This window comes from Phyllostomus discolor, chromosome 5 (assembly GCF_004126475.2).
Source record: "Phyllostomus discolor isolate MPI-MPIP mPhyDis1 chromosome 5, mPhyDis1.pri.v3, whole genome shotgun sequence".
Classification (NCBI taxonomy): domain Eukaryota; kingdom Metazoa; phylum Chordata; class Mammalia; order Chiroptera; family Phyllostomidae; genus Phyllostomus; species Phyllostomus discolor.
This window is the reverse complement of record NC_040907.2, coordinates 35,358,799-35,499,838: the sequence shown is the minus strand read 5'-3', so window position 1 is coordinate 35,499,838 and position 141,040 is coordinate 35,358,799. Positions and strand designations below refer to the sequence as shown.

At 42.6% G+C, this 141,040-nt stretch overlaps 2 protein-coding genes and 1 long non-coding RNA gene across 5 annotated transcripts; 2 read left to right on the top strand and 1 right to left on the bottom strand.

Annotated features, from left to right (window-relative positions):
• Nucleotides 1–26,716: 26,716 nt before the first annotated feature.
• Nucleotides 26,717–92,568, top strand: LOC118500619 (FAS-associated factor 1-like). The gene is made up of 4 exons (XM_036026066.1): nucleotides 26,717–26,854; nucleotides 28,132–28,209; nucleotides 48,077–48,292; nucleotides 90,534–92,568. Exons 2-4 carry the CDS (start codon nucleotides 28,153–28,155, stop codon nucleotides 90,570–90,572), a joined length of 312 nt encoding a protein of 103 aa, XP_035881959.1. The 5' UTR covers nucleotides 26,717–26,854; nucleotides 28,132–28,152; the 3' UTR covers nucleotides 90,573–92,568.
• Nucleotides 92,569–105,229: 12,661 nt separating this feature from the next.
• Nucleotides 105,230–107,382, bottom strand: LOC118500618. The gene is made up of 3 exons (XR_004903193.1): nucleotides 107,250–107,382; nucleotides 106,595–106,741; nucleotides 105,230–106,348 (listed from the first exon to the last, which is right to left on the bottom strand). It is a non-coding gene; the product is annotated as an uncharacterized LOC118500618 (long non-coding RNA).
• Nucleotides 107,282–112,578, top strand: DMRTA2 (DMRT like family A2). 3 transcript variants are annotated; one of them, XM_036026065.1, is made up of 3 exons: nucleotides 107,282–107,395; nucleotides 109,530–110,093; nucleotides 111,381–112,578. In XM_036026065.1, exons 2-3 carry the CDS (start codon nucleotides 109,538–109,540, stop codon nucleotides 112,433–112,435), a joined length of 1,611 nt encoding a protein of 536 aa, XP_035881958.1. In that variant the 5' UTR covers nucleotides 107,282–107,395; nucleotides 109,530–109,537; the 3' UTR covers nucleotides 112,436–112,578. The 3 variants fall into 3 exon arrangements, with proteins under 3 accessions (XP_035881958.1, XP_035881957.1, XP_028369852.1); XM_036026064.1 differs by lacking the exon at nucleotides 107,282–107,395 and adding an exon at nucleotides 107,701–108,030; XM_028514051.2 differs by lacking the exon at nucleotides 107,282–107,395 and adding an exon at nucleotides 107,893–108,026.
• Nucleotides 112,579–141,040: the final 28,462 nt, after the last annotated feature.

The window sequence follows — 141,040 nt, the reverse complement described above, 5'->3', positions numbered from 1 at the left end:
CTTAATGCGCCCTTCATTTCTGCCTGGGTCTTTTTTATGCTGTTGCATATTCAGTGAGTTCTTTGAGCATCCTGATAACCGTTGTTTGAACTCTGCATCTGATAGGTTGGTTATCTCCATTTTGTTTAATTCTTTTTCTGGAGTTTTGTTCTGTTCTTTCAATTGGACCATATTTCTTTGCCCTCCTCAATTTGGCAACCTTCCTGTTTTGTTTCTGTGTTTTAGGTATTTGTTTCTTTGACTCCCTGTCTTAGTAGCATGGCCTGTTACAGAAGAACGGACCTGTAAATTGTGTGAGGTGGAGCCTTAGGTGATCATCAGGGCAACCTGTTTTCGCTGCTTTGTGGCTCTGTTGTGGGGGAGGATGCAGAGAGAGGACAGTGCCACTGCCTGGCTTCTGGAAGTTGCCAGGAGGAAGTGTCTCCTGGCACTCGCCCTGTTTCCATTCTCCTCCTTGCTCTCCATATTGCCATTTGTGCCCTTCCAGCTGTTACCTGGTACTGAATCCCAGAAGGGGTGGATCTGCATAAGTCCTAAGTCCTTGCAGGCCCTTTAAGAGGAGTCTCCTGATAATATGGGGTTTTCTTCTGCTGCCCCAACCCCCACTGGTTTTTATGGCAAAAGTTATGGGGATTTATCTTCTGGCACTGGAACCCTAGCTGCTGTTTGGTCTGGTTTGGGGGCTGGGATCCCTCATTCCTGAGGTATCCCTCCTGATTTTTATCCACCTCACATGAATGTGGGACCACCTGTCACTACCTCTTAGTTCCACTTTGGTGTCTCTGCCCAAGCTCCAATTCCCTCTCCACCTCTCTCTGTGTCTCTGCCCTTCCTACCCGTCTGGATGAATATGGCTTCTTTAAATCCTTGGTTGTTGGACTTCTATACAGCTCCATTTTCTGACAGTCCTGGGTGGTATTTGTTTTGTAGTCTAGTTTTTCTATAGTTGCACGAGGAGGCAAAATGTGTTTACCTGTACCTCCATCTTGACCAGAAGTTTTCCTGTGATCATTTTGAATTGAATCGTTTGGGGGTTTTTTTGTTACTGATTTCTGTGAGTTCTTTGTATTTTGACTATCAACCCCTTATCAGATATATGATTTGCAGGTATTTTCATCCTTTCAGTAGGATGTATTTTCATTTTGTTGATGGTTTCCTTTGCTATGCGAAAGCTTTTTAGTTTGATGTAGTCCCACTTGTTTATTTTGCTTTTGTTGCCTTTGTTTTTGGTGTCACATCTAAAATATCATTACAAAACTGATGTCAAGGAGCTTTTCTACCTATGTTTTTACCTAGGAGTTTTATTGTTTCAGATCTTATATTCAGTCTTTAATTCATTTCAGTTGATTTTTTGTGTATGGTGTATATAGTGATCCACTTACATTCTTTACATGTGGCTGTCCTTTTTCCCAGCACCATTTACTGAAGAGACTGTCCTTTTCCCATTGTATATTCTTGGCTCCTTTGTCATGAATTAATTGAGTACATATGTGTGGGTTTATTTCTGAGCTGTTTATTTTATTCTGAATATGTGTCTGTTTTTATACCATTACCATACTGTTTTGATTTCTATGGCTTTGTAATATACTTTGAAATCAGGAAGCATGATGTCTCCAGCTTTGTTTTTCTTTCTCCAAGACTGCTTTGGCTATTGGGGGTGTCTTTTGTGGTTCCATACAAATTTTAGCATTGTTCTATTTCTGTGAAAAATGTGATTGGAATTTTGATAGGGATTGAATTGAATCTGCATACTGCTTTTAGTAGTATGAACATTTTTAACAATATTCTTATAATCCATGGGCATAAAGTATCTTTACATTTATTGTGTCTTCTTCATTGTCTTTCATCTATAGTTCTTTACAGATCTTTCACCTCCTTGGTTAAGTTTGTTACTAGGTATTTTATTTTTAATGCAATTGTAAGTGGGATTATTTTATAATACTCTTGTTATTCGTGTATGACAACATAAATTTTTATGTATTGATTTTGTATCTTGCACCTTTACTGAATTCATTGATTAATTTTGATAATATTTTGGTGAAGTATTAAGGTTTTCTATATATAATATCATGTCATCTGCAAATAGTAACAGTTTTACTTCTTCCCTTGCAGCTGGCTACCTTTTATTTCTTTTTTCTTGACTAATTGTCCTGGCCAGGACTCCCAATACTATGTTAAATAATGTGGCAAGAGTGGGCATCCTTGTCTTATTCCTAATCTAAGAGAAAAAGCTTTCAGCTTGTCACTTTTGATTGTGTTAGATATGGGCTTGTCATATATACCTTTCATTATGTTGAGGTACATTCCCTCTATACCTAGTTTGTTGTGAATTCTATCTTAAATGGATGTTGAATTTTGTCCAGTGTTTTTTCTGTATCTATTGAGATGATTGTATGATTTCTGTCCTTTATTTTGTTAATGTAGTATATTGCATTGGTTGATTTATAGATATTGAACCTTAAATCCCTGGAACAAATACCACTTGGTCATGGTGCATGATCCTTTTGAGGTATTTTGAATTTGGTTTTGTTATATTTTGTTGAGGATTTCACATCTGTGTTCATCAGAGATATCAGCCTCTAATTTTATTTTCTTATACGATCCTTATCTGGTTTTGGTATCAGTAATGCTGGCCTTATAAAATGAGTTTGGAAGTGTTTTCTCTTCTTATCAATTCTTCTTTAAATACTGGTAGAATTCACCAGAGAAGCCACCTGGTCCCAGACTTCAGTTTGTTGGGAAGACTTTTTATTACTAATTCAATCTCCTTATTCTAATAATTAGTATATTCAGATTTTTAATTTCATTCTTGATTCAGTTGTGATAGTTTGTGTGTTTTTAAGAATTTATCCATTTCTTATAGGTGATCTAATTTGTTGATATATAATTACTCACAGCAGTATCTTATGATCCTTTGTTTTCTGCATTATTAATTGTAACATCTCCTGTTTTATTTCTGATTTTATTTATTTCAATTCTCTATTTTTTGGTGAGTCTAGCTGAAGATTTACCAATTTTGTTTATCTTTTAAAAAACAGCTCTTAGTTTCATTGATCTTTTCTATTGTTTTTTTTAGTTTTTATTTACTTCTGTTCTGATCTTTGTTATTTCCTTCCTTCTACTAAATCTCAGCGTTGTTTGATTTTGTTTTTCTCTTTCCTTGAGATGTACAGTTAGCCGTTTTTCTTGATGAATTCTTTATCATTATGAACTTTTCTCATAGAACTGTTTTTGCTGCATCCTGTAAGTTTTGGTATGTTGTATTTCCATTTTCAGTTATCTCTAGGTGTTTTTATTAATCTTTTTATTTCATCATTGACCCATTCGTTGTTTGGTGACATGTTTAATCTCCACATATTTGTCAATTTTTTCTTGTATTGATTTCTAGTTTTATACTATTGGGTGGGAAAATATGCTTGATATTATTTCAGTCTAAGTGTATTAAGACTTGTTCTGTAGCCTAACATATATGATCTGTCCTCAGAATGTTCCATGTGCACTTGAGAAGAATGCATATTCTGTTGCTTTTTCATGTATATATCTGTTAAGTTCATCTTGTCCAAAACGCTTAAGTCCACTATTTCCTTATTGATTTTATGTCTTGATGTCTTACTCATTGATGAAAATAGGGTATTAATGTCCCCTAATTTTATTTTATTGCTGTTTGTTTCTCTCTTTAGATCTGTTAATATTTGCTTTATATATTTAGGATCTCCTATGTTGGGTGCATAAATATTTTAACAGAGTTTTTTATCCAGTGAGAAGTCTATGAAGTGATCAGGTGTATGAAGCCCTGGGAGCACTTAACCAGGGTGAGCAAAACATGCTGTATAAGCATGGAGCACACTTGACGTGGAGCATATGAAAGGGTTCTTGCATTCTCCCAGTACAAGCTATAAAGCATGTAGAAGAGGTGAGAATAAAGATAATAATGGTAGCCACTCTTCAGGTTCCTTCCTGCTACATGCCAAGCATGTTTCTGGTCTCTAGGTCAGTGTTCCTCACTGTGATTCCTGGACTACTGGAGTACTCAGCTACTTACCAAGACAGCTAGGTATGAAAAAGCAATGTAATACATTTTGTTCCTATTTATTTTACATTTTGTCATGTAAAATAAATTATAATATACCTCCAAATTTTATTTCATTTTTTGTTACAATTAGACTGCTCACATATAACGAGGATTGTATTAGTTGTTTTGATTTGACATTTATTTAATAGGGGAAGTTGACTTTTGAATTTCCACACAGTTCACATTACTGTTAAATTTACATTCTTTTCCTTGCTTAAATTAGTTATATTCTTAGTTTCCTATTGATTAGGGCTCAAATGTGGTTCATTGAAGCATGAAGTTGAAAATAATATAATAAATCAATATAAAATAGTTCATGCTAGTTCAACATCAGTGTAAATATAATTCAGAGAACTCCAATGCTAGTGTAGAAGATTGGGAGAAAATCTTTCCAAATCATGTATCTGATCGGAGACTTATTCTAGAATATATAAAAAAAAGTCTTATAATTCAGTAACAAAAAGAGAGATTACCCCCATTTAAAAAGAAAATGGGCAAAGGACCTGAGCAGACATTTCTCAAAGGAAGATACAAGTATACAAATGACCAATAAGCACTTGAAGGTGTTCCACATCTTCAGTCATCAGTCTAATGTAAATCAAAACCACAGTGAGATACTACTTTATACAAACTGCAATGACTAGAATCAAAAAGTCAGAGGAGGATATGGAAAACTCTGAACCTTAAAGACTGCTGATGGGAATGTAAGACAGTGCAGCTGCTTTGAAAGCAGCCTCTATTTCTCAAGTGATTAAACGTAGTTACCATATGATCCAGCATTGTCACTCTTAGTTATATACCTAAGAGAAGTAGGAAGATATGTTTATATAAAAAATGTTCACAAATGTAGAACCATTATTTATAATATCCAAAAGATGGAAACAACTCAAATGTCCATCAAGGGATGACTGGGTAAGCAAAATGTGGTATATGCATACAATAGAATATTATCCAGCCATTAAAGGAATGAAGTTCTGACACATTATAATATCAAATAAATCTTTAAAACATTATGCTGAGTGAAATAAGTCTGTCACAAAAGACCACATATTATATGATCCCACTCCTCCGAATGTTCAGAATAGGGAAATCTATAGAGACAGGGAATAGAACTGGGGTTGTTTAGGATTGGGTGGGGGGTTGAGTTGTTTTGGAAAGTAGGAGGGTGATAGCCAAAGAGTATGTGGGGGTGGGTTTTGAACTGATGAAAAAGTTCTAAAGTGTCTATGAATGTGTCCAAAAAAACCCATTGCATTGTACACTTTAAAGGTGAGAATTATATGATATGTGAATTATATCTTAATAAAGCCATTTTATTTTCATTATTATAATTTCAACAAGGAATATCATAGCTATTCAAATGAAAAGGATTATACCTGAATATCAGTCCACACATTGCTTTACTAAAGTGAGTACCTGGTATTTAATAATATGTCCCTCAAATCTTGATACAATATTGAAAGAAATAATGAAAATTCCTTATGTTTTAGGCTGCTTCAAGTAGACATTTTTTTAGTAGACTGTTTAAAATAATGGAAAAGAAGTCTAAGATGTTTCTTCCCAGACAAGCATACTGGTTGTCTAAGTCAGAAGTCTTCGAGTAAGTGTCATCTGGAAACTTGGCAGAAATGCAATTACTGTATTTTTCAGACTATAAGACATCTACACACGTAGGTTTTAGAGGAGGAAAATAGGGAGGGGAAATTTTGAAGGTAAAAATGTGGGTCTTATAGTCTGAAAAATACAGTACTCAGACCCCAACCCAGACCTGCTGAATCAGAATTATGAGAGTGGGACCTAGCAATGTGTTTTTAAAAACCCTTGAACTGATTCTACTATACAATAAAGTTTGAGATCCTCTGTTCTAAAGAAAAGGGTCTAAGAGTAAGTTTTAGTAACAAAGCACGAGATGAAAACTTTTTTCATGATAAGAAAGGTGAAAGTTCAGTGGCCTTGTTCAAATTTTATATCTCAGCAGTATATTCTTCAGTATCCTAAACCTGTTTTTTAAAGCTAAAAATATCATAGCTTTTCATTTTCAGAATAAATCAAGGCCCCTAAAAAGATTTTATGTATGTATGTATGTATTTTAGAGGGAGGAAGTGAGGGAGAGAAACAACATCATGTGGTTGCCTCTTGCATGCCCCCCACTGAGGACCTGGCCCGCAACCCAGGCATGTGCCCCAAACTGGGAATCAAACTGGTGACCCTCTGATTCCCAGGCCAGCACTCAGTCCACCGAGCCACACCAGCCAGGGCTCAATTAAGATTGTTTAAGAAAGAATAAACTGTGGTTCACATGGCTTTAATCCTGAAGAGTTTGATTTCTTTTCCAAAATTTGCGTGATAATTTTCTTCATTTTTCAGTGAAAGGAATTCTCACATATAGTAGAGGATATTTCAAATCCCCAAATAAAGGCTTCAACAGAGTATGAAGATACAGTTTAGAGCAAGAGCAACCAAAGAATGAATTCAGATTCTACTTACCACTATTCTCCCATGGTTAAACAGTCAACCTTTCATCTCTGAGTATGATAAGCTCGTTGACTTAAGTCTGAGAGAACTTAAAGCAATCCTTTATGAGAAATCTCTCCATAATGAGTCCTTGTTTGATTCAAATATGCAGACATAACTGAAAGAACCAACAGGCATTTGCTTCTGTTGTTTTAATGATCTCTAATTGTAATTTCCTGAGTTGTTAGAAACAAGAAAAAGAAATGAGATATGAAAGCTAGACTACAGCAGAAACTAGGAGTCATTAAGCTAGGAGTCATTATTAAAGAAATAAATAGCCTTGGTGAAATATTGCAAATAATATCAATTACCTTCTAATACTTTATAAACTATTACAAGTATAATTAAATATTATAGATTTTTATTATCTAAAATTATGATCTTAGCAATTTTTCTCAGGTTTGCAAATGGCTCAGTATCATGTGCTCAGACTGTACATTTCTTAAAACTTCATTCATTTCCTGTTTACTTGGGCCTCCTGTATTTCCATCCTCATTAAAGAAGTATTCTTTTCTAAACAGGTTCAGGCCAAATGCCCAAAGGCTGAACTTGATATGAGTTTCCCACTGAGCAAGATCTAGCAAGGTTGTTTTGAGGCTTGGTTTTCACAGATTCTGAGTTAGAACTGCAGGCTGCTTTAGCCCCACAAATCACATACAAGTGCACAATTTTGTTGTGGGCATAGCCATTCCAAGTGGCTCTAGCCACTCTTAACCACTGCTCAAGGATCTGAATCCCGGTCTTCCTAAGGAAATCCTAAGTGCAGCATTAACTCAGTAAATCAGCTGAATGAGACAGTGAATGATGAGAGCTGAGGTGATACAAAAATCTTAGCTTCCTGTCACTCAGTACATATAAAGTACTTGTGGTAGAGAACCTGCTGCAGGGAGATTTTTCTTGGATGGTGTTATATATGCCCTAACAGGCAGAAGGGGGCTGATCTTGGCCTGTTTGGACAGCAGTGAAGAGCAGAAGGGGACAGAAGCTCAAGAGAAAGATCACATTCAGGATAGCAGCATCCTCAACCCACGCCTCTCCTGCAGCTTTGTCAAGACACAGCTACATGGAGATCTTTGGACACTACAGCAGGTCCTTGGATATTCTGCCCTCTGAGAAAACTAGGTCGCATGTGGATTTGCAGTGTTACTTAGGATGTTATTTATTTACAAGATCAGATTTTACCTTCCATTGAGGTGGGAAACAGCATGGAATAAAGAAATTAGGCTGTTTTAAAAAAAGGAATTAAAGTCCACTTCTTTACCAATAAATTATGGGGAACACAAATTAAGATGAAAGACTAAACTAGGAATATGCATGCAAATACTGTGTGTTTATACTATTATGTAACATCTGTAAATCTAGTATTAACAAGACTTACTGATGGAAAAGTGACAGAATCCAATACCCTTTTATAATGAAAACACATAATATACTAGGAATAGAAGGTACTTCATCAACATGATAAAGGATATATATATATAAGAAATTCACAGCTAACATGTATACTCAATGATGAAACACTGGAAAGCTTTCTGCCTAAGATCAGGAAGAAGATAAGGATGCTTATCACCACTGCTATCCAGCATGATAGTGGGAGATTTGCACAGAGCAATAAGGCAAGAAAATAAATAAGAGGCATACAAATTGGAAAGGAAGAAGTAGAATTATGCCTTCACAGATAATATTATCCTATATGTGGAAAACCCTGAATATTACACACAAACCCCAAAAACTGTTAGAGCTAATAAACAAATTTGGCAAGGGTGCAGTATATAAAATTTAAAAGTTGATGATTTCTGTACACTAGTAATGAAGAATTTGAAAATTTAGAAAACAATTCCATTTACAATAACATCAAAAATCATAAAATACTTAGAAATAAATTTAACCACTGTACACTGAAACTACAGAATATTGTTGAATGAAATTTAAAAAGACCTAAAGAAGTGGAAATACTTCCCATTTATGGGATTCAAATACTTAACATTTAGATGATAACACTATTCAAATCAACCTACATATGCAATGTAATCCTTACCAAATACCAAAAGTATTTTTTGTAAAAACAGGAGAATCTATTGTAAAATTCATTTGGAATTTCAAGGACTCCAAAGTAGTCTAGACAGTCTTGAAAAAGAACAAGTTAGGAAGGTTGACAATTCTTAATTTCAAAACGTACTACAAACTCACAGTATCAAAACAGTGGTACTAGCCTAAGAGTAGACACACAGACCAGTGGAATAGAAAAGAGACCTCAGAAATATCCCTCACACGTATGGCCAACTGCTTTTCAGAAAGGGCATGAAGGCCGTTAAATGGGGATTAAATAGTCTCTTCAACAAACGGTGCTGGAAAAACTGGATATTCAGATGGCAAAAGAGTGAAGCTGAACCCTTTTGAACACCATACCCAAAAATTAACTCAAAATGGATCAAAGACCTAAATTTAAGAGCTAAAACTGTAAAACTCTTAGAATAAAGTGAGAAAGCCTTCATGACCTTGAGTTTGGCAGTGGTTTCTCAAATATGACACCAACAGGACAGATAACCAAAAAAATAGATAAGTTGGACTCACTAAAAATTAAAAACTTTTGTTCATCAAAGAACACTATCAAGCGAGTAAAAGCTCACAGAATGGAAGAAGATATTTGCAAATCATAAGATAAACCACAGAGGTGTCCAACCTTTTGGCATCTCAAAGCCACACTGGAAGAAGAGTTTTCCTGAGCCACACATTAAGTACATTGCAACACATAGTCACAAAAAAGAATCTCATACTGTTTTAAGTAAATTTATGATTTTGTGTTGGGCCACATTCATACCATCCTGAGCTGTATGAGGGCCTCAGGTTGGACACCCCTGTAAGGGGTTTAATATTCAGAATAAGAACTCCCACAGTTCAACAACCAAAGCCAAACAGCAGAATTTAAAAATGGATGAAGGACTGAATAGACATTTTCTTGAAGAAAATAGACAAATGGCTAAGAAGCTCAGGAAAAGAAGCTCAAAATCATTGGTTATTAGGGACATGCAAATCAAAACCACAATGAGATACCACTTCACATCCATTAGGATGGCTATGATCCAAAAGAATGTAAAATAACACAAGAAATTAGAACCCTTGTATTGCTGATTGAAATGTAAAATGGTGCAGACACTGTGGAAAAACAGTTCAGCAGCAGTTCCTCAAAAAGTTAAACAGAATCATCACATTACCCAGCAGTCCACTTCTAGGTATGTACCTAAAAGAATTGAAAACATGGACTCAGATACTTGTACACAAATGTTTGTTGCAGCATTATTCCCAATAGCTAAAATGTGGAAACATTCCAAATGTCCATTAAGAGATGAATGGATAAACAAAATGTGGTTTATCCTCACAAGGAATATTATTCAGTCATAATAAAGATTGAAGTACGTATACATGCTGCAACATGGGTGAACCTTGATGACATTAAAATGGAAGATGTTCCCTCACTGGTGTGGCTCAGTGAATTGAGTTCAGGCCTGTGAATCAAGGGGTCACCAGTTTGATTCCCAGTCAGGGCACATACCTGGGTTGCAGGCTGGGTCCCCAGTGGGGGCAAGTGAGAGGCAACCACACATTCATATTTCTCTCCCTTTCTCCTCTCCCTTCCCCTCTCTAAAAATAAATAAATTTTTTTAATGGAAGATGCCAGATACAAAAGGCCAAATATTAATTCCAGTTATATGATACGTCTTGAATAGGCAAATTCATAAAAACAGTAGTTTGGAGCTTACTAGGGACTGGAGATATGGAGTGGTTTAGGGTTCTGTTGTTTAATAAGTATAGAGTTTCTTTTTCTGCTGATGAAGTAGTTATAGAAATAGATAGTGATGATGGTTTATATAACATTGTGAATGTACTTAATACCTCTAAATTGTATATTATGTATATTTTACCATAATTTAGCAAAAGAAAACACAAACAATACATATAGATGTTCAGTACTTTTGAGTGCAGAGAAGTGAGATATTGCTGTGTGCTGACAGTGTGAGAAGTAGTTGATTCTTAGGCTCAGTACTCGCTGGAACTGACACTACTGGGAACTGACATAGAGTGGGGAAGATTCTAGCTCTGCTCTCATGAGGTTTAAATGTGAGCATTTTGGTACTCTGTATTTTAAATTCCAAGCTTTCACCTCTTAGAAAATCAAGGATGTCAGTTGAAATACATTAAAGGAGGGAACAAGCATGTATTAAATGTCTGAATGTTGAGAGCACTATGTTAGATACTTTCTGTAGCCCGTCTCTTTTAGTTTTCATGATAATCTTCAGAGATAGTTATCGTCCCCCATTTTATTAGAGGAAACCGAGGCTTTCAGAAGTTAAATACATGGCCCAAAGTCATGCAGTTGTGTCAAAGCCAGAATACATACTTATGTGCTTTGCGTGCATCATGATCCCTTATGAAGCCAAGTTACATATACATTAAAAATTCATGGGATAAACTGAAGCAGTACTTTTACCAAGATTAGGTAGAATCAGAGTGGGCTGACCTGAAGAGTAGGTCAGACATTCCCAGACCCAAATATCATATTCACTCGAGTAGAATAAGAAAGTTTGTCATAACTGTCTACTTTTGTGCTTGGAATAATTATTGCTCACTGTTAAAAAAAGTTATATCCACACCCTGTTTGTTTACATATGTTGCTCTTAAAGTGCCTGCTGATGGATCTGTTCATCCATGCATGACACTCTGACTAGAAGTTAATAATTTGTCATATATGAAACTAATGTAAAGAGAATTATGACTCAACTTTGGCATTACAATTCAACACACCTGTTCAGAGCCAGCCCTTCACATTTTCCCTTCCTTTGCCTGAGGTGCAGACTTCTTCATGGATTACAGTAACACTTTTTGACAAGCTTAGACTGGGTGGAGCTGCCTTGTAATGACAGAACACATCGATGATATCTCAGTAATGCATTCTTTTTTGATTTGAGCTGTCAACATTTATTACTGTAAAGGCACTCATTGTTAAATAGCTGGCCCAACCTGTCTACATTTTGTTTTTAGTAACAGTAGAGTCTTAACAGAGAATGTTTACTTTCTAGCAATGCAATATTTGCTAGCTTTAGGGAAAATATATCTAGTTATTGTATACTCCCATATAACATTGTTTTCAAAGTAGCTCTCTTAGTGATCCACAAATAAAAATTAAAACCTCTACTTCTTCTAAAGCCTTTTCAAGTGGCAGTTGAAACCTTTCCACTGTCGCAAACCTGACAGGCACCTAAGGAAAATGTTAACTGAAACTCTCTTAAGGCAAATTCTTTTCAAAGATTCTGAAGAAGCTGTTCATGTTTTAAATACTATACTACCTAAATCTCTATCTTTGGAAAGGTCTCACCAGGAAAAATTATTCATGAAGTCATATCCTTCATGACTTTTTTCCCCACTAGGCAATATATGACTATGTTTGTGAGGAATTTGACTCCTGAAAGCACCTTCACCTTGAATTTGTTTGCTACCAGATTGAGGGCCTTCCACTGGTTGTTTATGCAGAGGTTTAAAAAAAAAACAGTCTGAAAGACAGTACTTTTCTGTAAGGAATTTACTTTCTACAGTGGAAAAGCTAAAGCATATCCTTACAAAAATAGTTTGTTGTATGACTGGGAAGATTTCAGAAGGGTTGATCATTGTAATCAGGAGAGACTTCTCTGAAGAGGTAAAATTTGATCTACTACTGGAAAGGACAGAATAATTTTTGTGTGCAGAGGTAAGAGGAAAGAGCATTACGATGTAGAGAAAGTATGAGCAAAAGAATGAACGAGTTGAAGTCATGTTGGCCCAGGTTATAGAAAGTAGAAAATTTGTATAGAAAAATAGCAGGAGGAGCAGTTAAATTGCCTACCATTAGTATTTTTAACAAGTCACTTTGGCCTTTCCAAATTGCTTTTCTCTGATTTTTATGCATCTCATGGGGGGGAATCCTGAGAAATCTTTGGCATTTTTCTTCTAGTTACAGATTTGCCTTAATTCCAGTTACCCCATCCAATTACCTATCACATCAGCAAACAACAGGTCATTACAATACAGTATGAAAACACAGCAACAGCATTAAGTACCAAGTACAGACGTGGCACAAAGAAGACTTCTTAGCAGAGGGAACGTCGAGTCTTAAAGGGTGATATGTAGACATTCACTAGGTAAACCCCCATTAATTCATTTATCTGGCCCTTAATATTTTACCTAAAGACCTGCTATATGCCCACATTGTGCTAAGCACTAGTAGATATAAGGATGGCAGAGTCCTTTAGATATTCAGTGAGGTGCAAACAAAGGATTCCAGTATAATGATATAATTCCCACAGTGGAAATACATGTAGGGTGTTAAATTTGCCTATCAGAGTTGGAAAGAAAGGCCTCACCAGGGAAAATTATTTTAAACTGAAACTGAAAAAAAAAATTAGCAACATCTTAGCGGGTGGACTTGTTGAGAAGTGTTTTCTAGAGGAACAAAGGGACCTACCAATACATGGCTGGAGTGGAACACGACATCATCAGCTGGAAGAGAAACACATTATATAGGGTGAGGTGCAAGTAGGCTTACAGTTGTGAGTATGTGAAACGTGTTTATTGTATTGTTTATTAATTATTGAATTATTTTCCATATGAACACCTGTAAACCTACCCTGCCCTACCTTGTATAATTAACTGGAGATTACTTGGTTAATTAGGCAGAAAGGCTCTAACTTCAGATTAGATATTTTACTTCAACAACAGCCATATAACCTCCCATTTCCTATCTTATTCATCTTGTATTTGTAGACCATTTTTACCATAAAGCTCAATGAAGTTAGTCAAAGCAAAGAAGAAATTATTTCCCACAGTCCTAAATTGGCATTGCGTGTATGCCTGCCCATGCATATTTTAATGTCTGGACATATGTAGGGAAACGTCCTAAAGAAAATTTTAGCAGACTAGAGAAAACTATGTTAATAGAGGACTGATTTTGGGAATTCTCAGCTGTCCATTGTTTATCAAAGAAATTCACTTCTTGTGTGTTAGAATACTTACCACCACTTTGCACAGCCTTGGGGCCTTTGACTAGGGATGCTAAGGTATTCGAATGGAGAACAACTGGGACTCTTGTTCATTGCTGATGGATACAGAATGGTTGAGGCAAATTATGTAGCCTCAAATTCAAGTCTGAGTTTTTCCACATCTCAAATGGGAATAATAATACTTACTTACTGTGGGAATGAAAAGAAACAACATATGTAAAATGTCGAATCCACAATAGACTCTCATGTGTATTGCCTTCCTTCCCAAGCTTATACATGTATCTTCTGTAACTAGTGGGAAAAGGAAACTATATCTTACTGACCATACTATTTCCAGTTTCTAACTCAAAGCCTAACACATAGGTATGCATAAATGTTTTTTAAATGTAAATGAATGAATGAATTTTATGTGAGGGACCAGATGTTGGGAGACCTATTATGAGACTAGTGCTGTTGTCTAAGGAGATGACAAGAGTCTGAACCTGCAGCAGCATGCTTGAAAAATGTGGAGGTTTTATTCTAGGTTACTAGGCAATAAGATTTTCTCTGGATTGGTATAGCCATAACATAAACTCTCACGAGCTAGCCTGCTTCCTGTTAAAGCAGACACTGAGACAGCAATCCATCGTATGAAATCCTGCCACTAAAGAAATTAGCAAACCACTCTTAAATCCACCTTTTCAACTTACCCTACATACCACTTCAATCCAGATGAAAACGAATCTTTTCTAAACATATCCACCGGAAATTCCAGAGACTTACATTCTGGCAAAGCAAGTCGGTCTCAGGGCTTGGAAGTCACTTGCTACTTGTGAATTCATGTCTCTATTTTTATAATCCTGTAATAGACATCTTGAAATTTCTGTTTAAAACTTTTGATAACTAAAAATATATAATCAGTCAGTATTTGATATAATAGGTATGAAACCTACTTTTTCAGGTGCGTAACCGGAAAGAATGTTGAGCATCAGGTTTGCCATGATTCTTATTTCACTGTTTTTGAGCAGTTCATTAATGATTTTATAGGCAAATCAGTTCGACAGATATAAACTCTTAATGCAAATGCATGTGGAGCCAAGTGCTCACTCATTGTCCAATTTCTAAAGATCTACGAAGTAACCAGGCACTGCTTGGGACTCAGGATACAGAGCTAAACAAGGAAAATCCTCTTCATTTTTCTTAGGGTCTGAAAAGAGAAATAAACATGTAAATAGATAATGGTACCTGTACAGGATAACACAAGGCTGGAGGTACATATCCATTCCTTACCATCTTGCTCTTCTCTATGGAGAGTTCGTTGGTTGTGAAATAAACTAAACCTGTGAGTATGGTATGTTCCTTGCAGCAAATGGAAACAGTTTATTCCAAGGAAAATCATTCCATGACTATTTCCTACACTGATTCAAGGACTATATTTGTAATGTTTGGAAGGAAGAAAATTTAGAAGGGGAAAAACGCAATGATCGTACAGGTTGAAGCAGAATGAAATAGCAGAAAGCCGTAGATGAAATACTAGGTGGCCTGCATTCTGACAAGCTGTGTGACCGTGGGAAAATCACTTAAACTTTCTGAGTCTCAGTTTTCTCATTTCTCAGTGGGGACAAAAGCTTTTTCCTGGACAAGCTAATTATTGTATCACATGTGAAGGTGCTTTGTAAACTTTGCAAAATAAGACTTTAAAGGATTAAAAGTCTTAAATAAAAGTATAAGTAGGGCGATATTCATTACTAGTACATTTTCCTTTGCAAATACTTAGTTAATGTTAGCTTCGATTAACAAAAAAGCAAGAACTTTTTACAGAATGGTAATTAGGCCTAGGACCAAGGAATTCATTGTTACCATAGAGTGGATGAGGGCTTCTAAGTCATTCCTGATTTCATTAACAAAATGATCATTTCTTTCAGTCTGGAACCTTAGTCCATTTTAGAGCACTGTCCTGCCATGTGTTCTTCTATTTAATCCTCACAGGCTGGGTCACCCAAGAGTAGAGCAAACTTAGGGGCTTGCTCTGGACCTTCATACTAGGGAGCCTCCTCTAGTTAGCTGCCACAACCTGCAACATAGAATGTGATTACCTAAAGGGAGATGAAGCACTTACGGCATAAGCAGAGTACATTCACCAAATAAACAGAAAGAGAAGAGAGATACTTTTTTGAAATTTGATACTTCAGAAAAATCAAAGTCATGAGAAAAATCAGAACTTTGTCAGACTTCTGAGACTTATTTTAGAAGTGTAGCATTGCTTTTCTTCTAAGTTACGTATGGTGCATAATGCACTTAGGTCCTCCAGTGTTCTTATTTTTGGCCCTGGGACACCTACCAGAGCCCTGGTACATAGACAGTGATTTGGGAAGAGGCTTCAGAGACCGAAGTCTCATGTTCACATAATTGTTCATGAACCTTCCTCTCTTTCCCCCTCCTCTACCATTGCCAATTTACCTATAGAAAAATGCTGCTATTAATGAGTGGTGATTTGCCCCAGGTCCCCCCTGGGCCATCGTTAGGAGAAATTCAGAGAAATTCAACTCTCTGGCCTGAAGTTACACATCTAGTTATTAGAAAGAAGAGGATTAGCCCAGGCTGGCATAGCTCAGTGGATTGAGCGCGGGCTGCGAACCAAGGCATCGCAGGTTCGATTCCCAGTCAGGGCACATGCCTGGGTTGCAGGCTAGGTCCCCAGTGGGGGCCACATAAGAGGCAACCAAATGTTGATGTTTTTCTCTCTCCCTTCCTTCCCCTCTCTAAAAATAAATACATAAAATCTTACAAAAGAAGAGGAGGATTAATATTATTGGGATGATGGTGGTGGTGATGATTAGAATAACATTTATCAAATATTCACTGCAGCCCCAGATACCATGCTAGGTGAAACTGTATGTCATCCTTACAGTAATTGAGCTAAGAGGTATTTTTCCCATTTTAGAGACTAAATGGATCAGTGGTGGAAGAAATCAAGGAACTTACCCAAGGACACAAAAATTAAGTGGCAGACCTAGAATTCAAACCAAGTTTGTCTGTGTTTGAAGCCTATGACCTTTTCCCTGTACTGTTCTGCTATCAGGATGGAACAAGGACTAGAATCCAAGTTGTTTGGCTGGAAGGTTCATGTCCTGGCTGCAGTACATCATGGAGCCAACCAGGCAACACTTCTTTCAAATGCCAATTTAACACATCCTTTTAAGCAGTACCATCATCATTTATATTTCAAGTGCAGAAAAATAAAAATATTCATCTCCCTTCTTCCACTGTACAGAGCTTTGTCATTTCTTAGTTTTTGGCTCTGTAGCTGTCAAGATGGCAGTTCATGTACTTCCTCCTGTAATTTTGCTACTTGAAGGTTTTTTAGGAAAAATTCAAATAACCTAAAATTAACCATTTTAAAGTGTATAATTCAGTAGCATTTTATGCATTCACAATGTTGTGCAACCATTACCTCTGTCTAGTTGCAAAACATCTTCGTCACGCCCATACCCATTAAGCAGTCAGTCCCCAACCCCCTGTCCCCTGCCGGCCCCTGGCAACCACCATTCTACTTTCTGTCTGTATGGATTTGCCTATTCTACATATTTCATACAATATGTGACTGTGCCTGGCTACTTTCACTTAGATTCCTCCACAGTGCAGCATATATCGGTACTTCTTATTTTTTTATGATGGAATAATATCCCATTGTGTGATTATACCACATTTTGTTTATCCATTTACCTGTTCATGGACATTTGGATTGTTTTCACCTTTTGGCTATTTTGAATGATGCAGTGAACATTTGCATAGTATCTGTTTGAGTCCCTGTTTTCAATTCTTTATCATTTACATTTTGCATTATTTATATTGAAAGCAACAATGTACAAGGTTTCTAATTGCTCCACACCCTCACCAACAATAATTCTCTCCCTCTCCCCCCTTTCTAACTATAATAATAGGACCCTAGTCAATGTGAGATGGTATCTCACTGTGGTTGTGATTTGTGTTTCCCTAATGATTTCCCTAATAACTATTGAGCATCTTTTGATATGCTTATTGGACATTTGTATATCTTCATTGAATAAATGTCTAATTCTGATACTTTAAAAATATTAAAGTAATAAGATTATCAGAATATCCTATGGCCTGCGAAATTTTTAGAAACAAAATCTTAAATATCTGAATTCCATCTAGTTCTATCCCAATTAAATCATCAAGTAGAGATTTAAAAAGAAGAAAAGAAAAAAGCTTTTCACCTCTGAAACACTAAAGCAGAAATTGAGGCAGATTCTTACATCTTTTTGGTGCCTAATGAATTAGTCCCCTTAAGAATAATTCAGTTAGTAAAATCTCTGTCTATTTCCTCTGTTCTCACACCAGCCAGGTACTTTCTTAGAAAATAAAATGATCGATTTGGCTTTGTAGGCAAATTTTGAAAACTTGGCTTTAAGTTTAAATATTGGAATTATTTTACTTTTTTCTTTTTGACATCACTGAATCTACAAAATTGCCGAGGACAGGAAGTCAGTAAATTGTCCTTCCAATTCAGTCCAGTCCACGTTTGTTGAACACTTGCTGTGTACGAGACACTGTGCCCAGTAATGAGCATGTGGATTCCCCCTAAAAGAAGCTTGTCATCCATGCAGATTGTCTTACAAAGGACAGTCCTGGAGTATCTAGCACCTGTACAAGAGGACAGTTCTCCTCAGTAGAGCTATTTCCTTACTCCCATTTCTGCCATTTCTCTCAAGGCTTCTAAACATCTTATAGATCTCAGAACTCAAGAGGGGGTAATGGTAGTAATGGTAGCAAGGGCAAAGTAAAACCAGAGCATTTAGTTTGCAAAGGCTATTGACACTTTTGAGGTCTGGGACGGTCTCTAGAGCAGGCAGGTACCTTAGCTCCCTTTCTCTTTCTTCTTACATATGTAATCACCTCCTTTCTTCCTTCCCTCAGTAAATGTGAGGATTAAATTTAAGATAATAATGTGTAAACTAGTTAGAAGAATTCCTCCCATATAGTAAGGATTTACTAAATGTTAACTACTATTATTATCTACCAAGTGCCAACTTGGTAGTGTTACCTTATGCTGGAAGTTCAGAGATTAATAAATTAGAGTCCCTGTCCTCTTAAATACTCAGTCTAATGAGAGAGACAAATGTGTAAGTATATAATTATAGTAACATGATGCAAATAGAATGTAGAAGTTAAGCCATTCAACCCAGAGATGGAGGGAGCACTTTCAAATGCCTAGACACCTAATGTGGGCCTGAAAAATGAGCGTGATTTTGCCTGAAGGAAAAGTGATGAAGAGTATTCCAGGCCGAGGCTGAAGGATGTACAAAGGCAGGGAGGCATACAAAGGCAGGGAGGCATGCAAAGCCTGCTGTGTTCAGGGAGCTGTGAAAGGGTTTTTATGGCTAGAGTGTGTGGAAGGAGAAAGTGGGCCAGCTTTGGCCAAAAGACGCAGTTTGCTGACCTGTGATTGAAAGTAAGCTTCCTCCTCCTATCTTTTCTTTCTAGTCTCAGGAAGGAATCTTGACTGGAGAAGTGGCCACAGAATGTAGTATTCAGATTTTATCAAAAACCATTACATCATCTTTGCTGAGTGCCAGCGCACGCATGCATGTACCAAAAAGTATCTGCAGAGCATTTAGCTGGACTTCCCATGTAACAGGGCTGCCATATTGGAGAGGAAACATGTTTGTCTCTCTGCTATATTTCTCAGAGTATGTGCTCTCAATGGACATGTTCCTATGCAAGCAATCAGCCTGTCCATTTGGGAATCTCTATGCAAAAGTACAGGTCTTGAATTTCAAACTTCTGCCCGGCTGCTGAAGGATTAGATTCTAGTCCCAGTATTTAACTGTTCTTTTGCACCAGTGTGGGTCAACTTTCCCTATTTATGGCTTTCCTGAAAGCTATTTCATTTCTGATAGGAATTTTCAGTAAAATAACAACAGAGTAGAACCTGATAAAGGGCATCCATAAAAAACCTACAAGCTAACATTTTACTTCCTGGTAAAAGACTGAATGTTTTCCTACCAAGATCAGGAAAAGGGCAGGGATGTCTGCTTACATCACTTCTGTTCACCATTGAACTGGATACTCTAGCCAGTCTAATAGGCAATAACTTTCCAATCCCCCCTCCCCTCAGTTCCTGGTAGTTACTAATCTACTTTGTATCCCTATGAATCTGCTTATTTTATGTATTGCATATAAATGGAAACATACGATATTTGTCCTTTTGTGTTGGCTTAGCATAATGTCTTTAAAGTTTATTCCTGTTATAGTATGTACCAGAACTGTATTTCTTTCTTGTTTTATCCTCATCCAAGGATATTTTTGTTGATTTTGGAGAACAAGGGAGTCAAGGGCAGGGAGAGAGAGAGACAGGGAAACGTCAATGTGAGAGGGAAACATCAATCAGTTGCCTCTCTTAGGCATCCCTACTGGGGGTCAAATCTGCAACCTAGGTATGTGCCCTGACCAGGGATCAAACCCTCAACCTTTTGGTGTACAGAACAACGCTCCAAACAACTGAGCCATCTTTTTATGGCTGAGTAATGCACAACATTTTGCATATACATCCCTATATTGATAAACACTTGGGTTGTTTTTACCTTGTGCCTACTGTGAATAATGCTCCTATGAATATGTACTTATTGGCCATTTATATTGATATATCTTTAGAGAAATGTCTATTCCAGTCGTTTGCCCATTTTGTATTGAATTCGTTGTTGCTGTGTAGGAGTTTGGGATATTAATCTGTTATCAGATAGATGATTTTCAAATATCTTCCTCCATTCTGTGGATTGTCTTTTCACTCTCTTGATAGTATACTGTGATGCACAGAAGTTTTTAATTCTGATGATGCCCAACTTATTTTTTATATTTAATGCCTCTGCTTTCATTGCACTACTTAAAAATAATTACCTGATTCTAGGTCATGAAGATTTTTACCTATATTTCCCTCTTAAGAGTTTTGTAGTTTTAACTGTACATTTTGAGTTGATTTTTGAAAATATGGTGTAAAGCAAGTGTTCAACTTCATTCTTTTTCATCTGGATATCTAGATTTCCCAGTACCATTTGTTTAAAAAAATTATTCTTTCTTCATTAAATGGTCTTGGCAGCCTCATCAAAAGTTAATTTACCATATGTGTGAAAGTTTATTTCTGGGGTCTCTGTTCCGTGGCACTGGTCTAGATGTCTGTCCTTGTGTCAGTTCCATAATGTTTTCATTATCATAGCTCTATAGTCCATTTTGAAATTGGAAAATGTGAGTCCTCCAATTTTGTTCTTTTTTCAAGATTTTTTTTTGGTCTATTTGGGGTCCCTTGAGTTTTCATATGAATTTTACGATATACTTTTCTGTTTCTGAAACATCATTGGGGCCCACACAGTTGTTTTTTAGATTTAAATAGTAACAAAGTAATGTCTATTAATTTACTTAAACTCATGTTTACAATTCTCTTCATTCATGTTTGTAGATCCAGATTTCCACCTGGTATTATTTTTCTTCTGTCTAAAGGACTTCCTTTAACTTTTACTATAGTACACACACACACACTGGCGATCCTTTTCACTTTTGTATCACAGAAGATCTGTATTTCAACTTCAGTTTTCAAGGATATTTTTACTGAGTATAGAATTCTACGTTGGCAAGTTTTTCTCTTTCAGTGCTTTAAAGATGTTGCTCCAACTGTCTTGTTGTATTTCAATTTTGTATCCTGCAAGCTTTATATCCTACAACTGTTTCCGATGAGAAGTCAGCTCTTATTCTTATTTTGTTTCTCTGTGCATATTATGTCTTGCCTTTTCTCTGACAGCTTTTAAGATTTTTCTTTTTGTTATTAATTTTATGTAATTTGTTTATGATGTACTTCAGCATAGCTTTATTTATGTTTCTTTCCCGGTATTCATTTAGATTCTCGGAACTATGGCTGTACAAGGGGACCCCAAAAAACAAAATTTACTTATTAAAATATTGTATATTTGTTCTTACATGTTTAAATTCAGTCACCTTCAAAGTACTCTCCATTTGATGCAATAAACCTATTGAGCCATTTTTCCCACTGCTCAAAACAGTTTTTGAACCCATCGATTTTGATGTCTTTTAGTGCTTCTGCACTTTTTTGTTTCTCACCTCTTTTACATCTGCAAATTGTTTCCCTTTGAAAAAGGAAACAAAAAAGTCACTCAGGGTGAGATTGGGTGAACAGAGAGGGTGGGGCACAGGAGTCATGCTATTTTTAGTCAAAAACTGCTGAACACTCAGCACTATGTGTAGCAAATCATCTAACATGAAATGAACAAACATGTTGAAAAGAGTCTTAAAAAAAATTCATGGAAACAAAACACAGCCTCTCACAACACCACCAGCTGGTACACTGATGCAGGTGGATTCCTAGAACACTTACCTAGCAGGGGAAGCCTGTACTGCAAGGGGCCCACCCTCTGGAAGATAATTATAGATTTTAAGGGGGGGTCCCCCCTCATATAGTTTTCATGAAATTTGAAAAACTTTGGCCATTATTTCTTAAAATACGTTCTCTCCCCCTGCATCCTATTTCCAGATACAATTACACTTATATTAGACTGCCAAAAGCTATCTCACAGGTAACAATCCCAACTTCCTATGTTGCTTGGATTCAAAATAAAATCTTCTGGTTCTAGTTGGGTCTCTAGGTTACCAAGATGTATGCTCTGCCTTCTGAGGTTTCATATTACCTCATCATTTATAACTCTGACTTTCAGTTTCCTCTTTATCTCTAGTAAGTAGGGATTTCTTTATTTCTTTCTCACATGCTGAGTAATACTTTTTAACATTTTTGTTATATTTTACCTACTGTCTCTATATTAAAAGAATTTCAGGTTATCTTGGTCCATATCTCTTTACAGATATATATCAGGGCCATTTCCTGTTTACAAGATCCTACTTATTAAGGGCAAAGAGCAGGGTGTGCATTCTAGCGTGAGAATTCAGAACAAATAAATGCCGTGTGTGTGTGTGTGTGTGTGTGTGTGTGTATTGGTGTATGCATTTGGCATTTGAAACAAGCCTACCCACTATAACCTACTTCAATTTGATAATTCAGAACTTTTCATCAGTCACTTTGGGTATTAACTGATGGCTATTAATTTTAAACACTATTGAGGAGTAACAAGTTACACCTAAATTTCATTTCTGGTTAAGGTCCTCATTTAGGAACCATTTGACAGCTTATAAAATGTCATTATTTTTAATGGGTTGTAGTGAAATTTGATTCAGTGGCTACGTTCTCAGCCATATACAACTATACTGAACTACCTAGTGAGGCACAGTGAGGGAGAAACATTGGCTTTGGGGGAGAGAAAGACTTAGTTTGAATTTTAATTCCAGAACTCTTAACAAGTCATATAATAATAGCATAAGAAGTATACTTACATGAAAATTACTAGTCTAAAGAATACTCAGAACTTCAGGAATATAACTGTGGAGCACTAAAAATTCCACTATTTCACCTAACAAATATGTAATGAATGCTTGCCGTACGTAAGGTAGTACCCTAGGCACTAAAGGAGAATACAGAATCCTTTTTCTATGGGATCTTATAGCTCAGGTGAGAAGCAGTGAGACCGATGTACAAATGAGTGTAGCACAAAGCAGCATACGAGCGGTGACAAGCATGCCACAGATGAAAGGCTGCAGTGGAGGCTGTTAGTTCTGAGCAGTCCAGCTTCTCGCTTCACTATGACAGAGAGTGTTTTCATACCAAGCAGGGCAAGCCACAGCCCAGGCCGCACCTGAGACATTTCTGAACCTGATTATCCAGATGGTCACCCCCACAAAATCAACATGTATTTCTAGTCACTTGGTCTTATGTGCCCTCTCAGATTTAGCAAGGGGATCCTTCACAAGGACATTATTTTTAGGACACAGGAGAAGTTCCAAGAGGCCCATGTACAAGTTACAAGAACACATTTAGACATGAAATGTTAACCACAACACCTGGGATTTTCTTAAAAATCTAATCATGTAGAATAATACAGGGAAAGCAGTGTTCTCTAAATCCCAAAATTGGAGATGACTGTGAATAGGACAGCTGGAGAGACAAGTATAAAATCCATGTGACAGAAAAGAAGAAATAATAGCCTTTCCCAAACAACCAATACACAAGAAGCTATGAACCTGATGAGTTGAGGCAAATTCATCCTGAGCCAGCCCTTCTGTCTGCCATCGGCAGAGAGGGCTGTGGGCAAAGGGAGGAGCATTGGATTATGGGAAGGCGAGAGGGAGAAGGAAGCTGTCAGGAGACCTGGATTCAAGTATAAACTCTGCATCTGACTTAATGGGTAGTCTTGTGTAAATCACCCTCACATGATTTCACTCTCTTCATCTGTATAGTGGCTCTTTCTTCATCTGTATGTTGGTCCCTTACATTTCTGAAAATAAATGAAAAGCTGTTAGAATTTTGAGTGATGGAGCTGATGGAGCAGGAAATCTTTCAGGTAGAGAGAGACACTTTGTTTAAGGAACAAAAGGAAAATAATATAAAACTTGAGCACTGAGCTCTTCACAATAAATCAGTAGACTCCATAGAATAATGATGAAGGTGGTCTAAGCATGATTATCCATGTCTTCTCCTATGGCCTGCCTCTACATTCCCAGTGCTAGTATGAGGCCTACTATAAAATTGGTGCTTAATGAATATTTGTGAGAGAAAGATAAACAGAGAGAGGGGAGAAGGGAAGGAAGCCAGCTAGCTCATTTGGGAAGTCCCTTCACAACAGGTGCCACATTTTGTGGTAGGGAATCCCTGTATTTAATGGCCTTTCATATTGCAACAGTCTGTTTTAAAACAGAGCTGTTTAGTTAGACTGCTTTCATTATAAACTATATTTGTGCTCAAAGGGCTTCCAGCTATGGTAGCTTTTAGACCGTTACTTTGTTGTGTATACACGATGCCATAATAGGTCAGTTCTGCTCAGCCAATTTCATTGACTCAGATAGGACTGCTTTATGGATGAGCTCTATCTTTTTCCTCAATATTTACTGTGGACAATAAGTAGTTTATACCTGGAAAGACAATTCATTTATTCCACAAGTACTTATAAAACACCTCCCAAAAGCTAGGTATTGTGTGCAATGCTTTGAGTACAGAGGTTTATAATATAGAAAAGGTCCCTACCTTTGTGATGCTTACAGTGTCACGGAAGAATCTCATATTACATAAATAATTATATGATAATTAATGCAATTGTGATAAATGTTTTAAAGGGAAAGTACAGAATGTTACAAGAGAAACCTAAGCTAATTTGGAGGGGTGAGGTGAGGAAAGTAAGGTAAAATTAAAATTGTAAAGATCTTAAACATTTTCTCATTTGAAATATAAAAAGATGAGATTACCGCCACAAGTTATTGATTTTATTAGGTATATTTAAATTTGTAAAAATGGACTTGTTCACAGAAACATAGAATCCTCAGAAATTTAATTTTTTTAATTTAATGAATGACTGAAAGGGAGATATTATTTACCCAAGAACACACAGCTTGCTTCTAGTAGTTCTAGAATTTGAACACAGGCCTCCTAATCTCCTCAGTGACTTAAAAAATTAAGATATTAACATATGAAATAAAGATCGGCCATTGCTAGTTGAACTGTTAAGTAACCACTCAGTACAAACTCGTATATTGAGTGAGGAAAGAAGTTTAGAGAGCAATGAATAAGGCAAATGCAAATTATAAAAAGAAATACACAAAATATGTCCTATCAGGCTGATTGTATCTGGTCAGAGTAAAGTCATAGCATATAAACCAAAGTGAGAAATACACACTGGAATCAGTGAAAATATATTTAAAGGAATGTGCTTCTATTTCTTTAAAATATAAATAATAATGAATAAGTACAAATCTCCAAGCAGAAGTTTTTAAAACCCATTTTTATTCATGTGTAATATTATATGACATGTAAATTATTCTGACTGCTTTGCAACCTGTGTGGTCTCTCAGTTAGGTTAACCATTGTTCGTGATATTCTGTTCCAATACATATTTCCCCTAGCATACCCTTGTATCGTAGATAGTGTAGTAATTAGCTTTAGGCTAACAACATCTACAAGTAAGTCTTCCTACTTTTTAATTCACAAGATTGGAAATCTGTGAACTGTTATTTTTCATACTGGAGGTTTTGGAATTAGTTGAATCGTTGAAACTAAAAGTATTAGGTTTCAAGGAGAACTTGAGGCTGAATTCGAGAGAAAGCACCTAAGACAATGCTGAGCATATACTCAGCCTTAGGTAAGCATATATTGAATAGTGGAGACAAAAAGTTACAAAGTATTACATTAAACCACATGAAATTCCATTTTTATAGGTCAAAATAGTTGAATATTGGTGACTTTATATGATTCAGCCTATTACACAAAATTACAAAAAAGGGAATCTATAGCCTAATGTCAATAGGTGTGTATATTTATTAAATTTAAGTACACATACATTGACCATACTCCAGAATTTAACATATGAGAAGTTCTGGCAGTTGAATTAACCTTTAATCTCATAGGAAATCACAATTTAAATTTATTTAGGTGGCATAATTACTTCAGAAGCTAAACATATTCTAAAAGATCTTCTAAAAGTTATTCACACTTCATGAGTGTGAATATAGTGAAGAAATACTGCTTATTTGATAACCAGGCTTTAATGGTGTGGACTGAAGTTAACTTGGGTATTTTGCTTTCAGACTTTTTCTATGCTGACCAACTCCTTTACTTTCTCCCAGTCAAATGCTGACCAAGCTTATCTTAGAAAAATCAGGAGGAAAGTAAAGAACTAATAGTGAAAACATTCTGTCAGATGCTTTGCTAGACAGTTTATGCATCATTGCATTTAATTCTCACAACAATCCTATGAGACAAATAATATTTCTATTTTACAGCCACGGACACTGAGACCTAGAAAGGTTAAATAATTTGTCCAGGATCACACAGCTTGCAAGAGGTACAGAGCTAGCCTTCAAACATTCTTATTTTCACTGTGTACTGGGCCGCTCATCTTACTATTTGTTTGCTTATTTATATTTTATACACCTTAAAATTGTCTTGTTTACTTATAGTAAATTCACACGAGTACAACAAGGGAATTGTTGTTATTTTTCTTTTAGAAAGTAATATGGTAAAACACATTTGAATCATTTCTTTTCTTTTAAGGATGAACGTGAAGCCAGAGAAAATGTGAAGAGAGAGCAAGATGAGGCCTATCGCCTTTCACTTGAAGCTGACAGAGCAAAGGTGGGTTTGCTCAAGAGACTTTTGGGATAAGGAACTCAATCTTAAATGGTTTTTATTATTTAAGTGCCAGTGCTTTTATCATTTTGCTCCCCAAGAATGTTGGGTTTGCAGTGGAGAAAACAAGATTCAGTTAACAGAAAAGAATATAATTCTACCCCTGATCCCAAAAGTATGGTTCATTTTTGACAAGATAAAGTTTGTTGAGAATCATAAAAATGAAAACAAAAATAGGCCTTGTGTCTATTTTATTTGATTTTTAGTCAGTTTCTGGTTCAACCTAGCAATTTTTTGCAAAAGCTTTTCAGATGATTCTAATATGCAGTTAGAGTGAGAACCACTGATTTATTTAATACTTTTTGAGCACCTGCTTCTGTACTGGGCATTGAAAGAAGGGTAAAATAAATAAGCTACAGCTTCTGCCCTCGATAGAAGGCTCACAATGTGGTATGGAGTAGATTAAATCAAGAATGCAGATAGCTTTAACACTTAGGCAGGATCCTAAATGTCGTAAGGGAAGCACTGAGTAGTTCAGTGAATAGGAGTTCAGTGGAAATTTTTTAGCTTTTTTGGAAAGCCGCGAAGTGGGAACGGACTGGGGAAGCTGTCTTAGAAGAAGCTGTGTATGTGAACTGGATAAAGAGGGTAAGCGAGAAAAAGTAATATATGCTAGCAGCAAGGGGCCAGAAAACAAGGAGTGCGTGATAGAGGCTGACTTAAGTGGAGTTGATGTTTGCATACAGGAAATGTAGCAGAAAAGACTAGAAAGGAAGACCAGAGGAAGGTTCTGATTAATACAGCACTACCCAGAACTTCCTAGATATTTGAATGGGAACCCAACCTGAACAGAGAGTTATGCTTTATTGGTTGTTTTTATTTTTTGAAAGATTTTATTTATTTTTGGAGAGAGGGGAAGGGAGAGAGAAAGAAAGGGAGAGAAACATCAGTGTGAGAGAGGAATAATTGGTTGTCTCTTGTATACACTCCAACTGGAGACTGAACCTGCAACCCATTCATGTGCCCTGACCGGGAATCAAACCAGCAACCATTTGCTTTGCTGCATGACACCCAACCATCTGAGCTGCACCAGTCAGGGCAGCTGTGCTTTATTGTTGCTTTCATTTTTATTCTTGTTCCAGAGAGAAATACTTCCATTTCCACAGTATATACCCCTGGGGCATGCTGGGAATGAGCTTCTTTTTTTTTTTTTTTTTTTTTTTTTTTTTTTTAAGTAAATCTGTGTTTATTGAGTGATGGTTCCCTTTCTCTTTTATCAACAGAGGGAAGCTCATGAGAGAGAGATGGCAGAACAGTTTCGCTTGGAGCAGATTCGAAAAGAACAAGAAGAAGAGCGGGAGGTAGGGCATAACTTTTAGAAAATTATTCAGACTAGTTTGTTTTCTCTGCATTTGATACTGAGGCTGTTAATAGCTCTTACAACTTACTTCTTTTCACTCTTCCTAGACTCATTTTAGTATGGAAGACCTTAACCTTTCCCAATATTGTAGTTTCAGCCTTTTTCCCAGGCTTCACTTTACCCACCAAAAGACACTGTGAGTTACTTCTTGCACTGGGCCTCTACATGGGAAATCCATTTAGCTTGGCTCATTTTTTCACCACTAAGTTCATGTCATATCCATAATAATACAGAGAATTTTTCATTCACTCGTTTTGTAACTTTTCAGTACTTAGTGTGAACCCAAAATCTGTTAGGGGATAGGGATGCAGACATGGATTCTCCCATCCAGGAGTTCATAGTCTTACAAAATTAGAATTACAGTACCATATGTAACATTATCATGGAAGTTTGCCTGAAGTGCAGTGAAAACAAAGAGAAGGGGTGTCAAATGACTTCCCAGGGTGCTTTCACAAAAAAGGACTTCCAGAACATTTTTCTAAACATGGGATTAATAGCAAGATTCACTTAGAAAAAGAGGAAGCCATCTAACAAGTAATGGAAAGATCTGGAGGTCCCTAACTTGAGCTGAGGAAAAGTCTGTTATTAGTTGTCATCCTCAGTCAGAGGGTGCCACCTCGTATTTATTCAGCTAATGTTTTTTGAACAAGAACTGTGCTGAGCACTGAAAAGTAAACAAAGGATAATAAAACATTTTCTGCCTGCTGAAAGAGATTGCATCTTATAGGAAAGATGCAAAATGTCTACAACTAACAGCAAGTCAGGAGAAAATGTGCAAAATAACATGAGAAGTAAAAGCAAAACACTTAAGGAGTTCAAGGGCAAAGTAAAAATCACTTACAGCTTTGAGAGTCAGTCAACACCCTAGAAGAAGTGATATTTGAGCTTTGTGTTCAAATATGTGTAATATTTTACTCTATGCAAATCAAAATTTATTCATGTTCAAACACTTACTGAACGCCTATCATATATGCACTAGATACTATGCCTGACAAACCCGTCTCTGTACACTGAGGGCTCTCAATTATGGCAGGTAGAAAATATTTTGTTGAGCATCTCCTGTATCAACTGCTCTGCTAGCTGCTTTATATCTGCTTACTCATTGACTGCTAAAACAAGTTACAAGGTTAGAGATTTCTCCACAAGTGAGAAAAACTGAAGCTCACTGAGAAGTCACACACAGAAATGGGAACTGCTGAGATTCTTACCTCCGCCTTTATGCCTACAAGGCTCTTGCTTTCGTGCTCACTCCATTCAGTACAAGGCTATGTGTCATCATATGTGTCTACAGGAATCACATATGCAAAGTTTCACAGAAGTTCAGATAAGAGAGATCTGTTGCCATGTTTTTAGGCTATTTCAAAAAATAATTTAAAAATTTAGGACTCTTGCTTTTTCATGCTTTCTTTTACACATGCTCTCTCTCTCTTAATAGCATATCTTCAACCTTATACTTGCTAAATGTCAGTATACACAGTTAACCACGTGTTCTGGATCTAGAGCTTGGTAGCATATGTACTTTTTCTGATGCTTTACTTTATTTCCTGTGGGCTTAAATTTTCTCTCCAGATATAGACAAAGCCTGTCTTCTCATAGAAGACCCCATAAACATTTTTTAGTGTGCCTCATATATATGCTCTGGCTGTAAACCTGTGAGAGGATGGGGCAGAGAGGGAGGGAGGACAAGTCATATTTTATTTTTTTAATTGTATTTTTTCCATTATCATTTAATCCCCTTAAATACCTCTCCCGCCCACAGTCACTACACTGTTGTCCATGTCCATAAGTTCTTTTTCCTTTTTGCTCAATCCTTAGACCCCTAACTTCCTTTCAGTGTCATCCTGCTCTCTATGAGTCTGTCTCTGTTGTGCTTGTTAGTTCAGTTTGTTCATTAGAATCCACATATCAGTGAGATCATATGGTATTTGTCTTTCTCAAACTGGCTTATTTCAGTTAGCATAATGTTTTCTAGGTCTATCCATACTGTCAAAAAGGGCAAATTTGTCTTCTTTTTTATGGCTGAGTAGTATTCCATTGTTTAAATATCCCATGGTTGTTTTATCCACCCATTTACCAATGGATACTTGAGCTGCTTCCATATCTTACAATGAACATAGGGATGCTTATGTTCTTTCAAATTAGTGTTTTTGGTTCTTTCAGATATATTTCCAGAAGAGGGACCACTGGATCAAAAGGCAGATCCTTTCTCCACCTCCTCACCAGCACTTGCTTGTTGATTTATTGGTGATAGCCCTTTTGATAGGTGTGGGGTGATATCTGATTGTGGTTTTAATTTGCATCTCTCTTATGATTAGTGACATTGAGCATTTTTCCATATGTCTGTTGGCCATTTGTATGTCTTCTTTGTAAAAGTGTCAGTCAGATCCATTGCCCATTTTTTAATTGCATTGTTTTTGGTGTTAATTTTCTAAGTTATTTATAAATTTTGGATATTAACCCTTATCAGATATTGGCAAATATGTTCTCCCATTCTGTGGGTTGTCTTTTTATCTTGTTGATGTTTTCCTTTGCTATACAAAAAATTTTTAGTGCCATTTATTTTTTTTTATTTTGTTTACCTTGACTGGGGAGATAATATCCAATAAAAAATTACTGCAAGCAGTGTCTGAGATTTTGCTGCCTATATTTTCTTCTGCAGTTTTTTTGGTTTGGGGTCTAACATTTAAGTCTTTAATCCATTTTGAATTTGTTCTTGTGTGTAGTGTTAAGAAGGTGGTCTAGTTTCATTTTTGTACACATATCTGTCCAATTTTTCCAACACCATTTATTGAATAAGCTAGCTTTTGCCTATTAAACGTACTTGCTTCCTCTGTTGAATATTAATTGACTGTAAAGGTATGAGTTTATTTCTGGCTCTCTATTCTCTTCCCTAGATCTATGTGTCTGTTTTTATGCTGGTATCATGCTATTTTGATTACTGTGGCCTTATAGTATAGTTTGATATTAGGTAGCATGATTCCTTCAATTTTGTTTTTCTTTCTCAGATTCACTGTTGCTATGCAGGACTTTTTGTGGTTCTATATAAATTTCTGAAATACTTGTTCTAGTTCTGTGAAATATGTCATTACATCTTGATAGAAGTTGCATTGAATCTATGGAATGCTTTGGGTAGTATGGACATTTTAATGATGTTAATTCTTCCTATCCATGAACAGGGTATGTGCTTCCATTTATTTGTATCTTCTTCAGTGTCTTTCTTCAGTGTCTTTTATTTTCTGAGTACAGGTCTTTTATGTCCTTGGTTAGGTTATTTCTGGGTATTTTATTCGTTTTGAAGCAATTGTGAATGGGATTGTTTTCTTAATTTCCCTTTCTATTAGTTCATTACTGGCATATAAAAATGCAACTGATTCCTGGATGTTAACTTCGTACTCTACTTTGCTGAATTCATTGATCAGTTCTAGTAGTTTCTTGAGGTTCTGTATGTACACTGTCATGTCATCTGCAAATAAAGACAGTTTTACCTCTTCCTTTCCAATTTGGATGTCTTGTATTTCTTCTTGTCTGATTGCTGTAGCTAGGGCTTCTAATACCATGTTGAATAAGAGAGGTAAAAGCAAACACCCGCTTCTTGTTCCCAGTCTTAAGGGGATTCCCCTTAAGATGCTTGTAGTTTTTACCCACTGAGTAGGATGCTGGCAGTGGGTTTCTCATATATGGTGTTTATTATGTTTAGGTATGTTCCCTCTAATTCCACGTTGCTGAGAGTTTTTATCATAAACGTGTGCTGGATTTTATCAAATGTTTTTTCTGCATCTATTGACAGAGTCATATGGTTTTCATCCTTCATTTTGTTTTTGTGGTGAATTATATTTATTGATTTGCAAATATTGTACCAACCTTGCATTCCAGAATAAATCCTGCTTGATAGTGATGTATGATCTTTTTGATGCATTGCTGTATTCTGTTTGCGAATATTTTGTTGAGGATTTTTAGTGTCTATGTTCATTGGTGGTATTGGCCTATAATTTTCTTTCTTTAGTGTCTTTATCTGGTTTTGGAATTAGGATTATGCTGGCCTCATAAAAATAAGATTGGGAGCCTTGCCTCCTATTGAATTTTTTGAAGTAGTTTCAGAAGAAGTGTTAGTTCTTCTTGGAATGTTTGATAAAATTCACCTGTGAAGCCATCTGGTCCAGGACTTTTGTTTGTTTGATTCTTTCGATTACTGCTTCAATTTTACTAGGTTTTCTCTGTCCATTCAGATACTCTGGTTCTTTGTGATTTAGTTTTGGAAGATTGTATGTTTCTAAGAATTGAACCGTTTTGTCCAGGTTGTCCAGTTTGTTAGATTATAGTTGTTTTTAAAATTTTCTTACAAACCTTTGTATTTCTTTTCTTTCAGCTCTTATTTCTCCCATTTCTCCCTTTTCATTTCTGATTTTATTTATTTGGGTCCTCTTTTTTTCTTGATGTATCATTTTTTTAAGTGTCATTCTTCAGTATCATTTTTTAAGACTCTATTTCACATATTTCCACTCTGATCTTTATTATTTCCTTCCTTCTACTTACTTTTGGCTTTGTTATTCTTTTTCAAGTTTCTCTAAGTGTAAAGTTAGAGTATTTATTTCAGCCTTTTCTTGTTTTTTGAGATAAGCCTATAATCCTATGAGTTTCCCTCTTAGGATTCCTTTCCCAGTGTGCCACAGATTTTGGATTATTTTGGCCTCATTTTTATTTGTTTTGAGGTCTTTTAATTTCTTCCTTGATCTCATTGTTGACCCATTCCTTGTTTAGTAACATAGTATTTAGCTTCCCTGTCTTTATGTGTTTTTCAGTGTTCTTGTGATTCCTTTCTAGGCTTATAGGATTGTGGTCAGAAGATGCTTGATGATTTCAATCTTGAATTTATTGAGACTTGTTATGTGTCCTAACATGTGGTCCATCCTAGAAAACATTCCATGTGCACTTGAAAAGTATGTGTATTCTGCTGCTGCTTTAGGATGAAATGCTCTGAAGACGTCAATTAAATCTATTTGATCTAGTGTGCCTTTTAAGGCTGCTGTCTCCTTGTTGATTTTCTGTCTGGAAGATCTATCAGTTGAAATCAGTGGGGTGTTAAAATCCCAACTATGACTGTATTTCTGTCGATCTCTCCCTTTTATGTCCATCAAGATTTGCTTTACATATTTAGGCGGTCCTATGCTGGTTGTGTAAATGTTTACTGGATATATCCTCATGTTGGATTGTTCCCTTTATCATTCTGTAGTGTCCTTTTTTGTCTCTTACTATAGCCTTTGTTTTAAAGTTGGGTTTCTTTTGTTTGATATAAGTATTGCTATCCCAACTTTTTTTCCTTTCCATTTGCATGAAATATCTTTTTCCAACCCTTTACTTTTAGTCCATGTGTATCTTTTGATCTGAGATGGGTCTCTTGGAGGCAGCATATATATGGGTCTTGTCTTATCCATTCAGCTACACTGTGTCTTTTGGTTGAAGCATTTAAGCCATTTACATTTAAGGTGATTATTGATAGGTATGTATGTATGTATTGATAGGTATGTAACATTTTATTGTTAGATTGTTTTCCTGTTTTTCTTTTTTCATCTCCTTTTCTTCTTCTTCAAGTAAGCCCTTTAACATTTGTTGCAGTACTGGTTTGGTGGTAACAAACTCCTTTAGCTTTTTCTTGTCTTGGAAGGTCCTTATTTCTCCTTTGATTTTAAATGATAGCCTTGCTGGGTAAATTAGCCTTAGTTATAGGTCCCTGCTTTTCATCACCTTGAGTATTTCACACCACCCACTTCTGGCCTGAAATATTTCTGTTGAAAAATCAGATGCCAGTCTAATTGGTGCTCCCTTATATGTAGCTACCTGCTTTTTCTCTTGCAACTTTTAGGATTCTCTCCTTGTCTTTAAGCCTTGTTGTTTTAATTATGATGTGTCCCATAATAGGCCTTTTTGAATCCAGCTTGTTTAGGACCTCTGATTTTCCTGGGTCTTTTTCCTTCACCAAGTTAGGGAAGTTTTTTGTTATTATTTGTTCAAATAGGTTCTCAATCCCTTGTTCACTGCCTTCTCCTTCTGGTATTCCCATGATGTGGATGTTGTTATGTTTCATGTTATCCAAAATGTCTCTTAAGCTCTCCTAGTTTTTTTTAATTCTTTTTTCATTTTGCTACTCTGCTTGGGTGTTTTTTTCTATCTTGTCTTCCAGATCACTGATTCAGTCCTCTGCTTCATCTAATCTATTGTTTTTCCTTCTAGTATAGTATTTATTTCAGGTATTAATCCTTTATTTCTGATTGGTCTTTTTTTATGGTTTCTATGCCTTTTTCATGCTGTTGAGTATCCTTATAGTCATTACTCTAAACTTTCTATCTGATAATTTGCTTGCCTCCATTTCATCTAGTTCTTCTGGAGAATTCTTATGTTCTTTCATTTGGAGTCTGTTTCTTTGTCTTCCCACTTTGGCTGCTTCTGTATTTGTTTCTATGTATTGGGTAGTTCTGCAAAGACTTTTGCAGGCCTTCGTCAGACACTGCTTGTGACTGGCCCTGGGCAACCTATTTGGGCTGTCAGTGATACACAGTGTATGGCTCCCTCTGCCAGACACGTTTGTGTGCAGAAAGAACCAGGCTGTGCACCAAAGCAAACTTTTACCTGAACTGAGCCCAGGGGAGGGTCAGATAAAGTCTCAGAGCTCCCAGAGATCTGCCTTAGTTTTTAAACTAATCACTATATAGCCTCAAACTGTACTCAGCACCCTGTGGAGCTTAAGTAATTCCTGCCAGTGGGGCTACTGCTTCCCCTCAGGCTGATGCCACTTGGGAGGGAGTGGACCGCCTGAGAAAGACAACCTCTACACTATGGGGAATGACCTAGCACAGGAATCCTGGTGGCTGTTCCTTCAGTTCTCTCCCCAGAGCCACCAGCCATAGACTCTCCTCCCACATCTGTAGTCCATTTTGCACCTCCATTGCTAGAGCCCAGAGTAAGTGGTTGCAAATGAAATTTTGTGTGTTGGCCCTTTAAGAGGCTCTCTGTGTCTGCAGCCATCTCTCCCTGGTGGACAGAAACCACATTGCTTTTCACAGTTGGATGTTATCTGGGTTCCTTTCCTGACTCTGGCACTGTAGGCTGGGAGCCCAGCTTGGGGTTTAGACCCTACACTTCTCAGAGGGAACCTCCCAGCCACTGAAATATCCCTGCAACACCTCAGCTGCTGCCCATGGGAGCCCAGCCAAACCTCTTGCACCTCCTCTGTTCTCCCTACCAGCCTCATTGTGGTGAAGTGTTTTCTTTCATCTGTCCTTGGTTATAGGCTTCTCTCCAAATAGCGTTCAGGTTGTTACTCGCTATGATTCTCTATAATTTAGTTGTAATTCCAGATTAGTCCTAGGAAATTAGTGTAGCTTCCACTTACTCCTCTGCTATCTTGGGTCTCTCAGGACCAGTCATATTTTGCAACTAGTCGTTACTCGCACTTGCCTATTGAGGTGCTCCCCCCAAAAAACAAGTTTAGGTAGTGTTACTGTTACAGAACAAACAAGGGGGGGCCTGGGACGATATACTATTATTAAAAAAAGCCCCCAGGTCCGTCATGTCTGCCGCTAGAGGAAAGACGTCTCTCAATGCCAGAGATTCGTGAAAAGGAAAGGAAATGTTTATTTAATGCTATACAGACTTAAAGTAGTGACCTAATGTCTTCACCAAAATCCCAAAGTCCCTTAAAACACCCACAAACAGACACATTCCTTCCTTCCTTCCTTCCTCCTTTGCCCAGTCCAGAGTACTGTATCTCAGGAAAGGAAATAGAAGTCCATGGCTCAGGTAGTCCTCTGGTTATTCCCAGTTAGTACTCGATCTCAACTGGGAGACCTCCCTGGGTTCCCGGCACCCTCAGCTGAGTCGCCGGGACCTCTGCTAAAACCAGGCGGTAGTTCCCCCTTCTAAAGCTGTGGGGGTCCCCACTCTGGCAGAGGCACGTGGTCCTCTCTCCCAGGGCCACGGGAGTCCCCACTCAGCCAAAACCATATGCTTCTCCCCCCTACAAAGCTGTGGGAAGGGGGAATCCCCACTCTGCCAAAGCTGCATGGTTCTCTCCCTCAGGGCTGCGGGAGTCTCCACTTTGTCAAGGCCATGTGGTTCTCCCTCTCAGGGCTGCCATGTCTGGGTTTAAATCCCTGCACCAATCTTCCTCTGCAGCCCCATTTCCGACTCCTCCTACACTCGGCCTCACATGCCAGAACTCAAATCCTTCCAGCTTTACTGGGCTGCCATCATGAGTCTGAGCAGGCGTGGCCCCATGTCCTGGAGCCAATCCTCTCTGAGCTCCCATGCAGGCGCTGTAACTCAGGGGACCCGCCCCCCCCCCCCCCAGTTACATCTGGGTGGAGAAGTTACTTCCATTCCCCTGGCTTAGAGCTGATCACAGCTACTTAACATATCTATGCAACCAGTCAAAGGTTATAGATATGCCAAACGACCACGCCAGAGCTTAGCTGCAAGGCTGTTGCTATGCAAAACAGCTCTCAATGGCCCTGCTCCATTTGTCCCTTCCCCCAACCCACACCCTGGAGGGGGGGGTGGAGACATCTTAAAATCTCCTGGACACCTTAAGTTCTGGACCCCATTTCAAATGCCCATTTGGGGTCCCCCCTCTTGGCTGCACCCTGTAACATTACTTACTTTACTCCTCTCCCCCAGAGTTACAATTAAAGGCTCTTAATAAATGCCACCATTAGGAAAATATTTATCTTATATTTATCGTAATTTAACTCAGTCTTACCCAAATTTTCTAGACCCTGTTTTTCATGGGGCACCAATTAGCATGTTTTAACATAGTAGTGTACAACAAATGACTCCTTGGGAAGAGCTGATATTGTGCAACCTCTGAAAAAACTGAGACCCTAAGAGATTATGCAGTATGCCTATGGTTGCCAGTCTGGCTGGTCACCTGACTTTTCACAGTAACAATGCCTCCCCTTCTGACCAGAAATTCTAACCCATGTAATTGCATTAGGAACTAGAATGGTTTTATTTTTATGATTATCTCTAGTATTTCAAAATCCTGTAGAGAAACAAAGTATTGAATAGTGAAATCACCTTGGTTACAGGGAAATTCCTTAGCATTTGGCCTCATTTTGCTGTGTGGTAACTGTTAGAATGAAATCAGTAAACTCTAGGAAGGCATTGTGATCTGGTCCTTGGCCATGACACTGAGAAAGGCTTTAAGACTCTTCTGAAGGAAAATTTAAAAAATGACAAAAAGTCTCCCCTATTTTACTAATCTATATACATATTCTTTCTAAAGTGTGTTTCAAGTAACTTACATAAGTATTTGCAATTCAAATGAATTAAGAAAGAAAGAAAAGATATAGTATCAGAGAAAATGAAGGAAGATAAAATCGATGGTAAGATTAACATGTTGACAGATAATCCAGCACAGGCACCAAATGCACATGCTAGAGTTGTGTACATTTGTTCAAGACAAGCCACAAAATTTGTTCTATTCTTCTTTTGGGCTAAAACAAAAGAAATATGATTGTTTACATGTTTCATTCTGTCTATAACATCAAGTAAAGGCCAGTTCCCCAGGAGGTACCCAGATTATTCAAGTAAGACCTTAAGCAGTGTCTCCTGTGGTTTCACTTGAAGAAGAAGCTGTGCAATATGGTGAATACTACCCTCAACTATATCCAATACTCATAATAGCAATAGCAAGTCATGTTATAAAAGTTTCTTATAACTTTATGAGATTCGAGCTCATAAGGCCAAAGCACAATTTAGTAAAAGCATCTCTGCAAAGGCCCAAATAATACAATTTTCTGATGGTCCAGTTTAAAAGATGGATTTCATAGTAACTAGAGAAATGTATGAACTATGAAAGAATTTAAGAATTCTTTTCTGAGTATTACATTTTGCTACTGGGTTTTTGGTAAGTAGAAAAGGTTTCAGCTAAGCTTTTGGACTCGCAGGTCTTTTAATGTCCTTATTCAGCAAATAATTGTTCATCTTCTGTGTGCAAAATACTAAATCAAGTGCTATGGAAGCTACATAGCAAGTGTGAGATACAGGCCCTGCCATTAAGGAGGTGACTATCTAATACAGAGGGTAGAGGAATACAAAATAGCCACAGGAAAAGATACATTATAAAAACTATTCAAATAGCATAGAATACTGAAGATTATCTGTGCCTAGGCAGGCAACAAGAAAGACTTCACAAAGGAGGAGGCTTTGGAGGATTAGAAAACTTTGATGGTTAAAGATGGAAGTAGAAGAATAGTGTAGATGGACTGATGAATAGATGGATGGGGAAGGGTAGGGCACCGGCTGGGTAATAATGAACAAAGGGAGCAAGCCACAGGGCTTCCCCAGGGAACAGTAAAATAGACAAATTTAGAACACAATCTAATAATTAGAGCTCAGGCTAACAGGGCCAAGTTTGGGAGAGTCGTGGGTGAGAGAGAATGGGCACAAAGCTGTTGCCCTTTTGCTGCTAGTGCCCACAGACAGAAATGAACACAGTTGCATTTTTGCCTCTCTACCCAGAGTTGTTTCCTTTTACACTCTGGTGCCTCCTCAATTAGAAAATGTTAGATATTATTAAAGACCGTTAAATGGGAAGAGAAGAGGACGGAATTCAGAGCCTAGTACTTCCCATCCATATTCTGATTTGATCTTCACAACCCATTCTACTAAATGGATAAGGAGGAGAGTATCATTCCCATTGTACAGATGAAGAAAGTAAGATCATAGCAGGATTTAAAAGCCTATTTTAAGATTCTTACCTATCCTTAGCCTGGTAAAAGCAGAACCAGAGTTCTTATCTGGTATTCTTTCTACCTATTACCCCAAGAATTACTTTGAATAGATTATTAAAGTAAAATGGCTCTTAATAATTTACGTCTTTATTTTGCATGTGCTTCTTGGCACATAAAAATAACACCATTACACTGGGCCATGGGATAATCCCCCCTGCCGCCGTCATTATCACTGTCTCTCGTGCAGTTCTAGGCGCTAAGCTCTGTGCTGAGCACTTAGTAGACCTTATCTTATTGAATCTCTGCAACAACTTAATGTAGTAGCTGCCAATACATAAATATACTCATTATGATTATAGAGACCATATATCTACAATTTTTAGATAGTTCCAACCTAGAGTATTTTAGTGTTATCTTCACAAACCATTAAAATAGACTAGAAATTCTACTTTCACAATATCAAAATCACAACCTACAGACTGTTTCTCGTGTCCAGCAGCATTCCAGAGATTATATGGCTGAATTGTGGTTTAAGAAATATGATCATTTGCCTTGACTTACTTCATCCAACAGTGACACTAGTAAGCTAGTCATACCCTCTAGAAGGATAGTTTGTTGCCAGGAGCAGAGAGTGGCTGCCAAGTTGGGTCAGACCAACTGTTCCCGTGTAAGATCCATCCTCCTCCTCTGATGATCTCACCTGGTATCAGGACCTCAAATACTGTCCGCACATTTTAATTCAAATTTATATCTCCAGCTCTTCCCTTCTGCTGATTTCCAGACTTGAATTGCTAGCCCATCATCTCCACTTAGATGTCTAACAGACATCACAAACTTAACATGTTTTCTCCTTCATGACTGTTCCCTATTTTAATAAGGAGAAAATCTTTCCACTTGTTTTGTGCCAAAACCTTGGAATCATTCTTGACTTCTCTCTTTCATTTCCACATTTAATGAGCATGTACTGTGGATTCTACCTTCAAAATATGTGCAGAATTCAAATGCTTCTGATAACTTCACTACTACCACCCTCATCCAACAAAATATTGTTAACCTGAGTGACTTTAGTAGCCTCCCAACTTGACTTCCACGCCTTCATTTTTGCCTTTCCTATGTCTTTCAATAAATATTTTTATTATTTAAAAAAATTTTTTAAATAGTTCACTTATTTATTTTAGAGAGAGGGTAAGGGAGGGAGAAAGAGGGAGAGAAACATCGATCTGTTGCCTCTCATATGCTCCTGGGTCATGAGGAATCAAAGCAGCAACCTGAGCCATGCTGGTCAGGGCTCTTTTTATTTATTTATTTATTTTTACCTTTTTTAAGCAAAATGTTTATTGGAGTGTTATATGAAAATGTTTCTAGTCAGAAAATGTATATTAAAAAGCTCTATAGAAAAAAGACCACACATTTGCCATGCACCTTAAACATCACCAAAACAAAAGCCTAGACCCATTGCAGTCCTCAAAGCCAGCTCCACTGCACATTGTACTGATGTGCTGGAGCACAGACATAAAACTTCTGGAGTAACTCTGCTGGCCTGGAGGAATGTTAGTCACCTCTTGGATATGCTAATATGATCAGATCAGAACTGCAGGGTCTCTGTGTCAGAGCCTCAGTTAGGAAACTAACTGAACAATCTTGCCCTGGGTGGATGCCCCGGCCTAGGTGCTGGACTTCGTGTACTTGCGTAGTTGCCTCCCTGTGAGCCCATACACAGGTGCCCCCTCACCACTGCCGGGGGCCCCTGAGTCTGGTTTTTCTCTAGGAGTAGTACTGGGCTCAGTCACATGACAGGGGCTCAGAAGCAATTGGTACATCATGTTACTTCAAAAACCAACAATGGCTTCATATCTCAAAATAAAAGCTAAAATCTTTACAGTGATTCTAATCAACATCTTTGCAGATTTTTGCAGGGGACCTGACAAAGTAATTCTAAAATTTATATGAAAAAGGCAATAAGCCCTGGCCAGGTGGCTCAGTTCGTTAGAGTGTGGAGTGTCATCCCTTACACCAAAAGGTCACAGGTCCAATCCCTGGCCAGGGCACATACCTGGGTTGCAAGTTTGATCCCTGGTCAGGGTGCATAGGGGTAGAGGAAGCAACTAATAGATGTTTCTCTCTCTCTCTCTCTTTCTCTCTTTTCCCTCTTTCCCTCTCTCTCCTCCCCTCTCTCAAATCAATGAACATATCCTTGAATGATGATTTTTTAAAAGGCAGTAAAACTGGAATAGACAAAACAGTTATGAAAAACAAAGTTGGAGCACTTAGACTATCTGAGTTCAAGACTTAATATAATCAAGACAGTGTGGGAATTGGCAAAACGACCCCCATAGATCAATGAAACAAAACAAATAGTCCAGAAATAGACTTGCACATAGTCAGTTGATTTTCAACAAAGGTGCAGAGGCAATTCAATGGAGAAAGGAAAGTCTTTTAAAAAAATTATGCTGCAATTATTTGATAATCATATACCAATAAAAGGTAAAAACACAAAGTGATAAAACTTTCAATTTATACTTTGCATCACATGTAAAAAGTTAACTCAAAATGGATTATAGACCTAAATATAAAACCTTAAGTCCTAGAAAAAAACATAAGAGAAAATCTTTATGATCTAGAGTAAGCAAAGATTTCTTAGGTGTGACACCAAAAGTATAATCTGTAAATAATAAATATCTAAATTATACTTCATCAAAATTAAAAACTTCCATTCAAAAGGCACTGTTAAGAAATGAAAAAATAAGCCACAGACTGAGAGAGAATCACATATCTAATGTTCAGAATATATAACAAACTCTCAAAATTCAATAATAAAACAACCCGAGTTTAAAAATGGGCAAAATATTTGACACTTTATCAAAGAAGATATACACAAGAGCAAATAAGCACATGAAAAGATGCTCAACATTATTTGTCATTAGAGACATGCAAATTAAAACCACAGTAAATACATACCAATTAGAATGGCTTTTTAAAAGAAAAAAGATAATACCAAGAATTGGCAAAGATGAAGAGCAACTGGAACTCACATATTAATGATCAGAATCATTTGTGATAGTGCACACACTTTGGAAAATAATTTGGCACTTTCTTATAAAGTTAAATCTACACATACTTATATAACCCAATGGCCACACTCCTAGATATTCACATGTAAGTGAAATGAAAGTAAGGCTAAAATTTATGTTTACACAAATACTTATAGTGGCTGTATTTTGAGTTGCCAAAAATTGGAAACAACTCAAGTGTTCCTTAGCTGGAAAAGGAATAATCAAATGACATACCTATACAATGGAATACCACTAAGCAATAAATGGGAATAAACTGATATATTCAATAACATGGATGAATTTCAAATGCATTACACTAAATGAAGCAGCTATTTATATCTTTATGATTAGATCTATATGGCATTCTAGAGAAGCAAAACTAGGAACAGAAAACAGATTACAGGTTGCCTGGGGCTAGGGATGAGAGAGGATTTTTGGGGGGCGGTGATGGAACTGGTCTTTATCTTGATTGCTGATGATTATGCAAACACATACATTTGTCAATATTTATAGAACTATACATTTAAAAGGATGGATTTTACTGTATTTAAATTATATCTTAATTTAAAAATGGGAAAAATTATTAAGTGGGCTGCTCAAGACCACATATGATTCAATCACCCATCCCCTTTGATTCCTCTCAAATTTCAGCTCTTACTCCTCTTGCTTTTATTCTGCTCCTGCCTCATGGGCTGCCTTGCTATTCTTCAGTCAACCCAGACACCAGAGTTTAGCAATTTCTGTGACTTCTGCCTATAATGCACCTCTCTGATGTAAATGTCCATGTGACTTGCTTTTTCCTTTAGGCCTTTGCTCATTGAGGCCTACAATATTTGCTTCTTGAGGCTTACAGTAAAGTTGCGCTCCTTCTGTTCTACCAGCACTCTGCATTCTCTCTACACCTCTTGTCACCATGTAACACGCACATAATTTCCTCTGCATGTATTTGTTATCTTTCTCCCATTCTACTAAAATACAGCCTCCACGTAAGCAGAATTTTTCTAAATCTATATTGTTCACTACTATTTTCCCATTATCTAGAACAATGCCTCACACATAGGAGGAGCTCAGTGAGAATTTGTGGAATTAATGAATATTAGCTTTAGCCTATTTCACACTCTGCTTCAACCATCTATAAACTGCTATTTGATGGTTACTCATAGAAGCATACAAGATCCTGTGTGCATGTATTCATGTATGCACATGTGTGCAAATTAAGGTGGTCTTTCATTCTTATTATAAAAGATTTGTGTAAGTGTATCTTTCCTGTTTAAAAAAGGTAATTGTGTAGAAACAGTCTTTTCTGTGTCTGTATTTCACTAATTTTTAAGTCCCCATTTCTTATTCCTTTGATTTAAATACTCTAAATATTCAAGTTTTAGTAAAACAGAGACTCCAAGATCAGTTCATATATCCAATTTATACCAGGTTTTCTTGTTTTGTTGCAAAACTACAATGCAGATTAAAAACTGTATTTGTTGAGCAAACCAAACTGAAGTTTAACAGTGGTGTTTACTAAGGCTTCTATTCCAGTATAGATGTCCTTCATATCATTGTTTTTCAACAGTGTTTACTTATACAAGGCCTTTGCTTTCTGCCAGTATATTTCAAACTGAGCTACTGATATAGTTTTGTTCTTTTTTTGCCAGTAAAACTTGTGTATTTAGATCCCAAGATTGCCGACTTACTACCTAACATCTCTTCATTGTTTCCCACATCGAACACCAGTGGTGTGGGATGTCTGAGGTCTGTCTCGTCCTGGGGAAAAGCCCTGGCAACTGGCTGCATTGAGGAGTAGACATTGTCTGCACAGTGAATGGAATAATGAGCTACTGTTGTTTATTCTTCTGTAGGATAATTAGTTGAGTTCAGACAATAATATAGCATCTGTTGTTATACTGTGCAGGGAAATGTCAAAACAGAAAGCAAGCAGACAGGTGGATTAAAGGGAGAACAGGAGGAGAAACCAGGAAATATCACATTAAGTACTGATTTAAAGTAGGTGCAAAGGGAATGATGACAACACCAAAACGACCGTTGTCTGTTGAGCACAGTGGGACAGTGTGAGGTTTGATGCCAGCACTCACTGAGCGCTGACCATGTGTCGGTACATGCTAAGTATTTTCCAAACATCACTGCATTTTATATAAGAGCCTTCATGAGAAAGATGTTATTGGCCTCATTTCTTATGTGAAGTAACTGAAGTTCTTAAAAACTGTCTGTCATATGCCTAATGGCCAGGATTTGAACCTGTGTCATACCCAAAGCCTATTTCCTAATTGTATATTACATATAATTTAAAGATTAAAGTTTTTTAAACTGCAGTGTTAACAGTCAAGGTAGTGATTTAAATTTTTTAAAGATTTTATTTATTTATTTTTAGAGAGATGGGGAAGGGAGAGAGAAAGAGGGAGTGAAACATCAATGTATGGCTGCCTCTAGCACACCCCATACTGGGCATATGGCCTGCAACCCAGGCATGTGCCCTGACTGGGAATCAAACTGGCAATGCTTTGGCTCATGGGCCTGTGCTCAATCCACTAAGCTACACCAGCCAGGGCATGATTCAACTTTGAGAAAGGTAATCCTCAGGAAGGGGCAGAAGGACTTCTGAGATACTTGCTCAGGGTGCTAGTTATATAGGTATATTCCCTTAAAAAAATGTTGTCAAGTTGTACACTTTTTCATATGAATACTATAGTTCAATAAAAACTTTAAAACAATGACAAAATATATCATTTAAATATATCATTTAAAATATATCATTTTGAACAAAAGATAAAGCTCTACTGATTAAAATTTGGTTAGAAAGTTTAAATGTGTATAAACATGTATGAAAAATTAATGGAGAGTATCATCTGTTTGGAGTGATAAAAAAGGTTTAGAAATAGTGGTGATGGTAACACAACATTGTGAGTATACTCAACACCACTAAATTATACACTTAAAATGGTTTAAAAAATTAATGAGTATAAACATTCAAGTAATGGCAGCAGCTATCTCTTAATAGTGAATCTAGAAATTAATTTTAATGTTCTTATTTAATCTTTTTCAATGAATTTTATCACTTTTATAATCAGTAATGTTTTTTAATCTCAAAAATATGGTTTTAAAGAACCACCAGTGTTAGAAATAGTCAAATGATCCCGTTTAACAGTTTAGCAAATGTATATAACTCTAATCCACAGAGGTAGTTAACCCCTACAAGCAACTCACAGTTAGCTTCTTAGGGACACATGTAGAAAATTAATCTGAACAGTTGGTGCTGGAGTGAATTAGACCTTAAAGAAAGGAAACTCAGGATGATCAGTTCTTGGTTACTAGAAGAAGAGCCCATGAGATTCAGATTATTTTAGCTTTTGTTGCACACCTTCTGTGTGTTTACAGACATACTAAGCACTCTCACATGCATTATTTCAGTTAACATCTTAGTTTATTCTATCCCTTATCAATTATGTATTAAACGTCTATTTCATGTCACGCACTGCACTTGGAATAAGAAGTAAGACACATTCCTACACCTGAACGTAGCCTGCAGGCTAGTGGGAAACCCAGACTTTTAACAAATAACTACAGTACAGCATATGTCATGCTATAAAGACATAATACAGTGGAATTTAATTACGATATACACAGCACCATGTATTTTTGGGGTTTTTAATATCTGATAGCATTACTGAAATGGTTTAATACTTGGAAATATCCAGCTGATACTCATTGCTGACCCAGGACATCAATATTAAATGAACCACTGCTCATGCTGTCCAAAAAAGCAAAAATAAATAGTTTAACTTCCCATTCTTCTAATTTTTGAACTATATTTCTTATGTCTCCATTTCTGAGTATCAGCTTCCCCACATAAAAAATGAGAGTATGGGACTATTTCACTAGCACAATCCCAAACAACCATTAACTGAAGCTTCTTGTATATCAGACGCCACATCGGGGACTTTATATTGTATATATAATTTCCATCTTTTCCCCTGTAAGGTAGGTGATATTATATTATCCAGTGCCGCCAGGAGGAATATAGCTTTCTTTACAGACTGCAGAAATTCTTAAGGTTTTTTTGAACATACACTGTAGTATTAGAATCAAATTCTCCTGAATGACACAAATTAATTTCTTATCTATACTAGTGTCTTAGCAAACTTTGTTTTTCTGTTGATATTTGAAACACATTTTTAAACATATTTATTATGTAAATAAAAATTTACATAAGTCAGAAGTCAAAAATATAAAAAGGCTTTGGAAGCAGCCCAAGTGTCTACCAGTAGATGAGCAGATAAAAAGGCTATGGCACATTTATACGATGGAATGCTACTCAGCCATAAAAAAAGAAATCTTATCCTTTGCAACAGCATGGATGGGCCTGGAGAACATTATGCTAAGTGAAATAAACCAGTCAGAGAAAGACAAGTATTATATGATTTATAATTGAGAGCAGGCTGAGAGCTGTCAGGGGGCACAGGGATGGGGGAGCTGCACGAGGGGGCTGCTGGAGGGATTGAGCAAAAAAAGAAAGAGAAGGAAACTCATGGACAGAGACAACAGTGTGCTGATTGCCCAGGAGAGAGAGGGATGGAGGGAGGTTGAGGAGAGGGTTGGGCGGGTAAATGGTAATGGATGGAGACTTGACTTAGGGTGGTGAACAAATAATACAGTGAACAGATGATGTATTGTAGAATTGTGCACCTGTAACCTGTATAATTTTGTTAACCAGTGTCACCCCAGTAAATTCAATAAAAAGAAAAGAAAAATTCAATCATATTCTACTAATGGAAAGTTAATTCAACTGTATAAAATATTTTTCATCCCATCCTCAGTTCATATTATTCTTCCACATTGAATGCCACTTAATATTATGAAACATCCAACAGTGGAATCTGATAAAGGATTTTTGCTAATGGCCAGATTCCTGCTTTTTTTCTAAGAATGTTGGTCCTGACTGGTGGTTGAATTAGCTTCTTAGCAACTTGGGGCATACACCTATTCTTGCCATTAATGAATTTTTTAAATAAATAATTACTCTTTATACATATGCACATATTCAGGAAATATTCTCACCATATCTGTTTCTAAAATTTTTTATCACCCCAAACAAAATCTTTGTATTCCATTTTAGTACATTATCCAGTATCTACAAACTCTTAAATTATTTCTCCTTGGGAAATGTATGTTTTTTTAAATATAAATAGTTGGTATATGTGTGTGTTTTATAAATGCCTCATAGTATTTTGTATCCTAAAACTTTGTATCCTCTTATTTTGTATTATAAAAATGAAGCAACTCGGTATTTCATAGCTCTTTCTCAATCACAAATACCCAAGTCTGTCAGTTTAAAAAATAAATAAATTACCTGTTTTTCCTATGGAGTTACCAGTCAACTTAATATTATGTGTGTCATCAAGGTGAGATTTATTTTAATTGTCATTTGGGCCTAATACAGCAATTTTCAACTGGCGCGCTGCAAGAAGTTTTAAAACATGCAAAACCTGACTATTTAGTCAGGGGCACTGTCCTCTTTTCCCTTAGATTGTCACATAAAAAAATGACAACAGGCAACACACAATGATACCTGTTCAGTGGGAACACCCTGACTTGAACCATAAATGCATAGGTTGTATGAGTTGCATCTTACTGGTCACATTATATAATGAGATTGTGTCTGATTGCACCTGATTTTTTTTAAATCACTTTGGAGCAAAAAGGGTAGGTAATTACTGTTTTTTAAATCAATCAAAGTTATACATACTTGTCAGATTGGCAAAAAATACATTTTTGGTGTCCCGCAGAATTTTAGTAGTTTATGTGTGCCATGGGATGAAAAGGGGCAAAAATTGCTTGGATAATATTCAGTAAATGAAAAACACATTTCTATTGTTCAAACTTTAGGCTTGGTTAATAAATCAACAACAACTTTTTAATGAGTTTCAAGAAAGCAGCAGCTTTTTTTAGTCTCTCTCTCCTCCTCTCCCCGCAGTTTCTTCCATCACATAGTTTAACGCCTGGTTTTTGCTCTCCTCAGGCCATTCGGCTCTCCTTAGAGCAAGCCCTGCCTCCAGAGCCAAAAGAAGAAGATGCTGAGCCTGTTAGCAAATTGCGGATCCGGACCCCCAGTGGAGAGTTCCTGGAGCGGCGTTTCCTGGCCAGCAATAAGCTCCAGATTGTCTTTGATTTTGTAGCTTCCAAAGGATTTCCATGGGATGAGTTCAAGTTACTGAGCACCTTTCCTCGGAGAGACGTAAGTTCCTGTGCCTGTCTTGGGAAGTGTGTCCAGGTGGGAGGTATCCCATGATTAGGGTTAGACAAAGCAGTCTAAGGAAAGTCCCATGGTACAGCCTGCTACAAGACCACACACTTATCAGTTCTTCACTGTCCTGTGCATCATCTTTCTCTGGGGAAAGTGTGGCTCTCCAGGCCAGCAGATATATGCCCAGTAGCCCATGCTAGCATTTAAGTACTAGGTCTTTCTTTTTTCCCAGCTATTTCCTCTGTTCCAGCATCATACAGGTTTTCCCAAGGTATCATCTCTGTATACCTCAGAATAGATCTGAAAATTGTGTGTTTAAACACCTTAACAATTAGATCAAGGTCAATGATTGTAGGTTTACTAAGAACAAGTCATGTTAAACCAAGAGTATTTTGTTATTAGCATGGGGAGGCAGGAATCACAACCTATATTCACTTCAAATCTGCATTTCAGCAAGAGATTTAATAGTCTCTCATAGTATTCTGAGGCAAAGTAGAGAGATAAACAAACAGATGGGTTCATTGCTGATTAAATGGTGGTGGTGTCCAGAAAGTGTTGACTAAGAGACTGCCCTCTCCTTAGAGGAGACCAAGAGGTTTTATATTTAATCCTTTATTATTCAACTGTGCTTATTAGCAACTTAAATGAAGACAGTATCAGATTTTTGGGTCATGGAAAGTAAGATTCAAGAAAATACTAAAATACTAAAACAATAGACAAAAATGAACCTAGGGAAATATTATAGACCTATAGAGAGATAGATTACTATGTTGGGTTTAGAAAATCAATTGCTCAAGTTTGGGATGGAAAGACCATGCTTTATAGAGATTATGGTTTAATTAAGCTGAATACAAGGTCTGTCCAGAAGGTACCCAGCCATTTAATATGAAAAATAGAGACATTTATTGAAGAAGATGTAAGATAAAAGAAACATTGTACATAGGACAAGGACAACTCTGTCCCCTTCAAAGTAGGCACCTTGGGACCTCACACAGTTCTCCCAGTTGCCCACCATTAGCTGCCCCATCGTATTTTCCTGAATTTCATCGACAGTCTGAAATCTTTTCCCTTTCAAAGGTGATTTTAGTTTGGGAAAAGCCAGAAGTCTTAGGGCACCAAATCTGGGCTGTAGTGGGAGCTGAGTCACCTGGGTGATTCAATGTTTTGCAGAAAAAACTCTGCACGAGATGTAATGTGTGAGTGGGTGCATTGTCATGATGAAGCTGCCAATCATTCATTACATCATCCCCAAAAGCTGTCTGAATCATCCAAATAGTTTCTGGGGAGGAACGTTGAAGCTTAATGCAAAATTTGATGCAGATTCATTGTTCTCCTCACTCAATCATTTTGAATGTGCCGGCCACACAGTACACATGCTTACTTAACAGCATCTACTGCCCCCACTCACTAGTACAGTGAGGTCATCATTGTTCACGCATGTGCATTCCAGTACATTCTCCTTGGCTGCCAGGTTCTATTGATATAGCAAACAGTTCTCATTGTATTAATGATGGCTTGACTTTTTCCGGACAGACCTCATATACATTAATAATGTGTTTTATGTGCCAAGAAAAAGCTAGCTATATTTTTAGAGGTACAATCTTAAAAGTCCAGCAAGAGGATAACTTGATGGTCCTATTCAGCACTCTATTAAAGTAAACTACCCCTGAAAGAGTCCTTAGACTCCATGCTTGAAGTGTGAAGAAACAGAAGCATGTTTAGAGCAGGGCTGACAGGAAGGTGAGGGAACTGGAAATTGTATCATTAGAGGAACATTTCCTCTAGAGAAGGAAAGGCCACAGGAGATGTGATTGTTGTCTTCACTAATTGAAGGCCTGCCATGAAAAACGGGATCTGACTTTGAGGCTCCAGTGACAGAAGTGGGACCAGTCAGTTGAAAGTTACAGGAGATAAGAAAGTATCCTGTAAAAAAGTATAATATTTTCTAAGAGGGGAATATCTTGTGTTGTAAGGTAGTGATTTTTCTATCATTGGAGATATTCTAACACTAGAGAATGATCCCTTTTCAGCAATAATGGATATATATTGGAGAAGGACTCATTCTTGGTGTTCCTACTTTATATGGGGTGGGGCTTGGACTAGCTTACCATTAAAATACATAGTAAATCTTAATATTCTGTGATGTTATTATGACTGAGTAGTACAAAGTTTAGTAACCTGGACTTTCTTTAACACACAAATAAAACAAGAATTTAGTTAACATTCGTCTTAGTCCTTCACATTGGCTGTGAGATTTGCAGGATAGAGACAGAAACCAGTGACAAGTTTACCTCCCCCACTCAGCCACAACCCTGGGCAGGATCAGGATCCTACTATCACTTGTGTCTAAATCCAGAAGACTAGAGTGGACCCCGGGTGCTAGCGTTGGCCTGTCTCTCACTAGCTCACCTACTGCTCCAAAATCTTCCTCTTTGTTCATGTGCTATACAATGTACAAATGTGCACAGGGAACACAGGTACACATGCTGTGTGAACCACATGTCCCAGTACCTTAAATTCTATCACTGTAGTTGAACTCTAAATGTGTGAAGGTTAGAGAAGAGCCACTATTAAGGGGTTCAAGATCAGCCTGTGTTCTATGATGAACGTCTCACCGTGAAGAATTTACAAAACTTAGAAGCTAAATTAGTCCTTCCCAACCCTTGTTTTGTTTTGTTTTTCAGTCGAGGTACAATTGACATACGACTTTATATTTATTAGTGTCAGGTATGCAACGTAAGGATTTGACATTTGTGTATTTGCAAAATGAACACCACAGTAAGTCTAGCTGACATCAGTCACCATACATTGTTACTAAAGTTTTGTGTGTGTGACAAGAACTTTAAGATGCCAGTCCTTGGTTACTTTCACTCCCCTTCTGGGCCTCATCTGTAAAATGGAAGAACTAGAAGAGATGGAGTCTAAGGACCTTCCTGGCTTTTGAAATTAAACTTTCTTTTCTTAAAAATTAATTTTTAAACCTACTCTTGGGGATGGGGTAGGAGGAGGAATCTCTTAAGAGGATGTGGGTTTTATGACCAGTGTTAATGACAGGTTAAAAATGTGGACTGTTGCAAGTAGGGGAACTGAAGTGAAAGACAGAGGGTTCTTGGGAAGAAGAAGCTTCTTGGGCCTGCTTGCCTTGAACTTTACTGGCCAAGAGTTCAGCCTCTTCAGTGCAGACTATATAAAGTGTCGGTATGGATTAGCCCTAAATGGAGGATCAGTCACTTAGTCTTAGAGAAAATTTACTCTTGATTTAGATCTCAATTATGCATGCTTTGTTTTATACTGCTAAAGAACACTATGAAGTCTGGTTAACAGTTTCATCTCCCAATGTCCCTTTCACACCTGACCCCATTTCTATCTCCATCCCCATCCCAAGGGCATTTTAGATTAAGTTTGGCCCGGTTGCCCAGAGAAAAGTCTAACCAAAGTTTTTGTTCCTATAGGAGAAATCACGAGCCTCCCAGTATCCATCACACATTCATTTTATGATCTTTGGTCAACCTGAGATTATCTGCTACATATTGGTTTTTCCAAAATCTCATTCTGATCATCCTCATTCTTGTTTAAAAACTTTAGTTGCTCTCTGCTGCCCTAGGATAAGTAAAGACACCTTAGAATGTTTTCAAAAACTTCACAATCTGGTTCATACCTACATTTTTTACCTTAAACCCTGCCTCTTATTACTTATTTCCATTACCAGGTGATAGGAGATTGCTCACTATTCACTAAAGACACAAGAGACTCTCATGCCTATGCTTTTTTATATTCTGTTCTCTCTTCCTTGAATATCCGTTCTTCCTGCTTTTCCTGACCTGTTGGAACCCATCTTTTAATGTACAGCTCAAATCTCATCCTCTCTGGGAATCCCTCTGCATCTCCCAAGGTCTTCACCTATGTACCCATTGCAGTTTGTACATTCCTCTCTCAGAGCACTTGTCCTATTGTATAATTATTTACAGAACCTGTCCATATCATGTTTGTGTCTGTTCCCCCTGACCCAGGATGGTGCCTCACCCATAAACATTCAGTTACTGTTGTTGAATGTTATTGACCTCAGGTCTGATCCTAAATCTCTGATTCCAGAGTGAATTAGATAGGTTGTTCCAAATAAGAACAGATGCCCTAGACCCGCCCAGATTCCAGACCCAAACCTAAACTCAGAAAGCCCACCCAGAACTCATTAGACCTCCTCGAGCCAGGGGTGGGATGAGAGTTAATGGTCCTTCATCCTTCTCTGAATGCTTTTTCAAGTCAAATGACTAGTGTTTTCACAAGGCTATTCTGTAACAGCCATCTGTGTCTGCAAGGATTAGGATCTAATTTGTAAAAGTCATCTTAAATTACAGCCAAACTAAAGACTGTTAAAAAGCACATCTTAAGACCTCACCACTTTAATAACAAATAACATAAGACTTAACTCTAGGAGTCTTATTGTGTCTTCAGCCTTTTCTCCACAAAGCAGAGACAGGTTTCTCACCAAAGGACCCGTTAAACGTTCTTCTGTGCCCCTACCCTCCCCCCAACCAAAACAATACTTCATGTTAAGATTTTCCAGCTGCCCAGCTATTTACTGAGTGTCTGGTGGGTATACCATTGAACTGAGCACTGTGGATTGGCTAGACTAGCAGCAGACACAGGCCTTCCCTAAAAAAGCTGATTGTCAGGATGCTGGGAACATTGATTTATTTGCTTGTTTTCGTTATTTTGTTCTCCATTTTGCTAATAACAGTTACCAAGAGAAGATTCACAATACTCTGGTAGTATTCACTTCAGAGCTTTCGTCATTAAGCTCTCCGTCTTGGATGTGTTAGAGCCACGTAAACATCTGTGGCCTATTTGCTTTATTTGGACATTACAAGGTATTTGGTAGTGAAGTAGTTGAGTCCTAAAGCTGGGGAATGACACCAAACCCCCACTACTACTTACCCAGGGTAAGGGGCCCCTGTCAGCACCCCAGTTCCCCTCTAGACCTACAGTGGCCCAGTACCACTCAGTGTGAGGTTGTCAGTATCTCCCAACCTTCTTTCTTCTCTCTCCTCCTCCTTTTCCCACCCCTCCCTTCTTCTTTCCAATTCTGTATCACTCTTTTTATCCTCTGTTTCCACTCTTGCCTCCTCATTTCTCTATCCCACAATTCTTTCCCTACCTGCCTCCTTTGGTTTGTTTATTATTTTCATCTGTTCATATCCATGTCACTCAAAGAAGCTCCCCCTACAACTGAAAAGTGACGCCTTTCTATTTATAAAATGTAAAGTGCATTGGAAAGAAGGATGGTAATGGCAGGTTAGCTTCAGGACGGGTGGCCTGTGTGCCTTGTCACTTATGTAATTACATAGCGCCTGTTCTTACCCTGAAAACATTTCTTCCTCCAGATCTATAGATGTGAACCCCCCAAATAGAAAAACATGCATTCAGAAATACAGTATCAGACATTTTATGTATATTCTTTATTTTAAATATATTTTATTGATTATGCTATTATAATTGTCCCAATTTTTCCCTATTTGCCTCACTCTGCCCAGTACCCCCCTCCCTTCCAGCAATCACCCCCCAACTAAGTCCATGTCATGGGTCATGCATATGAGTTCTTTGGCTTCTCCATTTCCTACACTACTCCTTTTTTTCTTATAACCTTATTCTTTTTTAAAAAATATTTTACTTATTTATTTTTAGAGAAAGAGAGGGAGAGAAACATCAATGCATGGTTGCCTCTCAAGCACCCCCAACTGGGGACCTGTCCTACAACCTAGGCATGTGCCCTGACTGGGGATTGAACTGGTGACCCTTTGGTTAGCAGGCCAGTGCTCAATCCACTGAACCACACCAGCCAGGACCTATTTCCTATACTGTTCTTAACATCCTCTTGTCTATTTTGTACCTACCAATTCTGTTTCTTAATCCCTGTACCTTTTCCCCCACTCTTTCCCTCTTTTTCCTCCCAGCTGATAACCCTTCAAATGATCTGTCTATGATTCTATTCCTGTTGTAGTTGTTTGCTTAGTTTGTTTTTTTAGATTCAGTTTTTGATCGTCGTGAATTTGTTGCCATTTTAATGTTCATAGTTTTTATCTTCTTTTTCTTAAATAAGTCTCTGTAACATTTCATGTAATAATGGCTTGGTGATGATGAACTACTTTAGCTTCACCTTGTCTGGGAAGCACTTTATCTGCCCTTCCATTCTAAATGAAAGCTTTGCTGGATAAGAGTAATCTAGGTTGTAGGTAGGTCCTTGCTTTTCACCACTTTGAGTACTTCTTGCCAGTCCCTTCTTGCCTGCAAAGTTCCTTTTGAGAAATCAGCTGACAGTCTTATGGGCACTCCATTGTAGGTAACTCTCTACTTTTCTCTTGCTACTTTTGAGAGTCTCTTTATCTTCAACCTTTGGTATTTTAATTATGATGTGTCTTGGAGTGGGCCTCTTTGCATCCATCTTGTTTGTGACTCTGAGCTTCCTGGACTTGTATATTTATTTCCTTCACCAAATTAGGGAAGTTTTCTTTCATTATTTTTTCTATTTTTTCAAACAAATTTTCAGTTTCTTGCTCTTCCTCTTGTCATTCTGGCATTCCTGTGATTCAGATGTTGGCACATTTGGAGATGCCCCAGATTCTTCTTATACCATCCTCACTTTTTTTTATTTTTTTCTTCTTTCTGTTCAGGTTGAATGTTTCTTTCTTTCCTATGTTCCAAATCGTTGATTTGAATCCTGGCTTCCTTCCCTTTGCTATTGGTTTCCTGTAGATTTTTATTCATTTCACTTAGTGTAACCTTCATTTCTTCCTTTATATTTTCATCATACTCAATGAGTTCTTGGAGCATCCTGATAACTAGTATTTTGAACTCTGCCTCTGATGGTTGGCTATCTCTGTTTCATTCCGTTCTTTTTCTGAGGTTTTGATCTGTTCTTTCATTTAGGCCATTTTTCTTTGTCTCCTCAATTTGGCAGCCTCCCTTTGTTTGTTTCTGTGTATTAGGTAGAGCTGCTTTGACTCCCTGTCTTAGTAGCGTGGCCTGTTATAAAAAAGGCACCTGTAAATTGTGTGGGGCAGAGTCTTAGGTAATCACCAGGGTGGGGCAACCCACTTCACTGCTTTGTGGCTCTGTATGGGGAGAGGGTTTGGAGAGGAGACAGTGCCACTGCTTGACATCTGGTGGTTTGCAGCGCACTCGCCTGGTTTCTAGTCACTTCACCCACTCCCCATATGTAACTGGCACCCTTCCAACTGTTGCCCTGGTACTGAATCCCAGAGTAGGTGGGTTTGCATATGTTCTGAGATCATGCAGGCCCTTTAAGAAAATTCTTCTGAAAATCCATAAGTTTTTCCCACCATCCCAACCTCTACTGGTTTTTACAACCAGAAGTTATAGGGATTTATCTTCCTGGCACTGGAACCCTGGGCTGTGTGGTCTCACCTGGGGCTAGGATTGCTTGCTCCCAAGGTATCCCTCCTGATTTTTATCCACCCCACATGAATGTGGGACACCCATTCCATTGGTGCTGCTGCCTGTCTGTACCACACCACATCTCTCATCTCCGCCAGTCTCCACATCTCCACCCCTCCTACCCATCTGAATGAATGTGGCTTCCTTAAATCCATGGTTGTCAGACTTACATGCAGTTCGATTTTCTTACATTTCTGGGTGGTATTTGTTTTGAGGTTTAGTTATAATTCTCTCTGTAGTTGTGTGAGGAGGCAAAGTGTGACTACTTATGCCTCCATCTTGACCAGAAGTCCCCATTTTATGTGTATTCTAAAACAAAAAACTAAATGTACTTATATTTTTCCCCAGCTTTCCAGGGTTTTTTTTTTCCATAAGTATAACTCATAAATGTTTTCTTTCCCCCTCTAGTGTTTAAAGGAAGAGGAGAATGAGTATAAATTAGCTTCTAGCAGGGTTTTTCACACCGTAGGCCCTCAATAAAGGTTTGTTTAAATGAAGTGAGGGGAAAGCCTTACAAATTAAGGTATACAGATTACTTCCTCTGTCACCCATCTACTTTTATTACACTTACCACTAAGCTCAATACAGGGAACATAGTGCTGGAAAATAGTGACATGGTTCTTACCCTTGTAGAACTTATAGCCTGTATCCAGAAGCTACTGTTGGATGATGTCTGACTTTATTGATAATACAAGGATGCCATTTGTCATATATAAGTAGTTTAATATACATTTCATTCGTGTATTTGTTCTCTTATATAGCAAGACATTTGCTCAGTAACCAATCTGCCAGCCTCCATGCCAGACGAAATAAAAGAAATTGTTACTAACCTTGAAGAATTCACATTTTAGGGAAAACACACATCAAAAGCAAGTGCATTACTGATTTGTACCCACAGCCCTGGCTGGTGTGGCTCAGTGGATTGAGCACCAGCCTGCGAACCAAAGGGTTGCTGATTTGATTCCTAGTCAGGGTACATGGCTAGGTTGCAAGCCAAGAGGCAACCCATCGATGTTTCTTTCACACGTTGATGTTTCTCTGCCTCTCTTTCTCCTTTGCACTTTCTCTAAAAATAAATAAAATCTTAAGAAAACAAAACAAAAACAAATTTGTACCCACAGAAGTACAGGTGATTTCAGCCTGTAATGATAAGGGAAGGCATTATAAAGGAAATGAATTTGACCTGAGCCTTGCAGAGAGAGATGCTGGGTGAGTGGAAACACAGAAGCACAGTTACAAGTAAAAGTTTCAGTCTTAGTTAAGACCTGTGTCTGAGCCCCATGCTGTCATATACCTGCTGTATGACATTGGACAACTCACTTCGGTCTGTTAAACTTTCAGTTCTCTGCCTTTGAAAAGGAAATAATAATATCTAGTTCAGAGAACTGTGGTAAGTATTAAATAAGTGAATGTAAACTACTATGTACCAACCACATAATAAGTAATTTCTGCTATAATTATTCTAAGTGCAGAGAGGCAGAGATGAGGGGAAAGGCTTACAGATAAAGCAAGCATGACAGCAGTGAATTCTTTCTCTACAGCAATGGTAGACATTTTTATGGTTAAAAATATCCAAATGCTCTAATCCAGATTTAAGAATGTATCGATTGGAATCATAGTATCTCCTATTCGAAAGGATCTCAGAGATAGCAAGGACCATACAGTCACTTTTCAGGCAGCAGAGTCAAAGCACGGTAAGATTAGCATTTTCCTTAAGTCACATGGGCAGTTATAATAGCAGGGCTGACACGAAAAACCCAAGTTTTCCTATGGCCATTGCTTTTCTAAGATTGTTGGCTCCTTTTAAAAATCTGTTAATAGATTATAGAGTTCCACTTAAAAACTAGAGCCATAGGATAATAAAACTAGAAAATCAACATTAGAGACCACCTAGTAAATGCAATAAATTGTGGCTCTAAGCACCAATATTTAAAAACATTCTGTACTTAAATGACTTTCATGTGCTAATGCCTCTAATATTGCAGTAGGATTGATTTTCAATATTTATTAGACCGAGTTTGATTTCAAAAAACAAAACAGAACAGAACCAGGAGGAAAAGCTTTAATGCCATTGAACTACCTGTCATCTGATGGCCATTGGCACTAATTCAATGCCAACAGGAATCCCCAATTTAGAGTGCGGTGAAGAAGGAAACGTTATTCGGTGAAAAACAGCTCAATTGTGATAGAGCACGGGAAAACAGTACTGCTGTAGAGCAGCTCAACTGTGATACAGTACAGCTGCTAAAACAGCAAGGCTCTGAGGCAGCCCTGAGGCCAGACCCCTCTCCAGGTACACTGATCTGCTCTCTTCTGCTCTGCTTTGGTCTGCTTCACTTTCTGCCTGTCTGTTCTGGCCTGCTCTGTTCCGGCAAGACATCTTCAGTGTTTCAGTTCAACCAGGAAAACATTGTCTTCATTCTTCAGTCTTCCATGGAAAGGGAAAGTGCATTCCCAGAGCCAGAGGGGAGTTGACTTTTACAGACAGAAGTCCCTACCCCTGGTCCCTGATTGGCCTGTCTTCATGCAGATAAGGACTCCGAATCCTCAAAGTTTGATTAGTCCGAAAGGCACTATCCTGACTGGTCAGAATGGAGGCACTCTAGTTGGTCAGAACTGCACAGCTCTGATTGAATGGGGAAAGCCTCAGTTCTGTTGGTTGAAGTAGGATTTCAGGAACTCCCCTATAGGGGCTGGCTCAGATGTCCGGAAGACAGTGCAGGCTGGCAATGCAGTGCAGGCTTCTCCCTGCAGTGAGGTTTGTGTGAGAGGCCCTGTGTAGAAATGGCTGCTAGTCTCTGTTTTGTTCTGTTTTTTAATTTGAGCCTAGTGAGTCAGCAGGAGCCTGTCTTAGTAAGTGCCTTCTGTCTCAAGGTTCACATACCTATTTATACCGTAAAAAACTATGCTTTCAAGATAAAGCAAGGTGAAGCATCGAATCAGTGAAATACATGTTACAATTACTACTGCTGAGCTTGCTCCAGTTCTCATCAGATGTGTTGTATCACTGTATCTAATTATTTTAGATTTTCCTGTTCCTAAGTGATCAAGATTTGGAGAGTAAGAACTATGATTGTAGAGTATAGTGCAATTAATACCTAGTTGATCACAATATCAGTTCTGCCTCTAAACTTTTCTGAGATCTGTTCTTTTTCTCTCCTTCCCTGCATATCACTGTCCAGGTCTTCGTAGCCCAGGTTGACTATGGCTTCCTAATTCATTTTCCTGACTCCCGTCACCTACCCCACCTCCCACCCACCATCCCCATCATCTCTCTGGTTATTTCTCTGAAACATAGGTTTGATGGTATGTCATCTCTCTCCTACTTAAAAGCTTCCAGTGGTTCTAATGGCCTACAGGAAAAAGTTAAAACTCCTTACCAAAGCACACAAAATCCTTTATAGTCTCACACTATCTCCTTTTCATGCTCAGTTCTTTTCACCCCCTCCCATTATTTCGCTCACCACATGCATCCCACCATTAAGCCACAAAATACTTCATGACTGAACGAAACCATGATATCTTACTCAGATGCAAAATGCATTCACAGAGTCATTTCATTCCTCTTCTTTTGGCTTTCCGAGGTAGCAGGACAGGTGGCATTAGTGCCATTCAGCAGATGGGGAGCATGAGGGCCTGAGGTGAAATTACTTTCTTGAGAGCATACATACAGGAAATGACCACACGGAGCTACAGCCTGGACCTTTCAATTGCTTTATTTTCAAAAGTGATGTAACGAAAAATGCTCCTGGAGATTTTAACCACAGGACACTAGAGTTTATAGGTTGAAGTCAATTGGTAAACTATTTACATAAGGTTTATAGCAAAAGTTTTAAGAGTGACATTGCTGCATTTTTAATAGTTCTATATAGAAAACACTAATCTGGCGTAACAGCAGTCTAAAGGGAAAAAATTCTAGCAAGGATGGTTCATATTTCTTCAGGTTATTCATTTTGTTTAAGAAATATAGTAGTTACCAAGTTGTAAGGTTTAATTGATTTTAAGTAATTAAATGAAACATCTTATTCCTTAACAATGCCTGACACAATCAGTCAGAAGAGTCATAGTAAAAGGGTCTCTACTTTATCGCTGGAATAATTGAGCTGGAATAAAGGGAAAGCATTGTGTATAGAGGAAGGAACATTGGGCTGAGAATCAGAAGAACATTTATTAGCTGTGCAGCCTTGAACAAGGCTCACTCCTCACTGAATCTCAGTTTTTTCTCTATAAAACAGAAACAATAAATTCTTCTCCCAGAACTACAGCATGGCTCAAATTAGGAAGTGTACTCAAAGTCCCCTGTATCTCATTTAATCCTAAAGACTATTCCAAAGGCAAATATCCACACTATCTTCACAGAGATGGGGGATCTCAGGCACAAAAGAGGTTAAGGAACTTGCCCAATGTCACAGTGAATATCAGAACCAGATACAAACCTAAGTGTGTGACTCTAGAGTCTGTGCTCTTATTCCCTATGCAATTATGTCTCTTGAACCAAAGAAGGAATAAATAAATTAGGTAGTTTATCGTCTAGAAAAATGTTTGCAATGTGAGAATGAAGCTCAGTTTTATACATTTGGAAAGATGTTATTATCTCTAATTTCTTCATATTGTCTTTGTAATTTCTATTCCTAGATCACAGCCAAATGTAGGTAAAATGTACACTTTAGTTGCATTTCACACTTTGTTTTCCCAACAGTCTTTAATTTTGCCAGGCACTGTACCAAGTGCTAAGAAATAAGGGTTGGTCCTTGCCTTTGAGACAACCCTGGACTCTTACACAAATAATCCTCATAGTGCAGTTCATGGGTCCGAAAAGTAGTCAGACAAAAAGGGCAATAGATATCAGAGTTGGCAAAGATCCCTGCTGGCCTGGGTACCCAAGAAAAACTTTGTAAGTAGGAGAAAGCAAGTGAACACAACTTTGAGATAGGATTTTTGGTGGGCTGATAAAGACAGCACAGTTACCAGCAGCCAGACAGCTTGAGGAAAGAAGCTAATGTTAGAATATTCAAGACATAGCTACCTGGTGGAGTGTAGATCACATTGGTTGAAATATGAGGTTTATATAGTAAAGTTCTGAGAAAAAGCTGAAGGAGGGTTGTGTAAAACCAGGCAAGAAAACTCGGCTTTGTTCCATGTAAAGTCTGTTGAGCAAGGGAATGACATGGTCATTGTCATCAAAATGAAAATACTCCGTAATTTACAGACTCACATTACCTGGCACATCACGGGTGCTTAGTAATTGCCAGTCCCCTTATCTGTTTCTCTCCTTGTTATCTTCGTGATCTCACTCAGCCTTCTGGTGTTAAATGCCATGCATACAGTTACAACTCCAAAGTGTGTGTCTCTAGCCCAAGCTCTCTCCTTAACTGCAGGCATTTATATGTACAACTGCCCACTCCTCATCTCCATTTTATGTCTAATTGGCATTTCAAATTAAACATAGTTAAAGCCAAACCACTGATCCCTGCCCTTCTTCGAACCTGCTCCCCTAATAGTCTTCCTCATCTCATTAAAGGGCAACCTCATTTTTTTTTGTTCAGATCAGAAAACCTTGTAATCCTCTTTCTCTCATTTCTCTATCCAACTCACACAAATTCTGTAGATTTTACCTTCAAAATATTTCCAGAATCTACTTTTCACTGCCTCTACAACACTAAGACTGATAAGATATTTGGTGAGCTGGTAAAGACAGAACATTCTCCAGCAGCCGGGACAACTAAACCATAGTCCAAGCCACTATAATCGCTTGTCTAAATTGTTGTAATAGTGTTCTAATTGGCCCCTCTGCCTCCATGCAGCTTCCCTCCAGCCCCAGTCTCTTTTTCTAAAAACCAGCCACAGTGATTTTTTAAAATATAAGGCAGATTATATCACTTTTTTTCCTCAAAACCCTGAAATGGCTTCCCATCTAGTTCAGAGTTTTCAAAAGATGCTCCCAGATGTGTCTTCCCAGCATTTCTTGGACTCCACTCGGCCTTATCCAGTCAGCCTGCTGTTCCTTGCTGTTTTTGAAATGCCACAAAACATTTTCCTGTTTCCAGGCCTTGCCCTTAAACATTCTTCCTCTAGATACCTATATTGCTCATACCCTTACTTCCTTCAGGTCTCTGCTCAGATAGTGCCTCTTCACCGGGGCCTTTTCTGACCAACTCATATAGAGTACCCGTCTACCTTCCCTCCTCTCTGCCCCCACCTTCCCCAGCCTGACAGATCAGCAACTCCTATGCCACTTACCCTGCTTTCTTTTTCTCCACTGAACTTATCACCGTCTGACATAACAGATATGTAGTTATTTATTGTCTACTACCTGCTGTAATGAAAGATTTTCGAAGGCAGGAACTTTACGTGTTCTCTGCTGTGTTACTTGTCATGTAGAACGGTATCTGGAACTTAAACAAAGCACAGTAAATGTCTACTGAATGAATGAAGCCAACAACCTGTAAAGTAATAATAATACTGTCTACCATTTATTGTATTCCCACAGTGTGTCAGTCAGCTACGCTCTGCACTTAACAGGTTTCATCTAATTAAATCCTTGTAATAACCCCATGAGATTGGTATTGTCCTTGCCTTGTAGCTGAAAAAATTAAAGGCACAAAGAAGCAGATTTCTAAGCCATGCCCAAAATCTGTTATACCAAGCAAATCATTTTACAGATACAGACACTAAAACTGTAAGTTAAGTGTTTTGGCCAAGATTAAATAGCAAAAAGTAGAAATTATAAGGGTGTTGACTTTTTCTGTTATCTCTCACTGGCAGCCTAGAAAGGTGAACAGACATGGGGAAAACCTAAAGCCAGAAGAATAGTCCGGGGATATTGCAGTACGTACAATGAGATTGATAAAAATGCAGCCAAGAAAGGCAAGATTACAGAAATGTTTCTGTGCTCTGCTAACACCTGGACTAAGTGTTTGGATAAATGGTTCCAGAGCTTCTCTTGTTCCGTATATGCTTGGAGTCAGAAAGATCTTTGTTCTGACACTGGCACTTCCATCTGTTTGTTGAGTTACACCAAGTTCCTTCCTTCTCTATTCTGTATTTCGGTTATTTCATCTTTCGAGTGAGGATCGTGTCACGTGTCCTCACAGATATATTGTGATAAGATCAAAAGTGATCATGAAAACACTTAGTAAATGGCAGAGGGCCATGCCATTTGAGTTAGTAATGCTGAGTTTCTTTGATCCTTCTCCAGCGAGTCATTGTATTTGACCTGTCTCTAGCCTTTAACAAAAAATAAGTTTAGACACATTCCTCATTCTTAATATGACCTGCCCTTTGTCATGTGTGTTATAATAGACCCTTCCTTGGAAGGAAGTCCACTATTCACTGCAGTGCTCCTAGGGCAAGAAAAATGTGTTCAGAGGATTGGTAGTCATGACAGGGAGACAGCGTGATAATATATGCAAGGAATCAGTTACCAGGTGGACCTTGGTTGAGTTACATAACCTCTCTACACTGGTTCCTTCACCTGTAAAAGGCAGATAACAATAGCCATGTATGAGCCATATATGAGGTAGTTAAAAGAATTAAGTGAGATGATTTGAGGGCAAGCACTTGACACATGGTGGGTACTTCAGGACACATGATACTTTAAGATATGTAGACCTTGTACAGAGAAGGAATAACAGCTCACCAACTGGACATGCCCCTGGGCAGGGTACCAGGTATAGGATGAAACCACACCATCTCACTTTCGGTCATACTTTCCTTTAAGGAAGCACATTCTCTCTTCCTTCCATGTTATTGTTTCTATAAAGCATGGTATAATTTTCTGCTTAGTTTCCAGATGAGTTGGGTCTCAGCCTTCCATAAGTATGTGGATCTCTGATACAAAAGTTTTCTTTGAAGTTTTTGTGGCTGTTTTGGTGAACAGTTCTTCAGTTCTTACAGCCTTTTCAGTTTTCAGCCACATAGGGTAATTAATTATTAATGTCCTGCTCTGTGCCAGACATTTCAGAAAGTATTCTCCCATTTACTTTTTATATAAATTCTAAGATATAGATTTGAACCTCTGAAGCCTATACTTTTTATCCTGAACAGAAAACTTTTTTATATAATGTGGCAAGGGGTCCTGAAGACCCCCTCCAGGTTTGATGTTTCTCTAGTAGGACTCACAGGCTTGAGCAGATAGTTATACTCACGGCCATGATTTACTACAGCAGAATGTTACAAAGCAAAATCAGCATAGAGAAGAGGCACATGGGGCAAAGTCCAGGGGAAACGAGGCACAAACTGTCCAGAGTTCCCTCCCAGTAGAATCACACAGGGTGAGCTTCATTCCCCCAGCGGTGATGACATGTGAAGAGTTGCCAAGCAAGGAAGCCTATTGGGGACTCAGTGCCCAGGGATTCTATTAGGGGCTGATCACAGAAGTAGGTAGCCTTTGCCTTGGCATATACCAAAATTCCAGAATCCCTCAAGGAAGGCAGATGTTCAGCATAAACTTTGTACAAACAGGTCAGGCTTAGTAAGCCACTCTTTATCAGTTTTGGGAATAGTGGGAACCCTCCCCAAAACCAAGTTCCCAGACACCAGCCAAAGGCCAACCTTGCAAGCAAGCCTTTTAAAGAGTAGCAATGAGGCCTGCTTTGTTAACTCTTTTCTGCACAAGATCCCTCCTGTTGCTTTTTTCCCTTTACTAGTAGTTTATTAAATATCAAAATGTCTCACAGCCAGTGGCATACTAGATTCAATGTCTATATGGCATTTTGAAAAACTAGAGGCAACATTTAAAAATCAAGAAATTGTACACATAAACCCATTTCTCTACATTCTCTCTGTAGACTCAGGCAGTCTAGCTCCGCTGGGCAGTATCCCGCCAGGAGGATGGTAGGCGGGGCCCAAGCAGCAGCTGCCCCTTGACTAGGGACAGGCCAGGATAACTCCTCCCTCCAGTTCTCTGCCACCCCCTCCACCCAGTGGTGTTCCTGGACCTTGAGGCCATGTCCATTGCCATTTCACACCCCTTGTTCTTGACCAAGACATCTTTACAAAATAAAATGATATTCAGTGGGACCCTACAACACCTGCAGTATTGATGTCAGGTATACTTTGTAGGGATCCTGGATTTAGACAATTACAACAAATCCCATTACCATTAAGGTCTATCTTAGAAAGCCAGGTGACTTCCTCCTTAAGTTTCTGTATTAGCCCTTTTTTTATAACCTGGCCCAGGCATCAATTCAAGGACAGCACAATTCCAGCTATACTGAAGCTGACCTGAATGACTTCCAGGGCTGAGTCAGTGTCACAATGTCAGGAGACATACAAGAAATGCAGTTCCAGAGGGCACAGGTGGTACCCCTGGAAACAGAGTTTCCAATTGTTAGAGCACCCCCAGCAGGACACACAGTCAGGCTCACTGTGGCGCCTCCAACCCCGGGTTCTCAGTCCGTTCAAGTAACCCAGTTCGGCCCTTGGCTTCAGAGGGACTACCTGAGGCAGTCAGTCTGTTTCTGTTTGTCCATGACACTAGTCCATTCAGCTCCTGGTACAGACGGCCTCTGGAGGTGTTCTGTGTGGAAGTGTAGGAGCCGGGTCTGTCTTGTAGTCATCACTGTCAAGCGGGATGTAGACTCAGCAGTCAGTTTGAATTCAGGGCATTCACAGCAGCTTGGCAAGGCAGCGTGGGGAGTTTTCCATCAGGAAGAAGTGAAAGTTTCCAGGAACAGTTTTGATAAGAAAAGGTCTTTAATCCTTACACCTCTCCAGGTGCCAGAATTTTGGTTTTTTGTATTGTTTTTCTTCTTTGTTACAAAATTGGAGTATCCTATTTAACAATCATAATTTTACTGTTGTTGTTTTTTTTTCATTATTCCCTACTTACTCTCATCTAGACCTTTCTTCTGGAAGGACTGTATTTGTAAAAGACTCAAAATATTTTTATGAAAAGTTAGTTTTATACAACTTGAACAGAGACACATCATTTTTAGGAATTGGTTAGGACAAAATTCTGAATTATAAAAAATTTTTCAAAATTAGTTTTCATAACCTCCCACCCCTTTCATCCTGTTCATTTATCCAGTGAACAGCCTAGGAAAGATCATCCCTTTTTGAGAACAGCAGTATTTAACAGTTCAACCGTCTCTCTGAGGTGTGCGTACCAGGAGAAAGGTGAGAGAAATAGTCAAGCAATTCATTGGTCCATTGTTGCAAACTGCAGCTAATCTAGGAAGTCGAACACAAGTCAACAACAATGAAACAGCCCCTAGAGGAAGGCAAGAGTCCACCTCTAAGGAATGGGCACGGGGTCACGCTACCTGTGGTGTGCCCTCCCCTGACATGGCTTTTGGCGGGAATCCTAAGTTAAGAATTTGGTCAGTTTCTGTATCAAATACAAGCCAGTTAGCAGCTGGAGTTCACATGGTCCATCCAAAAAACAAATTCTTTCCTGTGGACATTTTTATGTGACCCAAATGGTACAGACTGCATCCATGATGTTTTCACAGTTTTAGGCCCCACAGAGAGGTGGCCTAAATCTACAGTTGTCCCAGAGTCAAAGTCCTGTTAATGATCCTGTGCTTGCTTTCAGTTCAGCACAGCACATTCTGATGCTGAAACAGCTTACAGCTGACAATATCAGGCTTTAGTTTAGAGTCAGGTCAGACCATTAGGATCTGTGGAGTTAGGATTTCAAAAGAAGCCAACAACGTTGCTTCAGCAGCAGCAAAGCCAAGATGCTGCAGGGCCAGACAGCTCTGTTCCAAATTCAAGTGCAAGCAAGGGTTTCTTAAGTCTTTTGGTCTTGTTCAAATTTATGTACTCAGAAATATGTGTCACACTGGAAAATCATGAGCCTCTAAAGAGCAGACATCTGATTTTATTAGAGCTCATTAACAAACTAAAAACTGCTTTTTAAAATTTCCAAGGTGTATGGCCAGACATGGCCTTGCTTTTCCATGTTGTCCTCCTTTTTCCAGAGGCTCCAGTAAGGAGAAATCATTAGTTCTGGAGACTTGTTCTACTTCCAGTATTCATAAAGTTTAAATTCTAACCCATTCATCAGATGCAAAAAGCAAAGAAATTATGTTCTAGTGCTTTTTTTTTAAGGCTTTCCTTGCTTGGGATGATTCCTCTAGCATTTATGAAATAAGAAGCATATAAAGTTTTATATCAGTTTTTACTATATATCCAGATATAACAACCACAAAACATAAAATCATTATTTTTAAAATCTCTCCTTTTTTTCTCATTTCTAATTTGCTGAGACACTTAGTAGTAAATGTAACACTTACGGGGTTAATATTGAAGTTGCTGCTGAAATACAAGGGCAGTGGGAGCAGCAGTACTTGGCCACTGAAGCAGAGGTGACAACGGTTAAGCTGAAGAAATGGCTGAAACATTTCTCTCCCTTTTCGTCCCTCGGGTTTATCTAAAATTATGTTCCAGCTCTGGGACTGATTTAACTTTATTTTTCTCTGACTGGGTGGTGAGAACAGTGCCAACCAGCTTTAACATTTTTTGCCCATCCAAAGCTCACCTTTGGGAATTTTAGGATCTTTGGTCTTGTTACCTGAAAGAACAAAAACCAAAGGCATTACAAGGCTGCACCTTTCCCCCCTGACGTCAGCCAGTACAACCAAAGCAGTCAGAGGAGCCGGCAAGCCAGCTGTCCTGGAACTGGATATATCATTTTAGAACTCCATAGGTAACTTCTACCTCTCACAACAGGCAGCAGCCCAGCTGCTGTTTCATACCATGGGTGAATGACTCTGTATCCATGGAGACACCAGAGGTTCTTTCTTTGAACAATATTTTCACCGTATTTTGATGCGTCAGATCAGCTTGTTCTTTTCAGTCCAACTTCTGACACCAACTATGTGGGGGTGGGTTCCCAAGACCACTCCAAGTTTTGGTGATTCCTTAGCAAAACTTAGAGGACTCAGCATATGGTAATACACACAGATATGATCTATTACAGCAAAAGGATACAACACAAAATCAGCACAGAGAAAAAGCACATGGGATGAAGTCCAGGGGAAACCAGACACAAGCTTCCAAGAGTCCTCTCCCAGTAGAATCATACAGAATGAGCTTAATTCCCCCAGTAATGATTTGAGACAATGCATGTGAAATAGTGCCAAGTAAGAAAGCTGATTATCAGGGACTCGGTACCCAAGTTTTGTATTGGAGGTTGATCATGTAGGTACCCTTTGCCTGGCACATACCAAAATTCCACAGTCCCAGAAGAAAAGCAGTTGTTTGCACAAAGTTTGTTGTTTGCACGAACAGTTTAGGTTTAGTGAGCCCCTCTTACCAGTTCTGCAAATGGTGGAAACTGCCCTCCTCTCCCCCTCCCAAAACCCAAGTTCCCAAGTGCCAGCCAGGAGCCAACCTTGTAAGCAAGCTTTTCAACAGAATATCTGTTAGGCCTGCTATGTTGAGTCTGCTGTACATAATATAATTTTATTTTTTAAGGTATTCACATATCAAATTCACTTCTGGGATTTACTACTAGATATGTAAGTAGAACTCTGTAAACTGGGAAACTTCTAAGCATTTGACTTTGCTTCTTACCTTCACTCATAACAGAACTTAGGACTATAACAAATGGTAAATGTTGCCTGAGAAAAATACTCATAAGCACCAGTTAACCCTGTATTTTCAAAGATTTTCAGGGAACTTGAGGGAAACACAATCCCTGGATATGACCATCTCTGAGTTTCTAGGGTGCCAGCATCTTCTATGTAAATTTGCCCAAAGTCTGCAATGGTTTGCACAGAGCGCCTGCAATTGTCTTTGAGGTTGTAGCTGCTTTTCCTTACAGAGGGAGAATACTTTCTCAACCTGGCCACTTAAAATAAAGGGAAAGTTGTTGGTATTTATTTTTCCTTGCTTGTTTTATCAGCAAGTATAAATCAACACTGTAAGGATGATTTATTTAACACTACCTGTTCTTTTCAGCACACTCAGAGGCACTGCAGCCTGAAACAAGAGCACACAAACCGGGGATTCAAATGGACCTGGCTTTGAATTATGGATCAGCTCTCTGTTGCGTGATCTTAGATTATTTAATCTCTTGGTAAAATGAAAGTAGCAATACATAGGGTTGTTGTGAGCATTACTGGGGTTGTGAGCATTAAGGGTCGAGAAATTGCTATATTCTTGTTTTATTCTGTAGGTTGTGTGTAGCAACATATTGGTTTTAGAGCTGAAAAGTACAGTGAGTTCTCATTTTTCACAGTAGTTATGTTGTATAAAGTTGCCACAAACACTGAATTAGTGTACTCCAACATTGCTTCTAGGGCTAACATAGGTTTAAGTTCCTGTGCGCCTCTAGTTAAAATTTTCATCAACCAATTAGTACGTAGCCTTGTTTTATGTATGTTTCTGTTTAAAGATCCCTTATTTAATATAGAATGTTGATTCATTAACATTGAACTCATGGCCAATGATACAAAAACTCATGCCTGAATATAATACATACCTAGTTACCAGGTACTTGCTAGGCACTAAAGGTACAAAGATGTGAGCGAAGCCTTATAGGCAAGCAAACAAATAAAGGTATTCAAAAACCAAAAATGCTGTGGTTGTTGATGCTGCCTATAATGGAAACTTAGGGAGTGGTAGAGAGTCTAGTTCTGCTTGCAGGTCAGTAAAGCTTCACAGAAGAAACAGGGTTTGAACATTTTTACAAAGGAACAGTGAAATACTGTGCAGCAATAAAAAGGAATGAACTCTTAATACATGAAACAGCTTGGATGGATCTCAAGGGCATTATGCTGAATGAAAAAAGGCAATCTCAAAAGGTTACACTCTGTATGATTACATATATATAACACTCTTGAATTGACAGAATTATAAAGATGGAAAACAAATTAGTGGTCACCAGGAATAAAGAGCATTGTTGTAGGGGGTGGGCGTGATTCTAAATCTTAGAGTTTTATTCTGCATCTTGATAGTGGTGGTGGTGGTGGTTACGCAAATCTTCAGGAGGTAAAATTGCACATAAATATTCACAGATACACACTCAATGAATACACATAAACACTGATGAAATGTAAGTAAGGCCTATAGTCTGGTTGACAATATCATACCGATGTCATTTTCCTGGTTTGATATTACACTACAGTTATGTTTACAGGAATATTTATTGAGCAGAAATATGAACAAAAACAAGAATATAAGCCAGTATGGGTCTGGGGAATTGCACACAGTTTGCTGTGATGGAATTTAGGATGTGAAGTCAGGCATGGAGGGAAATGAAATAGGAATTGAAAAAAATAACTGGACTTACCATGCATTCATATGCGATTTTCTACCTTTTTTATCTCATGGCACAGATAAATTAATCACTAAAATTCTGCAAAACACCAAAAAATACATTTTTTGGCTCATCTGAAAAAATAGGTATAAGTATTATTCATTCACACCAAATGGCTATTGTTGTGTTGGCTATTATTTTTTTACCTGACAATCTAAGAGAAAATAGGTCAGTGTCCCTGACTAAATAAGCATTGCATGTTTTAAAAGTTCTTATGGTACACTGGTTGAAAATCACTGCATTAATCTAACAAATATTATTTGAGATGTTCTTATGCTTGAGATATTGGGGGTACAGTAGTGAATAGGCTAGAAAAAGTTCTTGCCCTCACAAAACCAATTCTAGTGGAAATTTGAACTAGTTAAGGTAGGTATTAACCCTTGTATTAAGGATGAGAAATTTAGGCTTAGAACTGCCAAATAGCTAACACAGACTGACATAGTTAATAAGTGGTAGAACAGTGGCTCCACCTAGGTCTTTTGATTCCACATTTCTGCCTTTTCCCTGCTTCCTCAAATGTGTTGATTGTTCTCATCAGGAAGGATCAGAGTAGGGAGACCAGATAGGACTATTACAGTAGACAAGATAGCAGACTATGAAAATCTAAACTAGTATGGCAGTAATGGGGCTAAAGAGAAGGCACAGAATAAAGAGGAAGAAAAAATCAGTGGGATTGGGTGATTTTCTAGCTATGTCAGAGCGGGGAGGATAGGACCAAGTAGTTGTCAGAGGTGACTTAGGGGGTCCCAGTCTGAATGACTGGAGAGATCAGAGTTCACGTGCAGAAATCAAGTGTGACAGATGAGAAGGTAGATCCACTTTGGGATTTGTTGAGACTGAGATGCCAAGAGAAAGTCTAGGTGGTGCTTTCTAACAGAGGATGAAGACATTTAAACTGTGAGAGTGGCCACTACCACAAAGTGCCCCTGGAAGTGACTGGGTGGGTTTGAAGGAGATGCATGATGGAGAGACAGTATAGGCTAGTGGTTAAAAGATTGGGTTCTGGAGTCCCAGACTAAATCTCAACTCTGCCATTTCCTAGCTCTTTGATCTTGGGCAAATGACTTAGCCTCTATGTAGCTCAGTTTCCTCATCGATAAGACAAGGATAATGATAGTATATACTTCATAGGGCCGTTGTACAAATGAACTGAAGTGATACTTACAAAGCACCAATACTTAGCAAATGCTCAGTGTATTTAAGCTCTTGTGATGGAGTTGATGGCATGGAGAGAAAGGGATCTTGCTACAGAGGCACTGAGGAAAAGGTGGTATTACATGAGAAAACCCATTATTGTATGCCCCTGGTCAGATCAAAGTATACACAAAAGAGTTTTTAAAATGTGCTTGAGGTGATTATAGCCATTTCATGGTAGCTGAGTGGAATTCAGAGTCTTAATAGAATCTGCCTCTACCCCTTCCTAACTTATTTATGAAGAACTTGGGGTGGTAGGGATTGATGACAGTGAATAAAGCCATTTATTTTTATGTCTGTTAAGTGCATGATCATGTATATTAATTCTCTGAAAGATAGCTATCATCCCATTTTACAGATGAAGACATAGAAGCCTAGGAGAGCTTAATTTCTCAAAGTTATACAATAAATATCAACACCAGTATTTGATTCCCCAAACCCAGGTCTTTTCCCCATACCCTGCTGAATATAAGATGGAGTGACAGTTACTGATTATATATAGGCATGTTGATGTATTTAAACCTTTATAAAATTATTTACTTTCCCCAGAACTTAATTTTTATAAGGTGTTTATATAGCATTATACTATTCAGAATGCTGTATCAGAAATCAAATAAACTTTTGAAGGCTGTACATACAATCCAATCTGACTGCGTTCAGCCATGAATAAAAAATCATTAGTTCTGTGCTCAGTATTCCAGGTACTTCTGCAGACAAGCTTTGCTCACTTAAAGTCTGTATGATAACCCCATTGTAAATACAAACAACTGCAAACGTGTATATGTGCAGATTAACCTTTTCTAGGGACTCCTTGTAATTTTCAAAGCCAGTGCTGAAGTTCCAGAGTCCGTCAGCAGGTGTGTCGGTGTGCCCAATCCCCCTGGGCCTCGCTGCAGGGCCAGCCCCAGCCCCCTTCACCCAGACACACCTGCTGTTCACCCAGAACCATCACTTAATGTCTGTGACCAAATCCCAAACCTAAAGATACTCTTGATGTTTTCAAATTTATTTCACTTCCTCTATTGGCTGTCTGTATGTGTGAATAGGACCTCCTCTAATATCTCACAGATACTAGACTGTGAGAACTAGAAAAGACCCCTATTTTATAGATTTAAAAAACCAGGATGCAAAGAAGGAAAGTAACTTAAGGCCTAGAAAAATTGAAGGATACCAGAAGTAGAAATGGTTGGCCCAAACGTACAATAGTCACAACATGAAGGTAAGACACACATTTTGTAAACAAAAAGACAAAGAACTGTACTTGTACAGGTCAAATCTGAAGTTATTTGGGATTACTGGTATGTCTGATTCATCTGAGTACAGTGCCTGCCACATAGTAAACAACTAGTATTGGTTTATTGTTTATGAAAGTGGAAGTCAGTAAAATGGTTACATCGAAGGAAAGAATTGTGCACTTTAGAATGAGACGTTGAAGAAAGAGAAAGTATGGAGCTGACTGAAACCATAAGACAGAGTTAGGTGTTTACCTTCCTCGTGCTCCTCTGCTATCCTCTTCCCTAGCGTAGCCCTTTGCAGGTCTGAATTGCAGTGGGTCGATTTCCTGTCTGCATCCTGCCCGGGACTCTACACGCCTTGAGGACAGAGATAGTGCCTGTTCACTTTGGTTTCCCAGTGTCTGGCACAGTTTCTGGTCATAGTAAACACTCAGGAAACACTTGTTTAGTAAATAAATGAGAGGGGAAAAATAGTCCTGCCTATTCATGCATCATTGTTTTTGTTTTCTGCACTTTCCATCTCGCCAGGCAGAACTCACAGCACCCTCATAGCTGGAGGGTAGGCAAGAGAGGGACCCCGTTACAGTGGCATTCACTTTCACTTATTCCTCGTTTCCCACCTCTTCTCCCTCCGCTCTCATCACCCCCCACTCCCCTCACCCCACAGTCATGAAAGAAAACTCCAAAGCAGGGGCTGGAGGGGAACCATGGATTCTGGAATTTGAACTCTAGAAGTCACCCTGCTGGTTAAAATTTTCAGGTGTTTTTTAACAGCCAGTTAGTTGGCAGCCTCTGTCTCCAGCAGGACGTTCTCAGAGGAATGTGAATATTGGAAAGGGGACTAAGGTGAGACCAGGCACCTGGGACAGAGTTTTGATTGTTCCTGCCATTTGTTGTGTGATCTCACGCAAGGCATATACTTCTCTTGGTCTTATTTTCCTCTTCTGAAATATGAGGAGATTAAAGTAAGTGCTTTCTAACTCTTCTCTCAGCTCTGATACTGTGTGATTCTCTGATTAAATGACCTGGATATAGGAAATACCTGCCCCACTGACAACTCTCTTCTGAAAACTAGAACACAACCACTGGCTTCATGGTTCTACTGGCTTTATTTAACATCATCTTCTCTGTAGGAGAAGGTCTCTGTCCCAGGCAGTTTATGGGGACTTAAGCTTTATTTACTGTAGCTGGAGGCTCCGATAAGCCGGGGCTTTGACAATATTTCACATTTATTTATCTGAGCCAGAGCTTAGGATCAGGTGGCAGCTGAGTCACTTAAGGTTATTCAAATGCACTGAAAATGTTGCTTAATAATTCAGAACCAGTTTTCTCTGTTTGGAGTATTAAGATTTTTTAAATCCTTCTAATTAGCCAATTCCAACAGCAGTTTAAGCAGGGAAAAATCTGTCCCTTCTGAAAGGGCAACTGGTACAAACTTATTGTCATTCCCTATGTCTGTGCAGCAGGACTGACTGAGGGAAGGGCCAGAGAGCACCCAGAGCCAGGGGACCTGCTGGGGTCGCCCACTAATAGTAGCAGTTCTGTCTGTTGTCGGGCTGAGGCTGGGGGACGAGTTCTATGGATCTGGCTCCTCTTGAGTCCCTTCCTTTGGCTTGGTGGACGGCCTGGCGAGGAGTGGGGAGCCCTCACTCAGTCATTCAGTGGGTCATCTTTCAGCAAACACCTGCTGAATTCACACTGTTTCCAGCAGTGTACTAGGCCTTTGGGATAATAGCCAGTGAGACCTCATTCTGTGCCCTCAGAAGTCAACCTGAGAGACAGACCCAGAGACAAACAATTACAAAATAACCTGACAGGCTTAGCAGAGAGGTAACTCAGGGCGAGAGTGTAGCTGACCCTTAAGCTAGATCCTACAGAAGTGGGTTGCCTTGCCTAGCCAGGCACCTGAGCGAGAGACCACAGTGAATATACAGGGCCCCTGTGTTTCAGGAGCCCATGGCCCAGTGAATGGGAGAAAATACCATTTATGATTACCTCTGTACCAGGAACAGGAGAAAGAGATTAATTTAGGCTCTGTCACTTAGGCCTAGTTTTTTGGTTGAAGTAGCATTGGAGCTGAACCTTGAAGGATATACAGTATAAACTTACAGTATAAATTTTCAGCAGGGGATGAAGGACAGTCCATTAGGAGAAACAATGAAAGCAAAGATTCAGGTAGGAAAAGGACCGGGCATATTTGGGGAATAGCAAACTGCTCTCATTGCTGCAGCTTAAGGTCTGTGAAGGGACCGTATTTAGAGGAAGACTGGTGGGGCCAAGCCGTGACCACCCTTTCCAAAACTTTAGGCTCAGGTATCACTTATATGGTGTATATTTTTCAAAAGAAAATAGAATAAACATCTATTTTGCCACTTTTCAAATGTTGTTAATTAAGGCTTGCTCTGTATTTTTCAATGCTTAATACCAACCAAACATTCCCTGATCATTTCTTCGACAAGCATTAATATTGAGAGTATATAATACACCAGGTTCTTTGCTAGAAGATGGAAATAAAGAAACAGGAAACGCACAGTTTCTGTCTCTTAGTTGCTCCAAAGTGCTTGTTCAGGATCACACGGGTAGTCTCTCAGAGGGCGTGTATTCCCTTCTCTCCTCTGAGCCCCAGCCCTCTTTGGACATGGGGACCAAAGTGATAGAAAATGAGCGTGCAGAAAAGTCTGGCCCAATAAAATACTTATCTCCAGCTACCTTCAAGTACCATGTTCTTAGCATCTTCTCTCCCAAATACTTTTGTTTCTCATCATGGTACTTTTCTTTAAATCCAGGAGAGAGTTTGGGAGTTTCAGCTCTAAGTTTGGTATTGTGCAGGTGCCTGCTGGACCAGCCTTCAAAGAAAACACCTGCTCTGTTCATGAATCTTGCCTTCCGGTTTCATAAGCTTTTGGGCAGATGAAATGTAATATGAAAATAGCTCAGAGAGAGCCTTGGTAACATTTAAGATATTGAACGTGCTGCATCTGGTAACTAGAAAATTTAATGATCTCCTGCTGTTTTAGTAATTGGATAAGTAAATACATCAGAATAAATCACACCGGCAAGTCTTTTGTATGTCGTTAGGGACTCAACTCTTTTAACTCCTGTTCAAAGCTCCAGCTCTTGAGTGGTGTTTGTGTGCAGAGTTACACACACACCAGTTCTGTGGCCCTGCCTGAGTATTAAAATGCTTTCAAAATGCTCACTTTCCTTAGCCGCTCTGCCTCAAGAGCACCTCGAGCGTGCTACTCCAGGTCTCTCTGAAACCAGGGAGTTTAAATTTAATAAGTCGTTCAAGCCCTTCAAGATCTATCTCTAAACTGTCTTTTCAGCCTTGTTTTCCACTATGGCTATGCTATGTGTCTTGCCAGAAACATCACCCATTTACAAATTGGGAAAACGAGGCCAAAGCAAAAGGGACCTATCCTGTTGCCCTACAGAACCACTGAAGAATTTTAAGTAGAATCAGATATTTTGTTCAAGGAGAGACCCAGAGAGAAGCAGTCTGTCAGAGCCTGTTAGTTGGTTGGGTAATGTCATCACCAGCTTGCAGATGAGAAATGTGGGGTTTTGGAGGTTAAATGACTTATTCAAGAGCGCACGTGTAGAACTGGAATTCAAAACCCACCAGTGCTCTTTCTTACTGCCTCCCAATTAGGATTTAATCCATGCCTAGTGATGGCAGTCTGGGCAAAAATAATCAGAGTTGCTCAGGTTTTTAAGCTGGGGTAGCAGCTCTAAACCTAATCAGTTAGCAGGTTTCTCTCCAAACACAGGGGTTAGTGTTGTGGACCAATCTTTTACCAGAGGCATCCTAGGAACCTTTCATACAAGAACCTGGCAGCCTTCCATGATATCAGCCTCTGAAAGTGAGGCATGTCCCCTAGATCAGTGCTTCCCAGCCTTTTTCAAACCACTGCACACATTGAAAATGTTTTTGTGCCTCATTGGAATAACCATCCTAGGTTGCTCAGGGACAGAGACAACCCCGCCCTGAAGATTGTGGCTGCCCCGGGGGGGGCGGGGGGGGGGGCGGATGAGGAGCCAGCGTGTTGCCACACTGCAGAGTCCTCATTCATGAATTTGCCCATACCCTATTCATTAAGCTCCCAGGGACAGCGAGCTTGCAAACCACTCTGTAAAACAGGACTTCATTTTATTTACCTGAAATTGTGTCTTCCAGACCCCAAAAGGGACTAATCTTGGGAACTGGCTTCGAGGAATGAGGAGACAAGCCTGTTTTCAATCTTTCTATGTTCACTCTACAGACTCGGATCTTCCCACCCCCACCCTTCCCTCTTGTTAGAAGCCCCGCTATTCCCTCTGGGCCTTCCCCACTAATGTTGTTTAACAGTATAGTAACCAAAGCCACCATCAGGGATACCAGTGCAAGGAGAGGTCACATATTTTATTTGGTGTTTAGGGTCCCCCTGACAGTGTGCCCAGTTTAAAGTCATTTTGATATTAGTAACACTTTAGAGTTGATGTCTTCATTAACAGTCGTCTAAAGGCACAAACTGGGGATGAAGAATCCAGAGTTGGTCCTCGATCTGCCGTAAATGCTCAGTAACCTTGGGTAAATTCTTTCCACTGGCTGGGCTTTTCTGTCCCCATCTGTTACAGAAATGACCTCTAAAAACCCTCCAGCTCTAATAGTCCCTGGGTCTGTGATAATTGAGGAACTAGTTGAGTGAAATTTGTCCTAATGCCTAAGGTAGTAGCGTACTCTCTTATGGAGAGATATGTGCTTCAATTAGATTAAGGGGAGCATCCTTTCAAGCAGGAGACTCTGAGTAAATAGTTCAGTGTATGACTACAATACTAAAATTACCTAAGGTGATAGTTAAGAGCACTTTAAGACCTAGTTTTAAATCCTTGCTCTGCCACTTCCTGCATACAATCTTGGACAAGTTATATAAACTCTTTGAGCTTCTGTTCTTCATTTTTAAAATGAAGGTATAAGTACCTCCTTCATAAGTTTTTGTAGTGATGATAAATCACTTAGAGCAATTAGCACCTAGTAAGCTCCCAATGAATGTTACTTGTTGTTATCGTCATTATAATGTGATAAAAATGAAAAGCAGATAGGGCAGCATACAAGATACAGTTTCCATCTCTTGGTCACCTTAGTCTTCTCTTCCTTGGTCTTCCTTTAACTTTTCACTCATTCTCTCTTCTTCCATCTTAAAAAAAAAAAAGTCAAGGAAAGAAAATGCACTGTAGGTTGTCTTGCTTTGCAGCCACAGAAACCCTCCCAATCTCACTCTCTGTTAAACTCTTCTACCACGGTTTAAAAATGCACTGTAGGTTGTCTTGCTTTGCAGCCACAGAAACCCTCCCAATCTCACTCTCTGTTAAACTCTTCTACCACGGTTTAATAATGGAGCATCTGTCTCCTGGAAACCCTCATCCCAGTGCCACTTCTTTCCTGTGATCCAATGAGACACTGGTCCAGAAACTACACAGGAAGCTGGGGTGGAAATAGCCATGGATTAGTCCCATTGAGGACCCTCCCAGATTGGAAGTTCCTTTTGAGGTCGCATTACCAACTGTAGCATATCTAGAGGAGAATTTGCTAGGAGCTATAACTGGTGACATTGGTGATGGTGATGATGATGGTGATTAGTAACCCTTTTATGTTTGCAAAAGACTTTAAGGTTACAAAAGACTTTCACACCCTAATCAGCATATGACCAGCAAGCAGTTCAGCTCTTAAACTCTCCCTCTGATACTTTATGGGCGTGACTTCCCTCTTTAGGGATTCCCAGTTCATCAAAACGTGTTTAAAGAAAATGAGCAATTAGCAATTAGGACCAAGGTGACAGTAACAAAAGATAACCCATGGGGAACAGCAAAGCTCATATCACAACAGGGCTACAGAGTGCCTGCGTTCTTTATGCCCAAGGGAAAGCCAGCTAGACGGAAGAATCAGAGGTTAAGAGGCAACGAAGGGCAGTGCTGGAATACAAGCTAAAAGCTCCCAAACCAGGGCAAATTCTGGCTTCATCTTTCCTAGGCATGTAATCGTGGGCAAGTCCCTTGATCATTTTCGTCTCAGAGAATTCATCTATAAAACAGGAATAATAGGAGTACTTACCTCATAGAAGCGTTGTGACCATCTAATTAGATAATATATAAAGAACAACTAGTACAGTGCTTGGCACTTATAAAGTGTCGAATAAATGGTTAACTTTTTGGTAGTATGACACTAACAATTATTTTTTAAACATGTGATATCCAATATGCGTGTTTTTCTAATGGAGTACTCATTCGAGTACTCATTATGAGTAATAGGTGACTCATAGCATACCAAAAAGATTCATTGTTTCCTCAAGTTCAGTGTAAATACCAATTTTGAACAAAATCAAAAGCAGATATAGTCAGCCTTACTGTAACCTGGGAATTTACCTGTGGAGCCTTTGTGCTACCTCATAGAGTAGAAAGGTCTCAGGATCTGAAGTGAAGAGACCTGCGGTCAGATGTGAGCCCCACCAGTTTCTGGTTGTATGACTGTGTGTAAATAATGTTCCTATTTGAGCTTTGATGTTCCCATTTGTAAAATGAAGATAAATCAGCCCACTCTCCTAGGATAGCTCTGAAGTTTAGGTTCTGTATGGGAAAGTGCTTTGAAAGCTGTAAAATAAGAGTCATTATTATTATGTACTCATTCTTCAGAAAGATTATTAGCACATTCATTTTGTGTTCAGATAACTTGGGTTTAAAGAAGCATCTCTTTAAGAATAAGTTTTGTTGTAGCTTTATGTTACAGATTAGAAATACATTTTTTAATTGATTTATGTCCTGATTGGGGGACTCTGTCACCTTCTAATCAAGGCCAAACAGACTTTGAGAAAAATAGAGCTCTAGTCCTGTGTTAAATTACATCAAATCATAATTATTAAGCACTTGCTAGTGATGTGGGGTACTTGGGGTTTTAAGGGCCATTAATAATAACCCTCTCGCTTAGTTAGTTCAAGACTAACAGAAAGACAAGACCAATTGAAAGATAGACATAGGACTCAGGTGGGGATAAAAATATCACCCTTGTTATTAAAAAGGTTGATTAGTGAGTGTGGCTTGAGATCTGCAGCCAAGGGGCTTGCTGATACATTCTTTGCCCCTAAATTAGAGACTTGCTCATCTAGTCTTGGCACAGCTGGATACCGCAGGCCCCTCAGACCCTAGAACAGCAGGGCGGCTTGGCTGCAGAAAAGAGAAAGGAAAGGGAAGTCTCAATTTTATAAGTAAAGAAACAATGAACCAGAAGGTTCAGTAACTTGCCCATGGTTACCAGAGACCTAGGAGGTTATAGCAGTGGGAATCTAACCCAAGACTCCTTCCCTAGATCACACTTTGACCGTTCCAGTCATTGGGGGGCTCACACCATACAGGTGACATCTACTAGACATAAAGAAGGCATTGATCATAACAGCTTCCATGTGACAGGCTCTGTGGTGGCCATGTTAACCCCTTCACCCAACAGAAAAGGAAACTGGAGCTCTAAGCATTTTACTGACGTGGCTAAGAGCTGAAATTTGAATCCAGGTGTCTCTATTTCCAAGCCAAACTATAGCCCAGTTGACTATTGAATCACTCACCCACACTTTTAAAAATGTAAATTAAAGCTTAGAGAAGAGAAGCAACTTTGGACAACTTTGACTTGTCCAAAGTTGCACCACAAGCACCAGAATTGGAACCTATACATTCTGGCCCTTTACATCCTGACATTAGGTAGCACACGGCCTTGGTAGTTAGCACAGAGGAATGTCGAGAAGGGAGAGCTGGCTGAGGTCTGACAGGTGAGGGAAATTTTGCAGAGGCAGATAGTGCATAACTAGGGGTGGGTTTCCTTGTACTTGGGGAGGTTTATTGTGGTTTGTGTGGTCTGCTCCAGAGGTAGAGGATGGGGCCTGGTTGTTGTTCATGTGGGGGCAGGGTGGAGAAGGAAGGGTTATGGATGAGAGTGTGGTGTTTGTCGGCCCTCTGCTCGTAGTGCTGCCATCATGCACTCTAGAAGGTGATTATGTCGGTCACCAGAGGGGAGCAGGCAAATACTAGAGAAAATGTGAGAATGGAGCTTTTATTTCCTTGAAGATACTGGAGCTTTCTGAACTGCAAATTTTACTCTGAAAGCAAGAATGCATTTTGAGAAACCATTGGTTTATTGCTTCCCAATTCCACACACTGAACCTGAAGGCTGTAACTAATGGAGTGAGAGATAACCCTGTTAGGCCGCTTGTGGGAGATAGGGGAATTACAATGGAAATGATGAGATGCAAGTCAGAAGGCTTGGGTTCTGGCTCTGCCTCTACCAGTTATACTGTGTGTGAACCCAATCTCTGGGTCTGGTTTCCTCCTCTACAGGGTGAGGCTGGTTCCCAAAGCACAAATGCCAAGTATAACTGCAGTACGTTAACCCCATAAACTATCAAAGTATATCAAGAACCTGAAAAAAAAACAACACACCCTAGTGTGTTTTTAAAGACTTGTTTTTTTAGAGCAGCTTTAGGTACACAGCAGGAGTGAGCAGAAAGTACAAAGAGCTCTCATATAACCCCTGTCCCCCACAGACATAGCCCCCCCTTACCAATAGCCCCCCTCAGAATGGTCCATTTGTTAAAATCAGTGAACCTACACTGACATTATAATCAGAGTTGACATTAAGGTTCACTCTTGGTGTTGTATATTCACCAGGTTTGGGCAAATAAATGACAACATATATCTATCATTATAATACCATGCAGAGTATTTTCACTGCCCTAAAATCCTCTGTGCTCTGCCCATTCATCTCTCCCCCTTGCAGACAACTAGTGATTTTTCTTTAATTATTCCCTAGTTTTACCTTTTCCAGAATGTTGGAATCAGACAGTATGTAGCCTTTTCAGATCAGCTTTCTTCAGTTAGTAATATGCATTTAAGATTCTTCCATGTCTTTCCATGGCTTGATAGCTCATTTCTTGTTAGCAACATCTTGGTGGCTTTCCAATTTGGGCAGTTATGTATAAAGGTGCTATAAACATCTGTGTGAAGGTTTTTGTATGAACATACATTTCTAGCTACTTTGGGTAAGTACCAGAAGTGTGATTACTGGATTATCTAGTAAGAATATGATTCTTTTTTAAGAATCCACCAAACTGTCTTCCAAAGTAGCAGTGTCATTATACATTCCAAGCAGCAATGAATGAGAGTTCCTGTTGCTCCACACCCTCTCCACCATTGGTCAGTGTTCTGGGTTTTGGCCATTCTCATAGAATTGTGATTGTATCTCAGTTTTACTTAGCATTTTCTAGTGTCGTATGGGGTGGAATATCTTTTCATACACTTATTTGTCATCTGCACATCTTTGGTGAGGTGTCTTTCACCAAAGACCTTGGTGAGGTCTTGGCCCACTTTATAATTGGGTTGTTTTCTTATTATTGAGTTTTAAGAGTTTTGTATATTTTGAATAATAGTTCTTTATCAAATGTGCCTTTTGCAAATATTTTACCCCCAGTCTGTTGACAGTGTCTCCTCCTGACAGTGTCTTTTGCAGAGCAGAAGTTTTTTAATTTTAATGAAGCTCAGTGTATCAATATTTCTTTCATGGATTGGGCCTTTGTTATTGTATCTAAAAAGTCATCACATCTCCAAGCTCATTAGACTTTTTTCCCCATATATTATCTTCTAGAAATATCATACTTTTATGTTTTACATTTTGTATTTAATTTTTATAAAGGGTATAAGGTATGTATCTAGATTACTTATTTGCATATGGGTGTTCAGTTTTTCAACCTCCATTGGTTCAACTTAGCATTCTAAATTAGGAAAATAATAGGTCTAGACTTCCCTTATTCAACTACAACTAAAAGCATTTTTCCTGGCAAAGTTAAAGAAAATTAAAAAGATTATAATAACACCCATTTTATATGATTATGAATTAATCTTATATAAATATTTTGCAAACTATGAAGGCATTATGCATATATTGCTGCTATTGTATTTTTTAATATTACTCAGGCCCTGCCCTCAAGTTGCTCCCAGCCACTAGTAGTATGATATTATACTCAAGTATTAAAAAAAAAAAGTGAGAAGCAGAATGATGTAGCCAAAAGAATCCCAAAAGAGAAGTCAGAAGCTCTGGAGCAGAGTACTGCATCTGCACATTATCAGCTGTGTGGCATGGGCGAGTGACTTGACCTCTCTGAGTCTCAACTGCCCACCTATAAAATGAAGGGGTTGGACTGTTTGGGCATTATTAATTTAGTGAGAAAATCTATCCATCCAGGTTCCTAACAATAATGAATAAATGTTCAAGGTGGGTGAATTTCCTTTTCTAATGTAGACAAAGTCAGGCCATACCACTCATCTGAGAATACCTCTCCTCCCCAAGAAGGCCCAAAGGTGGGTTTCTCTGTTGATTTCTTTCTTTCTTTTTATTTAAGTATATTTTATTGATTATGCTATTACAGTTGTCCTAAGTTTTCCCCTTTTGCCCACCTCCACCCAGGACTTCCCATTCCCTCAGGCAGTCCCCACACCATTGTTTATGTCCATGAGTCATGAATATAAATTCTTTGGCTACTCCGTTTCCTATACTGTACTTTATATCCCCATGGGTATTTTGTAACTACCTTTTGTACTTCTTAATCCCCTCACCTCTTCACCCATTCCCCTATACCTCCCTTCCAACTAGCAACCATCAAAACACTCTCTGTATCCATGATCCTGTCTCTGTTCTTGTTTGCTTAGTTTGTTTTTTAGATTCAATTGTTGATAGATATGTATGTATTGCCATTTTATTGTTCATAGTTTTGATCTTCTTTTTCTTAAATAAGTCCCTTTAGCATTTCATATAATAATGGTTTGGTGATAATGAACTCCTTCAGTTTTTTTCTTCTCTGGGAAACTCTTTATCTGCTCTTTGATTCTAAATGGTATCTTTGCTGGGTAGAGCAATCTTGGCTGTAGGTCCTTGCTTTTCATGACTTTGAATATTTCTTGCCAATCCCTTCTAGCCTGCAAAGTTTCTTTTGAGAAATCAGGTGACAGTCTTAGGGGAACTTTCCTGTAGGTAACTAACTGCTTTTCTCTTGCTGCTTTTAAGATTCTCTCATTATCTTTAACCTTTGGTGTTTTAGTTATGATGTGTCTTGGGGTGGGCCTCTTTGCATCCTCTTGTTTGGGAACTCTCTGTACTTCCTGGACTTGCCTGTCTATTTCTTTCACCAAATTAAGGAAGTTTTCTTTCATTATTTTTCAGATAGATTTCCAATTTCTTGCTCTTTTCTTCTTCTGGCACCCCTATGATGTGAATATTGGAATGCCTGAAGTTGTCTCAGAGGCTGCTTACAGTATCCTCATTTTTTGGATTCTTTTCTCTTCTTGTTCTGATTGGTTGTTTTTTGCTTCTTTATGTTCCAAATCATATATTTGATTCTCAGCTTCATTTAGTCCACTACTATTTCCTTGTAAATTGTTCTTTATTTCAATTAGTGTATCCTTCATTTCTGATGGGATCTTTTTTATGCTGTTGAGATCCTCTCTAAGTTTTTTGAACATCCTTATAAAGTGTTTTGAACTCTGCATCTGATAGATTGCTTATCTCCATTTGCTTAGCTTTTTTTCTGGAGTTTTGATCTGTTTTTTCATTTGGGCCATGTTTTGTTTTGTTTGTTTGTTTTTGTCTTCTCTATTTGGCAGCCTCCCTGTGTTTTTTTTTTTTTTTATATTTATTAGGTAGAATTTCTATGATTCCCTGTCTTGGTAGCATGGCCTAATATGGTAGGCATCCTATAGGGTCCAGTGGCATAACCTCCCCTATCACCCAAGCTGGGTACTCAGGGTGCGCCCTTCATGTGGGCTGAGTATACCCTCCTTTTGTAATTGAGCCTTGGTTGCTATTGGCAGATCAGTGGGAGGGATTTACCCAGGCCAGTCAGCTGCGAGAACTGGCTGTGACCACTCACCATCAACCTCCACCCTCCATGGAGGATCAGCTGTGCAGGGGCAGGGTGGTGTTGCTCCTCTGTGGTCTGTAGTTGTCCACTGGGTGCACAGACCCTGGGATATTTTGGGTGGTTCAGGCCAAGGTCAGTCCTCACCTGTATTTTGCCTGGAATCACCCTGCCTGAGCTATAAAGCTGTCTGAGGTGGCTGCTACTTATGCTGGGCTTGGAGATTTTCAGGCAAAGCTAAGCTGTGAAGCTAGTCTGGCACCTGGAGTGCTATGCCTAGGATCATTTAGCAAGAGGTAGGAGGTCTGGTGGCTCACTGAGGCCAGCTGTTGCTTGTTTGAAAGGATTTAGGAAGCTATGAAGCTTGAGCCAAGACCAGCCATTCATATGGAAAAGCCACTGTTAACAGCTGTAAGTTGAGTGGATGGAGCCTTGGTGGATGTCCAGGGCAAACATGTTAGCCAGGTTGATGGAGTCTCAGATATGGCACCCATCTGCTGGCTCTATGGCTCTAAGGCTTTGTTTGGGGAGGGTTCAAAAAATGGACAGTGACCTCTGCCTCCCTTTGTGTCTGGGAGAAAGCTGTCCCCAGCTCTTGCCTTGATGCTAGACACTTCAGCTCCTCTCTGTATGCTACTAGTGCCTTTCAGGCTGCTACCCTGGTTCTGGAGTTCAGAGGGAGTGAGTCTGGGTAAGTTCATGTCTGTGTTCTTTAATAGGAACTGCTTGGGGCTCCAGTAGTTTCTTCCACTGACTCAATACTGGCTGATTTTTGCAGCCAGGAGTCATGGGGAGTTACGCTCCCAGCCCTGGAACCCTGGACCAGGGTGCCTGCTGTGGGGCTGGGAATCCTCACTCCCAAGATATCCCTCCCGAATTTTTATCCACCACATGTAGAAGTGGGACCAGTCCATTCTGCATCTCTGCCCCTCCTGCCAGTCTGGATGAATTCTTTAATTCCATAGTTGTCACACTTCCATTCAACTTGATTTCCGATGGTTCTGAGGATGATTAGTCTATAATTTAGTTGTAATTTTGTTGCGATTGTGTAAGGAGGTAAGGCATATTTACCTATGCCACCAACTTGACCGGAAATCTCTCTGTTGATTTAGAGTCAGTAATTCAGTAAAGTCCCAAGTAAGTGGCAGAACACAGGCTCAAATTGGGTTTTTGTATTCGAATTTTATAAGCACTTCAGGATTTTTCCTGACCCTTGACCTTTTGCCATTCTTTTTTTTTAAAGATTTTATTTATTTTTTTTAGAGAGAGAGAAAGGGAAGAAGAAAAAGAGGGAGAGAAATATTGATGTGGGAGAGAAACAAACTGGCTGCTTCTTGCACACCCCCAACCAGGGACTGGCCCACAACCCAGGCATGTCCCTGACGAGGAATCAACCAGCAACCCTTTGCTTTGGGGGACAGTGCCCCACCAACTGAACCACCCCAGCCAGGGCACCTTTTGCCTATCTTAAAGTGAAGATCTTAAATCCTGGAGGCTTGGTTAGAAACAGGCTCAGGGTCATCTCATCCAACTTCTTTCCCTGTATGTCTCCTACTCTTAGCAATACCTCCAGCAGAATAGTCTAGTAGTTAAACATGTGGGTTTTAAAGTTAGTTTGCCTTGATTCACATCTGGCTCTGCCCTTACTACTAGCTTTGAGACCTTTGGCAGGTTACTTAGTCTGTCTCATGGCACGTTTCTTTATCTGTAAAATGAGAATAATAATTGTACTTAACCTCAGATAATCTACCCCAAAGGGTTATTGCGAAAATTAAATTATTTTTAAGTATAAACTGCTTAGAAATGCCTGATACAAAGTAAATGCTCAATAAATGTTAGCTTCATTATAATCATCATCATGTTCTTCAAATAAGCCTCTATTTGAAAGCTCCTAAGGATACTAGGAAGTGCACTCACTTCTACCCTACTCCACCCCTACCCCTCCATTGCCCCAAGGCAGCCTGCTGGACATACTGCCAGAAGCATTCTGGTTATCGTGTGCTTTGGAGTCAGGCAGCCTTAAGTTTGAAACTTTATCCTTTCCGAAGCCTGGGGTGAGATAAGCCATGGTATCTTCTACTGTAAAGTGGCAATAATAAACATATACTTCACTGTTTTGAAGACTAGGTAAATGGCACTGTACATAAAGTACTTAACCTAGTTCCAGCGACATGCGTAGGCACTCAATACATGACAGTTGCTGTGATGATGATGATGGTGATGATGATGATGATGATGATGAAGAACAAGAAGAAAATAAAGGATAGAAGGAGGAGAAAAGGGGTAATAGAAAGAGAAGCAGCAGGAGCTACACCAGCAGCTGCTGCCCTGTTTAGTTATTTCTGACCAGCTGAGTTCTGTGTATGTTCTGTGCCTACTGGTCAGTCCTTCAGGTATTCAAAGAGGCCTAACACAGCCCCTCCCCACCCCTGTGGCAGCACAACCACCACTTCTCAGCACCCTCTCTCTGGGGAGACATCTCCCAATCTTCAGCTGTTTCTCAGACAACATGGTTTTTAGGCTACTCCCCTACCAGGAGCTGCCTCCTGGCTGTCCACACTCTTCTTGCCATGGGGTCCAGAGCCACCTATGGCTTCACATATGGCACTATTTTGCCAGAATGAAGCACAGTGCCCCTGCATCCCCCTAGGGTTCCCCTCAGTCTCTTTGTCCACACCATGGCAAAGGAGAATAAAACAGAGATCGTTCCTGTTTGTTTGAAATTCCTGTCTGAATGATCTTAAGGGAACAGAATTACTTAGGATCTGGGGCACTAATGTGCAGCCCCACACAAGCCCTGTGCACTGGGAAGCAGTGCATTGTGGCACAGCACACTGCAGCTAGTGAAAGGGGGTCCTCCAGATACTGATGCATCGTGCGTCAGGGAAGAAGGAGCACTTCTGCTGGTGTTGGAGTAGAAATAAGAAAGGCACCTGGTGCGACCTGAGCTCCAGGAGGTTTTGGAGAAAAGAGCTCCAGTGTTGTAGGTTGGACAGACCAGTCCCCTACCCAAGGCAACATTCCAGCCAGTAATGGTTACCACCCACTGAGTGCTTCCTGCCTGGGGCACTGTGCCGAGGCTTCCACCAACATTATTTTTGTTTAACTATCACAACAACCTATGAAGGAGAACTGTGACTATCTCATCATATAGGTAGAAAAACTGAGGCTTTCTGGTTGTATACTTCTTCAAGGTTATACAGGTAGTAAGTGACAGAGATGGGATTTGAATGTAAGTTGCATCTCTTTCTAACCACTGTGGTGCGTAGACAACCCGTACGGTCCATGAGGCTGTAAGTAAGTGGCAGCCATTGTGAATCTCAATTGTGCCATCCCCACTACCCTGCATAGCTGCTCTAGGGATTAAAAGGAATAACATATTTAAAGTGTTTGACATATAATAGATGTTGAAGAAATTTTAGTTTCCCCTCCTCACATCCCAGCTCTCCAACTTCAAGTGAAAATCACTTAACTTTTCCTGGACACAGCTTTCTCATGTAAAACCTGGGTATGTTTCTGAACCCTCTAACCTTGCATGTTGACAAATCAGCAGGGTTCAACTTGGGCCTGCGGCTCTAGCCTCTCAGCTTCTTATGCTTTGTAGCGTGTCTTTCTGCTAGTATGCACAGCTCTGGGCACTATACGATTATGGTTTCTTCCAGCACACATCCATATATTTACAAACCACAAATACAAAGTAGAAGATGCCGGAAGAGCCCTGGCATGTTAATTAAAGAACAATACTGGAAGCAGCTGGCCAAAAAAAAAGCCAGTGATTCGGAAGCAAGGCAGCATAGCTCTGTTTATTGACAGAAGGCCAGCGCAGTGTTGTACGTTAATTGGGGAAATGGGTAAACATTTGCCAGCAGCTTGCCCCCCAGTGCAATTGGAAGACGGACAGCAGGCTGGGCCCTCCCCACTGCATTTCCTGCCTATCCTCCTAGAGCCCCAAAGATACCATACAGTAGAGGTGAGTGGCTTTGCTTGGGTTCCTTAGAAGCAGAGAAGATTCTAAAGGCAGATGTGTCTCCTTTAATGTCCCCCTGGGCATACCATTTTTCCATCTGGATTACAGTCGAAGGTAGTGTTCCTCCCCAGCTCACCAGCCTGCCTGTGACACTTGGCCCTCCCAGGAACCCCCTCCCAGTCAGCAGAGCCATCTTATTAGGTGTGGCTTGAGTTGAGCACAGGACCAGACTGCCTTACCTCAGGTGCTGCCGTCTGCCCACAGGCCCAGAGCACCTGTAATCTGACGGAGCACAACTGCCCAGCCTCTCATCACGCATACTACCTTACCGCTGCCCGTTTGTCTGTGTCCATCCCTACAGTTGCTCGCACACTCGCTGCAGCCATCATTGAATACCGGCTCTGTGCCCAACACTGTGCTAATTATATAATTTTTCTTCTCATTTAATCCTCCATCAGTCCTGCAAGATTAATACTAATTCCAAAGCCACAAAGCTAATAGCCAACACAGCTGTGATTTAAAACCAGAATCTTTCCGGTTATCCAAACCCATTGTCCTTTCCACTAAACCAGTATTTCTCAGTGTTTTAAAATCCACGATCCCTGTACCATGTTTCCATGCCTGTGGTTCTGTTTTGTTCATTAGATTCCTCTTATAGGTGAAATCATGTGGTATTTGTCTTTCACCAACTGGGCTTATTTATTTCACTTAGCATAATGCTCTCCAGTTCAATCCATGCTGTCACAAAAAGTAGTTCTTTCTTTCTGCTGTGTAGTAATTCCATAGTATAAATGTACCACTGTTTGTTGATCCACTCATTTACCAATGGGCACTTAGGCTGTTTTCCAGCACTTGGCTATTGGATATAGCACTGCTACAAACATAGAGGTGCATAAGTTCTTTTGATTGGTATTCAGGGTTCTTAGGGTATATTCCCAGCAGCAGAATTGCAGGATCAAAAGGCAGTTCCATTTTTAGTCTTCTGAGGAAATTCCACACTGTTTTCCACAGTGGCTGCATCAGTCTGCACTCCTACCAACAATGCACTAGGGTACCCTTTTCCTCCACACCCTTGCCAGCACTTGCTGTTTGTTGGTTTACTGATGATGGCCATTCTGACTGGTGTGAGGTGAGCAGCGGGGAGGGGATAATGGTGAGCAGAATGGGAAAGGACTAGTCAAAGAACATGTACGAATGACCCACAGACATGGACAGCAGTATGGGGATTGACTGTGGGGGTGGGGACAGGTGGAGGAGGGCAAAGGGGGAAAAATTTGGGACAACTATAATAGAATAACAACAAAAAATGACAATAAACTAAAATAAAATTCACGATCCCTTTTGTTAAACAGGAAATTTTTGTTCCTTTCTCTCACTGTCTGATTCAGAAAACATCCCATCCCTGCCCCAAGCCTAGGAGGTCATAAACCTAGTTTAGGACCCCTGCATGACTAGTACATTCCAACTGAGCCAAGATTTTGTCGAGTTTTAACTGTCCAAAGTTCACATTATGAAAATTTTTTTAATTTCTAAAATATAATTATGTTATGACATGGACTCATTTCTTTTGAATTGAACATCTACACACACACATGCCCCCAACACAGAGACTGTGATATGCCTCGTTAGGGGGCCCTCCTTGTCAGGGGAGATACTCATCTTCGGACATAGTAGAATGGGCAGACTACAGTTTATTACAGAGAAGATGAGCCCCCAAGGTTTAGCTCTTATCCCACCAAGCAGAAAGGCCCTCCCCACCGTCAGCAGTTAGCCAAGGAGAGGTTACCAGGAATGCCACTCAGGCATTTAACCAGCATCTTTTCTAAGGGCCGCCCGTTCTGTTGCCAAGCCGAACTGTAGAGGAGGCAGGGAACCTCCACCTGCGCAGGAAGAGGCCCAGCCTTCTGAACCTGTGCCTCGAGGTCCAGTGCTAGTCCTTCCACTAAACTATGAGACTTGACCTCTGATCCCTGGTTTCCCTCGCTTATAAAATGGGAATAACAACACTGCCTTACAGGGCTCTTTGAGGATGAATAAGATAACAGCTGTTGAAAATGCTCGTTGCCCGTGCATAGTACGCTCAAGTCAGGGCGCGTGGACAGGATCCTAATGTCATGTGGAGAAAACAGTGCTTGCTCCAGTCTTTTGAATGTGTGCTTTCTTTCTTTCTTTCTCTTTTTTTTTTTAGATAACCCAGCTGGACCCAAATAAATCATATTGGAGGTAAAGTTGTTCCCTCAAGAAACCCTTTTCCTTGAAGCAAAAGAGTAAACACGGCCCAGCGGTGGACCCCCGCCGTCCCTTGACAAGCAGAGGGCCCACATCAGGAGAAGGGCTCTTTGCCATCCCACCTACACGCTCGTCTCACAGAGTTCAATGTCACACTTCTGCCTCTTGCAAGATTGCTGGAAAAAAAAAAGTAATAATAAACATAGCTACTTAAATGTCCCATCCACGAGTATATGTTCCCAACCCTCATAGAGAAATTACAACTCTGCCACCCTCCCTAATGCCTTCACCCCCGCCCTCGTTCAGTGACTGACGCACTGTTAAGTGCAAGTGATCACAGAGTAGAATTTATATGTCTCCAGCACCCATCCTCTCCCCACAGGTGTCTAGGATAGTTCCGCCTGTCCCAGGACACCAGGATGCTATGTACTTGATATGTCTCATTGAGCCAGGGCTCATACAACCTCTGCCCTTTTATTTTCATTACTGGTTTCTACTTTGTCACCTACTTTGAAGGTGGGGGGACTCAATGGACCTTCTTGGCCTGGAGATGAAACGTTATTGTAGAAAAAAAAATGCATATCATTTTTGTTGGTACTTTCTGACCTCTTACTAAGATGTAAGATTGTGTTTGAGGACTGCATTTGACACATATGCAAGATATTTATTTACTGCTGCCACCTTGGGTCTCCAGGTCCCACCTAGGACATGTTTGCTATTCCACTGCAGCAGGGGACGCTGTTCACGCACACAGTGTGAATGTTGTGATAGTGTGAGGAGGACCAGCACCAGGACGTCAGTGTCTGGCTGGGCTGCAGGAGGCTGCTGGCCCTTCAGTGTACAATAAACGCAGCTCCCTCCTGCTTTTCTTTCCCTCTTTCCTTCACTAATTCGGACCTTGTCACTTGGTGTTACAAGCCCCTTGTCTATCACCAAAATCTTACCAGTTGTCCCTTGGACTCTGGACCCAGCTGTAATAAGGAATTTGTTCCACTTTTTATTCTTTTGGTGTTTTAAATATTAGATATTGGACTCCCATCTCAATGGAAGGGATCTTATTCAATGGCTGAAAATTTCTGATTTCATATGTTTAAGAGAACAAACTTTGGGGCTCAGCTCAGATGACATGTGTTGCCTGAATCCACATATAATTTTGGGATGATTTAGTATATGGGGATTTTTTGTTCATCTATGGATTTGGGGGTTAGGGTTCAGTTCATGGAAACACTGTTTATACCTTTACCAACAATGATTCCTTTTCAGTCTTAGAATGTTTCTTTACATCTGTTTTTGTGTCAACCTGTGGTCTCTATCCTAGGGTTGGGATCCTGATTGACATTTTGTACTTGTGCAAAAGAGAATCTTAAGTGCTGGGTAGTTTTTCTGGCCTAAGCAAGGGGTTATCAGAAGACTACTGAAGCCCAAGATACACCTGGTCATTCTCCCTCTGCCCAGAAGTGGACACTGGCCAAGAAAATTCCATTTGTGTCTTTTCTCTGTTGCTCCAACCAGGGACGTCCCCTGAACACACTGTTAACAGAGTTGTGTTCCTAACAGGCGCGTGCTGCGTCTGCCTAGGTGCAGGCCTTCCTCCGGCCCCAGAGGTCTCTCCAGGGAGGCCAAAGGGAAGAGACCCCCTGCGGGGGGTTCAGCCTGAGCACTTCCAGCTCCACTCTACCTTCTGGCCTAGTGGCCCGATGCTACAGATGCATAGAGCACCAGCTCTCCTTTTTCCAGGTAGACCTTGCTCTGTAGCCGCCATGGAGAAGCCACAGCCCTGAAACTCAGGCCATACTCAGGAACAGCAGCAAGGGGGTGGGTGGGGGTTGAAGGGGTGGGGACTCTGAATTCACTTCATGTTTAACCTGTTCCATCTGATTTGGTTTGACGTCATCACACTGTTCCTCCCTAACATCCTCACTTCTGTATTCCAATAATAGAGACTTTACTCTGAAACTGATTTCATAAAAGTTATTAAATGCTACTTGAATGTGTATGGAGTTTACACACCTTTCCTCAGGCCCGGGTCTTAGAAGGTTCTCCTTGTTCAGCCCCATGAAATCCTTTCCTGTAGCCCCATTGCTGGAGGGCCCCAGCTGTAATACTCACCACTGTTCACTCGTGTCATTCTGGTCTGCTGAGCTCAGGACAGGAGGCCAAAGCAGTTGTATGCCTTTTCTTACACACACAACATTAAAATGACTAGGAAACATTAAGCGACCCTGCTGTCACCACAGGAAAGGCAATGTCCTTTGCAGTTCTCCCCTACCCTTAAATGTCCTTGGCTTTGCATACCAGCCTCCAGACACAGTCATTGAGCACCTGTGCTTGGTGATTTTTTGTTTTTGTATTTTTTAAGATCTTATTTATTTATTTTAGAGAGAGGATAAGGGAGGGAGAAAAACACTGATTGCGTCTGGCACGCCCCCACCCAGGGACCTGGCCCTGCAACTCAGGCAGTGCCCTGACTGGGAATCGAACTGGCAACCTTTCAGTTTGCAGAACAACACGCAACCCACTGAGCCACACCAGTCAGGGCTGTGTTCAGTGTTCTTAAGCCTAGCTGTTTATAGTGATGAAGTTCCAGGGCCCCTCAGCATCCCCACCCCCCATTCTGATTCACTCCTCTGGTTTCTTGGAGAATCAGTTGTACATTTGGAACATGAGTTTGGAGATCTAAGGGAGTATTGCTATTCTCACCGCCTCTCAGGAGATGCAGTTTGGGGGTTTCTGGATTGTGATGTTGCCGTGATCTGGCATCACTAGTTTTATGGACACACATTTTTCTTCTCTGAATTATAAGCATCCAAAGACTGAGTTGGATGAGAGCATCTTTTATGGAATCTTCTTTTTTTAATATAGTAGAATAGAATTTAGACTTTTAAAAATTTTACTTGGTGACATTAGGGGAAAAAAATGCAGTTTCATTAAAATTGCTGCTCCCAAACTAGACCTGCTGACCTGAGTGCTGGTCTGCGGGATGGGTTTTAAAGATGTTGCAGAACTCTGGCAGATTTCCCCCAAAGCAGGGAAGTGGTTCATTTGGATGTGGGAGAGGGTCTTCATCATCTCCGTGAGCAGCATCACTGATCGACGTACTTCCACCAGCCCCTCATCCACCAGGCCCCAGATCCCAACAGTGGGGTGGGATGTGGGATTCTAAGTTCAGCCCAGACATAACTCACGTAGCTGCCCCACTTGACGGTCTGTATGACCCTTTCACGTGCGTTGTCTCCTTCGATTCTTCATAAAATTCTTGGTTGGAGACCACACACACACATTTCCAGTTTGAGCCCTGATTCTGCCACTTAATAGCTATGCCCGAACCTCAGTGTCCTGATAGCACTCAGACAGTACTTGGCAGTGCACCACACCCATCACAGTCTACGCAGCGAGGGATGCAGGGCAGAGGTGATCATTCCCTTCTTGCACTTGGGGCTCAGAGGGTAGTGGCTTGCCTAATGTCACACAAGATGTCAGCAGAAGAGTCAGGACTCGAGCCCTGGGCACTGGTTTTCAGATCCACAGCTCTCCTGTAAAGAACCTCTAAATTTCATCTTCAAGAAATTTTGGAATCCCCAATTGTGCACAGAAAGTTTTGTGGGCTTTTCTAGGAGAGTTTGTATTCATCAGATTCTCTGTGGGCTCTTTTGATGCCAGAAAATTGAGAACCACCATTTACATATGCAACCATCATCACACTATTTGGGAAGTTGAATCTGTCCATTCTTGTCCTCAAGCCATATTTTTGTCTAAAGGAGAACTGCAACCCCCAAAGAGGGTGGGAGGCAGCAACTAGGATTTCTTGCCTTGAACCTGCCTCTGCATTTAATATTTCTTTCTTGTCTCAAATAATCTGCTTAGGGAGATGAGCTTTGACAACCCCAACTGCTCAGACAGCTATTCCTCTCTGCTGTACTTTGAAAGTTTGGTCTGAAAGGAAATATCAGTAAAAGACATGCTCTCCAGTCTTCAGCCTACTAATACTCTTTTAAAAATTTTTTTTAGAGAGGGGGAAGGGAGGGAGAAAGAGAAGGCAAGAAGCATCAATGTGTGGTTGCCTCCCATGCACCCCTGCTGGGATCATGGCCCACAACCCAGGTATGAGTCCTGACTGGGAATCAAACCACCAACCTTTTGGTTCTCAGGAGAGCACTCAATCCACTGAGCTACACCAGGCAGGGCCAGTCTGCTAATACTCAATTTGAACCCTGTCTATGAGTTATGGTTCTACATCTTGAGAGATCTGATGTGTGGTTTAGAGAATAACTTCTGGAGCCACAGTGCCTGGGGCCAAGCCCCTCTACATGCTCGTGGTGTGCCTGCAGGAAGTCACTTCATGCACCTGTGCCTCACCTTTTTAGCTATAAAACGGAGACAACAGCACCTGGCTGATAGTGTCGTGAAGATTAATGAATTAACAGTTAACAGTTGGTTAACATGTAAAGCAGTTTGAACAGCTATTACCTGGTCTACAAACTCGGGATTAAAAGGAAAGGGCGATGACAGCAATGAGAAGTGGCAGCATACAGGGGAAGACACAGGAAACGTGAAAAGCAGGCACGAGATGTCCAGGAGCACTGCTGACTGCTCCAGCACCCTTCTGGGAAGGTTGGAAGTCCCACACGAAGTGCTGCTGTCACTGGGGCCTATAAGGACAAGCCTGGGGCACTGTGGGAAGGAGGGGGGGAGGGGGAGGGCTGACTTGCTGAGCAGTTAGGATGTGCCCAGTACTGTGCTGGGAGCGTTACATACATTATCTCATAACCCACAATAGCCCTGCCGGTGGGTGATCCTGACCCCATTTGGAGGAAGCAACAGGTCAAAGAGGTGAAGTGACTTGCCCAAGCCTCCCACTGCTAATAGCAGAGCAGAGTTTGGGGCCCAGGCCTGACTCCAAAGTTCCTACTGTGTTTATGACAATGCAGTGCCACCTTCAAGCAAATACAACATACTACCAAGGCATTTCAAATAACAATTACCGTAATACAGTGGTTTTATAAGTGTTGGTGGATGCAAAAAGGATAAAGCCACATTTTTGTGGAAAGCTCAGCTCTCCAAAATGGCTCATCCCTTCGTGTGTCAGGAGCCAGAATCCAAGCAACGCTGTTAAGCACATGCAGTGACTGGAAGAGGGTCCTGTGGCTTCTACCTCCTTAACATTTCCAAAATCTATTCCCTGCTCCTTCATCTGTGATTCCACTGATACGGCTTCCCTCCAACTAGGTTATAAAGCCACATGCTAATTGATCTGCCTTTCTCCAGTCACATCTCTTTTAGACCAGTCGCCACGCGGCTGCCAGAAGGAGCTTTCTAAAGCACCTGCTTCACCATGCTGTATCCCTGCCTCGGTCCCTCCAAAGGCTTCCCATTGCTCTTCGCACATAAGCCGAACTCTTGGCTTGGAGTTAAAACTCCTGTCATCTGGCTCCTCCCTCCCTTCCCATATCACCAGCCCTGCCCTCAACACCACACAGCCAGAGCTGTCCCAAGTTTCCTGAAAGCATTCACTTTCTCTCACCTCTGGCTTTGCATACTGTTCCCTTTGCTCTGAGTTACTCTTCCATCACAACTGGGCTCCTGCCATCTTCACTTTCAGTTTGGACTTCAGCTCTTCCCAGATGGTTTCCCCAACCATTGCCACACCCTCCAAGTTGGGTGGCCGTGCCGTGAATCTTCAGCCCTGTGCCACCCTTCTCAGAGCACTGGTCACTCAACTCTAAGTCTTGGCTCACATGCTCTGTGTCCCCCACCCTGACAACCCCCAGACTGTGAGCACCCCAGAGGGTCTGAGAAACAGCCTCAAGGCCTAGCAAAATGACTAGTATGTGGTAAGCACACAGTAAACTGGGACTTAATAACTGAATTTAAACAAAGACAGTGGTGTCCATGTGCTAAAAACCTGGTCACTTCCATCTCTAACATCCAGTTCACCTGGGAACGTTGTGAGGTCAGAGACCAGATCGTAATGATCTCATTTCCAGAGCCGGCCCAGGGTTGGCACACAGCAGTCGTGCACCCAGTGGCTACTGAAGCAGTTAGTTAATTGGAGCTGGAGCAAAACCAACAGGAGCTGCTGAGAAGAGACAAGGAGTAAAGGAATCGGGGCAAGTACTAGCTGAGCCCTGCACCATGCTGGGGGCTCCATGCACTCTGTCTTAGCACACCATTTTCGAATAACTGGAAGGTCACTACTATCAGCATCCTTACTTTACAGTTCAGAAAATGAGCTCAGAGAAATTATATCACTGTCCCAGAGACACACAGCTAGTAATGAGAGAAGCTGAGCTTCCATTCTGGATCTGAGGCCGAAGTTCAAGACTTCTCTGTTTTGGATGAGCTCCCCCGCCTGCACCATCTGCTTCAGTAACTGTAACTTCCAACCCACACACTCTTCCCCGTGCCTCCCTAGGTTACTGCATTTGTCTCCCACCTCTCTGTAAGGGCCCCTCGGAGTTTTCCTGCTCTGCTTGCCTGTGAGGTGTCAGCAGCATCTGAGCTCCCTGTTCTGCCCTCTGCTCTTCTCAAAACTCTCCTGAGAAAGGAAGCACTTTGTACTTCTGAGGCTCAGTTCAGATCTGGCCTAAGGTGTAAACTCTGTGAAGCTAGGGTCCAGGTCAGTCAGATCGTTTTATCCCTCAGCACAGGCCTGGCACTGTGTAGCTGCTTGATAAGTAGCTGCTGGTAATACAGTGAACATTAGTATCATGTTTATTGCATGCCAGGCACCAAGCGCTTTACTTGTATTAACTCATTTACTCCTCATGACAGCCCTTGTGAAGTAGTACCTGTTACTATCCCCACTTTATGGACAAGCAAACTGAGGCAGAAGAAATGATTTGCCCAGGGTCCCACAGTCAGTAAACCAAGGAGCCAGGATGCAGATGCAGGCAGTTTGACTCTAGAGTTTGGGCTGTTCCACTCAACAGCAACAACAACAACAACAACTCCTCCTCCTCCTCCTCCAGGAAGCCTCATGAAATCCCCAGGACAAGTTAGGGGCCTCTTCCAATCCCTGTGTTTGCCCCTAGCAGAGCACATATCACAGTATTGTTATTGTTTACACAGAAATCTTCCCCTGTGGACTGTGACAGGTCTGTCCCCACTGGGTCTGGCACAAGGCACAGATAACAAATGTCATATGAATGAATGAACTAACAAAAGTACCCCGTGGTGCAGAACATTCTATCCCTCCATGTACATGCATGTACTGAGGCTTAGAGAGCTGAAATTATTTGCCCAGTGTTTCATAGTTTCTATATATAACACCCTATCTGCACAGCAAACATTTTTGCCACACATGTATTTTCAGCAGGCCAGCACTTAAGTACAATTTAAGTGTCCTTTGCCTTACGAAGTTTGGGTCAGTTTTGACTCATCCATTCATCACATAGGCTTTTTGCTAAACACTGGATTCTCGGCTTCCACCCTTGGCCCAGTGCTCCCAGGCAGGGGTAGAACCACCTATTTCAGGCAGTGTGGTCAGTGCTAGAGGAATCCCAGTCCAGGTGGTCAGAAAGGCTTCTAAGGAGAGAAACCTCCCTCTAGAAGCTCTGGCTAGAGTCCACTGCCCCAGCCCAACAGTCTGAGACCCCAGAGTTAGAAAATGCAGGCATCCTACAGGATCAGAATGGCGCCTACGCCTCTGGGCCCAGGTCTCCAGGCCCCCACAAATGTTATCTGCCTTACTTGGGCACACACTGGTAACATTTGCATAGGACTTTTCTGAGGAGTTAGCAGCAAGGGGTCTTGCTGAAACTTTAACCTGTGTTTTTGGAGCCTCAGGTGAAAGTACATGGAGGGGGAAGCAGGTGTGGAGGCTGGGGACTTTGCTGTGTTTCTGGAGGTGGGTGCCAAGGCCTAAGCTGAAAGGAACATCCCACACGGGAATCATCTTCCTAGTTGAGCCTGCATATCCTTTTCTCATAACAGAGCATTTCTGAGTACAGAAGATCCACCTTTGTTATTCTACAGATGGAGAGACCAAGCCCAGAGCAGTGAAGGGCCTCCTTCCTGGCGGCCTTCAACCGCACCAAGCATCAGTGAGGAACTGGTTTGCCCGGGTATTGCCTACATGTCTCAGTTCCCTCATATAAAAACCGAGGTGCTTTTTATGTTGTCACACACTGTGGGAGGTCACGGACACAGAGGGAAGACATGTCCTCTGGAATAAAAGTAGTACAGAGCCCAGCCCCTGCCTTTGGGGAGCCCCACTGGGAACCAGCAGTGCCGCAGGGTGCCCCAAATAGCAGAGGTCCTGAGAAGAGACAGGCCAGGGTGCTTCCAGAGGCGGGGTGAGCTCTGGGCTGTGCTGCTCCTTCCTGGCACAGCGCTGCTTCTTCGTGCCTCATGGCCAACACCTGGTTGGTGGGTCCCCCAGAGAGGGTGGAGGGTGGTGGGTGGAGTGCGTAGGGAAGGAGATGGCCCAGAGGCCCTCTGGGACCTTGAGCACTCTGGGCCTGCGGGAGGTCCCTGGGCCATGAATTCTGACTCTGGAGGGGGCTTTCAGGTTATGATTCGAGAGCAGAGGCACCTCCTGTAGCCAGCTGCCAGCTTCCCACTCTTCCTTCTAATGGAGGCAGAGAGGTGCTGAGAAGGGAACGGTTTTCCTCTCTGGAGTGAAGGCAGAGAGAATCCATTCCCTCAACAACTGCCAGACACACACTAAGCCCGATACAGCTGGAGCGTTCACTGCGCGTCAGACCCCGCCCCTCCCCCCCAGAAGGACTTTGCATCAGCTGTGTTCCTGAGCCCTCACAACGGCAGGGGAAGCTTTGGGTTTGCTCCCACCTTACATGGGAGGAAACGTGACAAAGGCAGGGCTCCAGCCCAGGCCTGCGGGCCTGTGACCACGGGTGCTGAGGGTGCATGCCGGACTGTGCCTGACTCCTGATGAGAGCCCAGTGTGGTCAGTGCTGAGGGGGAAGGGGGGTTACAGGGGCACAGAAAGGGAGTGTGAAGAAACTCCAAAGGAAAGAAGCTCCAAACCCCAAAAGAACTGCTCCCTTCCTCCACCCTCACCGCCACACTCATCCTCAGGGATGAGTGTTGAGAACTGGGGGTGAGGAGAGTGGCCTCGAGTCCACCTCCTTGTCTCTAACCAGTCTCTCCTGTAGATGCGAAGAACAGTTTCCCCCTCCCCCACCTGGCTGTCGGACCCTGGGAAACACTTCCTGTCGGGGCTTCAGCTTCCTCTGATAAGAACTGGAAAGTTGGACGCCGTGTGTGGTTCAGAGAGCGTGGAGTGCACACCGCTCTCGGAGTGCACCCAGGCACTCGGAGAGCGCTGGGGCCAGCGTGTGCCTATTGCGCCTCTGGCAGGAGACAGTGGGGCATCCTGGGGACCGGGCCCGTAGCGGGAGGTTCTCCAGGTAGCTGCCCCGCCTGGAGCTGGGGGCCAGTGCCACCTCAAGCCCGGAGCTTGACCACTCACTGGGGCAAAAAAAGCCAACTAGAAGGCCAGCTGCCCCACCTGTCCCCAGACCCCAACACACCAGGAAAGAGATTTGACATGTTGGGCTCCAGGCCAGCCAGTGTGGGGCCCTGAGCTAGCCATGCAGCCTGGAACGCCACCACCACACACAGCCTGGAGGAGACTGCACAGCCCCAGCGGGGAATGGGAGGCAAAGGGAGTGGGAGGTGGGGGGCGGGCGTGGGAGAAGTCGGGGTGGAGAACTCTCTGAGGGAAGGACGCCACGGGTGAGTGTGAGTGTAGCCTCGGTGGATGGGTCGGGTCTCCACCTCCTAGCCCCATTTCTCCCTCCTGTCTTCATTTGGGTCATGACCTGGGAGCTACGGGCAGGAAGCGAAGGCTTTTCCCTCAACACACTCCCCGAGGAAGGGTGGGGACCCAAACCCGGGCCATCCGACCCCAGAGACTAGTCCTGCGTCCTTCCCCTGAATAGCTCCTCCTCGCACCCGCCTGGCCTGGCTGCTGCTGGCCTTGCGCAGGCCGGCCGGCCCAGCCTGAATCCAGGGTGGCCGGGAGGCGATCCCGGAGAGGGCTGGCGACTCTCCCGCGGTTACAGGTTACACAGCCGGGGGAGGCTCTGAGTCTGGGTGGCGCGTTGGCCCGGGGCTGATTCCGGGCATCGCTGTTTCCAAAGGCACTCTCGGGGGACGGAGGCCAGGAAAAGAGGGTCCAGAGAAGACCACCCTGCAGCGCACACCGTCCCCAAAGCCCCGGGAGGGCCTGCAGATCCCTGGGGCCTTGGCACCTTTTTCTCCCAGCAGAGGCGCCTCCCTCTCCCTCACGTCCCTGGCTTGGTAAATGTTGGGTCCTTCCAAATTCCGCTTGGGAAACTGTGAGAACTAATTTTAAGTGTGTGTGGGTGAGAGGGCGTCAGAAGGGAGGCTCCTTGAAAGATAAATATACTGTAATCAGTAACTTTCTTATGTTCCTGTCGTAATCAGTGAGATGGTGTAATGGGTGAAAAGATGTTCTTCACGATAGCTACATCAAATGCCGTGGAATGTGCTTCAGAAACAGAACCACAGGAACAAAATGACAAAATGTACAAAGGGGCCAGGAGTCGTGAGTAAAACAGAGCCACACCCGGCCCTAGATGGAAATATCCCACATTGTGAAGAAGCATAATCTCCTTTAAACTAATGTCCAAAACTAGTTTAGTCAAACTTTCAAAGGGCTTTTGAAAATTTTTTATTTTCCCTTTGAAAACAGCTTTAAAAATTCTAAAAATCTGTACTCAGAAGACTATATTTCCAAAACACCCATGAGAATTTTGAAAAAGAAGAATCAGAATCAGAGGATAACTTGCCCCCCCAAGCACGACAGAACCACGAAAATTAAAACAAGGCCGGTGCGAAAGTGAACGGCTGCGTGGAAGAGAAAGTGCGGGAGCCACCCCAGGCCGCCTGGGGATTCCGTGCGCGGCGCACGGTCGGCGGGAGGGGGGCGGTCACCGAGCAGCGCTGTGCTCACTGGCTAATCGTTTGGGGGAAATTCAGTCACAGACTTACTTCACACCTTCCACCAAAATTAATTTCAAGTGAATTACATATATAAATAATGAAAAGTGGTAATATAAAATATACAGGAATGCTTTTAGAAAGTTAGATTTGAAAAAACCCTTAAGTATGGCACTGTAAATAGAATTTATAAAGAAAAAATGACAGATTCGGCTCCATTAAAATTTTAACTCCTGTTGAACAATAACAAAACAGGATGAACAAGAAGTGGAGAGATGTAGCATATATTATATGTAAGAGGTACTGATGTTTTTAATATATAAACAGCTGCTACAAATTAAGGAAAGGAAAGTCTCTATGATAGAAAAATAAGCAGGCCTAAGGATCTAGAGGTCGCTGGTTCTATTCCTGGTCGGGGCACATGCCTGGGTTATGGGCCCACCAACCAATGGTTCTCTTCCTTTCTTTCTCCCTTCCTTTCCTCTCTCTTTAAAAATAAATAAATAAAATCTTTTTTTAAAGGGAAGAAAAATAAGCAAAGGACATACACAGAATTTTTAAAAAACACGAGTGACTAACACATAGAGGAAAAACTAAGGAATAACTAAGGACATGCAAATCACAATGACAAAATATTCTCTTTTTTGCTCAGATTAGCAATGATTACAAAGAGCGTCAAGATTCACTACTGCTGAGAGTGTTTGTTGACACAACCTTTCTTAAGGGCCATTTGACAGGTAGCTATTAAAAGCCTAAAAAAGCCCCTGAACAATCAATCCTATTTTTAGGAATTTATCCTAAGGAAATAATGAGGCAAATTCACAAAGAATGTTCATTGTAGCAATGCTTATTATAGCAAAATTGGAAACAAACTTAATATCTATTAATAGGAAAATGTCTAAATAAATTAAGGTGCATATATAAAATAAAATATTAACCAATTATTTCAGAAGATTCTGTAGACATATTGAATATGAAAAATGTTTATTGTTTATAAATAAAAGGCAAGTAACGAAAAGTATATTTTTGTAAATATAGGTACACACAAAAATTTCCAAATACACTTTGCTGAATTATCTAAAATGTTTTATGTGTTTTACTTTATCAGAACAGGCAATAACAATGTTTCCATTTGGAAAAGCCTAAGTCTCCTGTCAGGGGTCTCTTTCTTCAGTTCCTTGACCCCCAGCACCGCATTCCCACCGCAGCCCCGCTCTGTGAGGTGGGTGGCTGTGTTTTCGGTTCGCTAACCAGCTCTGCGAGGGCCCACCCATCACAGCGGGCTCATCTCCCCCGGGCGCTCAGGGCCTGGCACTCGCTAGTGCTCCACAGGAAAGGACAAAGAGTGAAGAAACGAATGGCCCCGTTTTCTCACGTTTCCGTGAGTGATCGGCGAAATGGATGGGCTCAAACCGACCGACAGACCCTAGGGCAGATCCTACCCTCCCAGGACCGAAGGTGAGAAGGAAGAAAAATCTAGGAGCAGGAGTCGGACCTGGGTTCCCATCTTACCCCAGGCTCAACAACAACCTTGTGACCCGGGTAAACCAGTGTCGCCGAGCCTTGGCCAACTGCTTACCAAGCAACATAGCACACACCAAGCTTTTGACAGAAGGGTGGTACACAGTAGGCGCTCAAAAATAGAAGCCCAAAAATAGGGTGGTACACAGTTGGGCGATGGACCCCACTCTCCGTGCGCTTGTCCCCAGGCTCAGAAGCGCCGGACCAGGAGCTTGTGCAGATAGGAAGCCTGGCGACGCTGGGGTTCGGGCCGCGCTCTCAGCGCGGGTGACTTCGCTCTCCCGCCTCCGGCTGCCGCTTCTCCCACACCTCTGGTGGGGGGTCCAGGGCCCCGGAAAGGACGAGCACAGCGGGTCCTGCGGTCTCCGAGGGTGAAGGCGCGGAGAGGGGCCGCAGGCCGGGCAAGTGTTCGCTGCGTTCTCTTGAGCTGGCACCTGGAACTGAGCAGAACTTGGGCCTGGGGTGGGGGGTCTCTCTTGGCATTCCTGAGTTCAAATTCTGTCCCGCTCCTTGCTAGTCGTAAGACGTGGGGCAGGTCACCTCGCTTCCCTGTCATTGAGGCTGTGGGACTCGCTTGCGCAGAGGGAGCGGCGCGACCTCACTGAGACCCTGTGCGGGGAGCGGGCGGAGTGCGGAGCGCAGGGTCCCTGCGCAGAGCGCCTAAGTCTTCCGCCGCGACGGGAGGGGTTCTTTCTGGCTGCAAAACAGTGTCTGGGGCCCTGGCCCTGGCCCTGGCCGAAACCGGAATCGTGGCTTTGACCACCCCAAAAGCCCGTTTTTGTAGTTGTTTTGGGTTGTTTTTTTTTTTTTTTTTTTTTTTTTTTTTTTTTTTTTTTTTGTGGGCTCCTGGGCAGGGACAGCAGAACCGTCTGCGCTTCAACCTGTCCGCCCCGGAGTGCCCGAGAGTAGATTGGAAGGAAAACGTTGTTGCGCGAGTCTGAGTGTGCAGGTGTGTGCACATCCGCACGCGTGTCCGTGCGTCCGAGAGCGTCTGCGGCTGTGCGGGGCACAGGGCACGCGGTGCCCTGCGGAGGCTTCTTCCCCGGAAGGGCCCTGCCCTCCCTTATCTGCGCCTCTTCTCGGTTAAGAGTTTCAGCCAAACTGACGGAATCTGGCGGGGCCCAGGGAGGGGCAAGGACGGGAGGGGCAATTTCGTCCCGGAGCCACTGGTTTGGGGATAATTACTTTTAATGTCAGAAAGATTTAGTTTAATATCATCTCTATTAGGCTGCCGGGAGGATAATTAAACAGGACGCGCCGCAGCCGGCAAACAGATGGCGTCTGCTTGCTCCGAGGCCACGGACAAACAGCGCAAAAGTCAGTGCCTCCCGGGTCCCCCATCAGCGAGCGCCCGGGGCCTCGCTCCTATTCAGCGCCACTGCGCGGAGCCTCCAGCCTTCTCCCCGCCCCCTAGCCTCACCCCACCCCCACCCCCAGCCTCACCCCAGGTCCCCAGCAGGGGCTCTCCTGGGGTTCCCACCACTGTCTGGGGGGAAGGGATGTGTGGGGGTGGGGCCAGTAGCTAACAAGGGTGGAGGTGGATTTTCGTGCCTGGGAGCGCTCATCTGGGGCCCCAGGCCCTGGCAGAGAAAAGGTGTCAGCAAATGATCCCGAGCTGAGAGGACGTGTGTGAGTGAGTTTGTGTGTGTGAGACTCTGTGAGGATGGGCCTTCTGCCCTCAGCTGCCTCGTTTGTCCGGGAGGGCTGGCTTTCTCAGCTCGGAGTCCAGCGACCCGCAGGGCCCTGGAGTAGGGCTAGGTCGGTGGAGGAGCGAGGGCTCACGTGTGTGAGTATAGGCTCCTGTCAGGGTGTTCAGTCTCAGGTGGGAGTGTGTGGGCGCTGGGTGAGAGGTCACACACCAAGTGGAGGTCCCAAGGATGTGGACATGCTTATGAAAGTGCTGTCAAGTCAAAGGAACTTTCTGAAGGGGCACCCTTGGGTGGGAGGGCAGTCTCTGAAGTGAGTGCACCCCTGGGTGGTAATTGCATGCGGGTATGAGGATGTGCCCAAGACTTTGCAGAATGAGGTCACATGTGCAAGTGGTGTGTCTAGGTGTGAAGCCACACTCTGCTGTGAGTAGAGGGGTAGCCCTTGCTGCCTCAGTCTGGGCATGCCCTCCTCACCCCCGGTGACTCAGTAGGGCCACCCCTTTCAGTCAGCTCCTCTCCTGACCTGAGTCCAAATCAGGACTGGCCCCAGAGTGACCCTGCTCCAGCACATTGCTCCATTGCCCTCCAGACACACTCGCTCACGTGTGCACCCCAGCCTCGCACCAGAAGAAAGGCTGTGTGGGGCCTCCGACCTGTTGGACTATGGACAGGAGGAAAGTGGATGGAGAGGTGCCTGCTGTAGGGGTGGGCAGGTTTCTCCGGTTGGGCTGGTCTCCCGGATGTGTCCTCCCCCCTCCTGAGAAAACGAGGTTCCTTACACACCAGCGGGAGAGCTCTGGGTTCCGCAGTCGGAACCTTCGGCTGGACCCTTGGCTGCTGCAGGCTCACTCACACCCGAGTGAGGGAATCTCACAGTGGCTTGGTTTCAAGAAGGAAGAAGGCCGTCTGGACCATTGCCCCGGAAAGCTAGGCTGATTCTGTAGTTCATCTCATTTGAGATTTAAAATAACTTCTGTAAAATTTAATCCAAGGGCGCTCTGGAAGGAGGCACCTGGCTGTCCCCTTGAAGGATCTGGCTGCGGTCCTCTCTTCCCACCCCCAGCCCCCCACCCACCAGAGTGCACTTAACGCAGTGATTTCCTGGACCTCATAACCTCAAGGTGTTGGAAGGTGGGGTCTGGCTCCTACGCTCCTGAAGAACATGTCATCCCGGACTCACTCCCTTACCCTCACTCCACGCGGGAGGCCCTAGGGACCTGACTCCTTTTGCTCCGGGACACATTTGCAGGCTCCAGCGAGTGGAATGCGCCAGGAGCAAATAACCTGGTTTCTATCGCCGTCACAGACTCTGTTCGGGTCGGAGTGCGCCCTCCCGGACCTGATCGACTTCTGGAAGCTCTCCGCCACACTCACGCACACCACACTCTTCCTCTCCTCCCTCCCCTAGTTTGGTCCTGGGTTCGGTTTCCCGAAGGAACCCGCGCGAGGTTCTGGGGTCTTCTGTGGGGACTGGCTCCTAGAGCCTTCCTCTGGATCCTCAGCCTCAGGCGTCAGAGGCAGCTGGGCTGGCAGGGTGCGATGCGGTAGTGGTGCCGGGTGAACCTGGCTGCGTCCTGAGGCTCCTGGGCCGAGCCTGCACGTCCAAGCCTCCGATGGCTCGGGCCAGAACCCAGTGGCCCTGGAAGTTCGAAAGAGCGGCGCGGAAACGCTTGATCTGGATTCGAGGGAGAATATGGGAAAACGCATTTTTCTTGTTAATTAAACGAATTTCTTTACTCTGAACGAGAGAGAAAAGTGGGTAATAAAAAACGAGAGTGGGAGACTATTACAAGGAGGAAAATAGACAGAAAATACACAGAGAACCCCAGATAGAGAAACCCCAGGCGATCTCGCCCGAGGACAGCGGCATTAATTCCAGACGTTGCCATTCAAAAGGTAAACAAAATCTGAAACCTATTACCTTCTCTGCAGACCTAGCTGTGTGTCAGGGCCGTGACGTCAAGACGCCAGAGTCAGGCGAAAGTTGAAACTGCTCTAGAGGTTGCGGCGACCTTGTCTCTGGCCGGATGGACAGACAGACGCTTGCGCGTCCTGCTTCCGAGAGGATCTGGGGAGACAGGGAGGTCACTTTTATTTTAGTTTTTAAAAAATAAATTGTTAATTTAAAACAACAACGACAAAATAATCCCACCATCATGTGAAAAGAAATGGAAATGTTGCAGAAGCGAGCAAAAGAAAGAGCAGGAGGGGCGGGGGGACGGGGTGAGGGAGGTGGAGAGGGGAAGGACGCACTGCGCGCCAGGAACGCGGCGGGCGCGGACAGGAAGCGCGATCTCGGTCCTTTTCTCCCGGCTCCCCTTCAAAAGCAAAAATCCCTAGTAGCCACACTTACCCTCCATGATCCATTATCGTATCAGGACTTTTAAAATAATTTACCTTTTAAAGACAGCAGGAGAAGAAACAAAACAAGCCCCTGACCACCCCAAATGCGCAAGACTCGAGAGCACGCCGCACAGAGCCGGAAGGAAGCTGGGAAATCTCGGCAGTGCGGCGTACCCCCTCCCTTCCCCGCCCCCGTCTCACCCCCACCCCGACCGCGGTAATTGAATTGTCACCTGCCCCCATCTCGCCCCGGGCCGCCAGGGACACTTGAGAAAGTCGGCCTTGCCAAGCGCCCCCAGCCAGTGGGAGCGACGCCGCAGAGCCCGCGCCCCGAAGCCGAAGGGTTACGCAGGTCTGCGCAGAGACGCCACCGGACACGGTAATTAGGCGCAATTCACACGCTCTCCAGCGCACGGAAACTACTTGTCACGATACTTTCAACGCTCCTCCTTGCCCACTTTTTCCCACTTCTTCCCTGGTGCGCCCCTCCCCTCCCAGAGACACTCGGCGGAGCCTTTGGAGTTTCGAATCTTTCGGACACTGCAGAACGCGGGGCTCCCCGGGCGCGGGTCCGGCCAATCAGAGTGCCGTCTGCCTCCCCTGGCCAATGGCAGGCGCCACATTGTTGTCCAATTCTGTCTAATGGAGCCCTAAGGAGCAACAATAGAGCAGGCGAGCCGCTCATTGAGAGTCTGGCAGCGCCCGGCAACTGGGGCCCAGCTGTGCGCAGCGTCCGGCGCGCTCCGCGAGGGGATGCGGCGCAGCTAGGGCCGGTCCCGAGTTCCAGCCGGTGGGTCCCTGAACGGTCCCCCGGCTCAGATTTCCGACGGAAGGGTTGGACTGCGCAGCGTTCTGAAGGGGTCCGCCAGTTCGGACATGGTGACTGAAGGAGGGTGACGTGGGCAGATAAGGGGCCGGGGGGCAAAGAGAAGAGGCTAAGAGCGCCAGCATCGCCGGCGGAGCTGGGAGGCGCGCGCAGCGCCAGCCGGAGGAGGATCCCCGAGCCCGAGGCAGGTAGTTGAGGGCCGCAGGGAGGGCAGGGGAGGCAGCCTGGCCTGCGGCCCCCGTAGACGTAGCTCGGGCCACGCTGGCCTTAGGGACTGTGCGGCCCGAGGGGCCTGAAGGAACAGGCAGCGCGCATAGAGAGGGGAGGGGTCCAGGACTGTGGGCCGCGACACCGAAGGACCCAGAGGAAGCCGCGTAGGAAGCTCGGGGCTGGGCCTGCACGGGCCCTCTGGGGCCGCGGCGCAGGTGAGATTCCTGCGTTCGCTCAGAGCCAGTTCCAGAGGCCATTCGCCTGCCTTGGTGCTGCCTGCTGAGCCACCCAAGTCCCAGGAACCCAACTCTGAGACCAGAAAGCAGGAATCTGCGCCCCAGAGGGGTCCCGGGAGGCCTCAGGATGGGGAGGGCGTTTCTGACGACTAGGCGCCTAAACCGGGATGGGAGGAAGAGGCAGTATGAGGGGCTCGGAATCTCCGTCCTGCAACACCCAACTTTTGCGGGACACTTTTCCCTCCCTGGCCTCTCCTCCGCACTGTGACTGTCCCACGGGTTTTACTCCGTCCCCATCCCAGCTTATGGCTGCGGGGTTTTTTTCCCCCCTCAAGCACACCCCTCTCTTCCGCGTGAACCCCGGGGCCCAGGCACCCCAGTCAGCTGTTTTCCACTGTTCTCAAGCTAGCTCATCTTGAGCTGGGGTCGCCTACCCGAAGTTTCTTCGGCTGAATTTTCTCTTTAATCCTCCTCCCTGGGCTTCCCAAACTCGGCTCCACACAAACTCTCTTCCCCACTCTGTGGAGTTCTGCACCACGGAACTTTCGGCTCCCACGTTTCCACGCGCCCCTGGGCCCCAGGGCCTAACTTCGCCCCTGAGTCGTTTCCTGACCCTCGCTCCACTTCCTAGAGCTATTCTTTCTGTTCCTGACTTTTCTCTCGAACTTTCTGGCTCCCACCAGCTAAACAAACACACACACACACAACCCTCCAGCCCAACCAGCTGAACTCTCCTTCTCTTCACCCTTACACAAAACTGGACATTCCAGCCCGGATGTCCCTGTTTTGTCTCGGCACCAGTCTGTTGAGTCCACATTTTCTCTCTCACATACAAGTCCTATCAAACAAACATTTCTCTCTATCCGGTCTCAAACTGATGAAGCTAAACTTTGGGTGATACTATTTTCTTTTCTAAACTCTCCTTACATCCATCTGACCCAGTGACTTTCAAAAGTTATGTTTCTATTTTTCCAGCAGAATCTCTGATTCAAACGAAATCTTACACCCAGCGCATAAATGAGACATAAGAAGCCTCTGGTGGGAGTGGGGTGGGGGAGCTCGGCCTTAGGAGGCGGGCTCCAAAGACACCTCCCCCCGGCAATTTGACAACCAGCAGTCAAACCGGTGCGGCCGAAATGTCCCTCTCCAAGCCCGGGTTCCTCGAGTGGGTCCTTTAGCTCCGCGCGCAGCACTCTCCTCACCGCAAGTCTCTCCTCCCTCCCCACGGTATCCCACGCCAGGTGCTGACATGGAGCTGCGCTCCGAGTTGCCGAGCGTGCCAGGCGCGGCGACGGCGGCGACGACAGCGACGGGGCCGCCGGTGGCATCTGTGGCGTCGGTGGCAGCGGCGGCGGCGGCGGCCGCCTCGCTGCCCGTGAGCGTGGCGGGCGGTTTGCTACGGGCGCCGCCGCTGTTGTTGCGGGCGGCGGAGAAGTATCCGCGGACCCCCAAGTGCGCGCGCTGCCGCAACCACGGCGTGGTGTCTGCGCTCAAGGGCCACAAGCGCTACTGCCGCTGGAAGGACTGTCTGTGCGCCAAGTGCACGCTCATCGCCGAGCGCCAGCGCGTCATGGCGGCGCAGGTGGCGCTGCGCAGGCAGCAGGCGCAGGAAGAGAACGAGGCGCGCGAGCTCCAGCTGCTCTACGGTACAGCAGAGGGCCTGGCGCTGGCCGCCGCCAACGGCATCATCCCGCCACGACCCGCCTACGAGGTGTTCGGCTCCGTGTGCGCCGCCGACGGCGGGGGGACAGGAGCCGCGGCACCTGCGGGGACCGGAGGCGGCACAGCGGGCGCCGGAAGTTCAGGTGAGAGAGAGGCCGGCCTGGGAGGTGAGGGGAACAGGGACAGGGCCCAGGCGCACGGCCCAGAGACTTGACTCAGTACTCAAGAGGAGAATCCGCTTCTCCAAACGTCAGGACCGCTAGGGTTTACCGCGCGCCCAGCCCTTGATCTGGAACATAAATACCAACTCTCTCCTCTTTCTAAAACGTGTGCACTTTACTCCTTTCTTTCACTGCAGGCTCAATTGTGAATGCTTTAGTCTTATCTCCTCTACACAGACAGGTCCCCACTTTCCTGCTCACTTCGCTGGGTCTTCTCCCTGGCGCAGAAACCCGCGCGTCTTCTCTTTTCCTTCGTTCCGTGCTTCTCTAAGTGCCGCAGTTTCCCCGCTACTTCCCACCTCTCTTCCAGAATCCGGCCCTCTCCAAGCCTCCTGCCCTTCCCGCACCTCGTTCACTAGGTTCTGGAGACATAGCGTTCCTTTTCCATTTGTGATTCCTTCAATCGTGTTTCTAATGCTCCTGACAACTGCAGGTTGCGCCCCGGTCCTTTTTACCTTCTTTCCCCCTTGTGCCCAGTTTCTCAGAGTACGAGCTCTCGCACTTCCTCCGCGCGCCCGGCCCTCGTACCCCTCTACTTCCCTCCTGGCCCCACCCTCTTCTTCACACCCCTTGGCTTTTTCACGCGAGAGAGGAAATCAGGCGGCCGCCATTGGGGCCCTCTCAGCTTGGGAGGCAAGAACTTTTTAGGCCTTAATTTTGGAAAGGGTGGCTTAGAAATAGGGGCTTAATTTTTGCCTGTAGAGAGGTTTGGGATCTACTGGATGCCCAAGGCGTCTTCCTTCATAGGCTGCCCGGGGCCAGAGCGCACCCAGGCCTGTGTTGGCCCTTGGAATCACAGAAGCGCAGTGGTCTCTTCTATACAGAGTGTGGTGTAGGTGGAAGTTGTGTTGGCTCCTGCTTGAGCCCAGGGCCAGTTCACGTTTCCAGGGCAGGGCAGAGCCAGGAGGGGATATTAGGGTGGGGTTGCTGAGGCACAGATGTAGGGAGGAGGGCACTGAACATCGAGTGTGCAGGGCACGGGTGGCTGGGGCTCTGGGTACAGAGAGAGAGCGCTCCCTGGGGGCGGGGGGAAGAGAGGGCCGGAGGGACTCAGAGGAAGGAATGGTGGGGCCAAAAGAATGAGGAGGCCTGAATGAAGGTCGTGGGGCTCACTGGGAAGCGAACCTGAGATGCACATGGCTGGGGTGCTGAGTGTGGTGGCCTCCCCACTCCTAACTGTTTCTCACATTCTATTTTCTCCGCTCCCAGAGGCCAAGTTACAGAAGTTCGACCTGTTCCCCAAGGCGCTGCTTCAAGCAGGCCGTCCGGGCAGCCCGCCGCTGCCACCCGGGAAGCCCTTATCGCCCGACGGCGCGGACTCGGGCCCCGGGACGTCGTCCCCGGAGGTGCGGCCGGGCTCGGGTTCCGAGAACGGCGATGGCGAGTCCTTTTCAGGGTCGCCTCTGACCCGGGCCTCCAAGGAGGCAGGTGGCAGCTGCCCGGGCAGCGCTGGCCCCGAAGGCGGCGGCGAGGAGGACAGCCCGGGCTCCGCCAGCCCTCTGGGCTCTGAATCCGGTTCGGAGGCCGACAGAGAAGAGGCAGAGGCCGCGCCAGCGCCAGGGCTGGGCGGCGGCCCGGGTCCACGGCAGCGGACGCCGCTGGACATCCTGACGCGCGTCTTCCCGGGCCACCGGCGAGGCGTCCTGGAGCTGGTGCTGCAGGGCTGCGGGGGCGACGTGGTGCAGGCCATCGAGCAGGTGCTGAACCACCACCGCGGGGGCCTGGCGGCCGGCCTCGGCCCCGCCGCGCCCTCCGACAAGGTCGCTGCGGGTGCCGTAGCAGCCGTGGACGACGGGTGGCCGGGCCGCGTCGACGCCACCGCCGCTGCCGGGGGCCCGGGGCTGCCCGCGCCCCTGCAGGCCGGCCCCACCGCACCGCCGCACCACAGACCTTTGCTGGCCGGCGCCATGGCTCCCGGGACGCTGGGCTCGCTGAGCAGCCGCTCGGCCTTCTCGCCTCTGCAGCCCAACGCCAGTCACTTCGGCGCCGACGCGGGCGCCTACCCGCTGGGCGCGCCGCTCGGCCTCAGCCCCCTGCGCCTGGCCTACTCGGCGGCAGCGGCGCACAGCCGCGGCCTGGCCTTCATGGCGCCGTACTCCACCGCCGGCCTGGTGCCCACCCTCGGCTTCCGCCCGCCCGTGGACTATGCCTTCAGCGACCTCATGCGCGATCGCTCCGCGGCCGCCGCTGCGGTGCACAAGGAGCCGTCCTACGGCGGCGGCCTGTACGGGCCGATGGTCAACGGGGCGCCTGAGAAGCAGTAAGGCGGGGCACCCGCCCCGGGCGGCCCCCAAACTGGGACCAGGCGCGTCCCCGCGGGCCACCGGCCCCTTTTCGTCCGGTGCGCCCTGTGCGCCCCGACTGGGGTCCTCTCGCTCCACGGTGGTTTTCAGTTTTGTTTTGAAGGATGGGTGGGGAAAGCTGAGCCAAAGGGAGCAGCTACGGTCGTAGATGCTCTCGGAGGAGGGGCGCGGCCCGGGTCCCAGCCCCGAGCCCTCCCCGAGGCTCCGCCGTCCTTCCGAAAGCAGGGGCTCCCTCGGAAGGGAGCGCGCCCTCCTGCCTCTCCTCGAAGCAGCGCCCACCCCGCCCTCCCCAGAGCTCAAGTGGATGGCGGCATAGTCTGAGAGTCTGTCTTCTGTCTCCCCTCCCGTTAAAGAATTTTAAATATTTGCTCTAACAAATATAAATTTAGGATGTATAAATCTCTTGGCACTGAGTCGAGTCTTTGGGACACACATGTATGTCGACATAAGTTGTAAAAAAAGACAAGTTCCACAGTGCACTTTCCTCGTTGCGGTATTTGTCGCTCTCTTTGTTGCTTAAGCCGATCAGCATGGGTTTCCTTGGTGCAGTGTTTTACACATGTATAAATCTATATATACTCTATACATATATATACAGGCCAGTGTATAATGTTATAAAATGGAATTCTAAGTTATTAATTGTAACCTGTAGGTGACCTCGGTATTAACGTGAAAAAATTCAAAAACAAGCAAAAAAAGGAAAAATGGAAAAATTAGACTATGCGCGCATTGTACTCATCAGGTTTTTATAGACAAAATATATTGTAAACTGGGGACAAATCCTGCCCACCCGCCCCGCCAGCCTGGGCGGGTGTCTCTCCACCGGGCGGTGGAGGTGCGCAAGAAGCCGGGACGGAGCGACGCGCGACTGGGCCGGACCTGCCCGCCCGGGGGCCGCCCCCTCCTCCCGGGACTCGCCAGACGCTCCCGCGGGAGCGCGGACAGCGGGAACCGCTGCTGCAGAGAATGGCTCACTTTGTGTTTTCCTTTGCATAGACAGGAGCTAGAAATAAATGTTATTTTCTAAGAAAACGACACCGAATCCCGTCCCGCTCCTGGGGCAGCAAGCGGGATTGAAAAAGTCTTGACTTCCTCTGCTGGAGCCGCGGTGCCAGGGAGAACCTTGACCGAGGTCCGGCTGGTGCTGTGACCCTCGGGGGTCGCGGGGCGAGGACGCTTTCTAGGGCGCCTCGGAGGGGCGGGAGGCTGGGACTCCCGGAGCAGCGGCGCCCGCTGCGCTGCCGGGGGGACCGGTGTCCCCACCACCCCCGGCTTGGGCGCCCGCGCTCTGGCGGGGTCGCCTTTCGCGTGGAGCCCGGTCCCCGCCCGGCCCTGGCGCTGTCTCTGCCTCGTCTCTGCCGGGAGCAGGGTCGCCAGCCGCCTGAGGGTCCCGGCCGGCTCGGGTCCCCCCCCCCCCCGCCCCCGGGAGCCGATGGGAGCGCGGCCCGGGCGGTACACTGCGCGCCTCCCTTCTCGGAGAGATTTGGGACCAGGGCAGACGGAGGCGGCAGATGGGGGGAGGAAGGCTACGCGAGAAGACGATCTCCCACAGTTATTTTTGGGTGTTAGTGGGGGTTTTATTTCAGTAGCGGGGTGCTGCTCCCGCCCGGGGCGGTGTCACCCGAGAGTGGAGGTGCGGACGCTCCTTCCAGCCAGACCTCACTCCGCGCTCCTTTCCTTTCCCTGCTCAAGCGGAGCTCCGGGCCGGCCGCCTTCTCCTTGGGTCCGTCTGCTCCGGACCGGGCGACTCCCCTCTCTGGGAAACAGGGCGCCCCCTCCCCTAGGCTGGCCCCGGCGACATCCTAAGGTAAACTTCTGGGGCCGGCTCGAGTTCCGCCAGGCGGTGAAACTTAATAGCAGGACAAGAAAACGGTTTAATAAAGAAGGGCTTTAATAGGGAGCTAATTTGATTGAGTTGCCTAATTCCACTTTAATTGGAAAGGGGTTTGGCTGTTTGGTTATAAAGTGCGAGGGTGAGGAGTGGATGGAAGTGGGGGGAGAAGGAGCGAGAGGAGGAAGATGGGGACGGGAGCGGTGGGCCGAGAAGAAAGGACGGAGAGCGGAGGGAGAGGGGAGAAGGGAACCGGGAGAGTCGGCCAGAGGGAAGGGGGCAGGCGGGAGAAAGCGCGGGGCGCATCTGGAAGTGTGAACTTTCTTACCCTTCGTTGCTACGCCGCCCTCTCCAGCCTCCTTCGCCCTCCTCCCCCTCCAGGTTTCGGGAGGCCAACCGTCCCCTCTCAGCCCGGGTTCCAGCCGCCCGCTTCCCAGCCTCTGCCCTCCTCCCGCCCACAGCAAAGCTAAGACGGGTTTGGGTTTCTTGGTTTCAGGAGGGACCTGCACTGAGTCTCCTGGGAGCTCCTCGGTTCCTGCTGGTGCTCAAGCAGGGCACGGTCTGTGGGTCCGTGTTACCCACTCTCAAAAGTATCTGGAGCTTCGTAGATTTTGTATCTTAGTTCATCCTCACAGCAAACCTGAAAGAATCCAGTGAGTTGTTTATTATCGGCTCCATTTCACAGAGGAGGAAAACTGAGGTCCACAGTGGTTTAGGGACACCTGACCAACCATGCAGGTATTCTGGGTCTCTTCTCCCCTCCACTGTTCCAGTGGGCCCAGTCCTCCTCCTCTCAGGAAGAGCTTTCTGCTGGGATAGCGGGGACTCTGCCAAACCCCCCTCCCATGTGCTCATGTGGCCCTGAGCAGGAGGCAGCTGGCCCCTGCAGCCCAGAGAGGCTGTGGTCTCAGCCCCCGACTGCCAGAGTCCTGGAGTAGAGGTCAGAGTGATTCCAGTGGTGGAAATTCGAGGGTGTAGAGTAGTGGGGTTCCTGGGTTCCTTCAACCTTACCCAGGGTGTCGCCTTGGCCGGGTGCACTGGAAGCCCAAGGAGGTCAGTCACAGCCTTGATGCCTGGCAAAGTCCTGCCCCTACCAGGCCCCTGACCCCAGGGCCCACTGCATAGTGGGGAAGCCCGAAGCTCAGAGAACAACAGTGACCCTCCCAGAGTCCCACCGTCAGGCTCTGCTGAGGAGCCAGAATCAGAACCCAAGAGGCTCATGTCAGGTTGCTAGGTGGCAGTGTGGAGTGTGTGCATGTGTGTGTGAGTGTGTGTAGGGGACAGATGATCAGTAGACACCTCTGGTTTGGGGAGCTCAGAGGTGGGTGGGAGGGGCCTGAAACGGGAGATGCTGGCACCCCTGATGGTGAGGACAGAGGCAGGAACATCACCCCTTTTCTGCAGGGAGAAGGTGGGATGGGGTGTCTACCACCCACATGTATTCCCGAACTGTCCCCTGCCTGCTGGACCCCGCCTGGCCAGGGCACTGGGAGGACCTGGGCCTGAATCGTGAGGGGGGCTCCAGCTGTTGGGGAGACAGACTCACCCGGTGGTATTTATGTTTAAATAACTTTCTCTTCCTCCTCATCCTCCTCTTCATGACAAGAGCAGCAGCTGTACACTATTGAGTGCCTACTGGGTGCCAGGTTCTGTACTAAACACATTCTACCCAGGATCCTGCTCAGGGAACCCAGGTTATATTGCTGGCTGGGTTTATTCATTCATGGATTACTTCAGTCGGCAAATATTTACTAAGTACTTACTGTGAGCCAGACCCAGTTCTAGGAGCTCGGGATACACAAGTGTGCAAAACAGGCATCATTTCTGCCCTCTCCAGATTCCCAGGGTGGCAGGGCTGCGGCGGCCACTGAACAGCCAAGGAGGGTGCACTGACTGTGCCCCAAGGGTCGTGGAGGTCTGCCCATGGAAAGGGAAGCTAGGCAGGGTGCTTCACCTCCGTGTCCTCCTCAGTTCAAGGGGATAATAATAGTGCCTGCCTCTTTGGGTGCTGTGAGGATTAAGTCAGATAATGTGCAAAAAGCTATTAGCTCATTGCCTGCTTACTAGGTGTTCACTCTCAGGTCCATTGGTGTGGCTATTGTCCCATTTCACAGAGGAGTATAAACACCTTAGAGGGATTGAGTGGCTGGAGCAAGTTCTGCTTATAAATCCTCTAAAATGTCACAAGTTGTGGGTGATGCCCTGCCCGGAGCGAGGGGCCACAGAGAAGGGTCATCAGATGGGAGAGAGTAGGTTCTGGAGGTGCTTCTGAGAGAAGGTGAGGCTGTACCGGAGTCCCAGGGGTGAGGGGCAGCACGTGACCCAGGGCAGGGAGTTGGTGAGGGGGTAAAGGGCGCCTGTGGAGCAGTGGGTAGAGAGGGGCAGGTTGTGATGTGGGGCAGAAGTCAGAGGTCAGGTCATGGAGAACTGGAGCACCAGGGTAAGGGGCCTGGGCTTCAGAGTGAAGGAGCCTCAGAGAGCATTGCCTGGTGACTGATGTGCACATTTGGACTGGAGAGATTGTTAGGGGGGTGGCTGAACCCCTCTGAGGAGGAGCCATGAGAGATGGCAGCACCAAAAGATGGTCCATGGAAAGAAGAGGTTGGCTTCAAGAACTGCTGGGAGCCAGACTCTCCATCATTGATCCAACATTGGGGGGAAGCCGGGAGGAGGACTCACCGCTGAATCTCAGGTGTCTGGGCTGGGCGACTCATTGCTGGCAACACTTAGAGCTGTGGGCCACTGGAGCAGGTGCAAGATTGGAGGGTGAGGAAAGAAGTTCAATGTTCAACATGCAGAGTTTGAGGGACTTACTGGGCCTCTGGGTGTGGGCACCAAATAGGAGAAGGAGTCAGCCTATGGGTGGATGCAGGGCCTTGGGAGGAATGAGGTGGCCCAGTATTTCCTCTGCTGGCACATAGGACACAAGACTCCCTTAGTGGAGGCTACAGGGTGTGTGTGTGTGTGTGTGTGTGTGCACGCCCGTGCATGCGCACAGGTCTGCACATGTGCTGAGATAGCAGACATTGGATTTCGGTCTTGCACCATTTCTGTTCATGCCAAGAAGGCTAGTCTCTTACAATCATTCTCTTAAAGTTTGGCACCTTGTAAAGGTCACTGTCCTGGGGCAGGACGCTGGGCAGCTGTGAAGTGAGGCTTAAACTTCAGGGTCCTCTCCCATCCCCTTGCCCCCCCATACAGGTAGGGCCCTTTCAACCTGTCCACTCCCTTTACTTCTGAAGATTCAGGTTTAGCGGCTTTTCTTCCCTCTCCCACTTGTCCCCCCCACCTCCCTAATGCTCCTGCCTTCCAGCCACACTGAGCTCCTCAGAGTCACCTAACAGACGATGGACTTTCCTGCTTTTTGCCCATGCAGGTCCCTCTGCCTGCAAAGCCCTTTCCTTTTCCTCCACATTGAGGACCGTTCTCACCCCTCCCAAGGCCCAGTGACACCAATGGAGCTTAACGTTCAGGACCTGTCCTCCTTACCGGTCCCTTTCAAGGTCTTGCACTTTGTGTATGTGGTCAAGTGACTTCTTTTTCTTCAAGTCTCAGGCCCCAGTAAAAACTGCATCTGCCATAGCCCAGCCTAAGTCACACCTTCTGTCTTCCTGTTACTGTTAACTGTTGCTATGTAACAAATGACCCCAAAATCCAGTGACGTAAAAATAATAATTTTATTATCTCATGATTTTGTGGGTCAAAAATTTGGTATGGTTGGGTCATTCTTTTGTTCCATATAGTGGTGACGGAGATCTCTTGGTGGTACTTTGCTGGTAGACCTTGTTGGTCTGTGGGGTGATGACTTTAGTCATGTGTCTGGTGCCTTTGCATAGTTGCCAGGACAGCCAGGCTCAGCTGGACCACTGCCTGAAGCACTACGAGTGGCCCTTCCATAGTGGCAACCTCAGGGCATCAGACCCCTTAGTGTTGACTCAGGTTTCCAGGGGCAGATGTTCCAGAGGCCGAAGTGAAAGCTATGTGGCCCCTTATGTCCTTGCCTTATAGGCCAAGGAGTATGAAAAGACTCTCTACTTTGCAATTGACTGACACCCATCTCATACTGACTTACAAAGAGAGGGCTGACATCCTCCCTGCAGCTGTCCTCAGGCCTCTGCTGCAAAGAGGGCCAGCCTGTTGGAAAACCAAGCCTTCCAGGCAGCTGAAAGTTTGTCCATGTCAGCCCTAATCCTTGTTTTCAGCATTTTCGGGTGGAGGGTTTATAAAACATGTTACTTGCTTTTCCCTTTTGTTTTCCAAGGAGCAAGAACCTGGGACCCTTCAGGCTATGACTCAGAGTCGTTGGGAGGTACTGTGTCGGGGCTGCAGTGTCTCATCAGGATGAGGCTTCGCTGGCTCTGGCACTAAGAGACTCAATATTTCTGGGATTTTTATGATGCATTTTTCATATTGAAAACTTTTTATTGTGAAACATTTCAAACATAAGAAAGTAGAGAGAAGAGTATAATAAATCTTTATACTCACCACATAACTTCAATAATGATTAACATTGGCCATATTTGCTTTGCCTAATTTTTTATTGAAGAATTAAAAGAAAATTACAGATATTGTGAAATGCCACTGGGAAATATTTCAGAATGCATCTCTAAAACATGAGACATTTTCTAAAAAAAAATCAATATTTAAAAAATTCCTTTATATTACTTGATATCCAATACATATCAAGAGTTGTGCCCACTGGGGACTTACTCATTTACGTATTTATGCACGCGCACACACACACACACACAATTACCATCAGTGTGCGCACACCAGGGTTTGGTGGTCTACGTCAGACTCTGTCAGAGTCCCACCTTATTATCACTTGGACTGACTGCAGTCTCCCAGGGTCAGTTTCTCAAAGTCTAAGGGCTTTCCCTCCGGAACCGCAGGAGAGAGTGGCACACCAGAGGTAGGGTCAAGGGAGCCATCCTCTTCAGAGGAGAACCTCTTCATGGTTCGCGGAGAATTTAAAACAGTGGTAATATCGACTATGAGTTGGTTTGCCTTTGAAATGATCACCATCGGCCAACAATTCTAAACAATCCCAGAGGGATTTAAAGTGCTAGTCACCTCAAAAAACTCTCGTTGACGGTCCAAGTGCGAGGCAGTCTTGACCGTTGTAGTTAAATTACGAGTGCGCGTGTGCGCGCGCGCGCATGTACGGTCTATGCACATACAAATATGTCTATGGAATATATCTGTGGACTACCTGAAATGATTATTTTTGTGTTCACATACAGCACGATGGACCTTTCTCATAGTGCATTTCGAGAAGTTTGAACACGTGCAGATTTGTGGGACCACCATCACAATCAGATGCGGAACATTTCCTCACTCCAGACGACTTCCTTGCGCTGCTCCTTTATAAGCAAAACTTCTCCCCAGCCCCTGTCCCCTGGCAACCACTGACCCGCTCTGTCTGTACAGTTTCTTCTTTTCCAGAATGTTACACACATGAAATAATTCAGTAGGTAGGCTTTGGAGCCTGGCTTCTTTGACTTTGCATAATACCTTTGAGGTTCATCGAAGGTGTTGCCTGTGTCAGTGATTCATCCCCAGTCCTTGCTGCGTAGTATTCCACTGCCTGGCTGTCCCACCATTTCTTACTCCACTCACTGTTGAAAGGCATTGTGTGTGTGTGTGTGTGTGTGTGTGTGGTTATGAATGGAGCTGCTATAAACACCCACAAACAGGCTGTAGTGTTGTATGTTTTGATTTGTCCAGGGTTAACACTTGAGTGTAGGATTGCTAGGTCATGTGGTAAATAAATGTTGAGCTTTATAAGATACTGCTAAACTGCTCTCCAGAGGGGCTATACTGTTTTGCATTCTCACCAGCAACATATGACAGCTGCCACATTAGTGCACCTGTTTTGTCTTTCTGTTTTTTTTTTACAAAAAGCCATTCTAAGAGTAGTGCAGTGGTATCTTACTGTGGGCTTGATGTGCATTTCCCCAATGGTTAATCACCTTAAACCCCTTTTCATGTATTTATTTTGCATCCATCTATCTTTGCTGAACTGCATGTTTAAACATTTTTAAAAATTGTTTTTTTACAGTTGAGTATTTTTAAATAATAGGTTTATTGACATGTAATTTATATACCATACAATTCACCTATTTACTTTTAAAAGATTTTATTTATTTATTTTTAGACAGAGAGGGAGGGAGGGAGAAAGAGAGGGAGAGAAACATCAATGTGTGGTTGCCTCTCATGCACCCCTTAGGCATTTGCCCTGACTGGGAATCGAACTGGTGACCCTTTGGTTTGAAGGCTGTCACTCAATCCACTGAGCCACAGCAGCCAGGGCAATTCACCTATTTAAAGTGTACAATTCAATGACTTACAATATATTCCCAAAGTTGCGAAACCATCACCAGAATCAAATTTAGAACATTCTCATCACCCCCAAAACAAATTCAGTACCCCTTAGCAGACACTACCCCTTTGCCCCAAACTCTCCAACCCTGTTACAGCCACTGATTTACTTTCTGTCTTTATAAATTTGTCTGTTCTGGAAAATTCATATAAATGGAATTGAACAGAAGGTGGTCTTTCCCCCCCCTAGAATAATGTTTTCAAGATCCATCCATGTTATAGTGCGGACCAGTACTTCCTTCCTTCTTGTCATTGAATAGTGTTCTATGGCGTGGGTAGACCACATTTTGTTTACCCATTCATCTGTTGATGGTCATTTGAGCTCTTTCCACCTTGTGACTGTTATGAATAATACTGCTGTGAATATTTGTGTACAAGTTTTTGTGTGAACATGTGTTTTCATTTTCTGTGGATATATACCTAGGAGTGGCACTGCTGGATCATATTATAATTCTATGTTCAACCTGTTGGGGAACTGCCAAATTGTTTTTCACAGCACCTGCAGCCATGTTACTGTCCTACCAGTGGTGTTATTGGGTTTCTTCTAATTTCTCCACACCATTGTTGATACTTGTTATTATCTGTCTTTTGGAAATGGGATCTCGGTGTGGTTTAGATTTGCATATTCTCAATGACTAATGATATTGAGCATATTTGCATGTGCTTTCTGATCACTTGAGTATCTTCTTTGTAGAAATGTCTATTCAAGTCCTTTACACATTTTTAACTGGGCTATCTTTTGTTACTGAGTTGTAAAAATTCTTTATGTATAAGTCCATTGTTAGCTAGGTAATTTGCAAGTATTTTCTCCTATTCTAGGGTTGTCTTTTCACTTAATTGGTGGTGTCTTCTGCAGCACAAGTTTTTAATTTTGGTGAAGTACAATTTTATGCTTTTTCCCTTTGTTGCTTGCATTTTTGATGTTATATCTAAGAAACCACTGCCTAATCAAAGGTCATGAAAATTTACACTTATGTTTTCTTCAAAGAGTTTTAGAGTTTTAGGTCTTTTTTAAAGATTTTATTTATTTATTTTTAGAGAGGGAAGGGAGGGAGAGAGAGAGAGAGAGAAACATCAGTGTGTGGTTGCTGGGGGTCATGACCTGCAACCCAGACATGTACCCTGACTGGGAATCGAACCTGCGACTTTGGTTCACAGCCTGTGCTCAATCCACTGAGCTACGCCAGCCAGGGAGTTTTAGGTCTTATACTGAGTTTTTGATCCATTTTGAGTTGATTTTTTTTGTATATGTGTGAGGTAATGGCCCTAATTCATTCCTTTGCATGTGGATATCTAATCCTTCCAGTACCATTGGTCAAAAAGGCGATTTTTTTCCCTCTAGAACTATCTTAGCAATTGGCAAAACTCAATCATAAATGGAACAGCTTATTTTTGGATTCTCAGTTCTATCTATTGATCTATGTTTATTTTTATGCCAGTACCACACTCTCTTGATTACTGTAGCTTTGTAGTAAGTTTTGAAACTGCATAGTGTGAGTCCTTCGAATTTGTTTGTCTTTTTCAGGACTGTTTTGGCTATTTTGTGTCTACTGATTTCTATATGAATTTTAGGATTAGATTGTCAATTTCAACAAAGTGAGCAAGTTGGTGTAGATTTTGATGAATCTGTAGATTAATTTGAGAAATATTCCCATCATAACACTAAGTCTTCCGGTCAATGAACAAGGGGTATCTTTCTATTTATATGAGTCTTTTAAAATTCCTTTCAACAAAGTTTTGTGGTTTCCACAGTAAAAGTTTTATACTTCTTTTTAAAAAGTTTATTGTTTTATTAATGTAATTTTTGGATTGTTCATTAAAAGTATATAGAAATACCTTCAATTTTTGCACATTGATGTTATACCCTGTACTCTTGCCAAACTCATCTGTTAGTCCTAACTGATTTTTTAATGGGTTCTTTAGGGTGTTCTATACAAGACTATGTCATCTAGAAACAGAGATAGTTTTATTTCTTCATTTCTAGTCTGGATGACTTTCATTTCATTTCATTGCCTAAATTTCCTGATTAGAATCTCCAATAAAATGGTGAATAGAGAGGCAAGGTTACCTTTTTTTTTTTTCCTTCCTGATCTTAGGGAGAAATCATTCAGTCTTTCACCATTAACTATAATGTTAGCTGTGCATTTTTGTAGATTCTGTTTATTAGGTTGAGGAATTACTGTTTTGTTAGGTGTTACTAGGTATTACTAGTTTGTTAGATGTTTTCATCATGAAGTGGTGTTGAATTTTGTCAAATGCTTTTTCTGCATCAATTGCAGTGATCATACTCTTTTGTTCTTTGTTCTGTTAATATGGTATATTATATTCACTGATTTTTGGATTTTAAACCAACATTATATTGTTGGAGAAAATCCCACTTGGTCATGATGTATAATACTTTTTGTAGGTTGATGAATTCACTCTGCTAATATTTTGTTGAGAATTTTTGTGTCTATATTCATAAGGGATATTGGTCTGTAGCTTTCTTGTGATGTCTTTGTCTGCTTTTGGTATCAAGGTAATACTTCTTTTGTAGAATGAGTTGGGAAATATTCTCCCTCTTCTATGTTTTGGAAGAGTTTGTGAACAATTGGTATTGATTCTTTCTTAAATGTTTGGTAGAATTAACCAGTGAAACCATTTGGGCCTAGATTTTTCTTTGTGAGTAGTTTTTTGATTACTCATTCAATGTCTTAACTTGTAATAGATCTATTCAGATTTTCCATTGCTTCTTGAGTCAGTTTCCATAGTTTGCATCTTTCCAGGAATTTGTCCATTTCATCTAAATTATCTAATATGTTGGTATATGCTTGTTCACAATATTCTCTTAAATCCTTTTAAGAAATCTGTAAGGCCAATTGTAATGTCCCGTTTCATTCCTGATTTTAGTAGTTTTTAAAATATCATCTGCATACTGCATCATGAGTCCATCGCACCAAGCCAAGTCTCTTTCAGTCCCCATTTTTCCCCCTTTGTCCACCTGTATCCACCCTCACCCCCTTTCTCTCTGGCTATCACCACACTGGTGTCTATGTGATGCTGAATCACTCCACCTTTCATCCAGTCCACCCACCCCTTCTCCCCTCTGACAGCTGTCAGTCTGTTTCACGTATCTGTGCCTCTATTTCTAATTTGTCAGGTTTTTTTTGTTCACTACATTTCACATATAAGTGAGATCATGTGGTATTTGTCTTTCTATGGCTTATTTCACTTAGCATAACAGGTCCATTCATATAGTTGCAAAATGTAAAATATTAAAAAAATTATGGCCAAGTAGGATTCCAATGTGTAAATGTACCACAGCTTTTTTATCCATTTATCTATTGAAGGGCACTTGGCTTGTTTCCAGGTCTTGGTTATTGTAAATAGCACTGCACTGTACACAGGAGTTGATCTTTTTTCTTAAAAAAAAAAAGGCTAGCTGAAAGTTCTCAATTTTATTAATCTTTAAAAAAAACTTCCTTTTTGTTTCCTCTATTATTTTTCTATGCTCTATTTCATTAATTTCCATTCTATAGTTTCTTATTTCCTTCCTTCTATTTGCCTTGGGTTTAGTTTCTTCTTTTCATTGTCAAATGTTGAACAGTCGTTATATATTCTGGATATAAGTTCTTTGTAATTTGCAAAGATTTTCTTCCAGTCTTTAGCTTGTCTTTTCATTCTCTTAACGGTATCTTTCATGGACCAAAAGTTTTAAATTTTCATAAGGTCCAATTTATCAATTTTTAATGGATTGTGTTTTTGGCATCATATCTGCAAACACTTTGCCTAACAAAGATTTTCTCCTATCTTTTCTTTTAAAATTTTAATAGGTTTACATTTTATCTTTAGATTTATGACCCACTTTGAGTTAATATTTGTATAAGGTATGAAGTTTAGGTTGAAATTCATTCTTTTGCATATGAATGGCCAAGTGTTCCAACACTATTTGTTGAAAAGACTATCCTTTATTTTTTAAAAAAATTAAAAAGATTTTATTTATTTACTCTTAGAGAGAGGGGAAAAGAGGGAGAAAGAAAGGGAGAGAAACATCAATGCATGAGAGATACATTGATCAAGTGTACCCCAAACTGGGGACCTGGCCCACAATGCAGGCATGTGCCCTGACTGGGAAATGACCTCATGACCTTTTTGTTCACAGGCCTGTGCTCAGTCCACTGAGCCACACCAGCCAGGGGTATCCTTTCTTTATTGATTTGTACTTGCACTTTTATCAAATTGCTATGTTTTGTGTGCATCTATTTTTGAACTCTGTTTTCTTCCACTGATTTATATATTTAGCCCTATGCTGATACCACTGTCTTCATTACTGTAGCTTTATAGGAAATATTAAAACTGGGTGCCATGACAGAAGACCTGAATAGGCACTTCTCCAAAGAGGACATGCAGAATGCCAGTAGATGTGTAAAAGGATGCTCAACATCACTAATCATCAGAGGAAGGCAAATTAAAACCACAATGAGATATTGCCTCACACCTGCCAGAATGGTTATCATCAGTAAATCTACAATTGACAAGTGTTGGTGAGGATGTGGAGAAAAGGAACCCTCATGGACCATTGGTGGGAATGAAGGTTGGTGCAGCCACTATGGAAAACAGTATGGAATTTCCTCAAAAGATTAAAAATGGCTGGCCAAGATGGAGGTGTAGGTAGAAACCCTTTGCTTCTTCACACAACCAAAAGGAGGATAACAACCAATCTGAAATCAATAAACAACTAAAAGCACTAGAAAATCAAACTGCATGGAACTCCGACAACCAAAGAATTAAAGAAAAAATCAACCAGAACAACCAGATCAGCAGCTTGCAGCACAGCAAGGAGGGTTGCCCTGCCTGGGTGAACACCTAAGGCCCTGCCCCCTTACAACATATCAGCTGTGCCAAGACAAACAAATGTGGCCCAAAAGAAATAACAGAGCAAATCCTCAGAAAGAGAACTAACCGAGGAGGAGATCACCAACCTATTTGATAGAGAATTTAGAGGCTTGATAATCAAAATGCTCATAGACTTGATTGAACTTGGTCAAAAAATGAAAGAACAAATGGAAGACACGCAAAGTGAAATAAAGCAAAATATTCAGGGAACCAACAGTGACAGGAAGAAAACCAGGACTCAAAGCAACAGTTTGGAACAAAAGAAAGAAATAAGCATCCATCCAGAAGGAAAGGAAGAAGCAAGAATTCAAAACAATGAAGAGAGACTTACAAACCTCTGGGACAACTTGAAACGTTCCAATATCCAAGTTATAGGGGTACCAGAAAGAGAAGAACAACAGCAAGAAATTGAAAACTTATTTGAACAAATAATGAAGGACAACTTGCCCAATCTGGCAAAGGAAATAGACTTCCAGGAAGTCCAGGAAGCCCAGAGAGTCCCAAAGAAGTTGGACCCAAAGAGGAACACACCAAGGCACATCATCATTAAGTTACCCAAGATTAAAGATAAGGACGGAATCCTAAAAGAAGCCATAGGAAATAAGACAGTTACCTACAAAGGATTGCCCATAAGACTATCAGCTGATTTTCCAAAAGAAATCTTGCAGGCAAGAAGCGGCTGGAAAGAAGTATTTTGAAGTCATGAAAGGCAAGGGTCTACATCCAAGATTACTCCATCCAGCAAAGCTTTCATTTATAATGGAAGGGCAGATAAAGTGCTTCTCAGATAAGGTCAAGTTATAGGAGTTCATCATCACAAAGCCCTTATTATATGAAATGTTAAAGGGACTTATCTAAGAAAAAGAAGATAAAAAGTATGAACAGTAAAATGACAACAAACTTACAACTACCAAGAAGTGAACCTAAAAGCAAAGAAAAACAATGAAAACAAAAGCTAAGCAAACAACCAGGACAGGATCAGAATCAGAGAAATGGACATCACGTGGAGGATTTTCAGTGGGGAAGGGGAAGGAAGGAATGGGGGGAAAAGGTACAGGGAAGAAGAATCATAATTAGTAGGCATAAAATAGATGGAGAGAGATAAAAATTAGTATAGGAAACATAGGACTCAAAGAGCTTGTATGTACAACCCATGGACATGAACTAAGTGGATTGGGGGGGCAGGGTGGAGGGGAGATAAAGGGGGGAAAATTAGAAAAACTATAATAGCATGATCAATAAAAATACTTTAAAAAATTAAAAATGGAGCTGCCTCATGTCCAAGTGATTCCACATTTGAAGAGTTATCCAAAGAAAACCAAAACACTAACTGGAAAGAATATGTGCACCCCTATATTCATTACAGCGTTATTTACAATAAGCAAGATATGGAAGCAACCAAAGTACTCATCAACAGACAAGTGGATAAGAAGCCGTGCTACATTTACACAATGGAATGTTACTCAGCCATAAAAAGAATGAAAGCTTGCCATTTGTGACAACATGGATAAACCTAGAGGGCATTATGCTCAGTGAAATCAGCCAGTCAGAGAAAGACAAATACCATATCATTTCACTGATATGTGGAATCTAAAGAACAAAATAAACGAACAAACAGTATGGAAACAAACTTGTGGACACAGAGGGCAGACTGGGGGTTGCCAGAAGGCAGTAGGATTAGGGGTCTGGGCAAAAGAGGTGAAGAATTAAGAAGTACAAATTGGTAGTTACAAAATAGTCACACAAAGTACAGCATAGGTATATAATAAATAATATTGTGCTAAGTATGTATGGTGCCAGGTGGGTACTGGAAATCTGGGGGGTGGACAATTTGTAAAATAAACCATTGCCTAACTACTATGCTATACACTTGAAACCAATACAAAATAATATTAAAAGTAAAATGTAACTAAAAAAATAAAATTAGGTGTCATAAATCCTCCAATTTGATTCTTCTTTTTCAAAATTGGTTTGAATATTCTAGTTCCTTTGGCTCACCATATAAATTCTAAAATGTGTTTGTTTATTCTGCAAAAACTCCTGCTGGACTTTTGATTAGAGTTGTGTAGAATCTACAGATCAATATCAATTTCAAGGGAGAATTGAAAATTTAACTATATTGAGTATTCCAGCCCCAAAACATGATATGTCTCTCCTTCCATTTAGATCTTCTTTTTTTTCTTTCACTGGCACTTCATAGTTTTCAGTACATGGACTCTGAATATATTTTATATGATTTATACCTAAGCACAGTATTTCATTTGGGGCAGGGCAATTTTAAGTGCTATTTACAAAATTTCCTATTATATAGGTAGACATTTGATATCTGTATGCAGACATTGCATCTTGCAACTTTGCTAAACTGACTCAGTTATGGGAGCTTTTTTTGGTACATTCCTTCAGGTTTTCTGTGTAAATAATTATGTCACATACAAGCAAGGGCAGTTTTACTCCCACCGCCATGTTGAATGGGAGGAGCGAGAGTGGAGAACCTTGCCTCGTCCCTGTCTTAGGGGGGAAAGATTCCGTCTTTCACCATTAAAATGATACGGTTCTGGGTTTGCTCTTCTGGGTTTCAAGCTGCCGTTAGGTCTAAGGTGGATGATACTGAAGGAATAAAAAACAAGGAAACTCACCCTTGGGTTGGTGCTTCTTCAGTTTCTAGTTTCCTTTCCCCACCCTCCTGCTGCCATTTATGCTCAGGCTCCTCAGACAGCTGCTCCCTGTGTTCTTCCTGGGAGGGACTTCCTGTATGTTTGCTGTGACAGTGGGAGAAACGGGGTGGGATGTGCTTACTGTGTCTTATCGGGGACCAGGACCCAGTGATCACGGTTTCATTACTTAGTCTTTAATAAGCGTTGTATTCGGCGTGGAAGATGGTTCAGAGGAAACCAAGTCATGCAGTCAGCCCCTGGTGTATGCGGACTCAGCTCCATGCATCTGGTTCAAGAGTAAGCTTGTAAAGGTTGGGGACCATTGGAGCCTGCATATGACACAGTTTGTTATCACTCCAGTGTCCATGGAACTACATATTCCTGTGTTTAAACAGCAGGTTTGAAATGCATGATAACAGTGAAGTGAGGGTAAAAATAAAGACTCAGAACTTGAGTTAATTCCGTTACTGTCTGTGACCTCTGGGAGATTTTTGTGTGTTTAAAATTTAAAACAGTAAAACTAAGTGTGAAACTTGAGGTGTAGTATTTTTGTTTGATAAGTATGGTGCATTTTAGGTAAAAATTTAAGATGTTAATCCTTAATCTTTATTTGTGCCTTGTACAATCTTTTTTTCTGAACTTTCATAGAGTTCACACTTTTGAAAATGCTTATTAATGTGTGATTTTTTTAAACTTTGGAAAAAAGTTATCCATTCTTTTCAATATCACCTTATCTATTAAAATGCTGCAGAAGGTTGGTACATCAGCGAAACAGAAGTCTGAGGCAAATGAAGCTGTGCGCACAGTGTGGACAGATTTTGAAAGGTCATGAAAACCTCTGAAATACTGTGCAATCTAAAAGAAAGCCTGGGCCTAGAATAAACTCATCCTTTGTTTTTTGTGCCATATGATTTTTTTATTATTTCATGTACAATTTTAGTTGAGGTTAAAAAGAAACTAAAATATTTGCAAGGAGCTAGAATAAGCCTTGAACAACGTGTAATGAAGCTCAGGCTAGAAGGCTGGCACACAGAAACTGGAGAAGGCCATTGACTACACAACCTGAAGTGGAAGGAGTGGACATTTACAAAGAAAAAAGAGAATCAGATTTAGAAGAACACCAGGAGAAATGACGAAAGATGCCAGAGGAGTCAAAAGATAATGCCCGGATGCTTTGATCATTTCCATGAAGAACTGGATACTGATTCTAAAGCGATGACTCTGATAATGTCAGTATTTGCTACCATTCAGCCATTTTGTCTGATTTTGCAGAATAAAAATGGAGGTTTTTTACCAAACATGATGAATGGTGAAAACACTCTAGAGTAAAATTTCGATTCTGGAGACCAGTGAAATCTAGGGAAGAATTCATCCCATAAAACAAAGTAACATGCAGTAGTATTATTTCTGAAATATGTTGTGAAATAGGTTTTTAAGAATCTCTGCCAATCATGTATGGGTTGCTTTGTAAAAATGAGACTTTTAAGAATTGAAATAGAAAGGAGTAAAGATAGATTGATGTTATACTATGTTAGTATTTAGTCTATTTAACATGAATGGAAAGCAGATAATTTTGATGAAGTTATTGGCAAATTTGCAAAACTTAAGTCTTAAAAACTAATTTTATTGTTATTATTCATCATTGCAATAGATCAACAGGGTGTAGGTTTTCCTCTTTTTTATTTTTTAAAATATTTTATTTTTTTAGAAAGGGGAAGGGAGGGAGGAAGGGAGGGAGAAAGAGAGGGATAGAAACATCAATTGGTTGCCTCTCCCACTCGTGCCAACTAGGGACTGAACCAGCAACCCAGAGATGTGCCCTGACCAGGGATTGAACCAGCGACCTTTAGCTTTGCAGAATGATGCTCAACAGCTGAGCCACACCCACCAGGGCAGTGTTCCTCCTTTTTTCAAAAATTATATTAATGTATTTAGAAAGCTTTTGTCTCTCCTTTTTCCTTTTTGGTATTGTAATACTTCTTTTTTTTTTATTTCAATGGCATGATTATACATAGAAAGTTTTGACAAAAACTTTTAGCTGTCTATATTTCTTTTCTATCTGGTTATTTTTCCTTTTATTTCATATTTATTATTGGAAATATTTTTTTATATAAAGGGGATGTTAATATGTGATTCATTGCAGATTCCTCTCCTTTTCCTCAGCTGCTTGTTGTAAACCTCTTCAGGTGAAGCTGATAGAGTGGCCGCAGAGCAACAGAGGTAGGAGTCACGGGGTTTGCATCACTGATTGGTCCCTTCTGTACCCATAATGTAGTGCTGATCTGATTCCTTCTCTTGGTCAGAGCAGGGTACAGTTTCAGGTGCTCTCACTTGACCTTTTCTCGCAGGAAGGAACCCACTGTCAGACGGACTCAAGCCAAGACTCATGTATCATCTGGCTCTCATATAGCCCCAGTCCAACAAAGGAGCCCAGATGGCATATCGGGTTTCCTGGACAGAGTGCCCACTCAGGTGCTTCACATAAATGCTCCCAAGAAGATTGGGTGTTCCCTTTTCTCCAGTACACACTTAGTTTTGGGGAAAGGAGGGGATATGCCTTGTATATGTTCATTGTGGCATGACTGGGTCCTTCCTCAAACAGACCTGGTTTTTCCTTCAGTCAATGGACTTGATCTGAGAGCTGGCTCAAGTCTACAACCCAGGGGAGCCGGGAATCATGATTTTCCCTTGTGGCAACTGATTGTCAGTCTTCCGTTTCCAAGCTCCTAATAATGTTTGGTTTACCAGTCAACACTCCACATGCCTGTCCAACTAGCTCATCTTTGGAAACACTGTGGTCCACTAGCCATCACCACTTAGCTCTGCGGGTCAGCATCTCTGGTCACCATCCCAGTTTTGGTCCCATAATGCTCACCTCGCTCCTGATGGTTAAGAGCTACCACCTGGCCTCTGATTCTTCAGAATTCCATCTTTCCATCGAAACCAGGTAGCCCAATCCCATAGATGACTCTCTCCCATCAGCCTGGTTTACAGAGGAAAGTAAGTCACCACCGAGTGTCTCACAGTAGCCACTTACTGTTCCACAGTGCACATCCAGTTAGTAAAGAGTATGTCCTCTTGCGCTTGTACAGAACTCCGTCAACTGGTGGCTGTCTGGTCTTGCATCATAGATCCGTTTTCGCATGCCCACTTCCCTGAGCCTTCTAACTTCTTCCACAATACTCTGCCAAGGCAGCTGTGGTATTTCTATTCCATTTACTGTAGGCCATGGTCATCTCCAAGCTTCAAGGAGCCATTTCAGTAATGTGTTAAGAGTAGCTTTGACTTCGAACGTCCTTGTCAGGAAGTGGACTCTTGAGTGACAGAAGCACCCACTTGAATAAATGGTTTCCTGTACAGCCTTGTATTCTTCCTCTACCATGGCCCAGCACTCTCAAGATATACTCATAAAAAAACCTCCCAGTTCCTCCTGGTATATATTAGTTCCTGCAGCTTTGCTGAATGATGTTACCTCCCATGCACGTAAAGTACTTCCCCATGGAACCGTGCTGAGAGCAGACTGTAGTTTTTGGTCTACACATCGTGAGAGGTGGGGTGGGGTGGGCTAAGGGGAGGTGGGAAACAACTGTGATCTTGGCAGGCATTTGCCTTAGGGGAGGACTTTGCATGGCCTCCTGGCAATGGGAAGCTGTGCTCCTCTATGAGGGGAAGGGAGGCATTTGTGCCCACCCACAGGGCTCAGGAGAGTGCAGAGGGATGTCTAAGGTTCTCCAGTCAGAATGCCAAGTCTCACTTCTGCTCTATGGGGCTCTGCCTTTAGCCCAGGACTTACTGGGGCTGTGGATTCAGCCTCTTTTGTAACTCAGTCATGCTTACAATCTAATCTTAGGCTGATTTTTGGCACAGTCTGCCTTCCAGCTGTAGGAGATAAGTTTTTAAACATTGTGTTATGGAGACCCTCTAGTTTTCTCAATGTGCCCTGAGTTATGTAGACTTAGGGGAGCCTGACTGATTCTCTTTCTTCAAGGCCTTTGATTTCCTTTCCATGTGTTACCCGCCCACTCCCTCACAGCTAGAGCCATTCATTGTGATGCTGCACAAACACCCCACCTCCCACCAGAAAGTCTTCCTCCCCTCCTTCTCCTTCCTTCTCCTCTCCTTCTTCTTCTTCTCTTCCCCCTCCCCTCCTCCCCCCTCCTCCCCCCGCCCCCTCCTCTCCCTCCTCCTCCTCCTCTTCTTCTCCTTCTCCTCCTCCTCCTTCTTCTTCTTCTTCCTTCCTAGTTAGTGATTTTATTCTATAATCTTCTCCTAGATCTGCTTTCCAGGGTCACTTCCATTACCAACTACTTAGTTTGGGTTTCTCCCAAAGTTGACCTTGAGACAAGATTTTGGGTGTTACTAGTTTATTTGGGAGGTGACCCTACAGAGGCATAGTGAAGCAGTGCAGGAATGAGACAGAAATGGAGAAGAGCTGACAAAAGCTAGCCTAGTGAGAGGGTTTTCTCTGGCATCACTTGGAGCCCTGTTCAACTGGGGACCCTCTGAGGCTGAGTGGAACATCCTTGGATTTGTCCCACTGATGGCCAGGAAGCAGGAGGTCTTACCCACTGACTCCCAGTCCTTCTTGTGTGAGGGTTGCTCCTGGGGCATTGACTCTGAAGCATTTCTGGCCTGCCCTGCGCACGGCTATGAAGACTCTAATGCTATAGGAAGTTCTCAGGCAGAGAGACATAAGAAGCTATTGGCATGCTTGGAAAATATGCAGGTGACCTCCAGAGCAGACCAAGAGAATGAGGACTCCAGGCAGCCAACACCTCCCTTCTGCTCACAGCAACCTCCTCCCTGGCATCTTGCAAGGTTCCAAGCTGACCTTGCCATTGTGTCGTTTCAGATACTGGAGTGACTGACTTCCTATGGTTCTCAGCATACAGTAGCTGCTGTTCCCCAAGGGCTAGTGAAATGCCAGATGTTGTACAGAGACCTTCCCTTGCATTTTTCTTTACAAGAACCATATCACATTCACACCACTGAGGAGAAAACTGAGTCCTGGGAAGGTGTGAATGCACGATTCTGTCCCTCCTGCCCCTCCTCCCTTCTGAGCCCTCTCCTCTGTTCCAGCCACACCAAGCCTTTTGTAGTTTCCCAACAGACCCATCCTCACACCTCCCCATCTTTCTCTTCTTTTATTTTATTTATTATTGCTCAAATACAGTTTTCTATCTTTTACTCCCATCCCAGCCCACCCACCCAGCCCTCCCCAACTACCTCCCATTTCCACCCCCCTAGTTTCTGTCCATGTGTCCTTTATACTTGTTCCTGTAAACCCTTCCCCTCTTCCCCTGAAATTCCCTCCCTTTTCCCCTCTGGACACTGTCAGCCTGTTCTCTATTTCAGTGTCTTTGGTTATATTTTGCTTGTTTGTTTGTTTTGTTCTTTAGGTTCCTGTTAAAGGTGAGATCATATGGTTTTTGTCTTTCACTGCCTGGCTTATTTTGCTTAGCATAATGCTTTCCAGTTCCGTCCATGTTGTCGCAAAAGATAGGAGCTCCTTCTTTCTTTCTGCTGCATAGAATTCCATTGTGTAAATGTACCACAGTTTTTTTAATCCATTCATTTACTGAAGGGCTCCTAGGTTACTTCCAGCATTTGGCTATTGTAAATTGTGCTGCTATGAGCATTGGGGTGCATAGGTTTTTCTGGATTGGTGTTTCAGGGTTCTTAGGGTATAACCCTAGCAGTGGAATTGCCGGGTCAAAAGGCAGATCCATTTTTAGTTTTCTGAGAAAATTCCATACTGTTTTCCATAGTGGTTGTACCAGTCTGCAATATAGTATTGGAAGTTTTAGCCACAGCGATCAGACAAGAAAAGGAAATAAAAGGCATCCAAATTGGAAAGGAGGAAACAAAACTGTCATTGTTTGCAAATGACATGATAGTGTACATAGAAAATCCTATAGACTCCACCCAAAAACTGCTCTACCTAATAAATGAATTTGGCAAAACACCAGGATACAAAGTCAATATCCAGAAATTAAAGGCATTTTTGTATACCAACAATGAAATGACAGAAGCAGAAATCAAGAAAAAAAATCTCATTTGATACAGCAAAAAGAAAAATAAAATATCTAGGGATAAACCCATCTTTCTGTGCGCACTTTCCTTTGTCTAGAATGCGTTTCTTTTTCTAGGTCTTGCAAATGCCTTCCTATACTTCAAGACTTAGCTCAGTGACACTTCCTCCAGTGAGTCCTCCAGGCCCCGGCAGGATGAGTTAGCTCTCCTTGGTGCTGCCAGTCTTTGTGCTATCAGAACACTGACTTCTTGGCATTGTTTGCCTGTTGTCAAGGATGGTGTGGGATGCTGGTGACTGGTGCAGGGAGAAGCTGGGAGCCATTTGTTTTGGGGCCATGGCTGACTGTGAGGCAGGGTCTGGAGTCACCTGCTGAGAGTGAGGATGGTGCATAAGGAGAGAAGACTATTTGGCCACCAGTGGGCACAGCAAGGGCTAACCAGGAAGTTCCAAATCTCACTTCGCTACAAAGGCTTCATGTTTTTCTTACGGGGTGTAGTTGAAAGGTGTGAGGGGTTTTGTCTCTGAGTTATCATTGGCTGAGAAGGCCTACCTGTGTGGGGTGTACACTTTCCCATGGGGGCCTTCAACCCTGCAGAGCCTGGCAGCAGATCTAATTTAAGTCTCGTTTACTGAGTATCTGTTGTATCTGAGACATGGAACACTCATCATTTCTTTTACTCTTTAAAATAACCCTGTACCTCTTTTGGAAGAAATAACATAACTCCTTCCTTGGAGCATCCTGTGTGCCAGGCTGGCCCTTTGCATTGGTCACCTCCCTCCACCCTCCCACCTGCCTTCTTGAGGAAGAAAGGATCGTTGTTATCTCTATTCTGCAAAGGAAGAAGGTGGGGCAGGGGAAGGACGTTAAGTACTTGACTGAGGGGCACCTGCTGCAATCGGAGGCCAGGTTTTGGAGACCAGGTGCAGCCCCCCCCGCCATGCCACCGTGTGCCTCTGCTGTGCCATCTGTTTGGTGTGCTCACTGTCCAGATGTCCTGACAGGCTAGAAATTAGGGGTGTGGGAAGTGAGCAAGACCAAAATCTCCTTTCTTTGTCCCTAACAAGAACAGTGACCATGTCCACCAGACCTGCTGCCGCTGTCCAGCTCTGTGCTTTGATTCCCATCAACAAGCTGCTTGAGTGTAAAGTGCGGTGAGGGCCCACCACTGGGCCCCCAGCCCAGGGCCAGGCATCAGGCTTTGCAGTGGGCATGTTGGAAGAAAGGGTCAAAAGGCCCGATTTTGAATCCTGGCTCTGGTATTTCCTGGCTCCAGATCCATGTGCCAAGTCATACAGTCTTTCTGAGCCTCAGTTTTCCCCACTGTTACACGGGAGAGTATTTTTCAGCCGTGCTCCACAAACTTGGAAACCAAAGGCCCCTCATCATGCTGTGAGGGTTCAACAACAAACACATAATAACAATAGTTGGTGTTCATGGAGTTTATTATGTGCTGAGTGTTACTCTAGCACTTTACATAAGTTATTTAACTCTTACTTCAACCCTATGAGGTAGGTAAAGAACAAGATACAGAGAAGTCGAAAAACCCAGCCAGTAAACGGTCTAGTGCCAATTCCGTGACCTCACGGCTGATCTTGGAATACCTCATCCTCAGTTTCTTCATCTGTGAAGTGGCCTCATAACCATATGTCCCTACGTGAGCCAGCAGCACCTGGCACCTGTGAAGCTCTGGGGCTTCCAGGCTCGCTGTCACCGAGGGTCTGTCTGTCGGTCTCCCCAACCGGTTTTATTTTTATGCCATGTCTTTTTTATGTATTATCTAGTCCTCTCCAGGTCTTTCTCCGTTTCTTACCCTCTCTCACCTCCTCTCCAAGACCCTCACGGTTTCTCTGCCTGTCTTCTGCTGCCCCCGTGTGGCCGGATACGGAAAGCACGCTCCTCGTGGACCGCCCCCACCCGGCCCATCCCGCCCCTCCCGCCCCTCCGTGGGTCGCGGCGCACCTGAGGACGCAGCAGGAGGTGAGTGCTGTGGCACGGAAATGTGGTTTTCGCGCTGGAGGCTCGCTCTCTGCATCCACCCGGAGAGGGTGTGGGTTTGGCACTGAGCCTTCGTTTTGACTAAACCCCTGTATCTTGTCTGACCTCGTGCTGGTGCAGGGGCCGGAAGCCTGGCTGTAACCTCGGTTTTCGTGGACCCTCACCCCCCCACCCGCCCCCGCCACTGTCTCCCCTCCACCCTCGTAGCCATCGTCGCTGTCTCGCTCTCTCCTGAGCCTCAGCCCCAAGTAGAGCTTTGGCGTGAGTGCCCGAGAGTCCCTGCTGCCTCTAGAATTCGGTGACATTTGAGCTCCAGAAGGATGATGGTCTCCTTGCCTCCTTTACCCCTGCGCACCCTCCCCCATACATCCCGCTGCTTTCCCTCTGTAACAGTTGTAAGCAAAAGTTAAAATGCGTCCATAGAGGAATTTATTCGCCTTCATGGCACAGGGCCAGTGAGTGGCAGCTCAGGTTCAAATCCAGACGCCTCCAGATACTTTTCTTATACTATGCAGCCCCTTCTCAGAACTTAGTTATCCTCCCATCAGAAATATGATGAGCAATCTATTTCTAAATTGTTTGATATAGTTTCACAATGTTTAACTCTTTTGTGTGCTTAAATATATTTAAAAATCACACAAGAAATGTGTGATCATTGTAGAAAGATTAGAAAACACAGCAAAGGCCTGGCTGGCGTAGCTCAGTGGATTGAGCGCGCGCTGCGAACTAAAGTGTCAGAGGTTCGATTCCCAGTCAGGGTGCATGCCTGGGTTGCAGGCCATGACCCCCAGCAACCGCACATTGATGTTTCTCTCTCTCTCTCTCTTTCTCCCTCCCTTCCCTCTCTAAAAATAAATAAGTGAAATCTTAAAAAAAAAAAAAAAAAAAGAAAACACAGCAAAGGACTTCCAATTAAAGATGACACGTAGGACACACAGGGTATTTTCTGAAACTCTACTGAAATGACAGCACACGGATTTTATTACAATGGTGAAGCCACAAGGACAAAGAGAACAGGAGAGGAGGTGACCCGCAGCAGCACTGGGGAAGCTGGGAGCAGAGAGCAGGCGTTTGACTCAATAGACGTGGGAAAGCTGGATCTTACACCCCGTGGGTCCACGCCAGCAGCTGGATTTATGTACAGCAGGGACTCAGAAAGGTTCGGCACTTCCAGAAGCAGGTGGGGCCGAGAACAGAGAGCAGTTAGACCCCCTGACTCCTCCCCCTGCGGCCAGAGGACCACTCCCCCAGCCCCAGTTTAGGCAGGAGATTAGAGAAGGTCTCTGGCCTGGAGGGGAGAGCGGGGCATGTGGGTGGCAAAACAGCAGAATAAGGGAAAGTTTGTGTCCTGAATGTTGAATCCCCAGCACAGGGCCCGTTTACCTGCCCCACTCAGCTCCTAGCCCCTGGCGACCAGGCATGCACCTGCAGGCAGGGGTTGGGAGGTGACACTGGGGGAGAGGGTAGTGCCCAGTGAAACCGCCTAGGCAGACTGCACCCCCCACCCCCGCCCGTCCACACACATGACCCGTGTGCACAGTTTCCCATCAGCTTTTTAACTTGTTTCTTTTCACTGTTTTTTTTTGGGGGGGGAGGGGGTCGTGGGAGGCTAATTCCAGACTTAGAGAAAAATTCCAAGAATTCCCATCTAGTCTTCACCAAATTTACCTAATATACAGGGTCTGGCACAAATAACACCCCTTTTATTACAAAATCATAAGCGTGTCATTCTGTAACATAACAATATCACACTCAACCACAACATATGACATTTTAGGTGAACTGTTCAAATTAGAACTATAAGGGATTACACCCATATTATTACCCTACCAACCATTCAAGCAGGTGTTACTTCTGCTGGACCCTGTCTATCTGGAAGTGAGACTGCTCAATTATGCAGTAGTTATATTTTTAATTTTTTGAAGAACCTCCATAATGTTTTGATATATTTCTGATATAGCTAACGATGGTTGCCTTTCAAACACAATTTGACAATTGGAGTTGCATTCCAATCTGCTCTTTTTTCCATGTAAATTTGTTGTCATTAAATCTGATAGATGTTCTTCTCTAAAATTATCTCCCAAACCTCGCACAAATTATACTCATAAAATTTAAACCCCTTTCAGTTTCAGTGCTACATATTTTGGAGTTTAATCTGTTTGTCAATGATGTGAATGACTTTTTTTTTTTTTTGCATTAGAGAATAGTTTTCAAATGCTGGAGAAATAGTTCCTCAATATTTTATGTGATTTACAATGTAACAGCTACAGACCTGACATGTTCATAGTCTGCATTGTTAACATTTTATACATCACTTCCTTATGTTTAGAGGCGCAGTCAGAAAACTCTGTAAGGGGTGAGAGAGTAAATAGTTTAGGCTTTGTGAGCCTATTTGGTCTCTGTTACATATTCGTCTTTGTTATTTTTTCAGCCTTTAAAAATGCAAAGTTATTCTTAGGTGACCGTACAAAAATAATGTGTTGGCTGTTGTTTGCTGACTCGTCTAGACATTCAATGAAACAATAACTCAACCCTGACTTTGTCCCGTTTGACAATTTGTGTGGTGTAAATACTCTCACTGTGGCCGATTTCAAGCAACCAATGTGAGGTCCCTGAACACAGACTTGGGGGGAGAGGCGCAGTAGCACATCATCACACAGTATTTATGTCATAGAGCTGCAGTGGATTAAATAACCTCAAGAGCATAGAGAGTAGTAAAAGATAAGACAATAATTAGCAAGTAATACGCTTTGAGTGTGCATCACCTTTGTTTTTCTACGCAGCTTATCTAACTGTGCATGCGTAGAATTTAATTTTCCGTAGTGGTGGTGTTTAACAACTGGGGAACAGGCAGGGGGATGGCGGCAGACTGGTGGGGTGAGTCCAGTCTCTAACCAAGGTCTGAACTCAGTCTGCGGATGAGGGCGGGCTTGGGCTGTGACCACCACGGCTCACAGCCTCCACGGGGCTCTCTCTGTCTGGGGATAAATTCTGGGCTCGATATATGTTCTGAGAAAACTTGAGAAAAATGTCCTCTCCTGGTGAAGCAGAATGACCCTTGCCAAACTGGAGCCTCAACCACAGGCCTCTCCATGTGCAGGCCTGGAAATCAGTTCACAGACCTTAGGCTAATCGAAGGCTCAGTTATGGTGGGTTTTCCGTCTTCTGAGCGAATCCTTTCCTTCTGTCATCTCTGAATTTGCCACTAGAGGGCAGAAGAGGCTTGACTAAAAAGAAAACTGTCGGTGGCACCTTTTCCAGGGCGCAGGCTGAAACCCAAGCCAGGTTTGACACCAGGATCTTGCGGGGTGGAAAGGATTTCTCCTCTTTGCATGTACGAATTCCATGACTCCAGGATAACCTTCTAGCAGAGGCTCACTCAGCTCAGAGATTCAGGGGCCAGACTCTGGAAACCTGACTGACCCTGACCCCTACTCCTTACCCTGCCTCAGCCCTGGCTCTGACTCTGTGGCCAAATTGTAGACGCCTGGAGGCTGAGAGTGGGGTTGACTGCATTTGTACCCCAGTGGCTGGCACCAAGTGAGTGCTTAGTGTGTATTTACTGAATCAGTACTCAGAGGGTGGGGCAGGGCAGTATGTGGAAGAGAGCCTGCCTTTAGAATGAGACATGACTTAAAGTCTGGCTCTAGCTGTGTGGCCTTAGGCAAGTCATGTAGCCTCTCAGGGTGTTTGTGTCTTTGTCAGAGGAGTTATCGGTCCCTAAATCGAAGGGCTGTTGTGAGGATTAAATGCAGTGGCAAGGGGTTGGGCCCAGTACACACCAGTTGCGTAACAAAGGGAGCAATTATTATGATGAGGTTTTGCAGACTGGCGAGCAACCAGGTGTTAAGGAATAGATGAAAGATGAAAAATGAGATTGTCAGAGAAAGAGGGTGAAGGTCACAGAGGGGCCTGAAGTTCATGGTGAGGACACAGCCTTTCTCTCGTCTGCAATGGGGAGCCCCTGAGGAGCTCTCGATCTGTTTGGTGACATGGGACCAAGACACAGGGAGTCTCCTCTCTCAGCTCTGCAGCAGCCTCACTTACTGAGAATCCAGTAGACACGCAGGCATGTACACGTTCAATTTGAAAATTATTTCAAATTTGTAGAAAAGTTGCAAGTATAGCAGAAAGATTACCATATTCTTTTAATCCAGAGTCAAGTGTTGTAAATTGTCACGTTTGTGACAATGAATGATAAGATTATCATTCCCCCTCCCTTTCTGTCTCTGAATATTGTTTGTGATTCCTGAAGCACCAGGGAGTGGCAGCTGCCACACGGGGCAGCCCTCGGCCTGTAAATACCTCAGTATATATTTTGGAAGAATAAGAACATTTTCTTGCATAAACACAACTTCAGTAAATGTATCATTTACTGAACGTATCACTCAGTTACTGACTGTGTAGCCAGAACAAGGGCCCCTGAAGGTGTCCATGTGCTAAGTAAATGTGTGCTGTTCAAGCCTCTAAATTTGTGATCAGTTGTTACAGCAGCAATAGAAACCAATCCTAACACCCCCTTTAATTCCAACCGTATTCCTGTTTTGCCAATTGACCTAGTAATGTCCTTTACATCATTTTCTCCCTCTGGTATGTGATCCCACATGGTGTTACTTGTCAGTATTGCTTTCATCTTCCATAACCTGGAACAGCTCCTCAGCATTCTCTGTCTTATACAACGACATTTTTGAAGATACAGTCTGTGCCCTGCCCCTGCTCCTTTCTCAATGGACTGTGTCTCATTTGGGGTTTGTCTGAGGTATTGTTCTGATTAGGTTCAGGAGCTGCACCTGTG

Bases quoted from the DNA above. Each gene is read 5' to 3' on its own strand.
- LOC118500619 (XM_036026066.1), top strand. From the start codon at position 28,153: ATGGCAGAACAGTTTCGCTTGGAGCAGATTCGAAAAGAACAAGAAGAA. The intron at 28,210-48,076 runs GTAGGGCATAAC...TGCTCTCCTCAG, and splicing joins AACAAGAAGAAGAGCGGGAG to GCCATTCGGCTCTCCTTAGA. The intron at 48,293-90,533 runs GTAAGTTCCTGT...TTTTTTTTTTAG, and splicing joins GCACCTTTCCTCGGAGAGAC to ATAACCCAGCTGGACCCAAA.
- DMRTA2 (XM_036026065.1), top strand. From the start codon at position 109,538: ATGGAGCTGCGCTCCGAGTTGCCGAGCGTGCCAGGCGCGGCGACGGCG. The intron at 110,094-111,380 runs GTGAGAGAGAGG...CTCCGCTCCCAG, and splicing joins AGCGGGCGCCGGAAGTTCAG to AGGCCAAGTTACAGAAGTTC.